This window comes from Anguilla rostrata, chromosome 5 (assembly GCF_018555375.3).
Source record: "Anguilla rostrata isolate EN2019 chromosome 5, ASM1855537v3, whole genome shotgun sequence".
Taxonomy (NCBI): Eukaryota; Metazoa; Chordata; class Actinopteri; order Anguilliformes; family Anguillidae; genus Anguilla; species Anguilla rostrata.
In genome coordinates, this window is record NC_057937.1 from 13,691,786 (window position 1) to 13,805,400 (window position 113,615).

At 42.2% G+C, this 113,615-nt stretch overlaps 1 protein-coding gene across 4 annotated transcripts; it reads left to right on the forward strand.

The window, feature by feature from the left end:
- Positions 1–8,266: 8,266 nt before the first annotated feature.
- LOC135254769 (disintegrin and metalloproteinase domain-containing protein 33-like) lies at positions 8,267–107,952 on the forward strand. Of its 4 annotated transcripts, none has more exons than XM_064335246.1 (24): positions 8,268–8,490; positions 24,918–24,997; positions 47,747–47,823; positions 66,738–66,816; positions 71,998–72,074; positions 77,877–78,060; positions 79,769–79,834; positions 81,778–81,849; positions 83,817–83,983; positions 85,769–85,853; positions 86,662–86,804; positions 87,679–87,856; positions 91,558–91,647; positions 93,149–93,344; positions 95,293–95,401; positions 96,110–96,314; positions 97,369–97,446; positions 98,976–99,084; positions 101,175–101,319; positions 102,680–102,779; positions 104,344–104,580; positions 105,350–105,534; positions 105,812–105,829; positions 106,542–107,952. In XM_064335246.1, the coding sequence occupies exons 1-24, from the start codon at positions 8,361–8,363 to the stop codon at positions 106,591–106,593; spliced, it is 2,862 nt and encodes a 953-aa protein (XP_064191316.1). In that variant the 5' UTR covers positions 8,268–8,360; the 3' UTR covers positions 106,594–107,952. The 4 variants fall into 4 exon arrangements, with proteins under 4 accessions (XP_064191317.1, XP_064191316.1, XP_064191315.1 ...); XM_064335245.1 differs by having other exon boundaries at positions 8,269–8,490; positions 24,915–24,997; XM_064335248.1 differs by lacking the exons at positions 8,268–8,490; positions 24,918–24,997 and adding an exon at positions 67,383–67,514 and having other exon boundaries at positions 47,807–47,823.
- Positions 107,953–113,615: the final 5,663 nt, after the last annotated feature.

Consider the following 113,615-nt stretch of genomic DNA (forward strand, 5'->3'; position numbering starts at 1 on the left):
GACCACACTTTGCATGACAAAAAAATACATACATATATTTTGAGTGTGTCATCAACTATCCCGCTTGAACTGGAGGAGCAAAGCACTTAAGAATTTTCAATGTGACTTGCAGAGAAAAATCCTTTTTTAAATTGTGGCTTTCCTTCGGTGAGTCACCCACTCCCTAATGTCCACCCCCTGGGCAGTGATTGGCAGGGGAGCTCGGACACAAGAAAAGCACCAAAATGGAGCCACAAATGAGAACAAGGGGAATGGAAACGGAAAAGTTTCTGAACATCTGTTCAAGTAAGAGTGCTTCACCTGTTATTTCGGTTTGTACGGGTGGTTAAAGTAATCATTGTGTGCAACAAATTTAACCATTCCTTTTCAACTTTTTTTTTTGGTTTCCATTTTGTCACAAAAAAAGAACTTTGGTCATTGTCATGGTAATAACAGGTGGCATCTTTTGTGTATTATGTTTATGGGTTATATGAAGATTATGGCTGCATTTCCTTTTTGTAAATGTGTCTGCTCTGCATTTTACATTTTTACACATTTACACGTATATATAAATACAGCTTCTTTATTTGCTTATTCTGTGTGTATTTCTACGTATTATCTATTCATACAGCCGGACATAAGCTCAAGCGAATTGGGTTTGAAGTGATCATTCACTGAGAAATGAAGCATCAAATTCCCCCTCTTACCTGAAAGATTTTCATTTCACCTGAAATTGTCAGCTCTTCACGATGTCCGATTGCGGATTCAAAGCTGTAATCTACAGGGGCATTTTAAGTGAAGTGCACTTGCCTGTCTGGGAATTTTCACTTGCCACTCCTGGTATACAAACTGAGCCCCCAAACCACTACCCCACAGTGATGGCCCAAAGAAATTTTAATCTCGTTTCAGGACTGCATACTGCCAACTCATAGCAATCTTAAAATTTGTGGCGTGTTCAATTGTTGCCATTGCTTGACAGGGCCATACTTACATACTGTCATGCCACTGATATTTGGTCTTTTTGAAATTGCTCTTCATTCACTGTACTGAATGGTGTGTTCTTTGTCCATTTCAGTTGGCTTGGATCCTATGAGAAAAATGTTTCAAAAGCAGCATTGTGAATAACGATGTGTCAGTGCATTGAATCGATTCTCTGACAAAAAGTACTGTCATCCAGTACTTGACTTTCCTTTTGAAACTCAAGAGACATACAGAGTTTGAGTTATTACTCAATCATACGGCATTGACTGTTAGCATCGCGTGTTTTCTACGCTTTTCCCTCTTTTTTTCTCCATAATTTGAAAGCATAATCGTGCTCGCGCCGCAACACTCCATTGCCAACTCAGCAAGCGTGTACTCTCCTCCAAAGCGCGCAATCTTGATCTTGCACGGACATGAGTTGGAGGAAGACGCTTAGCGTGCAGCTCAACAGATGAGCTCCAGATATATCACCCGGCCCATCTAAACTGCACTATACTGACCTATGCAATTTGGTCTTCTATTATTCCTGTTAGCTATTACCTCAGCTGTAACCCGCTTAACCCATTTTATTTGCGTGGTGCATTTGCGGGCTGCTGGCCACAGTCGGCACTAGAGCAGTCCAGGCTCTATGCCAGACCATGCACCAGAACAGTGCCTTAACAGGATGAGTCGTGGCAGTCCCCACTGGATGCGTAGCAGTAACAGAAAACACAAGGTCAAACATACTGAACTATTGGCCAAATCAAAATAGGGGACTTGGCCATCTCAGTGTGCAAGCTTTAGAAAACAGCTGTTTTTACTCCCGAAGTATGATGAATCCTGTAACTAAACTTCTGAAATACATTGGGCAATACTATCAGTTCTCCTTCGTTTACAGTCTGGAAACCAGCCTGCCTCATTCCGATTTTCTAGGTTTATAAGCTGTAATATAACCTTTTACAAGTACTTTAGACTTAAGTCAGTGAGCAGTTAAACTGGAGTTTGATCTCTGCTGAATAATTATGTTTCCTAATCATGAAATAGTGTGGAACTATAAAAGTAACCAGCTATGAGACTTTTCTCCTAGTAAGCCAGAAGGGGAAACCTTAGAAGGAAAGCCATCTTCCTGGGGCTGTGCAGTGTGGAGAAGTGGTCCAAAGCTTCTGAACCCAAGAGCTTGCCTCTCATGTGAGTCACTACTGCCTTTAAAATTCACTTCCGTCTCAGAATGGGTAAATTGAAAAATACTTGAAAAATCGCTCGCTGACGTTCGTATGAGCAGCAGCTGCAGAATGGATGGGACCCACTTTCGCGGCATTACCTGTTCCTGGATCCTTTCGCTTCCATCATTAGCTGCTATTATCAGCTGAATACTTGAACAAACCCCATTTAGCGTGATCTCTGTGAACCCTCACCTTGTGAGGCATTTGCAGGTTTTATTCATTTAGCTTAAAAAGCACAAAGGGATTGAGTCACTGAAGTTCATTTCCCATACAGCCGAGAGTGTCTATGCCTGTGGATTGATTTTTTTCCCCCTTCTAAACCAACCTGTGCTTAAAGTGGTTAGGTCCGTGTCTGTTTGTGGGTTTTCAGTAAGGTTTAGCGTGTCGCACATGCACTTCCAGTAAGCAGTAGGCGTAAATGAAAACACAAGATTTTCCTTTGAAATCATAATTACAGATTTTGTTGATCACAAGGAAAGTTTCTATGGCAACAGAATGGAAAGCCAAGGAACTTTTGCAATAATTATTTTTAATCAATTCCAGACGTAAATGTCATGTCATCCTTATTTCGGTGAAAATTACACAAAACTCTTCCTCTTCTTGACATGAAGTGTGGCCAGTTCCATCAAAGACTGACAGCAAATTAACGCTCTTTCAACTGATATTTGTGCAAATTGCTTTTCCATCACTTTTCCAATTCCATTCCGGGCGAAAGCAGATTGTCGAAATGCTGGTCCTGCAGTGGCAGGGTAATGGAACAGCCAGAGGAGACTTCCCTGTCCCCATTGGAGCATTTTGTGAATGCTTCAGGGATTAGGAGAGGTATACTGAGCTGGCAAAGCTCAGCCTTACCATGTGGCTTTCTGGATAAATAGCTGAAACTATCTTCTTCTTCTTCCCAGAAATGGCTCCCATATGGATTCAAGGATGGATTCTCCCACCAACAACCCCCCCTCCTTTCTTTTCTGAGAACCTAATGAGCCATAGGCAAACTTTTACTACTCTTTAAGATGTTCAGGCTCATTCTTTCCAAGAGGGCACTGGGTTGGGAACACCAAAATCAAACTTTAAAGAAAGAAATTTAAAAATGTAAAAAACAAAAGGTAAAAGTTAAATTCTATCTGTTGTCCAATGGAATTGTAAAAACGAAGTGTCAGTTTTTGTGTTTTATTATATATTCCATGCATTAGGTCATTTTATTGTTGGTCATTTATAAGCTGTAATATTTCTATGTGAAACAGATTTCATGTAACCCTGAGAACTATAATTGAATACTTACGTAGGCCTATATGATATTTTGTCAGCGCTAAGAGATTTAATTCGTGCCAGTAGGCCTCGCCCTTCTGCTCTGAGAGATATCAGGCCCCTGAGTGACACTGACCATCTGTTGCATCCTTTATCCTTTCCATATTTGACAGCTGCACCCATTTACACATCCGCACTTCAAATGTCCGGCTGGCCATCACCCTAGGAAATGAGCTTCTTCACATATGATGACATTGCCCGGTGATCCTTGAGCACTTTGGAGGGAAACATTTGTTTCCTGGTTGGCCGCTCATGATTGCGTGGCTATTCCTTTTCAGGCATCTATCATAATAATATCAGTGATGCTCAGCAATTTTTGGCTTTCATTTTGGGTCAGTTGGCAAGCGCCATTGGTCCAGACGCAAACAGCAGTGAGTTTGCTAATCGCTTCAGTTCGCAATAATTTAGTTCAAGCAATTTTCTTGAAATGCATCAGAAAATATGAAAAATTATCTTTGGCACTGGGTTTGGGAACTGCTGTAATATTTACCTGCTGATTGTGCTGTAGTGGGTCACGAAAAACACATCCTAAAGTGCAAAAGGTAGCCATTAATGAGTCGCTATAGCTTTTACTGCACATGCTCAGACCCGTTGCCCGTTGTCTCTGTCCTGAGAGGTCCCGTGGTGCTTTTCCCTCCAGGGTTGCTGCTCCTCCGGGCTCCAGCTTTGTCTTAGCGACCCTCTTCTAGCTTTTCCGAAAAAAATAAATAAAAGCCTCTCGTCAGGGTGAACCGCCGCAGTCGGCTCGAGTCCTCGAGGGGAGACGCACCTTTTCATCTCCCGCCACCACCCCCTCCGGAACATTCCGCGCCTTTGTTGATGGAGTAGCACTTTGTGTATCTTCCTGAAAACAGCTTGAGGTGCCGAGCTCTCCGCCGCCACTTATCTCCTGTGGCATGAGTCGGCTGAGAGGGGCATTGTTCTGACTGATAGGGCACTTCCCCCGAGGCCATCCTCCATGGGATTCAACAGTCCCATTCCGCTCTCTGCTGCTCTTTTAAAAACAGCGCAAATTCACACCACGACCTGCGACCAAACAATGTTAGTGTTTTTTTTGCAGGACACTTTCCCGAGGACTTTTCCTGATGCTGTTTTTGGTGCTGCTTTTGATAGAGAGGTATTGGACATATCAACTTTGGGCTTTAACCTATGCGCTTAAATCACAGACTGGGATTGACAGTGAAAGTTGTGCCTTCAAGAGGACACAATAAATTCTCTTTTAAAAAGGGGTGATAAAGTGACTTGTGCAAAATGGAATTTCAAGAGGGAAGGGGAGGGGCTCCTAGAATCTCATTTCATACTGCAAAGTCCTCCTCCTGCAGGTTTAAAGATGGGTGATCTCATTTAAGAACAACCCGCTGCTTCTCAGTAGGAACGGTTACAGTCAGGAGGGCACTGGAGTTCAACGTCTAAGATGAAACCATGTGGTCTTAGCCAGGGTCTGCAAAACAGCCCTTAAAGTGAAATCGATCCCATTACTAACATATGTGAGTTAGGGTGTTCCAGCATAGTGGAGGTGACGCAGTTTCAACGCCCATTTTGCCGTTATCAAAAAATATTTAACTGCTCACGCAAGTCATATTTTGTGCAAAATACATAACTTATATAACAGACTCTTTACCCTGTGCACAACAATGTAGAATAATTCTCTATGAACACTAGTGTTGGATAGACTGAGGCAATCCTGTGGATTTAGAGGTAAAGTTTTTCTCTACTGTCCTTCATCAAAAAGTGAAACTGATAAAGATTTCATGTTTAATTCAGTTTGAGCCTCTAGCTCTGACTTTGGTTCCGTCTTGTAAAAAATTTCTTGATCTCAAGGGAATTCATGATTCAAATAAATGTTAAATGATAATGGCACAAGGCAGCTGCATAGATCTAATATAAGACCATCTATCTTACATGCTGCTTCTTATCATAATTTAATTGAAGTGGAGTCAGTTAGCGCTGTACTTTTGTCAATTCCCTAGAGTTGTATTAAACCCAATTTTGCTACATGCCCCTTTTCCTTTCACATAATATTTGTCTCACTTTTTTAAGACAAAGGACAGATATCAGCTTTGTATTAGTTCATGGTCAGAATGCTAAAACTAATACCACTCACCAAAACTATGTTTCACATATTGGAATAATCCACGCGTTTCAAATAAGCACTTACTGTAAAACTACTAGTTTGAACACTGGACAACAGTGCTTTAGATGCAAATCCCAAACAACTCCTAAACTCAGACCAGACGCCACAAAAGATGTTTTGTTCAGATGTTTTTTTTTTTTTTCTAAAGTGTTATCTTTCTCTGTCTGGCTTTAATTTAATTTCTTTCTTTTTTAATGGCAAGATTCCTTTTTTGGTTTCCCATTTTACACCACCCACAATAGTGGGCTTTGGATTATAAATATTTGCCTTTCCAATTGGCCCATGTTAACGCAGACACTTGCAACATGGAAACTGATCCAAACTGTCGCTCTTTTAAGAACATCCAACCAAAGATAAATTTAATTATATGAATAGGAAATGAACGTTTTAATACAGTTTATGAGCAAAGTATTTACCAGTGATAGTTATTTAAAAGTAGTTTTCTGTCTAACTCTCAGATTCAGCTAACATGGAAGAAAAAAATGGTTATAGGCCCAGTGTTGCAGAAAATTCCTATTTTACAGCTGAAATAAAATCACCTAATCCCCACTTGGCAAAAAGATTTTATACCAACTCCAACAACACTTCCAACAGAAAAGGTGTGAGTGTAAATGACACACATTGAACTGGTGAGATAAGAACATGGTTGGCTACAGATCACATTCAGCCACAGAAAATCCATCCCAGACCACACAATACTCTCTCAGCTCTGGTGAAATATGACAAAGCAGACGTTTCCAATCCATTGACCAGTGTGTGATATATAAAATCAGATGAATTAGCGGATTTATACAGAACATCTGCTTTGGATTTTTACTTGTGGGTAAACATTCAAAATGCATGCCATACTACTAAATTCACAAAATAAGATCAGACCAAACCTTGGGGTTCAGGGCATGGTCTTTTCAGTTATTTGATAATTGGTTATTATTGTGAAATCAAGGCAATATTTCTAGTTTGCAAATAATTATTTTCCATTAAATTCAATCCTGCAGCTGATAATATGCAAATGTGTGCTTGCTTCATTTAACGAGTAGTATCTGAACTGAAATCTGATTATTATTTCCATACTATCGTAAAATTACAAAGCAATTTTAGCTGTTCTATCAAGTTATGTCACAACTCATTTCACAATTCACAATTCAATGACACCCACAAAAATACATTTTCAAAAATGTGACCTTTTTATTTCAGTTCACAGACTGCTTATGATGGAAAATAATATATATAAATAGCCATATAATGGTTTACTAAATTTACTAAAGGTTATTGTGACTCTTTTAAGTTTTAAATCAGACTTTATTCTTTACCCAGAATTATAGCCTATGAAACACATGATTTACTATCTCTGTTGTAAGCTTGGGTTTGTCACCTGAAACAAAGAGCCGTTAATGCAGTTAGGGTGGTGATGTTTCACAAAGGAAGTTTAACTGAAGGATCTGTTGGGTTTCCTGCAGAACATTCAAACCCACACCTGTGAATGTGTCGCCCCACCCTTTTCTGTTGGTTGTTTTCTTAAATTGCATGTAAAAAAATGTGCCATGTGTTGCAACACGCCCTTTAGCTTTTGAATTGGGTATGCATTGTGGTTAAACTGTTTTTCAAGAGAAAAACTTTCATTATTTTGTGACAAAACATGCATGATGTTGGACGGAGTGTAGCACAGTGGGTAAGGAACTGGGCTTGTAACCGAAAGGTCGCAGGTTCGATTCCCGGGTAAGGACACTGCCGTTGTACCCTTGAGCAAGGTACTTAACCGAAATTGCTTCAGTATATATCCAGCTGTATAAATGGATACAATGTAAAATGCTATGTAAAAAGTTGTGTAAGTCGCTCTGGATAAGAGCGTCTGCTAAATGCCTGTAATGTAATGTAATGTAATGTAATGTTGATCAAGGACGTCAAAACCTCCAGTCCTTAAATAACAGACAAAAGGTACACTCTCAGCGTTCTGTGGACGAATTTGTCTGCAACTTTCTGAGAACAACTGTCTGAAAAGTGACAGCGGTAATATGAACAACACCTCCCGGCATTGCACCTATTGTCATTGTGCTGCAGCCTGCAGATCAACTGACGATAAGACTGATCAAAGATGCAAGCGCATCGACTTAGAATACTTCAATTATTATTTTATCAGACGTGTCACGTGGCTCTTATCTATGCCATTAATGAAGAGGAATGCATTTAATGATGAATGGTTCATTGTCCCAAACCTTTAAAACGATTAAATGATCCTACCTACATCACAGCTTGCTGCAAAATCGCAACGAAGCGTAACTGATTAAACTGCCTGATACAAGCTGCTTTCTTCACCGGGCAAAACAAACTTGTCAGTCAAATACTACAAAGAATTATACAGAAATATGAACTTCTCGATAAAATTCAAAACACGCCTTAAAACACGCAGGATGAATAGCTATTGCAATATGATTTATATTCACTGCGAATAATCGCAAGAGTATTGAAATTCGGTTTTAATTGTATGCTAGCCTATATAAAGGATTTGATAAATTTAGGGATACATATTCTTGTTGGTGAAATGAATACTGAGAAGTCCCCATTTTGGCTGAAGGTAACAGTATTTACATCATGTCTTTTCACCTCTGATAGGCGTAATTCGTGCTGTAATCGCAATATCTCAGCAGCGCTCATAGAATCCATTTCTTGTTTTCAAAAGCACCAGGTTCCGACAGAGGGCGAGCAGCAATCAGTGCGTGTGGAGAGTGGAGACGGATAACGGTACCTAGAGGAGAACAGGGATGTACAGCAAACACAGGCAGAAAAAGATCCAGTTTATATTAACAGAATGTGGACATTCGCTTATATTTCTGTTTCTTTTACTGCTGAACAACGTACTGGAAATTGAGAGCGGAGACAGCACAGAACAAGGTACACATTCCCTTATGCGCTTTAGCCTGCTCTATAGTTTGAAAGTTATTTCGGTAAACCTACCAGTTGCGTTCGTCTACACGTACAGTTCCGATGTTTTAGAGGGAAAAATGCTCATGTTTGTTTTCTTAGGCGGAATGTTATGAACAATTCACTTTTGTTGATTTGTTATTTCCATTACTTTATTTATTCTAGGTTAACTTTCAGGAGTCGTATTGTGACATTGTAACTAGCTGAACTTTTCCTATCGGAGCTTAGCGGTCTCCATAAAAGGACGTGTTTCCAGTCCGACAGTATGCCAAATATATGTAACACAGTATACACACTAGACATTGATACATTTTCGATGTACGATTGTAGAACGTATATACATTTTGTGGAAAGTCAGCATGAATCAGTAAAATCAAACGGAATATATCTATGTAAAGACTATCAAACCCAATTAAGGTGATACTCATCTCAGATGGGATTTAGGCTAGCATCTGGAGGTAGATCCAGTTTTGCCACTTTTGTGTATTAGTGTAGGATACGCTTCTGTTTATCTCTATGAATTAATTATAACGGGACTCTTAACCCGCTCTTGTTTGTAGCGACTAACATCTCACTGCTGCTTTTCTACGTATGGGTAATATTTGTAAGTGTTCTATATAACCAATATAACAATATTCAAGCGCTTACTGTACCATGGGCGTGTAATGGGTAAAGAAATAGTATTTATTTATTTATTTATTTATTTATGTTTGATTGGACTTCACGTTCCCAGTAATAGTACGTTTCTACGTTTTTCTCTTCACACCATTCACAAAAAATATAAACGTCTTCTGAAAAAAGCAACCATAATTCAAAGGCCATCTTTTGCGTGACACTAATTCTCATGACTGCTCATTCCTGTCTTCCATTGCTACAACCTGGTGGCCTACATGTCTTTCAACGCTGCAGCTGCAAAATGTTTTCCCACGAGGCAGCTGGTATTCCAGACAACATTTTATTTATTTGCCCTTCTACGTCTTCTTGTGACCCATTAGTAGGCTAGTTGGTAATTGGTAGGAGAGCAGAGAGACTGTGTGCAGACTGATTGGTCTTGTACTTGGGAGCCAAACCTAAGGCTGTGTTGCTGAGGCAGTGGGACTATTCCATAGTGCAGGAGGTGAATAATCTGACATGAGCCCTGAGCTGATACTATATATTTTAAGCAAATCCACCTGCTGGCCATATACTCCATCAGTTTGATTGACTGAGGATAATTGTCTTAGGGCAATGATGCTTTCACTCGTGACAAATCAATATTTATTAACAGGTCCAAAATGAAACATTCTGAAAACGTTTATATATGATCTTGTTTCCTTGCTTTTGGTATTTGTTCCTTTTCTGTTTTTAAAAAAAAATCTCTGTTCTACAAAGCTCTGTCGGCCACATTTGTATGCAATGTGCTGTATGAAGCTATTATTACTGCTGTAATTCATCAGTTTATGAAAATATCTTTCTATTAGGAAACGGGCAAAAACTAATTTGAAGACTAATACATTAATTATCATAAACAAGATGGTCTAGCTACATTGTAACAAGAATATTTATCAGTACAACAACAGTGGCATGCTAATGGGAATAGTCATTGTTATTTGGCACCAACTTCTGTTTACATTTATTTGCATGTACTTGTTCATCTATGATATACAACTGGGAAAAATAAGGGTGGTTTCATATCTTGACCTAGCAATTACACTACCTTACCCTTCAACATCATTATGTCACCCAGTCACCAGCATCAATCCTATGTTTTGTGCTTTTGGAATTATTTGCAAATGCCATGCTGTTGCTTGTTATGCAGAACACTACTAAGAACTGTTTACAAATCCTTGAGTCACATCTGTTTTTGCAACACAGTCATGAAAACAGATGTGACTGAAGTTCAGTTAAAGTGTGTTCTACAGAACACTCCGCTTATGAAAGTCACAGAAAATGCCACCTCAAATGATCAAAACCAGTATGGATTTATTTATCCATCTGTCCATCCATCCATCCATCCATTATTGAACCCACGGGGGTGTGTGGGGTCGGTAGGCTGGAATTTCCATGCATTATAGTCTCTAGAGTTTACAGAGAATGGTGTGATAGACAATAAAAAACAGTGAGTGGCAGTTTTCTGTGGGCAAAAACATATTGTCATCGAGAGAGGTTGGAAGAGAATGGGCACATTCATTCAAGCTAACAGAAAGACCATAAATGCTCAGATAACAGCTGTTTGTAGTGCTGTGCAGAATGGCATCTTTGAACGCACGGTGCAGCAAACCTGAAAGGGGGTGGGCTACAGCGGCAGAAGACCACGCCGGGTTCCACTTCTGTCAGCTAAGGACAGGAATATGAGGCTATCATGGGCACGTGATCACCAAAACCGAAGTTTGGAAAATATTGCCTGTTCTGACGAATCTCGTTTCCTGCGGAACATGCTGATGATAGGGTCAGAATTTAGCATAAACACCATGAATCCATGGATCCATCCTTCCTTGTGTCAATGGTGGAGGCTGGCGGCGGTGCCATGGTGTGGGGAAAGTTTTCTTTGCACACATTAGGACCTTTAATACAAAATGAATGCCAGAGCATGCCTAACCATTGTCGTTGGCCATGTACATCCCTTTATGGCCACTGTCTACCCTTTCTAAAATTGATATGTCCAGCAGGATAATGCACCATGTCACAAAGCGCACATCATCTCAGACGGGTTCTGTGAACATGACAGTGACTTGAGTTTACTCCAATGGCCTGCACAGTCCCCAGATCTCAATCCAACAGAGCATATTTGGGATGAGGTGGAATGGGAGGTCCGCAGCATGAATGTGTGGCTGAAAAATCTGCAGGAACTGAATGATGATATCGAGGCAGCTTGGACCGAAATCAATAAAAAATGTTTGTGGCACCTTTTTGAATCCGTGCCGCAAATAATTCTGGCTGTTCTGGAGGCAAAAGTTTTTTCCTTCCTGGTACAAGATAGGTGTACCTAATTAAGTGGCCACTGCTTGTACAATTCAGGTCTACAGATCTAGATTCTGCCCTGAGCATTCAAAGCGTATTGCAGAAGTTGTCCACTCTCTGTTGTCCATATGCTGTGCAATTTAGAGTCTTGTCTCCTTGGGTGGAATATCTCAGAATGGGCTGATGGCACTTGAAAGCAGGGATTTATGTCTCTGGGACGGTGCGTGGAAGGTCATTAAATACTATCTGGTATGACAAAACTCCTGCTCTTCCTGCTGCTCTGAAATAGTTGTACTGTTTTTAATTAAATTTTCTGCAGCCACTAAACATCACATCTATCTGACCTAAGGGGATAGTCTTCAAAGATTAGACGTGAACATGAAAAACAGTAGTGCATTACACTCCAGTGTCCGCTCTAGCTGAGGCTGCAGAGATGAGAAGACGCGGCTGTTTTTCGGGTTGACGGTGTCGTTTTGGTTAAGCGTCCTGATTAATTAGTTTGTCTGATGTTTCCACACTGTGAGGCATCCAGAAGCTGGAATCCCTGTGGTGTGGCTGGTTTTAGCAGAGAGAAACTCAGAATGCATGGTATTTCTCAGTCTGTTCAACCTTTCGCAGTATTAAAACCCCCCTACTGTTTTACCACTGGGCTAATCAGCTTTAACACTTCAACATTGATATATTTTTAACAGTCAACATATCCACTGATATTAGCACAATAATTAAACAGACCTTTAAATAATAAGTCTTTTTTATTCATAAGTTGAGCAAATCAAATTAAGTATTTGTCTTGAGGGTGTATTTCAGTATTTGTTATGCAGAGACAATTATCATGCTGACTTAAAAGTCAGCTGTAGTGTTTGTGCCTTGAAGCCATGAAGTCAGCCTTTGCTCCTCTAGTCATTACCCTTTCCCATCTTTTAGCACCCTCAACTTCACAGCCATCTGAGAATGCTTGGAGTGGATCTACAACAAATCGTAATAAACAATGCGAACCCCGTGTTCCAGTTAAGTTCATCAAATAAGTGAATTTTAACCACGATGAGGTGTATTTCGAAAATTGGAGTGATTTAAGGCTGTTATGGGATGAAAACTTCCAAGGGGAAAAATTTGTTTGAGGCTTCGTTAAAAAAACAATCTTAATGCGAGCAAACAGATTGTCCTGCATTATTTATTCATGCTTTACTAAAGACGGCTTGTAAGAGCTCTCACTTTTATCACCCGAGGAAGATTAGCAAAGAAAACCTTACTTTTGTGACTTCATGCCTTTGGATTACAAATGATCTTATGCATGCAAATTGTTTATTATTTTTAAAAGCCAGACAACTGAAACCTTTTGGCCAGAACATTGGGGGATTTCATAGGAGGCATTTATTGTGAGCCAATAACCTTGTTCCCAGCTTTAGTGCACCGGTTCTTCTTTCAGTTTGAACCTACATCACTTCGTTGGGAGTGCTGCCTCTCACTGCAGATCGGCCAGCCTGGCACCAGATCTGGCTTTGTTTTGTTGTTCGTCTAGTCCCGGCTAAAACCGGACCCTTTTTATCTGTGACACGGTCAATTTGTTGCACTGTGCGAAAACTGCTATCTGGTCTTTTCTGCGCGTGTCGCCAGCGAAGAGGGTCCATCTCCCTTTGCGAGATGTGGGAGCTTAAATGGAAGAGACGATAGTTTCATCACGTCTGAGGCATTGCTCGCTCCGCGCCGCGCGCGGTGTCGAATTGAGGGTCAGCCCGGGCTCGTGCGACCCTGCATTTAATCGCAGGGAAGCGATGCTGTCGGTAATTGCCCGCACGGTGAGATAATCAGAAGTCAATGAGCGTGGCCTCTCAGCGCCGCTGAACATTTTCATGCCATTCGAGCCAGCCTTGGATCCGGTGGCTCTTTGAAAGGAAAAAACAATGGTGTGCGGCAACGACGGAGTACGCTCGAATGCTGTTCGTAAAGACGTTCCGACAATGTGCGGCGTTGACCCTCACCCTTGGGGTATGGGGCAGGACTCCCGCTTTCTTCCCTGCTAAAAACCTGCATCAACTTGCCCCAGACCCCCCCCCCCCCACACACCCCCCTTTGCAGCCTCCCTTCACTCATTTTCCCTCCTGCTGCCCAGAGCCCTGTCTTATACAAAACCTAACTTTGGCCCCTCTGCACATGCCAACCGCAGCTGCAGGGAGAGTGTGCCTCAGTGCGTTTCGCTCTTGCATACTGTCTCTCTCTCTCCCTCTCTCTGTCTGTCTCTCTCTCTCCTTCTCTGTCTGTCTCCCTCTCTCTCTCTCTCCCTCTCTCTGTCTGTCTCTCTCTCTCTCCCTCTCTCTCTCGCTCGCTCTGTGCTGCGGTGAGATGATTGCGACGAGCCAGAGAGCCTGCCGGGGACACGCGCCTCGGTCCCCGCCCGACGCCGGTTTTGCTCGTTCCAGCTCAGCATTCAGTGCACACCCTGTCAGACTTGCGCTCGGGGGGGGGGGGCTAGCTTCCACAGTAGCTCACAATAGCCAGCAGCTTTCCTATATTCTACATATTATCTGTAAAATACAATGGAGAATCCCAAATAGAATTCCTTTGTTAGACTGCCATTGTATTTTGCAGGACTGTAAAATTCAATTTAAAAAAGTACTGTATTACAGTTTTGTTCTTTTGCACACAATTGCCGAGTTAAAATTGCTGATTTAGTGAGCCATTCATACAGTTAGGCACCGTAAGCACAATATACGGTCTTATTTAAAAAGGTCATGACCAAAAAGGTGGAAATGCCAATTCACATTATAGGGCCTTGTTCCACTATGGGCCACCTGAATCGTATAACTTCCCTGGCATAGAATTTACCAGCATCTGTAATTCTGCAGGGGAATTATGGCTCCATTTTTCTATGAGAATGTCAATAAGCTCATGCTGTGTTGATGGAGGTGAAAAAGAACTCACTGTCTCTCAGAAGTTGTTTCTGAATCTATCATGAATGCTTTTATTGAGTTGAGATTAAATAAAATGATGCCATTTAGCAGGCACTCTGTAGAGCAACATGCTGAGATTGCATGCCATTCATTTATACAGCTGTTCAATCAGTTTATGTGCCTCTGTCAAGGGTACAACAGCAGTGCCCCACCTGGGATTCAAACCCAGGTCCAGTTCCCCTAACCATTATGCTGCATCAGTGCCATAGAAGGCCGTGACATATGGATAATGTCATTGTCATTATCATTGAGCCACTGGATAACCGATCATGCTCTGGCGATAGAGCGGTTGTCACCCTTGATGACATCCCCCTAACAGGAAAGACATGCTGCAACATGGGATTAAGGTGATTACACAGAATCATTAGGTGCTGATTAGCACTGACCTTGTCTTCTTCAGGGATGAGTGCACCCAAACTATGCCTGGAAAGTATACAGTCTGTGTTTAAGGTGAATGCATGAATGGCTTACAAAAATGGGCAATAATTTACATTTTGCTGTGGAATGCTTCATTCTTCCTGCTATTCAAACCATCAACACAGAATGTTCGCAACTACACAAGTAGAATCCCTCATGTCTCATTGTACTAAGCCTTCCAAACAGTTATGCTGCACATCATGAATGTTGGTTGAACCTACTATCCGGCAGCAAAGGATGGCATCTGAACTGCAGCTTGTGACAGGCTAGTAGGCATACTTATATATATAATGGGTGGCAGATTACTGGATGTACAGCCTGATTTGTTCTTTGTGAGGCTTTGATAACCCGCAAGCATTTTCTTTTTTCCCATTATTTCGAATAGCAGCATTATTCTCTGTATTTGTATCCTCGATGCTCTGTTTAATACATTTTTTTTTTCTGAGGGATGAAGGGGAGAATGTGGGCACATTAATTAATTATGTTCACTCCCAACCCACAAAATGTCAGGCACATTAGCGGCCTACCAAGGCGTAAAGTTCATCCACTGTGCAGATAATTCAGTGCTGAGCGTGCTTGTCTTCAGGAGGATCTTTTCAGGTTCCGGTCGGCGTGGTTACAAAGAAGGCTCACTTTTTAATGGCCTTTGAAATTGAAATTAGGCTCTTATTGTGGAGGAGCCGCAGGACACGGGCAGCGCGGGCTAAGATGGCTCGTAAGCCACGGATTCACATTTTGCAGGCCTGAGCAATCAAGTGGCGGTGTCAATAGGTGCTCGTGGTTATCACAGGTGATTTCAAGGCATCCAACATAGATTGGCATTTACTCCTGCGGCTTCGTCTGAGGTTACGAGCTGACCGTTTCCGCACTTTGCATTTTGCACCTGAACGCTGTCGACCTTTCTGATGTAGGTCTGCAATTTACACAGATACAGACGTAGGTAGGTATTATATTTGTGTTTTGCCTGATTGTGAATTCTTGTTTCCTCAATATGAAATATTCCGTACATCTATGTATATTCTCCATCCTATCATTTTGCTGGAGGGCACTTGTCACATCATCGGTAACCATGGTACCTAACCTACAGCTGAATGCATTATTGACTTGAATGCAAAATCCTGCAGAGATAGCGCAATAACTGCTGTTTTACATTTATATATATATATATATATATATATATATATATATATATATATATATATATATTCCAAGTCAGTTATGTGGCCTCCCATGCAATGCTCAGCTACATAGCTTGCTTTGTTGCGACTGTATCTCCAAGGGAAAACAGTCTTTCACACCTTCGAAATGGGTTCCACTGCAACCCCCCTGTTTGGCAGACCGCCGCGAGTGCACCAGACAGCTGTAGCATGTGGTATTACCATGCTGGAAAGATATGCGTGCGGTGGGTCTGCTGTAGGAGGCGGCGGGGTCCGCAGTGATTTGCGGGCGAATTTAAAACTGCGGTTGCGGGCGGCTCGCCCCCTCCCTTGCACTTCCGCGAGCCGCGCGTACGATGACACGCCGTTAGAAATAGCGTGCGCGTCACGTCGAGCGCGTTCCCTTTGCTGTCAGTCAAAAACGCTGTTCCTCGCGCGGGGTGCTGCTGTGACGGCGTGTTTGGGGGGTGGGGGGGGGGGGGGGGGGATAGGCCTGCTCGTGCTGAAGACGCAGCCTTTCCTTTAATGGCCGCCTGCCTACTGGAGACCAGGCCTCGGAGCTCGAATGCTGAATCGTGCAGATTGCGGAAACCGTCTGCTCCTCGCTAAGCAGCATATGGCCTCGCGCTGTCTTCGGGGCTGCGACTGTGTGGGCCGTATAACAGGTGGTTAATCGGCCCATTAGACATTCCCTAACAATGAGTAAAATGTTTTCAGCGTGCTCGCATTAAACGCGCGGTGTCACGTTGGGGTCAAGGGCAGACGGAGAATTATTTTTAACATTAACTATTCAATTATGCTTATGGTTTGGCTCCACTTTTCCACACAGGGGACACTGAGGCTAATTTAGAATGCGCTCTAGTTACACAACAACGCTAAACATAAACACCAACTTGGTTTATTAAAAACGTCCGAAGAGTCTGCAGCTAGCCATGCTTTAACCAGAGAATTTCACAAATAATGTGGCACTGTTTCAAGGTACAGTAACAGCAAGCTGCAAGATAAGAATGGCCTGACATTTGGATCAAAGCTAGAATCTGTGATAAGGCACCCTTGTTGTATTTTTTCATGCGTTAGTGAAAAATGAAGAAACTGTGATATTTTTTTATTACGTTTTTTCTTAACAGTTTCTGATTTGTAATTCTGCTGAATCTGTTGCTACTTGACAGGTCTTTCCTTCTGAGCAGGAGACCTGTGGATCGCTGAAGAGTCATCGTTTGGAAGGAATCTTCAGTAACTGCTCGCACCTTTCCCTATGAAGCTGCACGCTCGTCTGACTCAATCTCCAAAACCAAGTTTGCCTGTTAAATTACAGTAGCCACGATAATCAGATTGTCTCCTTACCAGAATTGGACTGCATTGAAGGAGTATAAAACATGGATTCTACTGGAATCTAATGACTTGTATTAAAAAACTGCACTCACATTAAATTTTCAATGATTTTTTAACTATGTATTGGCAGTCCTTACAAACCCACACATTTGTCTTCCTGAAACACCGTCTTTGACTGTGTCAAATTGAATTCAGGCCCAAAACAAGCAGATGCTACAATTACCAGTCAACTCAGTGTTACTACTGAATGCTGCCACAAAGGCTACCTTCTGAACTGAAGGATGGGCAAGAAAGCACCATATTTACCGTTCCATTAAAATATCTTCTTAGAGACAAAATCAAGCTAAATGAATCATTTAAACCATAAACATTTTTGTGGGGTTTTGAAAAATATATTTTATCACGTTGTGACTTCCCTTAGGCGTACACAACCGGAAACCGTTGAAAGACTGCACGATTTCAGTATAGCACGTTCAACCTTTGCTTGTGTTTTTCAAATTTTTTTTACAGTGAACAAAAATAACCTGTGGGTGTAGATGGCATGTCACCCCTTTTCAACCGTACCTAGAGATACGAGTCCCACAGGCTCACACTTATCGAACTGTGCACTGCAAACCACAAGCCGCTTCATCATCCAAACATACAGCTCATAGATCTTTGTTGAGAGGAGTATTCTCAAATCTCAAGTGGTTTCTCGACTCTCAAGAAACGTGCTTGATTCTCTAACTATAAAAAATTGTGCTAACTTTTAAAAATAATTGCTGGTGATGTTACGCGGAATATCACTTGGGAAAAATGGAATAGAAGCTTTATATTGCATGCCTACAAACCTGTATATGCCTTTAAAAAATATGATATCATCTATAAGTGATGACAGATTCATACCTTTCTTTGAAACGATATGCTGCTTCTTCGCTCGCAATGTTAAACTACATTTACATAAAAACCTTTTTTTTAAAGTTCTGTATGAGTGTTCTCCTGGTAGCTGTTTTTCATGTATGGATGCGCACTGTTTCCAGTGCATGTTTCTCCTTAATGTTGAGGAATGCTAGCACTCCCTCCCCGCGGCCTCTCACCACCGACCCCTCCATTAGCTTTCTCCTCCGCCTCCGGGCGGGTGTGTTTGAAATGAGATATGTCGAAGGAGATATCGGTATGAGTGTTAGGGATGATACACGGGCCCATCCTTTCCTGCCAAAACCACCCCCACCCCACACCCCCCCACCAAACCCCTGTGGAATCACAGACCAGCAGTACACATCCTGTACTGTGTGAAAAGCTGCCACCTCCCTAGCTTCCTTTGTCCTCACCTCGCTAGTGATAAAGAGATAGAGGACCTCTGTCTGCTGCTGGGATGAACCTTTTTGTGCCGGCTACGGACAGGATTTATGGGCCGATGAAAGCATGTGAGGAAAGCAGAGGGCAGAAAAGAAATCCTCTTTTTGTGCCCTCTGTGTTTTGTTCTATGCCATTTCCCCATCTCTGCCAACACCTTGGAAAATGAAAAAAAAAATCTGATGAAGTGGTACTTTTACTGTCATTTATTATTTTATTTTTGTTAAAAAAAAGGATGCCAAACTTAGCGTTGAATTATTAGCAGTTTTTTCGTATTCTTCCAATTACAGTAAAATGGCACTCTCTTTGCAATAAGTATGCAAATCCATATGTACAGTAGATGCCTAAAGGTGGTCATGGAACCAAACTGGAGGCTGAAAGTGTGTAGATATTTGAAAATATACCTATCATCTAATATCTTTTTAAAATCAGCTTTTTACTGCCTACAAAACAAACCCCAGGATTATGCGCCTGTTCGAAGATTGCATTGTGTGAGCGAGACATCATTTTATCTGTTATCACCAGGAGCATGACTCGCTGTTCATTTTAATGTCACATATGAAAAACGAGAAGGAAGCCTTGCACGCTTAGCTCTCACGTGGGAGTGGGGTTTTGGGGGGGTTTGGTGGGTGTTGGGGGGGTGGGGGTGGTGTTGGGGGTATAAAATGAGAGTGGCATTTAGAAAGCCAGTCATTTAACACACAAAGCGCTTTCCTCAGAGAGGTGGCCCTGGGGTTTCCGCAGCTGCAGCCAATAAGCCGGCGTGTCCAATGAGCTTGAGTTCCACCCCACATCTGAGCCGTGGCCCTCGGAAAGGAAAGGATGCCGATGCTGTGAGCCCAGGCCAGGCTCTGTAATGCGGTCAGCCCATCCTGAGGTCCTTTGAAGGTTCTGATGCCTCGCTGCAGTAGAAGATAGTGGTGGGTAGTGGGCGAGGCTTCATGAACCTTGTAATGTCTGGAACTACAATGATTCTGTCAATCAACTTGTTTCAGCCAATCAAAAGATTTTGTTTTGCCAAAGCCAGATTCAAGGATCGGCTTGTATCAGTGAGACACTGATACCAGATGGAAGCTCTGCCCTTTCTGGGTTTAACGAAGCCTCATTCTCCCATCACTGGTGGAAGGTGGGTGATTTATTGATGGCTGCTTCTTAACAATGTTATTGTGCCCAGGAGGGGGCATCCAGGGCTTCTGTGATTGGACCTCTGCCACGTCTCTGTGGAACTAGAGGCGCAGTCATGTCTCTCAGGCACTTATGAAGGATAGCTGTCTGGAGTCTTACTGAGGGTGTATTTGACATCATTGATCAGCCTTGTCAGATCTGAGATGGATTCTGTTTGTCGCGTGTAGGTAAACAGACTGCGTCAGGATACAGAACATCAGCATAAGCCATTTATTTACACCTGATGTGACAGGCGGAGTATATTCTTAAAGCATTAAGCCTAAAGTGTTCATGAAGCTTGTGTGGCACCTCATACCAACAGACATCATTAACTTCTATAAATCACTCAAGAGCATTTGTCCAGAGGTTGACCTCACATCAAGGGACAAAATTTGTTACAGCCTACCTGAGATGAGAATTTCATCACCACGTAAAAGATGACATAAAGCATGTCATCCTTCATAGAGCATGACATGATTTTGCTTTGGAATCATTTTGTTCATTGTTATGACAGCTTAATAACTGTGTTATACTTGTTTTATTAAGACTTTAGGACCACAGTTGCGAACTGTGTGAACAGTCATGCTATAAAATGGCAGCACTGCTACACCTACACAGTGGTTTAAACCACTACAGATCTGGCAAACTGTTGCTCGCTTCATGTGGGTCATGCCAACAGAAGTATGTTCTTACATGTGTCTGTAGACATGCAAGCATGATGGTGCCAGGATGCCTGAATTGTGGCGGATTGCACTGCGGTGGGGGCGTCATTCCCCCGCTCACCCATGGCTATAGAAACGGAGAAGGTTTGCCAAGAGCTGCCAGCACAACAGCTTAGTGCTCAGTGATTGGTGAAGCCCTCTGTGATCCCCGGAGTGGGTCTGGTGGACGTGTGATAAAACAAACTTTTCCAGCTCCTGCTAAAATGAAATGGCCCATCTCACTAGCATTTCTAAACAATGCTGCACAAGTAGGGCTAAAATGAGCTCCATAATATTTGGGACAAATACATATTTTTTTATTCTTGATTTGGCTCTGTACTCCACAATTAACATGTGGTTAAAGTGCAGATTCTCGGCTTTTGCTTAACAGTGTTTTTATATACCCTTAAGGGTATGTCTAAAAAACTGCTATTTCTGCTATTTTCTACATGGTGAAACCAAAATGTATAAATATATCCGTAACAAAAAGCTGGGAATGTGCCCTTTAAGCATATGAGAATTGTTTGACTAGAAATCAAAAATTTTGGAGTACAGACCCAAATCAAGAAAGAAAAAAAACTTTGTCCCAAATATTTATGGAGCTGTATATAGGAGAACTGGCCATCTGGAGAACTGGAGCAGGGCAGGAGAAGGATAATCTTCTTTGTCCTGGTTCCTCCAGTGTGCCACAAACAGGCTTGTGACTCTGGGCTGTTGTGCAGTACAGTGTGTGGATGTCTCAGCCAGCGAAATGGCTGGGGTTTCAAACCTGACAGATAAAGAAATAAGGAGACAATTTGGATGCGCATGCCAGGGTACAGCTTTTGACAGGTTTCAGAACTCATCTGTGCTGAGAGCGGTGTGCACCTGTTCTTTTCTCTTTTCCTCCTTCCACCTGGTGCTTTTCTGTTGTTTTATAGGCCACATGTCTTTTTCCCCGGTGGTAAATAAAAGTGGTGCCAAACAAGTAATCACACTCGGTTTGACAAGGCAATGGTCAGACGTGGTGAAAAGCGGTGTAAATAAATTTGGCGGGAGGGTTTTTTTTTTTTCAAATTTATAGTCCACACTTTCACTGTTTTAAAAACGAATCTTAAAGCAAAATTGTCTTTCTTGCATCATAACATATGCAACAATTAACTTTTATTTAAAAAAAGGTTTTCTTGTGATAAAATAGCTGCTGCACACCATTTAAGCTCTACTTTTCTTTATCTCATCTGTGTTGCAGTGGCATTCCTATGGCATAACCCTTCATTATGTTTAGGGCTTGTACACAGTAAAATGTTTATTTAAACCATGAATTTATTCAAGTAAAAGTCAGGGGGATGCAGCTGTGTAGTATCACAAAGTTCCTGAGCTTTGAAAAAAAGCCACATTTGCCCTCTGACCATATTGAAGGCAGTAAGACAGCTTTGCAAATTGATATGCATGTCACACACATACAGAAGTTTCCAGATGTCTGTCCTACGAAGGGAAAAAAATAAGGTGGTAGGCATGGCACTTGACATGCCTCACTTGGCTGTTAGGGGATTTCACTGGGCATCTCTTGGTTACCTACAATGCTTTGCAGCCCAGCTTGTTTCACAGCCATGAAATGAAACTCTCCATTCAGTCATTCTGCAAATATGAATAATGATTTGACCAATTATTCAACAGGAACATTCAGTCCATAGGAATTGTCCCCATTCCTGAGTAGGCCCTTTGGTATATGAATTGAATGATTTTCAATTATTTATTGCTTACGCTGAGTAGCAACTCGTAGGAACATTCTATGTATAGTGAGTCATTTATGGAGCTCTCTGTGCATACAGATTGTAGCATTTATATTTTGATAGGCTTTTAATGTCTTTTGTACAGTGAATTTGGTGACGGGGTTTAAAAGGGATGAGCTTGTACATTTAGTTCCATTGGAAGGTCAATCCTGATACGTCATTCATTAGTGCACTGATAAAAACAGGATGTGTGTGTGAGGTGTGGCAGCAGGTCACCTGACTGGGGCTTTATCTTCTTTTGCCACTCTGCACGGGCTGTGAGCACGCCCAGTTTTCCAGAGCGTAAATCAAGCGTTTGTCGGGCTTGCTGATGGAGTCAAACTGCTCCATGTTACAAGGCCACTTTGGATAAGGCCCCCACAGCTCCAGAGAAGGGGGGGGGGGTATGTGATGGTGTGAGTCCTCACAGATCTAGAGAGCGGGGCGAGGCAAGGGGGGGAAATCCAGAAGATCATGAAGTAAATCTCCACAGCTGCAGATAGGGGGAATTGGCACCTGCTCAGGACTACTGGCGGGACACAAGGGTTAGGTCATCTTAGGTCACATGCCTCGAAACGCCCCCACGTTCTCCCGCCTCGGCCCCCTTCTGCGGCAGTTTGAGCACGTGTTTGGCGACGAACATCCAGCCAACTTCACATGTGTTGCGGACCATCTGTGACTATTGAAAGAGCTCCATTTTGAAACGTGGTCTTCTCACTCAAAACATGTCTGCCCAATGTCTGCCACCGGCAGTAGGCACAGAACTGCTTTTGTTGGCATATACTCAGTTTTGGTTTTGTTTCCCTGTTCTTATTATTGCTTGTGCCTTGTATTCTTTGTGAACGTATTATTAATCAGAGTACTGCTGCTTTCCTGCATGCCATTTTGATCTGACTAAATAAATATATTACCAGTGTATAGCCCTGTAATGAATACTAGAATTTTTGCAAGTTGAAATTCAGAGGCTTTAGTTGATGAATTTCAATTGGACATCTTCTTTTGGACAGCATCAGCTCAATTTATTTTGTTTTTTTGTTGTTGTTTTTTTTTTACCCTAGAACCTATCCCAAATATGCTGTGTCTTCAAATAAGTGTAATAATTGTAGAGAATATACAGTAAGCTCAGTATATTTGGGACAAAGACACATTTCTTGATTTAGATTTGTACTCCACAATTTTAGATTTGTGATCAAACAAATGTGGTTGTGGTTTAACCACATGTGGTTAAATTGCACATTCTCAACTTGTATTTAAGCATATTTTTATACACTTTTCAGCATGTCAAAATGACAGCACTTGTTATACATAACCCCCCATTTCAAGGCACCATAATATTTGGAATGTGTTAATGTATTAGTTACGTAAATGAAAGTCATGGTTAGTACTCTGTCGCATATCCTATTCATGCAAGGACTGCTTGAATCTGTGACCCATAGACATCACCAGGTGCTGGGTGTATTCTCTAGTGATGCTCTGCCAGGCCTGTACTGCAGCCATCTTCAGTACCTGCTTGTTTTGGGGGCTAGCTGCCTGAAGTTTTGCCTTCAGCATATGAAATGCATGTTCAGTTGGATTCAGATCAAGTGCATGACTTGGTCAGTCAAGAATTTTCCAGATTTTGGTTTTGGTTTTGGTTTAGCAGTATGTTTGGAATTATTGTCTTGCTGTAGAATGAAGCAACATCCAACGCGTTTTGCTTAAACTTGAGTTTTGATGATATGATGCTTCTGTAAGCTTCAGAATTAAATCTGCTGATGCTATCAACAGTGACATCATCAGTGAAGACAAGTGAGGCAGTACATGTGGCAGCCATACATGCCCAAAACATAACACCCCCACCACAGATGAGGGAGGTGCTTTGGATCTTGGGCTGTTCCTTTTGGCTACCACACTTTGCTCTCACCATTTGTCCCTAACATTATGGTGCTGTGTAATGGAGGGTCTCTGTATAAAAGCTGCTGTAATTTCTATGTGAAACCAAAATGCATAAAAATATCATTTAATGAATCTACTATATCATTTAATGAATCTACAGAGCCAAATCAAGAATAAATATGTCTTTGTCCCAAACATTATGGAGCTCACTGTATATTTGCATAAATAAAATTTCATTGTTATTGTATTCATTCTGACCTCTCGAGCATTGCACCTAAAATTGTCCTCAGTTCTCAAATAATACAATGTTTGACTCCATAAGATTTGAGTTCATTTCTCGGAAGTCAGCCATCAGAAAGTTGATATGCACCAATGAGATTTTGTGCTTTGTTGTTGCTGACAAATGTGGGAGAATAATTTTTCATTTGAAGTGGATACAGCTTTTTCATTTTGTTCACTTGAGAATTTACAAAAACAACCCAAGAATGTGAAAATAAATAAAAACCTTTCTATTTCAATCAGCATGGCATTATGAAAGTGGAGGGTGTATTGTTTAGAGTGTGTTTCCTGAAGGCGTTTCTCTGAGTTATAATGACTTCATTCTACAGCACTTCATCTCCACGGAATACTAATACATTTCATAAATCTACTATAATAGTTTCTATTCTATTTCCTTTTCCAATCACGGTGCGCGCTACCTGAGAGAGACACAAGGCCAGAATTCAGAGCCGCACTCTTTCTTGCTCGCTGACCCTGGTGTTGTTGTCTCCTTAGCAGGGAAGCCACATGGACAGACTGTGGTTCCGCGTTGGCTCTCCCCAAGCCGGACCAGACGAGAGGCCGGGATTCCACAGCAGGTCAGGCCCCAGAGATCATCATAATTTCCCCACTCCCACAAACTCTTTGTTATTGTATCATAATTGAATGATGTCTTGAACTTAATCCATAGGTATCATCCGTATTCAAACACAAACTTAAATCCCAAACACAAAAACTAAAATGGTGTTAGTGAACACCCATTTAATTGGTTATTGGGCCACTATGTGGGGCCAGTACAGTCTGTGTGTGGCTTGGCATAGTCTTGACAGCATCAGGATCTCAGCACCTTAAGACTATGTTCTTCACTTTCATCAAACTTGCTGATTGCATATTTTAGTTCAGTGTATTAATGGCTTAATTAGAATGTCCACCTCTGGACCATTAAGTCCCTTAATTGTCTAATTATAGAAGCTGAACACACCTGCCAGGTAAGCAGTTTTACTGGGAAGGGAATCTTTTTTGTGATCTAGCAAAGTTAGGCTTTCACGGGAGGTCATTGATTGTTCACAGTGCTCCAGAAATACACTAGCACATCTCTTTGTGAAAGACACCAGACCTGTAAGTAACAGGCGTATTTTGAGTGTCATAAAATTCATCTTCACATAGTTCGACAGACAGGTGTGTCTGACTGTTGTTGGGTCTGATGATGAATCAATGAGTAACTTCACAATTGAGGGGGCCATTTCTTCCAAAGCATTTAATTTCCTTGTTTTTACCCATCCTTGAGGTTGCTCCATCAGCAAAGCATAAAACCGTGTTTCCAAAGTGGACTGTGCACAGTAAAGTATGAATCCAAATACACGTCCTCTTCGGTAATTGTTGCGGAATGCTTTAGCGTATATCGATTTATGCTGTCTCGGTTCCACCTCTTCATTGTATCACTCGATGGACAATCACCACTGCCTCCTCCGCTACAGTTGTTGTCCTACATAGCCGAATAGAAGGACCCTTCTCCAGTTTTTTTACATATGTAATTTTCATCATCTTGTCAGTTCTTTCCTTCACTGCATTGGCAATGGCACAATTTGCATTTTAGTTGCAGCCTGAAGCCCATTTCAGTGAATGCTATTGCTAGCTTTCTTCATAACACTCCAGTGCCATAGCTTTTTTTTCACCTTAGCCCTCTGAAAAAGAACATTGAAGAGAGATATTGGTGGCCTTCTGTGCATTGCTTCCAGCTTTTTCAGAAGCAACTCTAATTTTATCTGGCATGTTTGCAATTGCAGTTTTTTTTTTTTTATATACCCAAGCAACTCGGTCTTTTTTAGTGTTTTGGGTTTCTCTTGTTTTCGTGGTCATTTTTTAACTGGCTTGGCTTTATGCTGTTGTTTCATGCCATCTCTCCAGGAATGACCACCATGGGATGTGGGATGCTGTTACCTGTTTTCGTGAAGCCAAAAGCAAGAACAGTTAACAGTGTAAAAAGTTAGTAAAAGGTATTAAGCATTCTTAACAGTTGGCGTCTTCTGTCTTCTGGAAATCTCTGGCAATTGGTACTACCAGCAATACATAGATGAGGCCAGTTAGCATTTTGATAATCGACTTTCTTAGTTCCATTCAATTACATTAAATTACATTACAGGCATTTAGCATACGCTATTGTCCAGAGTGACTTACACAACTTTTACAGAGCAGTGACATTGCATCCTTTTATATAGCTAGATATATATACTGAAGCAATGCAGGTTACGTACCTTGCTCAAGGGTACAACAGCAGTGAACTGAGCTTTTGACCTTTAGGTTACAAAACCAGTTCCTTACCCATTCTACTACACTGCCGCCCACAATTCAATCTTATGTTGGCCTTTATTGTGGCACGGGTCAATTTGCAATACATATAGCATTTAGTTGAATGGAGGCAGGTGAGTCTCTTGATTATGTTTCAGCTGGGCCACTATAGGCTGCTGTAAGTGTCCTTGTTCCCCTCAGCCAGCCCAAAGGCTTGGTGGCTCCAGGATCAGAGACCTTGCCCAGGCCTGCCAGTGCAATGCTGTGTCTTGTGGAACATCCGTATTCTGACATATTCTGACAATATTCTGACTTAAGATAAGCACCTGCGCTATTGGTCAAGTGGAAGGTGCTTAGCTGGTCTCACTGTATAATTTACATTGCCAAATGATGCATGCTAAGCAGATGCAGAATCAATATTGGGCTGGGCACGCAGTGTAGATTTGCTCACATAGAACCTTGTATAATTTGTGGTATATTGACTTTATATATTTTGTTGCAGAGCCACGGTAATTGTCTTAGCTGGTGAATGATTGTGGCATGCCGATGATTGTCCGTGCGCAAAGAGAATATGTGTGATGTCAGTTATAGCGCAATGAGTTCAACTCCTCTCAAATATTTTGGCAAATATTCATGTGCCCTGTACCGCACAAGCATATATTTTGCCACTGGAGTATTAAATCGGATCAGAACAAATAGAAAACATCTGACTTCCAAATGCAAAAATGAAATAAGCCTCAGCCTTGCAGTGTTCTTCATGCTTGTTTGTCTGGTTTCTGCTAAACCTATAATTTAGAGTGTTCTTGTCATACCATTAACAACAAATTGTCTTTTCTGTTCTGATGAAAAGGTCAAATTAATTTACACCACAGGAATCTGGCCCTGTCTTCTTTAACACAATAACAATCACAGCCACTTATGAGGAATGTATTTATAAATCCGGGCCCCCTGCATTTTTTCTTCCCCACTGCTGTTTATGGCTAAATTGGAAATCGTTTTCTTGCTCTGAGAAGTGGGGCTCGGATCCGCAGCCACCTCTCAGATTTGGCTAGGACGGACACGTGTCCCTGGCCTCCTCAAAGAAATAGAAAAGTAAAGAATAAGCTTCCCTGGAAACAGTGTTGCTGGACAGGAAAGCCATCAATGACTGATCTATTCCCTCTAAAAGGGCTCCATCAAAAGCAATTTCTTTCAGGGTTGGTCAGCGAGGGAGGTGGATGTCTCTCACCAGTAAACATTCCTAGGCCAGTGTCTGCAGACTATGGCAGTGCCTACAAGCCGGAGAGTCCTCCTCCAACCGTAGCAGGAGGCACACTTCTGCTTGTCCCTGTTTCCACAGGAACAGTCGTCTTATCAGCAAGTAGCCGATTGAAGACCACCAACGGGGGTGGAGTCTAACACGGTTCAGGCTCCGAGTTCTTCCTGTCCTAACAGGAAGGCTAAAGCACCGCCGGCCTTTCTCTAGGACTGCTGCCGAGCGTCTTTCAGCCCAGTAATTGGTGGCGATGATTCGGACTGATGGAGGCTCACGTTAAAGCTCCCACCCATCACGCAGGAAATTCAACCTTATCGATGCTAGCGTAATAGCATAAAGCGAGTCCAGCCCTGTCGCTCCACTTGCCCGCTAGAGATTTTACCTTATGTTCACTGAATACCAATGAGTAGCTTTTGGCTTTGCACTGCCTAGCATTTTCAGGATGTTCAGTTGTGCTATTCCTTATTTTTCAGCTGCAGGTAGCATAACTCTGCAACTTTCAAAAAGGACACATTAGCCTAACTTGCATGTCTTTGGACTATGGGAGGAATACAGAGTACTCAATGCTGACCCAAATGTTTACCTGAAGGAAGCCTACATGGACACGAGGAGAAATTGCAAACTTCACACAGAAAGATAAAACATTGTCATTATTAAAACCATTATAGAGGTCTTGGATAATCATTGACCAGTAAGTAGGTGGGTTGATACGAAATTAATGTGTAGTTGTGCTCTCATTAGATAAACATTACAAGGTTATAGAAAGTTAGAGTTTTCAAAGTTTATCAAAGTAACCCCCCCCCCCCCCCGCCCACTTGCCTCTCAGTTCTTCAATTATTGATTCAGTTACTTGCAGCTACATGCATCCTTGTCTCGCACAGCAAGACCCATGTCTAAAAATGCAAAATCCCTTCATTCAAGTGTACCCCACCGCGCATGCTGTTTCATGCATTGCTCCGAGCACGCGGGAGGGCATTACTTCATCGCACGGCGGTTGAGATTACCAGCCTTAGGGAGCAGCGGGGACCGGGGAGCAGTTGTGAGAGAACAGCTGTTCGAAAGCGCCGGTGCTCCTCTGTTTCTCTCGCCCCCGGGCACCGCGCTGTGCCGCGAGGAAAGGCCGCTCTGACCCGGCGCTAATCCCCAGTTTTTGTTTTTTTTTTTTGTTTTTTTTTTTGGTCTTTTTAGCAAGCCCGCTACTCTAATGCACACTGCCTCTGAAGTGCTTGTTTAAGAGGCAGGGGAACTCATGAAAAAATAAGGCTGCTTTTGCAGGACCATAAAAGCATTCTATTAATATTCTTTCCTGTCTAACAAGCCCTTCCTCCACAGTCACTTGTAAGGACTGTGCGGCAGAGCTTTGCACTCATCAAAAGAACACCGGTGACACCAGATGACCTAAAGGGACCTAAAGTTGAATCCATCCCTCGTGTTCCCTTTGCCAAAGCACTCTTTGTCCGAGTATTTGTCGTGACCAGCATTTCACTGTCTCAGCTGGCTCAATGTAAATGTGACATTTCATCGAGCGCCCTGGTGTTCATTTATGTGTTCAAAGAGCGTGTCCTCTCATGCTGTTGCAGGCAGACCAAAGGGAAAAAAAAAAAAAAGCTTGTACAACTTTTTTGTACCTTTGTTTTCTGCACGTTGGCTGCATTTTATCCTCAGATGAGATGGTACAGATGGTGCTGTCTCCCACAATGCGCTACGCAGTCTGCAGGGAGTGCGTTCTTCTGCGGCTTGAGAGAATAATGACACCTCTAAGGAACCAAGCCTCCACGCATGGACCCATCGAGACAATGAGGGAGGTCTGGAGAAATGTCAGTGGGGTCACACTCACAGTTGAACTGACACAAATCAGAACACAGATTGGGGGAAGGCTGTGCAACATGTGTCCCTGGTATTTGGTGTAGAGGCATCAGTTGGGTACCGAGCTTGTGTCAGCACCAGATCAGAGGATGTTGAGCTCCCCCCTCCCATGCCCGTTTCATGGGATGCAGGTACCATCCCCAATACATTGTGCAGGCTCTGTCACTGAGTTGCACTTGGGTTGAATGAACCTCAGCTTCACAGAATCAGTACCACTTCTTTGTCTCGCCTGCAGTGACGCCTGCATATAATTCAAATATGGCTAAAAGTGGTCAAATGAGGTTATGGTTTATTTTGTGTCTGAAATAAGATGGACAAATAACTCATGGAAATACATGCCAAGCCATGGTATTTTATGGGGTCAGTGTGTTCTCTTCCTAGTTTTTTCCTCCAAATTTGGAATGACTAATTGCATTTGCAGGCCTGTCTGTTTGCTGAAATGCAATTTCAAGGAGTGCAGACAGGCATACGCTCTCCTGTGAGGTGCATGCTGGGAGTCGCTGTTGCTTCTTTTCACTCCACTGGCCTGTATTTTTTTGCACAGCTGAGTTGTGTATTCCTTGCATTTGAAGAATGCACCTTAAGCACAGCTGGCCTAAGTAGACAAAGAGGACCTGATGAATCAGAGTTAGCGGTGCACAATGACACAAGGACAATCCCGCCAATCTCCCCAGGCGACACTACGCCCAATCACATGCCACTGTGCACAATGGAAATCAGTGTTTTAGCAGGATGAGCCACCTGGTTCTCTCTTCATTAAATTCAAGATTTAGGTCTGGGATGAGTCTGTTTTCTCATTCATAATAGGTGACAGGTGTTCTTCATTGCCTAAGAGAATCAGCTATTGTCATCTCAATGGAAAAAAACAGGAAGCCTGTGACAAATAAGAATTTAAAGGCAGACACGAAACCCTGGAACCAAGGTTTTATTAAAAACCATACAGACTCAGAGTGCACACCTGGGGATACTGAATCAGTGACATACCTCCTAGAATTTGGAAGCCTATCCACAATCCTTTCTTCTTTACAAACCACATTGTCCCTATAAAGTGCGGAAAGTGATTTTAGTTTGTTGCGTGTGATATGTACTGGTGCTTGTGCAAAGATTATTTCTTGTGTATTTTGTCTTTTGCAGTATATGGAGCTCATATGAACACCATTTTCCTTTCTTTTTTCAAATGAAAGTTCATATTTGTCTTATATTTCAAGAGAACCCTGAAGCTATGCAAAATGTATCTGACGAAACATTTTCGTTGTCAAAAATCCTTGTATTTAATTGCTCTAGCCATGAGACTTTTATCTCCTGCAAAGAAGAACTGTGTGGGTATGTGTTTGATAAAAGATGGGATTATTCCAGCTATTTTTGCTGGAGAAGAAAAGTCTGATGTGACTGATGTATTCCAGCAATACCAGAGGTGGATGAATCAGTGATGAGCCAGTATTTTATCACCAAAGCTTTCAAAAAGGTGTGTCAAGCCCTGTCCTATACCCAAAAACAATGTGATGTCCTTGATCAATTTGCACTTTTTAAACCGTAGTCCGATGGACTTTGTGAACTGCCAAGGGCCAGGCTGGGGCAGTACATTTTTGACAAGTGATTTGAGACACTTCAAGCTGCCAGAAAGGGGTGGAATTGACATTTTTTCATTCCAAGTCTCTGATGAGGGCACTCATTACTTTACTCTGGCTCGCCCACACAGCACACAGTGCTGAGAGCCTCGCTGAGGGTGTGCGTGCCCCCAGACTGAGAAACAGGGCAGTGGCTAAAGAAGGCCTCATTAACTGCAACTCTACTTTGGTACTCCAGGCATGGTGTTCCATAGATTCCTGTACTGTATATCTTGGCATTTAGCAGATGCTCTTATCCAGAGCGAATTACACAGATTACATTTTTACGTACAATTTATACAGCTGGATAGTTTACCGAAGCGTTTCATTTTAAGCATGTTGCAACGGCAGTGCCCCAGCTAGAAATCAAACTCCCAGCGTTCATTAAAAAGTCCAGTTCTCTCACCATTGTGCTACTCTGCACTCACTGTCCTCACTGCTGTCCCTGTTATTCGATCTTTATCTTGTCTTTAAAGGATGCCATGAATAATGACTCCAGATCTGGATCAGTGGCAAATTGAAATGTATTGATAGAAAGTGCTGGTTTTAAATTCATCTACCCCTGCGCGATTGGCCCTGGGTATCATTTAGAGTTACTTTCTCTCTGTCCTGTACACTGCAAATTATATTACCTGCTAATGTTGATGTATGTTAAAATGGCTGAGTGCACAAACGCCACTGCGAAAAAGGGAGATTGGTTGCTTTGAATTGCTCAATCAACTAGCGCAAAGCAGTCAGATTCGTTCAACTTGAAATCAGCTAACAAAATCAAGCAACTGCTTGGCAAATGGAGACTCAGTTACAAAAATAATTGTATATATAACTCAAGGGTATAATTCTCAAGGTTTGGTAATTCATTGATTTTAGAACTGCGGAGTCAGTAGTGCATGCCTGTAGTTGACGTCTCTGTTGTCAGGTGCTTTGTACAGTAGGTCCGGTTTTCGAATTCCATTTCAGATCTTGGAATCCTCTCTACTGAGTGACTAATCCAGCTGCACATTAAATGAGCCTGACAACCGGAGGTCTTTTGGGGTTTCTCAACCTGACAGATCCTTAAGATCTTTTTGAGACAAATCCCAGGATAGACCAGCACATCACAGGGAAACCCAAACAGAGAGATGTCTTTGCCCTCCTAGACACGTCTCTGTCCAACATTTGCTCGTCTTGTAGTCCCTCGTGATACAGTATTTGGATTCCTGTCCCAAGTTACTGAATTTTGGATTGTCATGTGATTGTTGATGATAAGAAAAGAGAACGCTAGAAGAAACTGTGAGCATCTCATTTACAAATGTAACAGATAAAAAAAGTTGTTTTGCGATTCAATACGGTCACTGCCAGTGTGGAAGAAATGACCAGTATACTAAAACTAAGCAACTATATATAAACTTAATAATTATGTAATCCAATAAGTGTGCCTTGTTGTTCCAAACATTTCAGAACACAATGTAAATTATGTTTCCCCAAAGCGCTGTCATTCAAAAAGGCTTAGGTATCAGTTGGCTAGTACCATTATTTATGTGAGAATAGAGAATAGTCTGGGAACTGCTGGAGCCTGTTGCTGGCACTGGTTATGAGGTGACCAATAAGGAGTGACTGTTATGATGATGGACAGAATGATGTCTGCACCAGACGTTATTGGCCAACAGAGGAGTGAAAAAACAGTTACTGTACCAGCACCTGCCAGCTCCAACCGGCTTTGTACGGCACACTGGACCCAGTGTCATTTGTGTACAAGCTGGACTGGGGCAGGGTTGGACCGGCAGCCCAGAACAGGAGGCAGACCAAGAGCTCGGTGTCGGGGGACCAGGCCACAACTTACTGACCATGTGACACACGTACACTCTCAGTACCAGTCCCAAGGATTTGAAGCTTCATTGTTTGGGCAGTGTGGCCACAGTCTGCATTCTGGGAGGGAGGGAGGAGAAATGGATGACTGCCAGAGAGAAAGCTTGATTCTTTGGCACTTGCTATGAAGTCATCTCATAGCCGTGAGTTTCTGAGGCGTTAGTGGCCTGGAAAAAACCACAGCCCTTTGGTTAACCTGTGGTTGGGCTGTACAGTAGGTAATTACAAAATCATTCATCTGTAGGACCATGCTTAATGTGCACTGAAGTATATAGCTCCCATGAATGGTATTTCAACACTAGCTATCACTATCATGAAAGTGTGATTATTTGTAAAACAATATATTTGGCTATGGTAAAAGGTTCCTTTAAGAGATTGTTGAAAATAAGTAACTTGTTAGAAAATCATGTGTGGGTTCCGTGTGGGTGTTGTTGACGTTCTTCTCATGTACTCTGGAACATATTGTTTTGCGCTAGTTTATTTTGGAGACTGCTCCTGCAAGCATGTGTTTCCAGAGTTTAAAACTGGAAAAACAAGTTTAAAAAATCTGGTGATGTCATGATGACAGCCACGATTCCCCGAGATGAAAAACAGTCAGTGAAAGGTTCTTCCGAAATACAGAGCCTTGTATGATTTACGAACCTTTGTATTCGTGAACAAAAAGGCTGCTTTCGCACCCGGAGAACTTCAAAAGGTCATGCAAGCGTTCCCTGATCCGCAGTCAAAAAGATCCCCAGCTGGGAGTTGTCACAGGCACTGTGAACTTTAGATAAGGCCAAGAAACTGTTCTACATCGCTGAGACACTTTACACATGCTGAGGACTATCTCTGTCTCCAGAACCTTATGATTATTATGTTTGCCATGTGATATGGATGGATTTGTTTTACAGGCAGTATTTTAAAACTCTGGTTTTCAGATACAGGCTAGCCTCTCACGAGCAGCAGCTAACTGCTCATCAGTTAAATGCATTCTTAGAGAGGGATTCAGCATATTTTTTGCACTAATGCTTATCTTGCTGACAGAGCATCGCGATAATTCAATACCAGAAATGTCAAGGGGCGTTAAAGAAAAACAATAGCAAGTTTGTGAGAGGCATGTGAGTCCAGCCAGCTCACCGTCTGCTCTTGGTGCTGGATAAACCCTTCTGGATTAATAGAATCTACAAGCTATCCTAATCACAGGGAGGAAAACAGGTGAGGAATTTCTCTGGGTCTAAACGGCGGCTTGTGTAGGATTTTTGCAGCCTCCTCTAATGTGTGCTGTCCCCTCAATAATGATCCGTTGTTTGCCTGGCGTACCCCTAATTGACACCAGGCGTTCCACCACGATGCATTGTGGGACTTTTCGGGGAAAATCACAGGAGAGAGCTGGGGGAACAGCAGGGGTAATGAGACAGGCCAGCCCTCTTAGGAAATCTGTTGGTCTTAGAAAGTGACAGGTCCTACCGGGTGTGCGCCATCGTTTGAATACCCGTATTCAAAGAAGCGGCAGAGTGGGGAAAACGGAAGGGGCCAATGACGATGCTCTCGCGGCACACCTCCTTATTACGCCGTAACACACGGCGGTCTGTAAATAGATCCAGGTGGGCAGCGTCCGTTTGCCGACGAGCGCGTGGGCGTCCTGCTCGGCGGAGTGATGTAGACCACATCACTGCCCCCACGCTGCTCTCGCACATCCGACTGACCTTGCCCACCCGAGCCACAACTACCCCCCCCCCCCCCTCCACTCCAGCCCCCCTCCCTCCTCCAAAGCTCGCTCCAATGAGTGCTTCTACCGAGAATCGGCTCGCTTTTTAAGCCTGGGGTTTGGGTGGACAGAGCTCGATGCGTGCATTCGCTAGTGTAGCAGATGTAGGCCGTTTGAGTTCAGCTCATTGTTATTGTGAGCTAATGAGCCACTATAGTATTTGGAATGCATCTGCGTTTTAGGCTGAGCTATTTTTCTCATACGCCACTTTTGTTGTTAGACTAATTGAAGGGCTGCATGCTGTAAGAATTTGGAAATTAACCGATTGTTGTGAACCGGTTGTGGCTCAGGGGGAACAAAGGAGATTTTTTTGTGCATTGAGGGAATGTGGAGAAGTGGTTGTAAACGTGATTGTGAACGTTACGGTTGGAAACTCAATTCCTGCCAAGCTATTTTTTTTACTTACAAAATTCCCAGTCTGTGTCTTTTTATTCCCAATTTAGAATCGCTAATTGTGCCTCTTGAGTCACTATAGTGCAGCCAGCACCCATGTGAAGTGCATGTATTCTTTATGTTAATAATTCATAATTGAGTGCTGTCAACATGTATTAATCAGCTAATTTAATTTCAAACCGACACTATTCCTCTTCATACAGAAGGACCCATCTGATGCAGTGGGGTGGTTTCTTTGTGTGATTATTCCGGGACCTTCAGTAATATATTTAACGTTTCAGGCACAGCGATCACAGTTTCCGTGTGTTGCTCTGATGGTTTTGCCTTTGAAACGCATCAGTGTGGCCTCAGAGTGGAGCATATGTTTGCATGCTCTCGGAGCCAAAGTCTAGTCAAACGTTTGAATCTTGGGCTCCAGGAAAAAAAAAGCTTGTTAATCCGTCCAAGCACCTGGACCGGCTTTGCACATTTCCGCTTAATTAAAGTGGCTGTCATCTTCACAGCCACCCAGAGCTCCCTCAGGTAGTCCACCAGCAAGAATCATCAGAGTAGACCCCAAAGAAAACCGTAGGCGTGCTCCTCACGGTCCATGGTGGCCTTCAGAAGAAAATTCTCTGCTTCGTTTACATGTATATCCTGTTCCAATTTGACTCAGCCCTCGCCTGGTTGCCAGGGTCTTTGTGCCAAGCAACGCCGTGTCTGTAAACAGTGGCTCCGATCTGGAAACCCAGAGGAACCCGCCAGCAAACAGTAGCCGTGCCTTCCATTACAATACTGCAGCACGTTAGCACGCTTGCCGAATGCTAAGGGAGCCCTTAGCTTGGCTGTGGCCGGCCCGCTCTTTTTTGTTTTGCGTTCAAACTCAGGATCAGCCGTTAAGCCGCCGCCGCTAAGGCCAGCATCGCGTCCTCCTGCTTTGCTTTTTGGAGCCTGGAGCTCCGGTCTCGTCTGGCGGAGACAGCCCGAAGCCGCGCCTCTCTTTTTTGTTCATCACCCGGTTGTCCCGGATGGTATTGGCTGTCATCTGAAAGGAAGTGTAACGTTCCAGTTGCCTTCACAGCGTGGCACAGAGAGCAGAACTGCCAGAGACGGGAAAGACAGTTCTGAGCAGACGCTCCAAAAACAGAGCCAGTGATCGTAGAATTAAAACAAAGCGGCGTATCCTGCATCAGGCTGAAATAGACATACTCTTACCCTGGAAAAGGCCACACAAATAAATAGTATATGTAGTGTATATATAATGTATATATAATTCAAACAATAAAGACATTTTTCCATGAGTTTATCACCCATCTGCAAGTGTGCGCTTGGCTGTGTAGTTGCATAGAAATTCAGTACAATTGACAACATTGTACCAATTCTGGGAAACCCAATGCCAGGAGCCTTAGAGAGATCAGCATGAAATCCAGCCAGAACAGCCAGAGACTTGAGTGAATACACAAACTTGCATTTCTTTGCAAAACTCGAAGAGTTCATCAAAACATTCCCATGAACGCGCCTGGAATGTTGGAAAACTTGCACATCTTTTTAGACTCCTTAAAGAAATAATTGCAATCCTAAATCCCTATCCCAAGACTGCTTGGATAAGCAAAATACTCGCTGTGATTTTTCAATATACGAGTTTCCCAGATCTAGTTTCTGTCGACCAACCCATTCCTGTAAAACAGATATCCATATGTATAACTCTGGACTGAAAGTTTCAGCAATATGTACGGAATTATAGGGCTGTGCAAAAGGAAAACACCTTCTTGGCAGCTACACTGCCACGAATGTCTCTCATTAGATGACCCTCAAATGAAAAGATTTTCCCCTTGTCTTTTTTTTTCCTCCTGATCGTTCTTGGTCCTGGCCCATCAAGTGGTTAAGCAGAAGTACTGTGGTGTTTATGCAACGTACACACTGAGAAACAGTCCTTGGCCAGGGATGGAGAGAGAAAACAAGGTTACAGCAGAGACCTACTGAACAGAGAACGCTGAGGGGCTCTGACACAACACCGCCTGTTATAAATTAGGCCCGTTCTCTCTCTCTCTCCATAATCTCTCCTTTTGTTTGAAGTGGCCTTTGGTTTTTCACTTTGTTTTTGTACGTTTGTCTTGTTTCATCAGTTCCCCTTCCATCGTTTGACTGGCGCTTGATGTTTTTGTTAAGAGAGTCGGTGGGATCTGGCTTCTAACAAAGGAGATGTCGAAATGAAATTCTAGCTGTGACCCACTTTTATAGCTATCCACAGATGAATACATTAAACATGAAAAGACATCGGGGGAAGATGCCTGTCATTTAGCGCCCTCTTCAAAAGCTGCTTTCTTTGTTTTTAAAAAAATTATTATTAGTGTCGGTCTCATCATCATGTGTCAAAATGGCGTAAAAGAAAACAATTAACAAATCAAGCTATAGGAAAGCTGTACGGCCCCCACTTGAAAGATGGCGGACCTCAGCCTTGTGGAACTGCGAGCTGAATTAGGACCGAACAGTGGAAGTGTTGCATATTGAAGCGGAGAACGCTCTCATATAGTAAATCAGCTGGACAGGACTAGGATCGATAAGTCTCGTATTACCAGCCTGGCACCACTCTGTGAGATGATGAATAGCTCTTTGTGACTTCCAATAGAAGTTGTCTTCAGGGGAGGTGGGGGGGTTGAGGACTGATGAATGCACAAACCCAAGATGGCAGACTTATGCATAAGAGGTATAGGCCGTAGTACATAAAGCATTCCCGGGCATTATTTCCCATTATTTATTTGGGCTTTTCTTGGGCGGCAGACAGAGTTGACAGATCACCTCTCACGCATTCCCCAACTCATATTTTTCAGAGAGGGCAGTTAAGATTAGGAATTTTGCGAAAGCACAACAGTGTCAAGCTGTTAGTTTGTGATTTGAGTTCAGGATCTTCATTATTGAGAATGGGGTTTTGTGGACCCCTCTATGGGTGGAGCTACCATTTTACTGTCAACCGCTCATATGAACCAATCAAAAGACTTATAGGCTCAAATACTGTGGAAATGTGGGTGTGGTCTGGAAGGAAAAACTGTTCACTTTCTTTCCTGACAGTTTTAAGGCAGAGGTGGGCAACGAGGGCTGTATCTGCTTCTGGTTTTCATGGCAACTTCCGACCTTAATTACTTAATTAGCCGTAACATTTACAGCATCTGATATTTTAGCTGCATTTCTTGATAAGCACATGAATGACCGCTGAAGACTGTTCATTTGTCCACATGTGAAATGAGCCCTTAGCCAGAGCCCTTAGCCCCACCCACAATTCCACTCTATTATGATTGGCTTAAATCTGTGAATCATCGATATCCTCTCCACCACTATGGGGCTGCTGGTATTTATAAAATACTCCCCCTCATTTAACTACCCAGCAGAATGTACAAAGTCTGCTTCTTCAGTGGTTTTTAGACCTGATGTTGGCTGAGCATCAGTATTGCACATCATCCTTTTTCCCTTATGAGAGCCAGAGGAATTTTCAAAAATAACTTGGGTTGGAGGAAGAGAAACTGTACCCAGTACCCAGTGGGCAGAGTTACACTGTAGTTAGTGCGAATCGAACCTCACGCTGGACTGAAACTTTGCGTGTGCCCCATCTCTCTGTATTCAGTCTCGTTTTTCTCCATGTTCTGTGTGCTGGCCATTGCTTAAGAAACCTGTTCACTAGTGAGGATTAAAGCTCCACAATAGACTGACCTCTCCAGACCCACAGACATACAGCATTTGACCCACCCACACCTCACTGCATGCGGTCTTGTTCTCAGTGTGCTGAGAAACAAAATGATCTGCTTCAGGAAAAATAGTTAGACCTTCACTTTAACACAATTTGATGTTACAACCGAAGCCTGGAATCCCTTTCTACGTTAAGGATTGATTTTAATTTATAAAATATATTTTCCATGTTGCCCAATTAAATGATTTTTAATGACTATTAGAGGACAGGAGAAGTCATGAATAGTGTAAGAATTTATGTAATTAAGTCAGTCTGTATTTAAGAAAGCATTTCAGTCGATGAAGTGATTCTAACATTAATCTGAAAGGCCACATAAAACCGTATGACACATCAAGCAACATATGTTATTTTGAACTTCTGTTGCCACTTTTTCTCACTTGTTCTAAATTTATCAGGTAGAACACTGCAGTAGGCCAATACCTCCTGGATGAGATAAGAGAGATAAGTCAGCCCAAAGCATAGTATCATTGTCAATAACTAGCCATTGGATAAATGCATGAAGGCGCTATTAGCCTACTTTAGCAAAGTAGGACACATTTTTACCCTTTCGCTCAATTTGTAGTCACAAATTATGCCAACAATTATGTTAAATCACTGCTGTGTTAGCCACACTTGTTCAAGAAATGCATGTCCATTTTTTACCACAGTTCTTGAGTAAGCTTTTCTTTACTGTAGGACCGGTAAGCTACAAGTCTAGCTATGAATCCTGGGTGATGACCATGCCATCCATACACAGTTTGAAGTGTTACCTCAAGGGGGCTGCCTCCACTATTCCTAATGCTACACCAACAGGCGCTGAGTCACATTTGCGCCCTAGGCGATCTGTAAAAATGTGGCCCTGAATGGTGTAAAGAGTAGTGATCAAAGCCCTTTAAAAAAAATCTTAATTGCTATTTGCTCATTTTGATTCATTCTAGCGATCATGTTCTATTTATTGTGTCTGCCCTTAGATCCTGGTTTTTCAACAGGGGGTCTGTGGACCCCTGTAGACTTGACAGGCAAACCCTATAGATTTGGGAAAACATTTCAAAATATTTATTTTAGTTATTTAACCCTTTTAAAGTTGTGATGGGGGTCCCAGGATCAGAATAGGTTGAAAACCCCTATCTTAGGTAGATAAATCATGTCTGTGTGTCGTGTGTGTTAGTGTCTGTGTCGCTCAGTTCATGTTTGAAGCATTGTAGGCCTGGACTGACTAATTATCCTAAGGAAGTGTATAAAGTCTTATTGAATTGAATTGAATTGAATTGAATTGAATTGAATTGAATCGAATTGAACTGAATTGAACAGAATTTAATTGACTCTGCTCATTAATCTGTACAGTACCTTACAGACTCACATTCACTCTCAGGATGCCTCCTGGTCCTGAGACAGAACACTAATGAGCACACAGTCCAGAAGAGCACCGCATTCAACGTCCTTCACCTTATGTCATCGCAGTCAGTTGGGCCAACGGTGTCCCTTTCACAGATGTCTGTAGAGCCCTGTTTGTTTTGCCAGCCCATTTCCCTCCCCGGGGGAACTGAGAGAGCCACGGGCCTCTAAGATCCATCTGTTTTCCCCGGGTGTCTCCTTTCACGTCCAGTTCTGCAAGTCTGCAAAAGGGTTTGCTCACGCACCTTTCGCGGCTCGGTGAAGGCTGTAACGAAGCTTTTCCGCTTTGCTTCGCACTGGTTCAAACGAGCGCAAGCATGTTATTCTAGCGAGGACCGGCTGTGTGTGTGAGAAACGGAAAGCCCGTCCTATTCAGATGGCCTCTGTCGTGCCGATTCAACAGCTTCTTTCTCAACTGTCGTTGACGATGAATGCGGTAATTATGTGTGCGATCTAGGATGCTTCACAAAACAGTTTTTTTTGTTCTTATTCCTCCTTTTCGCTGGGTGAGGTGCAACACCATGATTTCTTTTAAGCACAAACATCATTAAAGATATTGAAAGGCTGGCAATCTTGAGTTTTTTTTTTTTTGCCATTGTAATTCTTTTGAAGAAATTGGCTGGGATTTTCAAAATAAGCCCCCTTTGGTTGTTAGTTACCCAGCCATCAGTCCAGTTCTGTCAACATATTATATAATAAGTCAGCTACATTTCTTGGTATCACACACACACACCCACACATTACATTACATTACATTTATATAGCAGACGCTTTTATCCAAAGCGACATACAAAAAGTGCATATCATGGTCATTGGAACAACTACAAACACACACACACACACATAAATGTTACGCCCATTAGTATATTGAGTTATAAAAGCTTTTTACACTACATGTGGAAGTCAAAAGGTTCCGCGCGAATGAGCCTTGTGGTCAGACCGTTCTTGGATTGAAGATGACAGCAGTGTTCTATAAATGACCTCCGATGACTCCATCTCTGTGTCCAAGGCGCCAGCTCTGAGGAGCTGTCTCTCACGCGCAGCGGGAAAGAAGCAGCCTCCGTGGCGGCGCTTTATGGGTATGCCTAGTGCGTCTCTCTGCTCCCCCAGCGGATCCACATCAAACGCACGCACTGTCACAAAAGATCAAAATTTAATTTATCTCTCGGCAAAACTGCTTAATTCTGATGCTTCTCATTTTTTCTCGATCCTAGTAGAGATACAAATCAATTTTGTGCATTAGGCAGGGGAAGCACACCTCTTGTTTTGACCTGTTGCAGTAGTTACAGGTACCTAGTTCAGAATAAACTCTCCTGAATAAAAAAACTCAGGATTTTAGAACTAGTAAAAACCAAACCTGCAGTCTGTAGCATCAGTTTTTAAAATTTTGAATTCATAAAAATGGCAGGGGATTTCAAGTTTGATATACACTTAGATCTTTATGATTTTTACAGTATAATATTATGATTATAGATTTTTATGATATTATACCATTGCGCATACATATAGTTTAATACTTACCTGAGTACCTGCATGCATGGAATAAGACCTCTCATAACCAGTCAGAGCATTACTTCTTGTGATCAATGTAATAATATATTCAGTAATCATTCTGGAAGTTCTTTTATAATCTGCTTTGTAAAATCAGCAGCATACATTTGAACAGTGGTATTGCATTTTTCGTGAGCTATAATATGCCATCATGGCTGATTGTGACTGGTTTCATGTCATTTGTATGTAAGTTAAGTGTTATGAACATACCCTCCAAGATTTTTCAAATGGAATATTTAGAATCAAAATAAAGAGAATGGGTAGCCCACTCCATGTGTGTGAAGGCTGAAGAAGGCTTTATTTAATATTTATTATTTATTTAAGTGTTATTGCTGGTATAAAAAAGTTATATATCAGCAATTATGATCAGAACTCCAGCATGTATTCATAAATCTAATACAAAAGAAAAAATAAAGAAGAGAAGAGAGTGAATAATAATAGAACGGAAAAAGGAAAAGACACAACATTTTCCTTCCATTTGTGGCCATTTGCTTCTTAAACTTGAACTTCTTAAATGCTTAAAAGCACAAATGGATAGCACAGGCTAAATGTAACATATAATCTTACCTTTTCTGAATTGCGCATGATCATAGTGCCTGCATATCTAGGAAAGCATTTTATGGTACATGACTAAGTGGGAACATATTTCAGGGCTTCTTATTCTGCATCTTACCTTTGCCATTTGCTAAAGCATTGCTTTTTAATGACGCTGTTATTTTTGGCTTCGAAGTTGTGGCAGTACATGACTAGGTCTGCCATTTCAGTATGAAATCGCAGGGATAATCAGGACACAAGCTGTTTTCTGATTGGAATTTAGCCTTAATAACGGGAAATAACGGTGCATTCACACCACTTGGGCGACCTGTGTAAATGGCCAGTAAAAATTATGGTGGACATGTGAATGGCTCCACTTCAACAGCTTGCTGGGTCCTTGCATAAATATGACTTGATGCAAATATAGCAAGTCATGATGGTGCACTTAGACTTCAATTGTTAAGTTGCCAATGGGCGTGTGTGCGTCACTGAGCATCTCATTTACATACGAGAGAAAAAGAGGATATTTTTGAATCGAGTTGTCTGTGTTTGAGTTCTTTTTTTGTTGCTGTTGTTTACCATCTCTCAAATTTGCCCAAGCACACAGTATTAAAGCAGGGTTCTGTGCAGGGTAGAGTTGTATGTAGGGTTTTGCACGGTATATGGTAAATGATATGTATACGTTTTCCTCCGCCATCGAACTGAAAGATTTTTAATAGCCACTTTCATCCCCTAGCGTGTGCATCTTGAAGACTGAACATTTAATTTTAGCTTTTCTGACACCCCGTAGACGTAGATTAATTACAGTCCCTATTTTCTGTCACTTAAGTGGAGCCAGCCTATCTGCAACAGATGCATCGATTCCGAGTGTGGCCTCCCTCCTCAAGCTTGGCTCACAGAGCAATTTTCCGGAGCTCATAAATGATCGTTTCCCAGGAACCAATCAAATCCCAGCACCTCGACTCCTCAACAGCAGTGATTGATGGTGGAAGATAACTGTTTCAGGGCTTAGCTTTCGCGAGCTTTGATAAGAATTATTTGGCACGAGATGGCTTTTTTTCTGTCCCTGCCATATGTTCATCCCAAAGTGCATCAAAAGCAAAGTGAAGGTGGGTCGTAAGATGAGTTGATTGGCAGTGCCACTGAGCTCAGGTTTAATTTGATGTATGCCGTATGGCTGTGTGTGTCAAGCCAGATCTCTGATGGAATCCAGACTTAATTAAGGGAGTTGCGTGCTGGTAAATACACACGGGAGTGTGCTGGTCAGGGATGTATTATTGTGTTTTTGTATTACCTTTGCTTCATCTGTGCTCAGATGTATACTGTGACATATTTATCAGCATAAAGCAAATTGGAATTGATCCATGTCTTTTACTCCGTGCTAGCTTTTTCATTCACCAGTTTATGAAACCCAGAATTTTAAAAAATGTTCATGCGTGCATTCGTGTGTGTATTTGTGCGTGTGTGTTGCCACCCCAGCTGTAGTGACCGCTCAGCTCAATGTAACACTGATTCATCTTAATCTGATTGTTTGCATGCCTTGTCAGTGTGCTTGCAGTAGTGGCTGTGGTGAAACGGATGAATTTCTCGGATTGGATTTTCTTTGTTCTCCCGTTGAAGATAGAATCGAGTGTTTCAGCCAGACAGCGTTAACACCCATCCCTTCTCCCCGTGTTTAACTTGACACGTCGTGTAGCTCGCTGATAGAGGAAAGGGAATAGGGCAGGTACCACGCATGGAACCTTCCGGCACCTCACCCCGTCATGGGGTGAGGCAGAAGTTAAGAAAACAAGCCTGGTGTCTAGAGGGGTGTGAGTTTGCCTCCCAAATGTGACACTGCTATTGGTCTCATCAGCCAGATGTTTAAGGTTTTAATCAATCCCATCTCAGTGTAGTCAGTTCAGGAAAGGGAGTGTGTCATATGAACCAACGATTATGTGCGGATTTTATACATTGACTTCTTAAATACTAAGTCAAAAAAGTAATTTGGAGATTTACAATGTGAAAGTAGTATCTTTTATTGATAACTGCATCAGAAAAACCTGGGTCCAATCAACATTTGGACTTAACTGTGACTCCAATATATATTATAATTTTAGTTAGGCAAATTCAGCAATCGCAAAAAAAAAACACACTTGCTTTTTGTATGTCAAGGTAAGTTTTGGAAAAGGGCCGATCTGATAAGGAAGTTTGACTTCACACAAAATATCATACGGAGGCAAAGAGCCAAGATCTGTACTTGGTGGTATAGTAGTTGTGGTGGGGGCTGAAATAAATTAAATATTTCCTTCAGGGAGAGTTTTTAAAAAATAAAAAATAAAAACATTTTTTGTTGGATTGAGAAAAGGGAATTGTATTTGAAGCAAGGGCATATCCTGTGGAAATACTGTCTACAGTATCTGAACATTTCTTGTGGAATCCATTTAAACGCAAACATAAACTCATTACAGTTGTTGATTACAGACTGTACTGATGCTGACAGTTGTATAATGATTATCGACATCAGCTGATTGCAACTGAAAATTGCTTTGGACTCCTGGAATGGGGACCTTACTTTTCCAAACCAAAATTAACCTCAGCATTCAATGTTCAGTGCGCCTCCAGAGTTTAATATTGCATTAAAATATATATATATATATATATATATACTATATATATATATATATATATATATAATATATATATAATATATAATATATATATATATATATTTATACATTTACAAAAGTATATAGACACCCCTGATTATTTTGAACCTGATAGCCACAGCCATTGCTAACATGTGCGTAAAATCAAGCATTCAGCCATGCAATCTTCATTGACAAACATTTGCAGTATGGGTATGGGAATGGGTCATACTGAAGAGCTTAGTGACTTTCAACGTGGCACTTTCATTGGATGCAACCTTTCCGACAGGTCAATTTTTCTAATTTCTGCCCTGTTAGAGCTCCCCCAGTCAACTGTAAATTCTGGAGCCTATCTCAGCGGGCATTGGGCGAGAGGCAGGAATACACCCTGGACAGTTTGCCAATCTATTGCAGGGCACACACACCATTCACTCACACACTCATACCTATGGGCGATTTAGAGTCTAATTAGTCATGATCATTTTTAAGGAGACATTCAAAATGTTTCATAGTGTATGCATGTAATAGCCTGTAGTATGGTCAGGTGGGGAAGGAGATGAAATGTGGATGAATAAAATGTGACTAAAACAGTGATGAAATTGCAAATGTTTTTGTTCTGCTGGTAACCTTAATATTAAGCACAGAAGTAGACACAGAAGTAGAAAGTAATTAGGTGGGAACTGTCAATCAGAAACTATTTTAAGTGACTCTATTATTAATGACTTGCAAAGTCTTGGCAGTACAGCAAAATAGCACAGCTACAGAATGTACAGTTTTACAATAAATAAGTATGATGAAGAAAAGTACAGTAATCAAGCAACAGCAGTGTTCCTCTAGCATCTAGTGTTTAAAAAGATATTAATTATAAAGGCCACTTCAGTTTGTTTCTTGTGATACACACACACACACGTACTCACTTACTCATGCAGCCATATGTGCACGTGTGACCAATTAGATACTACAGAAAATTACAGCAAATCTTGGTTAATGAAGTCCAAAGGAAGGGTGAACGTACAGAGAGAGCTGAAACACAGGCTTTTTCAAAGACTCCAAACAGCAGACAGGGCCAGGTGTGCCTTCGTGCCCACCCCCTGCCTCCCATGCTTTTATGTCCTTTTTTACATTTCATTGAGCATAGACACATTTCCGTCCGCTTGGTGCATATCTGCAACACTCACGACACGCTACAAGTTACAGTGTACCAGCGGTTGGCGTGTGCTTCAGTTGTGCTGATACAAGTGGCAGAGACCTGTTCTTTGTCCACGCAAAGCTGAAAAGCTGCACTCACGGGAAGGACAGAGCCATGGTTGTGGAAGCTTGGCATGCTGGGATGGGCGCTTTGGAGATGAAAGCGCTTTGTCTCCTGCTCAGCCGCACTCTATTTTCAGCCCAGACAGCTTGCCACATCTGGCTCTCAGAAGTCTACAGAGCGGAAATTAGCAGCCAACAGATTACCCGGGACTGTCAGTACTACTCGCACCAGATAGACAGTGTTTTCAGGGAATAAAAAAAAAAATAGTTTGAGATGGGAGGGTGGGGGAGGGTGGGGGGGCACTCTCCACAATGAGATCAGCGACCTGATAGCGCCTCCCGGTTTTCCCGTCATCTGTCTGAAAATGAGTTTGCAGCCGCGGAATTGGCCAGGCTGCCCGTCTTAATGTGCGTTTATTAACACCGGGCCCGAGCGGCACTGTATTCGCCTGACGCTTTCACCTTCGTCCAAAGTCGCCCTCTTTCGTCATCGCCACGGATACGCTTTCTGTCACCTGCCGACGCGTTTGCGGGCTGGCGCGTTTCGCCCGGATTAATTGGCTCGTCCGCGGCGGTGTAGGGACGCCGCTAGGAAGCGGCTAAGAACTTGACCAAAGTTCTGTTCATTAAAGGCCTTATCTCCCGACAAGGAGATTAATTCTGCATTGATTGCGTTGATGAGAATTCAGTCGCGGGTGGACCGCGTGTTCCTTCTGCAGATGTTTCGCTGGCTCTAAGGAAGCACGCTGTAGAAGAGGGTTAATTGAAGTGTCAACCGGGTGGAAGATAAACTATGTGTTGCTCTGTGTAACAATTGCAATGCTGATGGAGAAATGGAAAGCAGGAGAAATTCTGGCAGGCACTGAAAAGCCTACTTCTTACATTGCGGTCCCGATAAAGCTGATTGTTGCGATGAAAGAGCTTCTCACTTACTGCTATCTTCGATTTGAAAATAACACCAATAGCAGCCGCAGAAATCTCTCTTCACGTTGTGTGTGTGTGTGTGTGTATGTGGTGTAGGGATGCATAGTTGTGTCTCCCTGTGTGCTCGTGTCTGTGTATGTACAATGTAGGGATGTAATCTTGTCCTCCTAGATGTGTGTGATTGTATTTATGCAGGAGAGGTTATAGGAAAGCAATATGCCACGTTTGTGTGTATGTGCGTGCATATGCGTGTTTGTGTGTGTGCCATGTTTGCCTGTGTGTGTGTAAGTATGTGTACGAATGTGTGTGCCGGTATGTATGTGGACATATAGATAAGAGATGTGACTGGTTTGTTTTCTTGCAGGTCCAGTACCCTGATACGGGGGCGATAGCAGTGACAGCAGAAGGGAGGGAGCTGGTGCTGCACGTGGAGCGTAATCAGTAAGTTTCTGTTTCCACCCCCCGTCCCACCCCCCCTCCTCATCCTCCCAAACAGGACTCAGGGCAGCCTGCCATCATACCATCATAAGAACTGTCTGGATCAGGTCCAGCTTTTTACATGGGAAGTATGCGGTGCAGATAATGGTTGAGTTAGCTGATCCTGGATTAGTATTTGTGCCATTGTCCACATGGATCCACTGTCAAGCTTGCTGATCTTTGAGAAGGTTAGCCGCTGATAAGGGGATTGAGAGATATTGATTGTACCGTTACTATGAACAGCCTGTGACATGATCTGAAATGTGTGTGTGTGTGTATATAATGAACTATGTGTGCGCACAGGGTGAACAGTTTGCTGTGCTGTGTGGACAGTGAGTGTGTGCAGTGTGTCTTTGTGCTTATGTGTGTACTGAATGTGTGTGAGAGAGAATGAGACAGACGTCGTTCTTAAAAATTGCAGATGTATTGATGACTTGCAGCTTTCTCCAGTCTTTCGCTTTGGTAGTATTGTCATATTCACGGCATAGTGCCAATAAAGCATTATTGAAGGGAATTGAGAGAGTGATAGAGTGATAGAGTGAGAGAGAGAGAAAGAGAAAGAGAGAGAGAGAGAGAGAGAGATACGCCTGTTCGGGCATATGCTTTAAATGCGCAATTCTGTTAGGGGAAGGATCAACAGCCCCAATTGCAGCACAGTTCATTTCAGCCTGTCATAGCCTGAGGGACAGCGAGTGACCACCCACCCCATATAAACATTGTACATATTTATTGATTTACTTCTGTTGCTGTCAATGCTGTTATTGTTATATATTGTTACACTTATCATTATGATTTTAATATTATTATTCTTTTACATATTATATATGTATTCTTTGGCAATAATTACATTTGTATTTCATGCCAATAAAGCAACTTAAATTGAAATTGAAATTGAGAGAGCGAGAGAGAGCCTGACCTGGTTAGAGATGGTGTCAGTGTCTCAGGCCATGGTGAGCGTGCGGTGCTGTGCCACCAATGTCCTCTGAATGCTCTTTCGGCTTCAGATATCTCCAACCAAATTCAGCACCTCAGCATTCTGAGTGACGTCACAGGCAGGTGGGCCTCTTGTAATGGATGAACAACTGAATCTATTTAAAGTTAGGTTTGAACATTACATTCCTACTTCCGTTGAAAATTTGGAAACTGTCCACCGTGGAAGAAGATTGCACAGAACCGAATGGTGAGTTTTGCAAGTGACCTTGTTATTTCAATTCATATATAAAAGATCACAAGGGTCATAGATTATAGAAGATGGATTAATGGAAATATCTGGCAAAAAATGATTTAATGGACTGGAAATACTGCACGTTTGTTGAGGCATGTTTTTATTGAAGGGATTCTATCGTCACGGTGTTCACTGTGCATAAAAGATTGTCGCCTGATGGTTGTACAATGACAAAGGTGACTAATGCATTCTTTAATAGAGTCACTACCGTTGGAATTAGTGGCTACAGTAAGACCTCCCACCTGTCTGTGACATCATGGAGAACACGAGGAGTATGCTCAGACATTTGAAGATAAATCAGCCAAATTTTCAAGATAATGCCCTAGCCTTTTCCTTTTGCTTGCCTTGGAGTTGGAGGAAGAATCTCTGTACTTTGTCTATACTTAAGTCTAACAGGTAAATTAAAGTATGTGATGCTTATTTCAATATTCAGCCTTGACATAGTGTCTTCATATTCGGAATTTTCAAATGAGAAGAATCATTGCAAGACATACTGTTGCATGCTGGGAGGGTGTGATGCACAACAGCTTTAGTACTTGGAGATGCCAGTGTTGAAGCTGACATTACTGTGAAAGGGCACTTCATTTCCCTTGAAAAAGCATTTGTTATTTACAGAGTCAGTTTTTGAAGGTCGTAGCAAACAGTCAGATTTCCTTTGAGTCCACAGTGCTACCCCAGTTTTATTCTCATAAGCTAAAGCTGAATATTGTCATTTCCTCTTAGGACACCAGACTCAAACATAAGCCCGTTATGCTTGCCGTGCTCATGCTGTATGACCAGAGATGGTTGAAGTATTCACTAATTGTGTTTAATGCATGTGCTGGACGTTTTGTCATGTATTATCATTTTGAATAGAATTGATGTTAATAATATGGATAGACCATGTTGAGGTGTCTTTCAAAATGTGAGGAATGCTGTAGATTTTCATTCACACAAATCAGCATTTTCTTGTGCAAAATGTCTGAATGATCTTGTTTTACCCACACACACACACACACACACAAACACACACAGATGAGAATATCATGTGGTTGCAGTCAAATAATTCAGTATACAATTGTTGTAAATCTTATCGTGTGTTACTAAAGAGGACTTGTATCTGTGGTCACTGCCATGAAGCTGGTATTTACTAACATAACCAAAATTTACACCAAGCCATCATTATAGTCATAGCTGCTAAGTTACATCTTGAAAAACAATGCTATGGCCTGAAATCTTGCCGTTACGACTGCAACAGTACACTGCACATCCTGTCCTGCACATATGAAACATAGATTGTCCTTTTTTTGCAGTTTCCTTTCAAAAGTGTGCATTATTAATTCCTCTGGGGAGTCGCATCCCAATGTCTGTATGGCCACACTGCGATGCTTCCACTTTTTATGTGACTTTCCCTGGCTTTTTCGACATACTGTACCCGTGCAGGCTGAGAGTTCCAGTCTCAGTCACTCTACAAAACAAAGACGGGTGGTACCTCAGGGAAGTCATTACACAGTGTATTCGCAGCGGTGCACATAAAAGTCACAGAGTGCAGCTTTGTGGGAGACTTTCCTAACCTCTAGTCTGAAGCGGTTTAGTCAAACTGGGAGGAGGGCAGAGGGAGGTGGGGGGAGGGGGAGGGGGGCAGTTCTCTTTGCCCTCAGGTGCATTCACCAGGAGCATGTAAATGCCCAAGTCCTCTGTGTGTGAAAAGCTCTGCTGCTGGCATGGATTCAATTACCTCTCCTGGGCATTGTTGTGTGTTTGCCTGGCTCTAGAGGCACATGGTGACAGAGGCCTTCTCTGACAGTGGCAGCGAGATCCAGCTTTTTATTCTTTGCCCCGGGCGCTGTTGAAAGCTTTTTTGTGGAGATGGCTCTTTGTGAATCTACCTAGTTTGTCTTTTCAGTTCCCCTGAGAGCAGAATGTGGCTTTCCTTTTTTTTTTTTTTTTTGAAGAAAAGTTTGTTTAAAGTCACAGGAAATGCAAGGTGAGGATAAGAGGATAATAAGCGTCATCGCTTGTGTCAGAACACGTTTGTTTTTGCAAAAGATTGCAATTAATTTGACTGCGCACTATCCAAATGATGAAAAATGCTGAGGACATAGAGGGTGTTTACGTGGAGAGTGATTTTGCTTTTTTTATGCAAACTGAATATTGTTCACATCTAGTGCCTTCGTTTAATTTTAAATGAGATCGGGCAGTCTGCTCTCTTTCATGTAGTTTTCCACTTTTTTCTAACGGGGAAATCAGAGGGGGTTACAGGTCGAGATAGGATCATAATGCAGGAAGAACCATGGCTGGATTCCCACCTCCAACAACACAGGGGGATTTGCATATGGGCTGAGAATTGACTCTGCTTCAAACTGCACCACATTATGTATTTTAAAGATTCATTCCTTTAGTCTGTTGCCATTCATATTGTTTATAATCTTTATATTCTAGCATTCAGGTAATAAACTGCACAGTGGAGGCATATAACATTTATACGCCTTTCAGCCTGTTCTAAATCAGGAAAATGAACAGATAATGATTTGGATGAATGAAAGTGCATATCACTCATTTCTGGCTCAGCTTTGCTCTCGTGTGATTGGGTACAGTGTGGCTGAACGGTGGTATTTCACCTGCGGTTGTACCTGACCTGTGAACTGCCATCTGGCATTGTGTGACCTGTGAAACTGAGGCATGGTAGAAAAATGTTCTATGACCCAGTGTTACCCCCCACCCAAACCGCCACCCCCTGCCCTCTTCCCATGCATCAGCCCTTAGTACCCCCCCCCCCCCCCCCCACACACACACACACACACACATAATGCTGAGGCACTCCTGGTCAGTAATAAAGGTTCTGTAGTCTGTACTTCAGTAGGAGTCATAGAACCTTTTACCGCCCTTTGAGCATTTTTGTTAGGTCTTTTTAAGCACTTTAAGACTGAGATTGTGCCCAAAGCCAGAAAAGCAGACTATGTCAGCATGGAGCTGCTATGCATTATTCCTGGCCTTGAAACGTTAAGTCATTCTCTATTCCTTATTGTGTTATCTCCTTGCTAGGGTGTGTGGAATCATGGTGGTTTACTGTACGTGAGGTAAAGGGGGTGTACATGGACTGAGGGTGGCGCATGTGGGATTTTGGTAATGTTTGAGGGGTGAAGACAACGGCAAGAAGATAAGGGGTTTACTTCAGGGCCTCATGTGGAGAAACATTCCCCAGTAGGGGAAAGGTCTAAACACTCGCTTGTGTGTGTATTTACATCTCAGAGTCGTAACCTATCAGGTTTCAAATCATAAATAAATCGAGAGGGTGCCGTTTGCCCGTTCAAGGCCAGTTCATTCAGCTCGCACACGCACATGCACACACACAGGCACACGCACGCACACGCACACGCAGACGCACAGGCACACGCACTCGCACACGCACACGCACACGCAGACGCACACGCACACGCACACGCACACGCACACGCATAAACACAAGTCACTAACAGGAAATGCGCGAGGCTCATGTCACAGAGAGGCAGGGCTCGGTGCAGGGTGTCAGTTGGCAGAGGTGTCTGTGTTTACCCTGCTCTAGCCTCAGAGACAGCACTCCGGCGTGGCAGTTTAGTCTGGCCCCGGGAAACTAGGTCAGCAAAGTTTAGTTCCAAGGAATTTGAGATATCCTGGTGTGTGGAAAGTGTGGGGAGGGAGTGTGAGTTTGAGATTTTAACCCCCCCCCCCCCCCCCAAACCCCCTTCCCCCCACCCCACTCCCATCAGGAGCCCACTGGCCAGACATCCAGCAAAAATAAGTACAGTGCCAACGGACCCTGAGGCAAAGAACGCGCCCTGAAACTAAAGCACATATAGATTTACTGTTAGGCTCAGTGGGACGTGCACTTGTCTGTCAGACCTTTCATGTCCCCCTGACCTCCCCCTCTCTAGCTCACCAGTCAGAGCTTCATACTCTCAGCCACAGGCTAATCCTCAGATGCTGACATGTGAACTTTACTGGCTCTTCATCTTCTTAAAGGAAAGGATAATCAGAACACTAGTTCAGGAAAACACACATACCTATGTGCACGCACACACACACGCGCACACGCCCATACGCACACACACACACACACACGCACACACACACGTACACACACACACATGCATACGCACATAGACACACACGCTCACGAACGCACTCACGCATACACAGACAGGTTACTGTGTTCAATTGGGATTTGAAATGTTTTATTTCTGCTGTGGGTAGCAGATTTTCTGTGTGATCATTCAGGCTAATAAATAGTTCAGATGTTAAAAAAAAAGAAAAACTACTGCATGGCAACAGTTTGGGAAAATGATTGGATTGCTCCCATTCATTAAATTAACCTGTTGTTCCTGTCAATCATTTGCGGTTAGAGAAGTATCTCTAAAGCTCTGGAGGACTGCGGGATTTGTATTCCACTGTAGTACTGGACTCATTTAGATCATCCAATTATATTTTGTACAGCTTTTGCTTTTCCAAATAAGCTATTAATGCAGAACTCTTTCAAGTAAGTAAGGATGCTAACCAGGCAAAGCCATCCGGTCCGATCGAAAAAGCAGGACCACAGAGGGAGATGGGCTTTACTGTTAATTATGCTAAATCCGATTAGACCTTTGGTGCTCCGAATAAAAACTATACATTAGAACTGGGGAGATTGACGACCTCCCAACGGCTTTCATTAGCCCGAAAGCAAATAGCTTTTCCCAGGAATTAATTTGCCTTATCTTGGCATTTCACCCACGGCGCTTTAAATTGTATTATTATTAAAATCAATAATGAACTTTATCCTTGAGATCCAGCCTTAGGTGGAGACAGTGCGGAGAAACCCCCCCCCCCACACCCTGCGTCCCCGCCTCCCCGCCAGGAGGCTGTTAGCAGATGTTTATTGGCTGTCTTTTACAAACCCCGTGAAGTTGTGCACTTCCTGCAGAGAGGGAGGGTGGAAGCCAGGACAAGGTGACCAGGGTTCAGCTGTGACAGGGCCTTCTCACACAGGCCTTCGCAGCCCCCCCACACCGAGCCGGGTGAGTCGGTTCAGCGTTTGGGCTGGTGCCACAGTAGGAAGTGGTACAGCAGCTGCCCTGTGACTAAGCCTTTCTCATATCCTTCAGCTGTCCGCCCCTAGATCCCAGTGTCTCTGATGAACCTGTCAGTGTGGTTAGGCCCATCCCATCTCCCCAAAATGCGATTTATTGTTTTTATTTTTTAATTTAGCAGGCACCTTAATCCAGATTGACTAGCACGGGTTATATTTTTACATGTAATTTTTACAGTCGGGTGTTTTTCCAGAAGCAAGTCAGGTTACTATGTGAAACAGAACAGCAGTGCCCCACCAAAGACTTGAACTTGCAAACTTAACCTTTGAGGTAAAGGTTGCCTAACCATTATACTACATTGCCAATGTGGCAAAGTGCTTGCACACTTGTGAACGCAGCCTGATACAAACAAGTTCTTTATGAGTTCACTAAAATATTCACTAAAACTGTGAGTGGATTTAACAAATTCTACCTATTCCATATCCAGTTTTCTGGTGAATCTGCATTGTATTTTGTAGACTATGGATTTCATAAACCTACAATCAATTATGAGAAACATTTATCTGCAGATGTGTTTTTTTGCTTGTGTTGGTTAACTTAGACCAGGTAGGCTACCATATTATGTAGTGTGTTCTATGATGTACATGCTGCTACCCATGACAAAAGAGTGTTTCTTAAATGACTTGAATGACTCCATAATTGCATGGTTTTCATAAGTAGTCTTTGCAAATTAGGTGTTACCACACTGAACTTACATATTATTTTGGGTCGTGCCTTCAGTAAATCATTATCTCTCAGGAGTTGTTTCTGGATATTCGGGATAATACACTTTTTGGAGGCTTATTGTGCCTCCAGAAAGTATTCACCCTCCTGGAACCTTTTCACGTTTTCTGCTATTACAGCAGTGCTAATGCACTGAACTGTTTTCTCCCTCACCAACACAATAGATGTAACACATTTTTTATGTAAAAGTATGTTTTTATTCAACACCTTTTTTGAGTGAAAGTGAAAGACTTGCATTTCTCATTTACGAAAGTGTGCACCCCTCAGTCAACACTTTGTAGATAGGCCTTTGGCACCAATTACAGCTCTGAGCTTTCTCCTGTATGTCTGCATGAGCTTTGCACATTTAGATTATGGAATTTTTGCCCGTTCCTCCATGCGTATTTGCCAAGTTAGCCAAGTTAGATGGAGAGTGTATGCAAGTGTTATTTACTGTTGAAACAATAATTTAGCAAACATTAAAACTTGTTGTTGTTTTATGTTTATAAAGTGGTAACATTTACGAATAATCATTATATATATTGAGTATACTGAACAGTTACTAATACATTTTTGTATTATGTTATGAATAATGTTGTAACAAGAGCTTTTTATTTTCTGTATTAATGAGTATTCTTTTCTCTTTTAATTGTTTTTTTTTTCAGTTAAGACTCCAGAACAGCTGGTTGAAAGATTTGTTTGATTAATTTCTAAGTTAAATTAGATGTGTGTTGCTCCGTATGATCTTCGCAAAGTTTTTAATTGAGCTGAAAGTCCAGTTTGCCTTAAAATGAATAATGTGGTTCTGTACAAAAACTAAGGATGCATTTGTAATACAGGTAACTTTACTGCAGGTCACAGAAAGGTAAGTACGGTTGGCCATTCCCCAGTTGCTCACTATACTTAGAGACCCTTTTTTCAGAATCGGTTGTTTCCTTGACCTTTTGTGTTAATGAGTTCTCGGAGGACCCGATTCATACAGAAATTACAATGATAAATCGAAACAATGTCGAAACAATGCATTTTATGTCGGGAACTAACATTGTACAAAAATATTTATTTTGTATTAATATTTCACAATACATCATTCACTTCTTTTTTATTGCAACTTTTTCCACATATGCAAAACTAGAGCAAAAAAACAGAATATTTAGGGGAAGTTTTACTATACAGGAAATGTACTGCTGCTTTGGCTATTGTTTTACCTTGGACTTCCAGTTCCTGTTTGTTCATTACTTCCTGTCTCTGGCTAAACATTGTCCCATTCCAGGGCTTCCAGCTCCACCAGCTCTAAATCACCTGCAACCTGATGACTCCTCCGATTTAAACAAGACATCTGTCATGTGCATGAAAGAGCAGGGAGGAAATAATATGCAGCCAGATGTTTTTTATAATACTCTTTGTTAAATTTAAGGGAAGGTAGAAATAACTGAAATGAGTTTCCTTTTTTGAAAACCTCTGAAACTTCAGAGGTACACTTCATTCCTACTTTAGAACGCCCCCATAAGACCATGCCAACTTGCTCTCAAAGACAAATAAAATAAAAATAGTGGCTATGCCTACACACCACGCACTGAGCCAATATTAGTAGTTTGGATGACTCCCTCCGGAAGCCTGTGTTTTTTGCTGGCAATATGTTTTTAGGGCTGAATTTGCTAAAGTTAGCCATTACAATTTTTAGCCGTTATATCATAGTTAATGTAGTGTTTATGGCAATGCAATTTTTAGCAGTTATGTCATAGTTAATGTAGTGTTTATGGCAATACATTTTTTAACAGTTATGTCATAGTTAATGTACTGTAGTGTTTATGCATGCATACATACACACACACACACATACACACTCACACACACAAACACATACATACATATTACATACTGTACTTACATACATACATACTTAAAATCACAATAAATTATTGAATCAATCATTATTACATACAGTACAGATACATACAGAGATATGGAAATTCTGGCATAAGTTATATTTTATATGTGCACATATATTTTAGTCTTCGTTGAGTAGTGCCTATGAAGGTGTGATCAGTTTGGTTGTTGGGTGTCGATAGAGGCTTCTGATTGCTTTTTATGAATCAATGTAAATGGCACAATGTTTCCGCCTTCTCTGTTCTTTTTTTAGATGGTTGAATTGGGCTGGCCCCCTCATTTTAGTGGAGTTACTGATCAAATTGCCTTTAATTGAAGGAAGTGAACTCCCCCGCCCTCACCACAGTGGAACATTCCGCCATAGGCCGCACGCAGAAAGTGCGGCACACCGTATCAGGTGACACGTACTAGGCACGTAGGCAGGTGCGGGCGGGACCCTCGGTCTGTTTTTACAGGGGCCGCGGGAGTGCCTAACGACCTTCTAATTCGGTCACCGAGCCGCTTGTTTTGGCCACGGCGACTGTATCCAGGGACGCGGCGGCCTGCGGGCTCCCGGCCAGGCTAGGCCAGGCCGGCCCGGCCTCCCGCGCCACGCAGGAAGGAGCGAATCACGTCAGACAAGGGAAGCAGATGCGGGGCCCCGCCTGATGGGGCCCAGATGGTGGCGGCGCGGTGATGAATGGGGGGCCCGGGCTCTCAGTGGGTCAGCGGGTCAGCTGGACGGGCCCTGAGCTCAGCGGTTTCTCACCGCCGGAGCGGTGGTGGCTCCAGCGCCTCTGTTCTCCCCCCCTTGATAAAAGCTGGAAAAGCCAGGGGAAAAGGAAACCGGGGACACACCGGGAATTATATAAGTCCCCCCCCCCCCCAACCCCCCTCCCCACGAACGGAAGACGTAGCCGAGTTTCTGTCTTTGTGTGTTGGCGTGTTGACATAACTGTGATTAATTGTGTGTGTGTGTGTGTGTGTGTGTGTGTGCATGTGTTTGTGAGAGAGAGAGAGAGAGAGAGAGCGAGAGACTGCGTTTTTTTGTAGGTCTCCTGTTGGTTGTAAATCATTTTAATTGTGTGAGAGATGAAGGTAGAGTTCCTGAGTTGTTTAATGAGATGAAAATAAACAAAGTTAATACCATAAATATAATGCACATGCTGATGCTATTCTGGTTGTATGACCTAAGTGTTTTTGTCAACACAAGCTCAGTTTGGTGAGCTTATGCCAAATTCTGTTTGTGAAGAAACAGAAAATAATAATTATATTATACACGGGTCAGAATAAAGGTTTATTAATCCCAATCCTATTCGACAATCCAAAGCCTGTTTAGAAATCTTGTATTTCACAAGCGATGTAGATATTAACCAACACTTATACGCTTAAGTTTCATTTCTATTTTGGGGAAGACACACTGCTGAACTACCTAGTCTTGCATAATCAAACGTTAAGTCTCGGAAGCATACTAGCTAGTCTGATAATTAATTCATATGAAAACATTGCCGGTGACATGTCTCACAATCTTTTTTCGAACCTAGAGTATGCTTGTGCCTGTACAGCGCTTGTTTTGATCAAAACTATCGGAGCTACTGCTCCTCACGTCGCTACTCTAAACTTCTGGGCAAAACACGAGCTCTGTTTAATGAAGAGGGAAGCAGCTGCTTTCGGTTGCTTTCCAGATTGATTCTTATCCAGCCGAGAGGGGAAAAGACCCCAAGGCCCCATGTCTGTTCTATTACTCAATGAACCGTGGCTGAATCCCACGCCGGAGCTCTCCAAGCCCGGTGAAGGAAAGTTTATCCGTGCTCTGAGACGTGCGGGATAACATCCATATGCTCCAAGTGGAGCCTCGCTTATTGCTGTTTTGTATTTTTTTTTTGTTTTTTTTGTTTGTTTGTTGTTTCTTTAGCGCGGCTCACAGCGAGAACGGTGTTGAGTCACGGATGCGCCTCCATTCGTTTTGTAGCCCATTCCAGCTCTGAGACATTGGAGGGGGAAATGTCTTAAGGCAGCACTTTACTTCCTCAACTTTACTCATTGGTTATACTGCTTTTTATAGCGTTACTCCTGAGGACCGGTTAGCTTTAGTTGGCGCTATCTCATCAGTAATACCGAACTTAACCCCCCAGTATAACCCCAAATAAGTGATTTAACAGTGTGTACTCATACAGTATTATGTAGTAGTTACGAAAGGACATTGTAATTGTGTAATTATAAAAACATCTATCATTTTTCTTGGAGCCAGAGAATCGTGCCTTGCTAGTACAACAGCGTATGATGCAATTTCAAAGCAGTCATCTGGCAGTTAAGCAGGTTTTCTATAGTAGTGCTCCAAGGCTCTTTGTGATGTACTGAACCATTGAGTAGATGTAGCAGTTTCTCCCCTTTCCTTCAGCGAAGCATGCTTTCTGTGTCGCTATTTTATTATAATAATAGAAAAATACAGAAAAATGTCCAGCAGTGAACTGACAGAGTGCATTTTTCTCTGAAAGAGTACATTTGATCGCATTCAGGCTCTCTTAGAGTCGAATTCGCACAGGATATTCTTATTTATATTTGGCTGTGTCTCCTTTTCATATTTAGTGTTGGATTCTCTTCATTTCCAGCATCCTGCTCTGACCAGCCTGGGATCTCAGCCAGTTTCTGAACAGGAAATCGTTCATTCAGCATTAATATGTTGAGATTTCTGATTGTTTTACATGTCAGCAAATTTATATCCTCTAAAAAAAGATTTGGACACAACCTGTGAACTTTTTCATTATGACAGTTATGCCTACTCTGCTGTCCTATTTCCTTATATTATGTGATTGAATTTTATTCTAATAAACATGCAACATTACACAGAGTGTGCAAATCTTTATGGACACCTACTCTTTCCCTGACTGACCGGGTGAATCTAGGTAAAAGTAATGGTCCCTTTTTGATTTCACCTGTTAAATCCACGTCAGTGTAGATAAATTGGTAGATACAGGTTGAAGAGGGATTTTGAAACTTGGGGGTAACTGAGACATGGATTGTGTGTGTGTGTATGTGTGTGTGTCATTCCGAGGGTCGGTGTCTGTCAGGTTAGGTATACTCCTGCCATTGCATTTGACCAGAACTGGAGTTTGTCCCCGGGTGCTGCACTATGGCTGCCCACTGCTTCTGAGTACCTAGGATGAGTCAAATGCAGAGGACACGGGGTCAATGAAGTATCGCTTAATAATAATTAATCTCTTTCAGATTTGCATGGTCAGTCTATGTCATGGAAAACAAAGGTGTTCAATAACATACACTGAGTGCAAATGTTTTGTACACTCAGTGTATGTTATCACATTTTCATTACATCGTATGGCATATATGGAAACTGCAAGAGTCTGATTGGCCAGAGGAATCATTTGTCCATGATGAGGTGGTTTATACCCTGCTGACTGAAGCCCAACTTCCTGGGGCCATGTTATGACTAATTATGAGCTGGCTCACAGAACTGCTGGCCTTATGGATGTTGGCACGGTCAGGGATTTGTTTGCGCTCTTAGTTATTTTCCCCAACACATTTATCAGAACCACAAACGTCAGCTCATTGATGCTGGACAAACGATTATCTCCTGTCAGGTGTTTGCTGTGATAGGTTGTGTACAATACCCAGCACCGTCAGTGTTGCCATGTAATAATATCTTGTAGAAAATCTGCACTGTAAAAAATGTTGTTTTCTGTAGAGTAAGGTCCAATCTCTACGATACTGTAAGTGAGGTTTGGCCATTCGATCCATGGTTTCATAGCTCATTGTTCTCTACTTTACTGGACTCGCAATAGAGAAATTTCTACTTTGTGAATCAAAGTCTAGATTACCTTGGGGTGTCACATCGTTTCAAGAACAGTGCAACCTCTTTATCCCTGTATGCTTATTTGTGATGGAAACATCCAGAGAGCGGCTGCCAGTTCATCTACCATCGTTCCAGAAGATATGTGGCGGTTTTGGGGGCTGAGGGTGCAAGCCGTTGTAGCACAAGGAAGCCATTCACAAAATTCAGAGCCTCTTAAAGCAGCGGGCGAGCCAGGCAAAAACATTTTATTGACGCGTTCAGCCGCTGGTATGCGTTTTAACAGCTGATCGCTTTGCTCACCTTAACGAATGATGAGATGAGGGAACAACGTTTGGCTCTCATTTCCTTCTTTAACACCATGCAGCTGTTGCCTTTTTACCCGGTGATTGCAGGCTAATCTAGAGGACGTCGATACCGCGATCCTGTTGTTAGAGCGTGAAATGGAAGTCGTGTGGAAAAGGAGTTTCATTGAATGATCAATGCGTTGGGACGTACTTGTCTTGGGGATCTTTCCAAGCCAAACGCTACTGTGAGGACAAACAAGATGATCAATAAATTTCTGTTAGTAGTCTATGTTTTTAGAGGGAAAAAAGGCCTATTTTGATTGCAGAGGTCGATCCATCTCATTTGCTTTCGCTCCGCGTGTTTTCCTCGAAAGGGCCTGGTTTTGGAGCGACTCGCTCCCCAGGTGCATTACCGCAAAACGAAGGGCATGTCCCTCTTCATCTTCAATCGTGTAGCCGCACACCCCAGTCCTTTCTTCTCTGGGCCCAACACTCTTTTGGGCTCGGGGCATCTTCTGGGCTTCTTTTGTTAGCCTTTGAAATTGGGGGATCTGTGCCTTGAGACATGTTTTTCAATTATTTAATGGCGTTTCCTCAGCAGGTTTTGAAGTTGTTCTCTAATGGAGAGGGGGATAGTCGCAGTTTCGGTTTTGGGGGGTTATACTGCATCATTACTGCACACAGCGGTGAGAAAAGAAGTCTGGAAAAAAAAGTAGTACTTCTATGACTCATGCTTTTTGCTTTCTTTGGGTCAGCTGAGGCCAGGTGGTTTGCATTTTTGTGAGAGGAAAGTTCACCGGTCTTCAAAGGCTTTGTCGTTTAAAAGTCGGCGTCAGGTGTTTTTTTCTTTGAGCAAATGCCTTATGGAAGCTTTTAGAAACTTAAAATGAAACATTTTGTCGACCCAGTGATGTCAAATATATGAATTTATTTAAGGATATATTTATTATTTATTTTTTGTAACCCACACAATACGACTTAATGTACCATTCTTAAATGTACCCCTGGCTGTGCAGGCACTCACTTTGTCCTTATAAGAGGGCGAATGCATTTTTTTAATGCTGTACTTTGTTGGATTCATAAAAAACCAAAGCCAGAGCACACAGACACAGGTTTGTAACCAGTACACAGTAAAATGTTCAGTGCTCAATCAAACCTTACAGAGTACAAAAGGTCCCTGTTGGACTCATATGCACTCTGTTAAGAGTTGAATTAACATCAGACATTTTACTGTGTATATGATTACGCATGAAGACCCATCGAAGATAAAATAGGTTAATGACAAACTGTTGCTTTCAACTGTTTCGCAAGTACAGAGCAAAATCAGAGACAAATATAAACTAAAGAATGATACTGACGCTTTCCATTTTTTCCGTATTATATTTTTTAAAAATGATAACCAGATACTTGCTTTTTCTTCCAATGTGGAAATCCACTTGATAAAAGTAAAATAAAATGTGCATTGTACAAGTACCACTTTCTGAAAATAAACAACTCAGAGAACTCATTTGCAAAGAAATGTTTGTGGTTTTATGAGTTTTGATGAAGTGATTCAAAAAGCTACAGATCTACTAGAATTTCCTTTTACTTCTTTCCAAACAATTATAACATTTAAAGTTAATGAGGTGACATTGGAGTGTGCAAAGAGTAGGAATCGAGCACCTGTGAGACTACGAGCTGTATCAAATGTCTGTGGCTCCTCTATTGCTGGAGGCACTGTTGGTGAATCTAGGAGGAAGTCAATGGTGCACAGCCATCCAATTTTTATTTTCATTGTATCCATTTTTGCAAACCTGCCTCCGAGAACTTTACAAGCAGCCCCGAGCAGCTAAAGTGAAAATTTTAATGCTAACAAAAGATATGGAGTGGATATGAGACTAAAGTCGTCAAAGTGTGACAGATGGGCTACTGAAATGTATATAAGCACCAGGGAAATGAGGGAGTCTCCTGTTCACAGCATTAACACCTGTGCTTTGTCAGCCAATTAAGAAGTGCGCCGAGCCTGGAAAGGGGACACTAATTTCAAAATGAATATAAAATGCTCAATTTTACATCAACATAAAATATTGGCTTTGCTTGAAATTGCTTTAACTACATTTGCTGCTACAGTGTAGCACTTTTGCGATGTTGGCATAAAAATGTAAATGAATTCAAAATTCATTTTTACTGAAATGTCAATGCAGCGGGAAGCCTCTGTATGTGCTTGGCCCCTGGGGTGCTGCTTGTTGCTGTACTATAAACACCATTATATGATAATCACTTGGCAGATGCTCTTATACAGAGCTACGTACAATAGTGGAGAACATCAGTGTTACTCACAAATACAAAAAGGTCTTATCACTAGAAGGCACAGGGGCTCATTTATATTCATTAATGTAATGCTAATCAAACAAAAAATGTGTGTTGTAACAAAAGAAAGTACCACTAGACAGATAACACACAGTTAAACCTGTAACATTATCCAGAAGGAAACCCAAAGAAAGAAATATTAAAACATATTTAAAGGGGGTCAGGGTAACCGTGGTGCAATCTGAGAAGGTGAGTGTTCAGTCTGTGTCGGAAGATGAGCAGAGTTTCTCCTGCCCCGACTGCACTGGGAAGTTCCTTTGAAGATGTGCAGTAACAGAGCTGTCCCTTTAGCTGCATGATAGGCTAGCACCAAGGTTTTAATTTTGTTATGAGTTGATATAGGTAGTCAGCAGAGGGATATGAGAAGACCAGTGACAAGGCTGAGTAACAGGCCTGTTTGAAGACAGCAACAGTGGACAGGGATGATTTCACCAGAGAATAAATATATATTACTAATAACAATAGCTATTAAATATTATTATTAGTAGTAGTAGCAGAAGCAGTAGTAGTAGCAGCGGTAGTATTGGCAATAGTAGTGGCAGTAGTGGTAGTATTAGTAGAAATATTAGTATTAGTATTATTTGTATGTCTATACAGCAACTGTGAAGGTTGTTTTTATCTGTTGCCTAAAATGGACATTTCTACAGATTTTTGGGTCAGTTGCACACTAAATGTGGTGCTTCATTCACTTGCGACAGCCCTTCGAACATGGAACCTGTCTTGTAAGGCACCTGGTTTATTAACCAATAACCAAGCAGGGTAGAGCACAGTGTCCTCCCCTCACCCTTCTGACGCATAACCACAGGTTCTGGGCTTTTTCTCCTGGCGTGAGAGGGAGGGTTCGGCGCTTGGGTAAATGTCACCCCACGCGTCGTCCGTGTGCGACGCCCAGAAGACCTGCACGCTTCCGCGGTGCGGTGACCTTTAACGCTAACAAGTAATTATCACTCTCCACGGTTCTTTTGTGATCGCCTGGTTTATTAGCCCACTGCTCTCAGCAGATAGCGACAAGTGACACACATGATATGTCACCACAGAACCACGTGCCAGAGAGAGGGCCTGGCTGGAGGCTGTCAGGAGAACAAATAGAGTGCGAGATCCTTTGTCTCTCTCTTTCTTCTCGTCACCGTGTATTGTGAGAAATGCTTCACTCAGTTTCCTGCTTTTATTGAAGCTATTTATTTGATCTTTAAGTCAATTTGATTGTAGAAAGTAGTGTTTTTGTAGGGAATTTATTTGTTCATTTAATTCAGGGTCGCGGGGGAGCTGGAGCCTATCCCAGCGTGGCCTCCCTGTGGGCCATTTGCAGATGGACTCTCCGATTGCTGTAATTGGATTATTACCGTATGGTAAAAGCACGGTAATTTATTGCCGTACTTTTGTGCACTGCAAGTGTATTTAAAGTGGGTGCCATGAATACAGTGAGAGCTTATTATTTTTTGCCAGGGTTGCCGAACTTTTTTTTTTTTTATGTCACAGTCCCCTAACTCTGGCTCAGTCTCCTTGTCAGTAAAACAGTTAACTGTCAGTACATACCCTACACAATAAAGACTGCGAAGCAGAGCCTATTGAACAAGCAAGAATTCAGAAATATGTCATCCACATAATGATCTATATCAGAAATGTATTTAGTGCAATATAAATACTTAATACGTTACTATAATGCATATTAACAAGGACACGTAAAAGCAGCATTTTTTGTTAGCCAAGTTTATTTTATCTATAGTAATTTACAAGCTCTTGTATCTTTAATCTCTTGATTGTAAAACGCAGGAGTAACTTTTTGGCTGGAAATTAAGGTGCGTTTTTTTAAGGTGTTATTTTTTGAAGGTAAAGATTTTGTTCCGAAATAGATTGTACTTTTGTGTGCTGTGGCTCCCTTTCACGGTGTTTTCCTTGGATACAGAGAGGGCCTGTTAATGCCAGGCAGCTGTGAGACGCGGTGCTAAGTGAGAACGTATCAGGGAGCGTTTGATAAGACAACACAGCCACTGGGAGGGATGCAGCCTTCTCGGCAGTACAGCAAGTCGAGCAGCACAAATGTAAGACATTTTCTAAACAGGCGGTGGAGGGGAAGCCAGCCAGCAGAGACAGCTCTATGATACACAAGTGAGATGGCACATTCATTATCATTTAAAGGTTGCACACATTGTGTGTAAATAGGCCGCAAGCTTGGAAATTGGCCCATGCCCTTGTACGGTGACCTCCATGTCCAGCCCGAGCACTCGCCACTTTCTCACAACTTTGCTGTGATGATGCTACCATATCGTCCAGAAACACTGTCAGAATGATTTTATTTCTGAGCAATGTTCGTATTTATAAACCCACTCTATGATTTCCCATTGGCTGTCTCATAAGCCCTAGTTTCCATTGAGGGGAGACAGATGCATCTAGGAGGGCCCAGCCCAGCATCTGCTTCCCACCCACAAAGTGTCCCTCGCTGCAGGCCCAGGACTTGCAGAGCTTATAGCCAGAGTGCCTCTGACTGGCCTTAGCCTGAACCGTCTTCCAGCAGCTCCACTCACCCCTTCCTTACGAGGGGGTATAACAGGAGAACAGGCTGGGAGTTGCTGTCTTTCTCCCGTGTGAAAAGCCTCCATCTGGAGGCCCTCCGGACAGGCAATGCGATGCCGGTCGGGGGTCCTTTCTCCAGACACGGCATCGTTCGCGCCTCGTGAAAACCATTCCCCTGCCGCTTTTTCATTCGCCATCATCGTAATGCAGGCTCCCGAACTCCAAGGTTGTTTGTTTCTTTGTATATATTCTCTTTTTTTATTATTTCATTTCGGCTATGTTGCCTGTCTCATTTCTGCGGCACTCCGGGATTTTAAAAGCTTGCTTGTTGCTCCGTACTCATTAATCACTGGCGTTTCTGTTATTTAAATGGACCTGTGTACCGCTGTTTGTGAAGAACGGTCGTAATCAAGGTTGGCAGTCGCTGTAGCAAAGCCAGAGCCTTTTGCATATGCCCCTCATTTACTGGTGCTGGAACCGTGCGTGCGCAGAAAAAATGTGGATTTTCATTCTGGCGAAGCAAAGAACGCTGTCACACTGAAACGACTCAAATTATAGAGACGGTAACAACCGATCTGCCCTGTCCCCAAATGAAACATTTACTGCGGTGAGCTGCCGTATGTTCATTAGCCCTGTTCATTTAAAAGGCTTCAGTCTCCTCAGACAGTGAGTGGAGAATGAAACAGAAGGCTAGGGGACACTTTTGGCCTTCTATTTTTTTTCCCCTTTCTCCATGGTTCCCGCCAGACCTGGGTCAAATACGGATTTGTTTTGGATTCAAATACTTTTCTACGCATGACTGATCTTGTCTGGTGTATCAGAACCAATGAAATACTCTCAAAAAGTGCAAATCCCACCTTCTGGTCATATTACACCAGGCAAGATCAATAGAGCACAGAAAAGTATTTGAATCCAAAACAAATATGTATTTGTCACAGGTCTGGTTCCAGCGGAGACCTGTGAATTTCCTGTCCATTTTGTTTGTCAGAAAAGCAGGAGGGAGATTGATTATGAAGGGCTGATGCGTGTGTGTTCTCTCACAGTGAGCTGCTGGGCCCGGACTTCACAGAGACGCACTACAGTGAGGCCGGGGACCAGGTGACCATCTCGGCCAATCAGACGGTAAGTCTGCATCTTACTTCCCACAGTCCTCCAACTTCAACTTCACAGCCCATGATAAACCACAAATGCTATGATTCCTGATCATATGTCTCTCTGACAGTTAGCACACGTAGGTGTACATAGCCATGTACATTCAATGTACATGTAAGAATTAAGGCATATGTATTTATCGAGTTGATACACAGTATAAATTGTGCCAGAAAATTTGATTATAAACTTCATAAGTAGAATGAGATTATGGCTCACTCTGTGTAATTATAATGGATCGCCTCAATGTATGAAAATTTTACTCCACTGAGAACTTATAACAATCCAACACCCCCCCCCATCCTATTTATTTGCATCATATATTATGGATCTATATTAGCCATGCATTTAGTTCAATATAAATATGTAAAATATAAAACAATAATATATATTTCCCAGGAAACCAATGTCTGTTTTTTGTAAGGAAGGGTTATTTTAAACTATGAAACCATGAAAACATAAACAAAATATTCTTAAAAGGAGAACTTTTTTAAAGAATTTTGCTGACGATGTCCTTGGACTCCACACCTGGACCCCAGGTTTGGAAAAACTGTTTCAGGGACTCATCAAGCAGCAGCCAAGGGCAGGAGGAATCCAATGAAAACTGAGGGAAGCGAGACTGAGCTAAAAACCCAGTTCAGCTATGAGCAAGTGTGCTTTGACAAGAACAGGTTTCGCTATCCATTTCTTATTTACGTATAGGAGTAAGAAAATGTGTGCGCCACTAGAATGTTAACCTTCATACATTTTCCTTAGAGTGGGTGAAAAATGGCAAATTCCTTAAAGTTCACGTCACACAGATACAGAAAAAAAATCTATATCGAGCACGGCAGCCTCTCTTTTTCCACTAGTGAAGAATGTGTTTCTGTAACTTTTGTAAAGCCCAGAGATGTTTTTCAGAGTGGTACTTGACCTTTATCAATTCTGTATCCTGACAGAAATAGAAACATCTCCAGTCCTATTTGTGCCCACTTACCAAAACCCCGGTATACATTTTAAATGACTTTATCTGTCATTATTTCTGCAATCACCTGTCATTACCTGTTATCTGTCATTATTCATAAGGCGTACTCCAGGATTCAGAATAGTTTGTCTCTGGCCTGTTAGTTTCTTGCCAAAAGAAGAGAGTGGCATTTTTTAAGCTCCTCTTGCAGAACTTGACTCTAGTTCAGCAGGCGTTCTATTTCTGCTCCATAAACAGCTGTCTCTCACTGCGCGCTGTCATATTCCGGTCTAGGCCTTGAATAACCTCTGTAATAACTGCGCCTCAATCAAATTAAATTGATTGGCCTCCGCTTTTCCCCATGCGAGAGAGCAGACGCCCTGAGGATGCCAGCACACTGATCGTACCCAGGGGAGCCCTAGCTTTGTGACTCTCGCTTTGGTATTTAGATGGACGTGTAGCCTCCGGGCTATTCCAAACTTCCAAATAGACCAACGGCAAGTTTTTAGCATGCTGGTTACAGAAAATATGTGCACTGTGCATACAGTGGGGTCCTAGGCATAGAGCATTGTGGTATAGGGTAGGAGACCGCAGGCAGGAGACGCTGGGAACACCTGTCTGGGGTGGAAGTGCATGTTTCGGAGCCATGCTGAACAGGGAGAAATTCATACATTTGCACAGGCAATTTGATGCATGAGCTACCAGGGGAAACCAATTAGGAAAGCACTGAGGAAGTGCGATTAACCTCTTCAGAGCAGATCAAAAGGCAAGCAAGTAGAAGCAAAGGCTGTCATGGGCAGACTCTGAAGGAGGAAAAAAGAAAAGACATTAAAAGGGGGAAAGATTAAACAGGTGTGCCAAGTATTCATCAGAGGCATCTAAGGTGGCCATATTTAAAATAATTTCCATGATTTATATGATTGTATGTGATAATTCAAATGATTCTTTGACCCAGATTCACATTGCCTGTCTCAGATTTGAGATGGGAATTACATATTTTCATGCAAGACATTCCTGAGCTTTGATGTGGAAAAAAAATAGATATTCCACCTAAAGCTGGTTAAAAAGAGGAACAGACAGATATGTCACCCAGACCGGCAAACAAGTGGGACTTAATTCAGTGGAATTGGTTTGGAAATGCATGTCAACATTCAGTCAATACCATGAGGTACAATCTGCCAGTCAGATCAATGAGGCTTTCTTTTGTGCATGAGATATGCTAAAGAAAAGGCATAACAAGCCTTTCCAAATCAATAGATAATCTGTTAAATCAACAGACTAACTGTGGATAGCATGAACTCAGTCGCTGTTTAAATGCAGACACGCACTGTCACCATCTCTCTGACAAGCACACACCACGACACACACACACGCACAGACATGCACACACACACACACACTCATAACTCTATAAACTCATCTATAGCAGCAAAAAGCACATTGCAGAATCAGTGCAGTTAAATTATTCCCCTCACATGTAAGGTACACCAATGGTAATATTCAGATGTGAAAGCAGTAATTCACAGGGAAAGGTGCATAGGGTCATTTGTACTTATGCTCATATTGTGTGCTATTAATATCTGATTTTATATATGTATTCATAAAATGATCCATAATATAACCCAGGCATTCATATGGAGAGTAACTTACAAGCCCATTGTAGAAAGATACATTCAAAGCACATCTCAGGGCTAACTGGAGTAAAGCAGATAAAGATGAAGAAATGAATGATGTAATAGAATGATTTACAGTAACCTAAAACGAAGTGGTAAACATACGCAGTTGACCGTGTATATTTTGAGTTAATCTTCATGTTGCATAGGTGAGCTGACTAATGGGAATGAATGATACATACCCAATGAGGGTTGGGTGAAGAGAAGTCCACATTGATGTTAACATTCAGAATACATAAACATAACATGAATATACAGTATATGTGAGGACAGAATGAGCCAAATATACAGTAAGTGAGTCACTTGCCTCCTGCCACTCGTGAAAAAAAGAAGTAGAACCTTTGGTGGGATGAGAGCAGATATAACATTGAGTGTGTACAAAACGTTGGACATGGTTTCTGGTGCAGAAGAATAGTCTTCTTAGGCATATTGATTAATGAGTGCATTTTTAAAGTTATTTTTATAAAATCAGGTCCTCCCCAACACAAGGGCGCATGCGCACGCACACATACGTACATACACACACACACACACACACACACACATGAACATGCACACACACCTCCCCCATCGCATGTTGCAGGCTTCAATACTGTTTTCTTCACATCCTGTGCTTTTGCTGTTAGGCTAAATTACCTAATTTCATGGTCTGATAAGCAGCACAAATCCCTTTAAACAGTCAGGAATTGTCAGTTATGCAGCCAATGAAGAGCAGTAATTCGCCAGGTTTTGACATTGAGGGGAAAATCTTTTAAAAATGGTTTTGAGAGACCAGAACAGTGAATGAAATTAAACGAAATCATCACTAGAGAAGTCAGAGGGCGATACAAGCATGGGTAGAATGGAGATCAGAGGTAATCATAGTCTAAGGAACCATTTTAGACATTAATAGTAATCTCTCTCTCTCTCTCTCTCTCTCAATGATATGTTTATAGTAATTCTGAGGATAAATAAATAATTCAATAGTTACAATTAATTACATAGTAACATATTTCTGGTATGAGTTATTCATATATTTTGGAATCACGGGCAATTTAGGGTTCAGAGATACTTTTCAAAAAATACTTTTAATATATGCACTGAAAACCACAGCTCTTAATTAGGATGTCAGGTTTCGGTCTTATACTCTTGAGGTAGGACCACAGTGTGTGCTGGTTCTTGGTGTGTTTCAGGACTTAGAATGATTGATTCAGGTAGGCTAAACAGTCCTAGCAACATGTTTACGGCTCCTAAATTGGCCGTTATTTTGAAGAAACAAGAAGACAGGCAGGCCTCCAGGATTTGATTATCACCCCAAAAGTAGCAGTTTCATTTCAATCATATATTGCTATCCCCTTTTATATTTGTATTCTCATGTTATGTAAACTAAGATACACCACAGAGATATTGTCCATAAAGCATGTTCAGATGATGTGATGATAATTATAAGATTAAATAAAATGATTGAAATGTCATTTTTGCAATATTCTTTTTTTCCTCGAGCAATAATAATGAATGAATATTAATGAAGTCCATGTGGTTTATGATTCTTTTGAAATCTGGCATGTAATCGGAAAGGCCCATTAGGAAACATATGGACCACAGGCTTATTTGGGTCAAACAGCCAATCCACCTCAAGGTTGTTATGATAGCTGAAATTGCACATACTTGTTTATCTCAACAGTGTAACTCAGTTTGTACCCAACATTCACTCTTTTTCCATGTTCAATGGTTACATGATTAGCACTTAACTTCGAGTATCATTGTAATAATTATTGCGAAGATAATCTATTTAAAACCTTGTTTCTTTAATCAGCCTTTCTTCATTGAGCTTTTATTTTCTTTGACATTGCAAGACTGTCTGAATGGCATCAAACAAGTAATGATGAAAGAATCCATGCCAAAGAAGCGTGACGAGTTATCAAATTTGTCTGAAGGCGATGCTGCAAATTACATTGACGTTGAATTTAAAATAACAGCAGCGTTTAACGGCTTGCGTGTTGAATTGTTGTAGCATGCGTCAATCACGTCGTACCAGTCGAGGCTCGACCACAGTCCCTCATCGGCTGATAGACATTCCCAGAGGATAAGACTTCTGCAGTAATCTAGTGAAGGTGCTTGCAGAAGCACACTGTAAGGACGGAATGAGCCAAGCATACTGTAAGTCTGTGAGTCACTTGTCTCCTGCCACTCACAGAAAAAGTGGAACCTGTGATGGACTGAGAGCAGATCTAACATTGAGTATGTACAAAACGTTGGCCATGGTTTCTGCTGCAGAAGAAAAGCCAGGTACTGCCCAGCTCGCACACGCATACACGCACATGCACACACACACACACACACACACAAACACACACGCACACACACAAGGCGCTATCTATCTTCACTGTGAGCAGGTAGGGCTGCATTGGTATTGCTCAGGTCAGGTGTGCAGTTGGCACCGCCTCTTCCGCAGAAAGTGATTTCACTGCCTTGCATGATGCATGAGTCCGTTAACGGCTTTCGGGTATGAAGTCCTCTCCTCTTTTCCTTCCCCCCCTTTTCACTCTCTCATTGCAGGACCACTGTTTCTACCATGGCTATGTGAGAGGGCACCCAGATTCCTGGGTCGTTCTCAGCACCTGCTCCGGGGTCCGGTGAGTCACATGACCAGCCATCGTGTTTGATGGGTCCCTAGAGCCATTTTTATTGTGGCTAATTCCATTGAAAGGGCCATAAAGAAAAGTTAATTCACGAAGTTCACCGACAAATATTTACAGTATTGCATCAGTGCATTGCATGCGAATGCTCCCTCAGCTCACACGGCTATAATGCACCAATTAAGCTGTCTGGTAGGGGATGATGAATGACGAGTGCTTGCACTGTGTTTGAGAGTAAAGATTCATTTGGCGATTATAACACATTAATATTGATTAAAATAAATGACTTAAGAGCTATCTGGCATCAAAGCCATAAATAGTGAATGAGAAAGCCAGGTCCTTTGTTGATCTCCCCACATTAAAGAGTCATATCTGTTTTGGTATGTATGAGTGAAACTCAGTTGCAGTATTAATTTGGCTGCATATGGCTGTTTTTTCTTTTTTTTTTTGTAAAACATAATTTTTATTTTTTAAACACCTATGTTGCATACTTGTAATGCATACTGTTATTTACAAAAACATTGCTTTATACTACAGTACATGCACTGATGCTATACCATAAATGTTTGCCAGTGTGTGGCTCAGTCTCTCAACCCAAACATGTTTTAATGTTGTAACAATGACGCGATTATTAATAGTGACACAAATCATTGTCGTGAGTGGTGTGTGTCACGCCTGGTTCAAGTTGTTTGATTCAGCACACGACAACAGGAGTGTCCAGGCTGGTGCGATTGTAATTCTAACTTCTTGACTTTATTCCCTATAGCAATTTTCCGTGTGAAACTCAGCCGGAATAATAAGCAGCAGCGAGCAGGAAGAGTGCACCAGAGGAGGTGCTCTGATTGTCTGAGCAGAGTGACACCTGGGAGAAGGTCTTCCAGTTCATACATTTACCAAATTACAGGAAAGACTGAAGGAGAAATGGCACTGTCCCCACCCTCCCTGGGAAAAAAAAGCTCTCTGATTCTAATGGTCGCAGAACAACTTCCTTTCCAAGCCAAAATGTCACTGCTCAATTTGGAGGGAACGTTGCAATAAACAGAGGTCCAATTGCTACGGCATCAGGTGAAAGGCCTTGCAGGAAAGCAATCTCTTTTCTCTCCGGTCTTCCATTATGGCCTTGTGTTTCGGCACAGGAAGCGGCGGATTTGGTCGTGCGTGTGGAGCACGGTCACCTCGCGAACTCACTCACGAAGCTCGCACATTGAAATGAGATTCCAACTTCACTTTAACTGAATTTAATTGCATCACCAAATGTGAGTTGTGTAGGAGAGCACAAGTGTTCAGCAGACCTGATCTCAACGCTTGAACTAGATGCAAGTCTGTATTTGAAGTGGGCACTGTCCATCACAGAATAGTCAGTTGTGGTTCACTGCAAACAAATTCGATTTAACTGGAGTAGACCCCAACATAGTCTTGTGCGTTTGTGTGTGTGCCTGTGTGCATGAATGTGCGTACCTGTGTGTGTGCGTGCGAGCGTGTATGTCAAGACTTTTTCTCAAGTCGGTTATCTGAGAAATAGAAGAGAATTTCTCATCTTCCCCTCTACCAGCCTGACGGTCTTTGAGTGGACACCCACTGTTTCATTCCCTAGTTTTCAAAGGATATGACAAAGCAACCATAGGGCATTGTGGAGGGAGAGTGCAATAGTGATGCATCTTCCTTCAAGGCAGGCATCTTGTGAAGTCTCAGAACCCGCAGCGATTTTATTAGACGTAGTTACTAAATTAGAGAAACATTACGGAATTGGGGTTTTACAGTTGTCATGAACTGATTTGCTTTTAAGCTCGCTCTGGCACAGTGGCTTGCATTTAAATGCCTTTAAATTTCCTTAACTGTAAAAAAAGAAATAGGTCTGTACATAAGCGTGCAAAGTACCGTGAAGTTCATCACTCTTCCTTGATGCAAAGATATCGGAGTGGCCTAGGCACTGTCAGGCAACTTTATTGAAATGTAAAATTTATGTATTAAAATGTAGCCTTCTTTCATTACTTGTGCTCAGTCACAGATTTCAAACCCAATCCTGCTTTATTAAAACTCCACCAAATTGCCAGCTCAGCAAAACTCAATAAATAAAACATCTTATGATTGTTCCAGCGGGGTGTTTGCTTTAATAATGTGAGACCATTGTTTTTAAGTGTCATATTTGTCTTTTGCCTGCACGCTTTAATCCTGACAAGCTCTCACACAAACCGTGAGAGACAAACTGTTCTGAAATGCAGACATGCTACAGTCCTTCTTTCTGCTGAGCCTTGGAAAATCACTGCATATGGCTTCCAGGTGTTAGAAGGCCATTTCATGGCTCTCTAGAAGCTATAAAATCACATGATGCATATGAAAGAATAGAAATACAGGAAATAAAATGAAGATAATGAAGACATTTTTTTTTTTTTTTTTTAATTGTATCAAGGAGAGGTGTTGAGAACCTCGTTTTTGAGTGAGACATGCCAAAAAAAACATTAGACAGAGACTTCATGTTGTACATAGGCCAATCACAATACAAACTGGCACAATGATTAAGGGGTTGAAGGAGCCATAGAATGGTAAGTACTCAGTTGAGTGGTGCTGTATTTCACAGTGCTGTATTTCTGAGCATACAGGCTTCTGCAGGCATGTGATACTCTGTACCGCTTAATGTCTAACAGTCTGTGAATTCTAGGGTTGCCACAAAGTGGAAACTTTTACGTGAAGGTTTTGGAAAACCATTGGATTACATTTTAGACAAAGTAAGTACATGAGTCATAAGAAAGCATGGTGTTCCTAAAAAAAAATCATGACATCTTAATGAAGGTGGTGGAGGGAGATTTCAAAAGTAGTTGGCACAATACATGCATTAAACTTATGCACTTAGCAAGTGTTCTTGTCCAGAGAGACTTACACAGCTTGCCTTACGTACAATTCATTTATACAGCTGGATATTTACTGAGGCAATTCAGGTTAAATACTTTGCTCAAGAGTACAATGGCAGTGTCCCACCTGTGAATCAAGTGCACAGTCTTAGGGTGACAAGATCCCTGACCATTATAGTGCTCTATTCGAAAAGACTTTCATTTTATTTTCTACCTTTTACTGTCGCTCCAAGATATTTACTTGATCTGCACGGAGTCAGTGAATGGTTTTTTTTTAATGCTCTGTGAATAAGTTGATTAACAATTCTGAATGCACTCCTGTGTGTGGAATTGTCACTCACCGCTGCTGTCGAGAGCTGCTCACCAATGTGAAAAGTTTATTTACTGTAAACTGGGCCAAACCATGCAGAACAGCCAGAGAAATGTCCCTCGCAGCAAGCTCCTTGCTAATGCTCGGTTGAACGAGTGAACAACTTGACCATTTTTGAAACCAGTAGACCAACAAGTCGGTACAGCGCTTGCAGTTTTAAATCATTTTTATTGATTGTACAGTACTGATACGAATATTATTACAATTTTAATATCAATAAGCATTTATATGCCATTCACTTTTTTGATCGACTTCCTGGCTTAACACTTGGAGAAACTATGCTACAGTGTCTCTTCTCTATCTATGAGAAGGCTGGCCAGGTTGTAGAATGGTGCGTTTTTGCACTAGGCAGTGATGTAATGTTGACTTTCAGCGGCTGGGAAGGGAACAGGTCTCCTGTAAGTCCCCTGAGAGACAGGCCGGTGATGCCGGTGGAATGAGGCCGGACAGGTAATCAATCCCCCCAATCGGGATGGTCGCATCAGGCCCATCAATCATTGGCAGCCTGAAGGGCGGGCGGTGCCACGGCCTCCGCTGTTCGCCCGGGCCCCCGAGCGCCTCGGAGCGGGTGACGCGGCACCAGAAAAGGGCACCGTATGCTAATTCCGCAGGGCTGTCTTTTCGGTGAAGGACGGGAGGACAGAATATTGATCAACGCGGATGGAAGCGGCTCGTGCGAGCAGTTCAAAGATGGCGAGGCAACAGCTTTTGAAATGTTGCTGGGTTACTGAGTCATGGCCACGTCCATTTTGGAATGGGGCCTGGCGTCCAAAGATGGGAGAAGGTGTCCATATTACACCATTGGCCAGTGTTTTTCTACTCGCCCTCGTCTTATCCGAATCCTCAGCCACGTTGTGTATCTCATGTTGGTCTTACTGGCCCACTTTTATTCATTCCTTTGCCATGCTGTGCCAAGAGATGAGGCTATTACACAGATGCAAGAAGGCATTACTATTGATTAATGATGGGCTGTTTGGTTGCAGGATATAATGTGAGATATGTTCACCCAGGCATGTGTCAGGGTAATTGCTTGTTTTGATACACCGTTTCAAAAGTAAGATAGTTCTCTCCGCTCTCTACGCCTGAAAACACATCTCTTTCTCAGCCATTTCAAAATGTCCTCACCCCAATTCTGTCTTCATTTAAGCTGGGTTGTCTTTCTTCTTAGCTCAAGAGATATATATCCTATATTATGGATTATATACAGCACTATGTGTTATATTCACTGAGAGCGTAATTTAAGAACTTCATTTTCTGATCCAAGGTCATACCAGGTCTTTATATCTAAAGAATCACTGCCCCTCCTCTGGAACAAGTTTGTGTGGTTCTCCCACTTCTGTAATCCATGAGATACAGATGTGACTCAGGGTATTCAATACATCCTGTCAGTGTTTCATAAAAAATCACCACCTGGCCCTGTTGGAGAACATTTTCTGTAGACATGTATTACTAACTTTCCTGTGGGAAAACAAATTAAAACTATGCTAATTAAATGTTTTATATTGCATTCAAATTGAGCAAGATTATTCATTTTAAACATAGTGGGTTTATAGTTTTGAGGGTGTAAAAAGTGTAAAAATTCCACCTGCATTGATGTAAAAACTAGAGAACAACATTCATTATCTTTATTACCTCAATTTGCTTTATTTGCTACTGACTAAATTGGGATGTATTTGCAATAAACAACAACAAGCTCTTTCTGAAAATGTGGTATATGTTCCTTCATTTTAATGTGCATTCATTAAAGAGGCTGTATGTATGTGTGGGCAGAGGCGTAGGTGTTTGTTGCTATGTTAATTTCAAATAGAACCATCCAATGGCCTATTGTTAATCGTCTTATTTTACAATTCTTTATTGTAAGTGTTTCTGTGTGTGTGTGTGTGTGTGTGTGTTTGTGTGTGTGCGTGCATACGCGCGTGTGTGTGTGCATGCGTGCGTATGTGCGTGCATGTGCGTGTGTGTGTGTGTCCAGTCTCTGTGCCACAAGTGGGCTACTGTGGCTAGAGTCTCCCCTGACAAGTAACCCTCATGGTGGAAAGCCAGCTTTGCTTACATATTTTGTAGAGCCAGCCGGTGGGACAATATTGGACAGTCATGCTTCAGACACCCTCTGTGGGACACTATCACAAATTGCATCTAGATCAGGGTTTCTTCCAGACCCTCCTGCAGTTATCAAAAAAAAGTCATATCATCTTGATTCATACTTGTATTTGCATTTGATTTGCAAAGTGTTATCAAAACAGAGGTGAGGGGAAGACACAAGATGTTTGAAGATGCAATTTCTTATATAAGAAGCATTTATATTGGATCTTTGTTTTTGATAAATGCAGTATATGGGATCCCTGCTATTTTATGCTGTGATGTGGACTAAATTATGTATGCTTAAAATCTGTTTTACAGTCCATTTTTTTATACAGACACTTGACTTCAGTCAGAAAGATTGACCTAGTATAAACTGTCTCTCAGAGTGGGAGTAGCTGTTCCACTTGATATGTTTTTTTCAGTTTGTATGATTAGGTATGTGTTTGTTGTCGGTTTTTTATCATTCCATCTGGAATGTTGTCTTCTCCTCTAATACAGGGGCCTGATAGTCTTGAATGAGAATGACAGCTACTACCTTGAACCAATTAGAGGGCTGGACTCTCCCCATCACATGATCTACCGCACAGAGCATCTGCCAATCAGAGGGGGAGCATGTGGACACGGCCACTGGGTGGGACACACAAGCCTTGTCTCCAGCCTTCTTAAACCTTTGCATCAAAGGGTGAGTAGCACAAGAGGCTATCGCGATTGGTGGCGCCATACAATACCTTAGAGTGGCTAGAGCAGTTCTGAGTCAGTTCTGAACCGGTCTACTGTTTTCAATTTTTTCTTTAAATGAGCTCATCTGGTTATTCTGTGTCCATGATTTGTGTGTGATGAGACAATTTATGTTGTGTACCAGAGCAAATAAGAACATCGGTTAAAGAAATGATTGCGGACTGAAGAGAAAATCAAGCTGGGTGCGAACCCTTGGCAAAGTCTATAAAAACCATTCCCTTGTTTACGACTGGGACCTGTGGGGTACCATTCCATAAAAGCAGACTGTGATTGATGCCTTCAGCATTTCAAACAATTTCTAGCTAATGTCTTGTGAAAATGCCAAAGTTTAACTTGAGCCTGGATTGACAGTCTTATAAAGCAGTCTTCGATATAGCATAGGCTTTGTGTTTATTTAACAAATCAATTGAGAGGCTTTTCTTGGTCCAGGAAAGAAACGTTCATGCTTTCGCAATTTGTCTCTCGCCAGCCATTTTAAAAACACATACACTGCTCATAAACCGTAGCGGGAGCAACTTAGAACCTTTAGTCTTTCAAACACCTGAAAGACCGCCGACAGTTAGTCAAATCCCCGCCCAGAAAGTATCGCTCTAAGGCATTTAGGAGCGAGAGAGAGGAGCCGGTTTGTGTCAGTTCAGCTAAAAGGATTAAGTGACCGTTACGACCTCTGCTGCTGGATGGGGCTAGAGAGCTTTTACCCCAGAGACACCGTTTGGAGGATTTTCTCTGAAACGGTGCAGTTTTAGGCATTTTCATCCTGTCTGGGGGGGGGGGGGGGTGCTTCCTTCAAATGAACAGAGGGACATATGGTGTGTTTGGTATCAAATGGCACTGCAGGACCGTGCTTCGCCCATTCCCTACTTTCCCATTCCCAAGACTTCCCCCTCGAGGCACGTCATCACCATTACGTTATATTTGTTTGGCAGACGCTTTTATCCAAAGCGACATACAATAAGTGTATACCGAAAGGTCATTGGAACAACTACAAAAACACAGGTCCAAGAGGAAAAACTCATTATGTAAGTTATCATTAGCCATGAACACATTAGGTTCAGTAAGCATAGGCTAGGTCAGAAGGTTATGGCAAGTCAAACTAGGAGGCATGACGACAAGCTGCAACATCAAGATAATGAATGAAGTGCAATGTACAGTAAGTGTTGGAGAGATGGAGATGCAAGTGTAACATGAAATTGCTACAGGAACAAATTAGAAGTGATAAGAGCGATGCTAGATTGGGATTGCAAGTCGAAGTGCTCACTAAGCCCAACCTTGCTTGGCTTCAGCCCTCAGGCAGGGGTGGTATGGCTGCTGGCATACCTCCATTCACACCCTTTATCCAATCTTGGCCCGTACTCTGTGGTTCATTTGCATATTTTTGTTTTATGTTTTTTACTTCACTGAACAATACTGATGCATAGATAATTAATAATTCTTAAAAATTATGTTATTTTGCCATGCAATATTAGATACAGCTTGCTGCTTAACCCCTGAAAAGCCCTGGTTGCTGCTTTGGATAATAAGCCATGTAAATAACATTATAATAATAGTAATGGCAGAAAATACAGTCAGAAATAAGGTTGCTACACTGTGGTCTGACCATCTGTCTGGCCATTAAGCAGTGATTCAGGGTCTGCCATTGCCTGTTATTGCAGGTAAGGCGAAATGCCTGGGGCACCACCAAGTACATGGAGCTCTACATTGTTGCCGACAGTATGCTGGTAAGCAAATGATTTCTCAAGAGTCTTGGAGTGTCCGCTAACCTGGCTAACAGAATGGGCACTGCAGCGTGGTGACTTTGGCCAAATGTCAGCTTAACCTTTTATGATGTTCCACTGTACCTCTGCATAACCTATTTAAAAAGGAAATATCAGATTGTGAGTTTCCTTTTTACATTTTTACAATATATGATTGGTAGATATTAATTTTTTTTGTATATTTTGTATTATTGTTTTGGCAGAATATTGTATGTGGGTATGTTATTCTTAAATTTGATATTATGTTATAGGTGCATGGACCAGATGTGTGTGTGTGTGTGTATGTATGTGTGGATGGATGTGTATGCGTGAAAGTGTGTGTGTGCATGCACATTGGTTCAGTGGGCTAACAAGGAGCATTGCTGAATAAAAGCTCCTAGATAGTGTCTTGAGATCTTTCTTTTCTTTCTGTTGGAATATTGACACGTTACATAACCATACGTGTCAAATATAGTCTTTTCACGCAATAACGTTAGATACTGACTGACTGGTTTGACCCTGTGGCAGGTTGTCCATTGTTTTTCATTCTTGCCGGGCTCATAATCAGCCTGAAGTTGAGCACGCCGCATGTAAACGTGACCGCCCCCTGCGTGCCACAATGAGTGATGAATTCCATGACAGGATTCAGATGTGAGGAGGAAACAAAGAAATAGGCTCTCTCGCCTGCCAAATTGCAGGGTAGACATACTGTAACACGCCCGGTGGTTCTGCCCCCTATCTTACCACGGGAAAGATTGTTATGTGGGAGGGGAGAATACCAAAGAGGCTGCTAGATTGTGCATGGCCACAAGGGTCATTGCAGCCACAGAGAATGCATAACAATCAATCTCCCAGAGGATTTCAGTGGAGCATCTCACAAGATGTGCATCCTAACTGTTTCTTAAACTGTGCTCTAGGACCGGACCAACATTCTCACTGTTCCTAATTAAGGCTGGAACTATGTTGCATTGCCATCAAGAAAACGTCGTGATTAGCTTGGGCTTCACAAAATAGACATACTATTAAAAACTGAAGGGACTTCTGTTTCCTAACGATTTCACACTTCACTTGTCAAAAATCCAGATAATTAAGCTGTCGGGCTTGGCTAGCTTGCCTAATTTTGGAAAATTTCCTTGAAAAACAAATATGGCTGTTAGAATACCAAGCTTGATGAAGGGTTTTGTCAGCAAGGTTTTCAGTTATACGTGAGCCATGTTGAAACCATAAGGGTATGTTGGCCTGTAGTCCTCATGAATAAACTGTAAATATCTATCCTTCATTCGTAGCTGGTAGTGCACAGAAAGCGACAAAACTGTATTCCTATGTCCCCTTCAGTCTTTTTGTTTTAGAACAGAAAAAGGTCCATGGTGTTTATTGAATTGAAAAAAGCTCCACATTACAACAAACATGGAATGGTTTGTCTGAACATTTCACAATTTTTTTCTGAGGTAGGCTTTGTTCCTACATCAATGGTTTTGTTTCTGGGAGGGAAATTGAATCAGATTTATGACCTCCTTGTAAATTGCAAAATTGTATAGATTTTTTAGCTTTGCTTGATTAGAGGATATTTTTCAAAAGTAGAACCAAACAGAAAACTCGAAATCTCTGGCAGAAAAATGCAGTCATTTGGTTGATCGATGTCATTTTCTGTTTTGGGGGGGACATTTTTGTGTCTTATAGTTCTCATAGTAAATTTTGTGCAAAGCACATTCCTCAGAAGATGAACCTTTTCTGGGTAACATGAGTCTTTTTTCTGGAAATCATTTTTGGCTGTCATTATAATTAGCCATTTTTTCTCTTTTTTTAGTGTCATTTTTCACAGAGTACCTTCAATTGTTTTCCCAGAATGGCTATTTTAAGGCTTCGGATTTGTGTCCTCGTAATTCTGGATGGCAGTGTAATCCTCTCATCATAATGTTTTAATTTAGTACAGAAGACAAAACAGTGACCTTGGCAAAACGAAACAGAGGATCATGGAGATCGCCAATTACGTGGATAAGGTAAGGCATGCTCCGCCTCCATTCCTACCCTTCGAGTTTTTCTTTATGTGTAAATCTCTTCTTTTTTTTTTTACAAAGGATGATATGGGGGACCGTCATCTGTTGTTTCAAATTTAATTGAGAGCATTTTTCTCTTAAAAGGAGCTGTCGTTTTCCTGTCTGTTTTCCCCGTCTGTACATGTGTTCTGACAGAGAGAATATGTTCGCAGATATTGAAGTGGAGAAAAGTGATACATGACTGTGAATTGCCACACCAGAAGTGTATTTTTGTGGTTCAGCTGGATGGCTATAAACTTTAAGAATGCACAAGCTTTGTAGCACGCTGGCCTTTAGGCGTGTTAAAAAAAAAAATGAATACAGCCATACACATTTCCTCGCATTGCTTGAAGTCAACAAGTAAGCAATGGATCAGGTACAGAATATACTGTAATCGCCTGAATCCAGTGAGAACAGCCTGTAAACTAGGGAAGCCTGCTATGTTTCTGTAGCCTACAGTCTACATGCTGCTACATGCTACTGTCATTCACTACATATTAAAACAGAGATCAAGTGCAAATAATACATAGCAAATATGACCTGTGTCTGCAATAATAAAGCCTATTTCACAAGCATTGCGCACAGTGGATTTCTGTCATTTGAACATGCAATGGTGGTAATACTCTAGTGGCGCTTTAGCATACTCAACGCTAATGTACAGAGCTGGCATTGGGCTTACAGTAGGTGATGAGCAATTGTCTGGGGGCTCATCCATCTGTAGTCCCCCAGGTCCATAATCAAAAACTCCAAACCCCAGATGTATGCGTTCCGATATACACTCCACGTTAAAGCTCTGTGAAGCTAGCGACAATAAGCCACAATAAGACTTCCAGCTTTAGGCTGCTCGTTTGTGTTTGCCCATTTTTTCTACCGAAATAACAGCAAGTTTTTGTTGCACTGATTAAGGGATTAGAATTCTGATGGTGATGGCTCACATTACATTTATCAATTTAGAATTCTGAGCATATGCACTTGAAGTCTGATGCGACTTACAAATTGTGTTGTGTACAAACCTGTAGATTACTGCTTGTTAAAGGACTTCATACTGCTACACCCAATTAAAGATGCATGATTTATCAAAACTATTTTGGAAAAAAAAAACATAACTTCATGGATATAATGAATTAATGTTTTATTTATATTACGCTTTATGATTAATTATTTAAAAATGAAATAGTCTGAATTATTTATTCGTTGTTTCAAGATCAGGAGCAAACCGGAAACCTCTAGTATCAATTCTTACCAAAAATAAACAAATGTTTTATGGAGAAATTGTTAAACAAAGTAATTTGAACAAACATTGCTAAGCTAAGTAAAGGAAAAAAAATCTGATATGTGCCTGTAGACTATGGGGAATTCAAAATGTTATTACAAAAACACAGATGCCAATTGTTGCCAGGGTATAATTTTTATATGAACAGCCAATAATTGGATCATTTGAATTGAACACAATGTAAATCTCCACACAAATTGTTCTCTCCTACGAAAGCAAAGTCTTCTAACTCAGTAAAAGTGGGGTGAAATCAATTCCTCCACTTCATAATTTACAGATTGGGAACCAAAGACCTTGGTCTCCTGTGAAGACAAAGGATTCTAACTCAGTAAAACTAGGGTGAAATGGGTTCAGAATGTCTACTATATGAATTGAGTTTTAAACATTCACCCAAGGAATTGTTTAAACAATTTTGGTTATAATACCACCTTTTTCCTGGTTTTGAGCGTGGAAAACCCTGTAGGAATACAGAAGACATTTTATTTGCTCTCATCTACTCTTGGCAGCGACTTACCCATGCTTGGCAGAGGCTTACAGATGCATTGTTGCAGAGTGAATTGAGACTGACATTCAAAAATGTACTGCTCTGATAATGTATTTAGCATGCTAGCACATGAGGGTGGTTGATTGTCAGTGATAGGGGTGTGCGTGGGTCCAGTTCTACAGGGCCCTGAACATCCGCGTGCCGCTGATCGGGCTGGAGGTGTGGACGGACCGGGACCAGTGCATCGTGAGCGAGGAGCCCAACGCCACCCTCTGGTCCTTCCTGCAGTGGAGGCAGAAGCTGAAGTCTCGCAAGCGGCACGACAACGCCCAGCTCCTAACGTAAGAACCGGCACGCCACCACTGATCCTGGATCAGCGCCCGGGGGCCCTTAAAGCTATATGGAACGGTGACCTGCGTTGCATAATGAATATGGAAATATTCTATATTTGTGGTATAATATAGATTCCATATCGCTTTTTATAAAAAATAGAACCAATCCCCAGATATCTTCATTGACTCAGAAAAGTACATGAAGCCAATAGTAAATGTTAAAGGACTGTAAGGTTTGCCCTTCCGTAATCTAGTTATTTGGTTGCTAAGCAACGAGTTTCATCTCTGAATTTAGCCAGCATTCACGCTGAATCTTGCTCTTTTTTGTTGTTTTTAACTTAAAGGTTGTTTCTTTCTCTGCCTGCCAAGAAAAACACTGGACAGCCCACTTTGAAAATCTTGGGATTTATCGAGGAGTCTTAAAAGATGTTGAAAGTCTCATATTTTTACAGTTGTCTACTTTCAATGTTTCAACATCTAGGGGAAGAATGTTTATGTTAGTGGAAGGCACAATGATGTTTAAAAATGTTGTATGAACATACAATCTTGAATGTTGACACAACTCGGAAGGCTAAAACTGAAGCTATCAGTAATTGTAATTATTTATACAGTATCTTCTTACTGTGCTTGCTTTGCATGTTTTAAACCCGTATTTGGAACATCCTGTTGTGCAAGTTTGTGCACATCGCTGTCTGTCTCTGTCATTTTTTCCAGTTTATATGTCGTAATCTTGTGTTAATCATGTGTTTTGACCTGTAATTCGGAACCCATTCCTGATATACTATAAAATTCATATTCTAGAGGGAATAGTTTGAATATCTAACAACAATAGCTCTTTTAACGTAGCCCGGTGACTTTCGGTCATTTGGCTTCCTGTCCAATCATTATGTCCGAGTGAGAATCAAATTGCTTGTCACCGCTCATGCCCAGAGGTTGAGGGTATTTATTTCTAAGGACAATCATGCAGTGTATCTGGTCACAGACAACGTTGTGTCTGTGCGGTTGGCCAAGAACAGCTGCTGACTTTTATCACACCAACAGTGATTACAGAAAGATTTGCACCACCAGCCTCTCTGGATAGATCATTTGTCTGTTCTGTCCTGCATGCTTCAGTGAGTTTGCTAACATTCGCCTGCTTGACTGCCAGGGAAACAGCCCAGCGAAATGAATATAACGCTTTGCACTTGTACGGTATTCCTTTCCGTTGTCAGCATTTTATAATCCCCCTGGTGATGCAAAAACACAAAAAGACAGTGTATAATAAAGCAGGATTGCATTTTTAAAATTCTCTGACACAAGAGGTGTGCGCGCTGCAAGCCGATGTGGTCCTGTGTGCGGGTGTAGAGTGAGGCTCTGTGTGAGGGTGTAAAGTGAGGCTCTGTGCTTGGGTGTAGAGTTAGGCTCTGTGTGAGGGTGTAGGGTGAGGCTGTGTGTGAGGGTGTAGAGTGAGGCTGTGTGTGAGGGTGTAGAGTTAGGCTCTGTGTGAGGGTGTAGAGTGAGGCTGTGCGTGAGGGTGTAGAGTGAGGCTGTGTGTGAGGGTGTAGAGTGAGGCTCTGTGTTTGGGTGTAGAGTTAGGCTCTGTGTGAGGGTGTAGAGTGAGGCTGTGTGTGAGGGTGTAGAGTGAGGCTCTGTGTGTGGTTGATGAGTGACGCTCTGTATGCGGATGTAGAGTCAGGCCCTGTGTGAGCGTTTAGAGTGACGCTCTATTTGAGGGTGAAGAGCCAGGCTCTGTGGGATGGCGTAGAGCGAGGGTGGGAGAGTGTCACGAGGACCTGTGCCAAATTTGTATTGCAGGGGCGTGATATTCAAAGGGACCACCATCGGCATGGCGCCCCTGGAAGGCATGTGCAGCCACGAGAACTCGGGGGGCATCAACGTGGTGAGTAACGCTGGCGGCATCGCTCCCAATTACCACAGCAAGCAACACGAGCCAGGGCGAGAGAGGCCAGCCGCGTCGATACCTCGCCCGCGTTTGATTATCTCCTAACGGGCTCCATTAGCTCCCCCACCACAGCGACTGCAGGCTTCCAGAATACAAATTGGCAGGGCTTGCCGGCAGAGCTTGCGCGAAATCATTCCATGTGACCTGGGTTAGGGGTGCAGACCACTTCCTGGGGGGGGGGGGGGGGCAGTAAAACGGTGTCGTGTCTGGTATAACTAGAGAAGGTCGCCCTCAGACGTGCAAAGTCAACACACTTTACAAGCTCTGCAACATGTTATCTTTATTTAAATGGCCTAATGTTTATACAGTCAGGGAAGTCACCATAAACGTATATCCTCTGGACAACATAGTACACCACTTAGGAGAAATTGCTGTTTCCCATCACACTTAATGCCTTAATGCAACTACTAAAGTTTTACGTTACCAAGGGGTCCATGCTAATACTTGACATATACTGTCTTGGTTTTATGCAGTACCACATGGCCCTCTGTTTTGTTTTGTGTATGTGTGTCTGTGTGTATGTGTGTGTGTTTACATGTGTTTTTTTTTCCACAGGATTAACCATTTAATTGAATTAGTTGCCGCTAGGATCCTGGTTTTGATGGTGCATTGAGCTGATTTTAAAGAGCGGTGAAGTGTCAAGTTGCATTCTCTCTAGAGTGGTGAAGTGTAAAGTCTCTCTCTCCCTCCCTCTCTCTTTCTCTCTCTCCCTCTTCTTCTCTCTCTCTCTCTCTCTCTCCCTCAGGACCACTCAGACTTGCCCATCGGGGCGGCGGCCACCATGGCCCACGAGATCGGCCACAACTTCGGCATGAGCCACGACAACGAGGGCTGCTGCGTGGAGGCCACGCCCGAGCAGGGCGGCTGCGTTATGGCCGCCGCCACCGGGTGAGCCCTGGGCTATCCATCATAGCCGCTGTCAGCGGTGGCCGCCATTATTAATGAGCTTCACGGCCTACATCACTGCCTACACCCCTTACCCAATGAGGGAACTGCTCCAGTGCTCCCAACTGATCTGTAATATTATATAGATGGATAGAATCATGTAAGCTGTCACAGACACTTTGTATTAATACTTGTTCAATTAATAAGCTACCAATTCTTTCTGAAATACAGCTGCAATTTGCACTGCTATTAATGCAGTAGCTGTAGTTTATATACACTTGTGGTGCTCTTTTGGTCCGGCGATTCCTGTTGTAGCCTGCCAGTGGAAACTTGGAATTAGAGCCGCAATGGCTGCTGGCACAGCGGGAGTGTTACATGAATATTTGGAATGCGCTCAGAGCCAAAATGGCAGCAACCATTCGACACATGCATCCATTTGACTAGAAAATGTGTGATATCAAAAATAAAATAAATAAATCTGTAATTTTTGTAATGGCAACTGGTCATAAATGACAAAACAATGAAAATAATAATTGTTAATCACTCTTATTTGATGTTATTGCTTGATATCAGTCTCTCAAAAAATAAAATTTTTCCTAGTTGTGCTTAACTTGATCCTACTTGTGAAACAATGCTCTAAGACTCAGTTGCCTGTCATTATTACATTGAGAGTGGATGTGCCTGCCCTGGAATACATCAATTGGGCAGATTTCTCCAGAACAAGAGACGCATATCTAGACCAGTAGTGTATCGTAGTTGCAATGCTGTATTTGTGTATTATTGTAGATCAATTTATCTTCAAGAATTGATTTTAGGATGAGGTTCACCTAAGTGAACCTGAGCTAGCGTAAGTGTCTATGTGCTGTGTCTCTGTCAGGCACCCATTCCCACGAGTCTTCAGCCGCTGCAGCAAGAGGGACCTGGACAACTATTTCCAGAAGGGAGGGGGCATGTGCCTCTTCAACATGCCCAACATGAAGGACCTGGTGGGGGGCAAGCGCTGCGGGAACGGTTTCGTGGAGGAGGGGGAGGAGTGCGACTGCGGAGAGCCGGAGGTGAGACACGGTCACCTCGATGTCTGCGTGCAGTTCTGCGAGGAGAGACATTCTTCACCGTCACATGGGGGTTTCCCTAGAGAGGTTCAGGGGTTTGGGTTAGCTGGACCTCTGATGGCTGACTTCCTTTGATTTCCACACAGCTTTTCCATGATTTTATGTCTTTAACAGAATTATACAAACGCTCTGCCATCCTACCTTAAGTTACCCTGGCCTCTGGAGGATGATCTCACCCTCTATATTTGAGTTCCCACCGGGGAGCTTTTTTTTTCTTTTCGCTGCGCTGTTTGATCGTTTCTTCTTCCCACTGGGGAGTTTTTTTTAGCACGCTTTTTTGGTGGTTCAGGCTCAGTCTTGCCTAATTTCGCCTGTTTTTTGTTTTTCCGTAAAGCATCTTTCTGACGGTGTCAAAATGAAAGGCGAGCAGTCAATCATTGGAACTGGCTAAATAAAGTGATAAAGTTTTTTTTTAGCTTTAAAAATAAAAATGCCTGCCTTTTTGTTTACCTTTGGCATTTTTGATTTATTGGTGTCTCAGAGTGTAAATTATTTATTGATTTTATTGAAACCTGGCGCTAAGACAAGCAGGAATTCGTCCCACGAGATCAAGAGTTTTCTCTCTACCACTAACGCCTGTAGGCCTATCGCTGTCACTTTTGCATCTCAATTTCATACTCTCTTGGGGGGCAGGGTTGATCCATGTTGGAACTGTTTTGTGAAACAATGTCATGCATGGGAGAATATTCCAAATAAAAGGATGGAGTATGAGCACACCCATACGGAAAAATGATATATGGAAATATATATGAACTACATGTATTTCAATGTATGTAATTTAATGTATTTATTAGACACATATTTACGTCATATATTTTACATGGATTTCAAATATATTGCGAAAATGTGTTAAAATATTCAAAATCGCCCTCTGTTGCATGTTTATGGCCTGTATTTGTACATGCATTTCACATATATACTGTATTTGCTTACACACAATACATATACTTAAAAAAATACATGTTAATTTATGTATTTCATACATATATTACACAATATATTTAAATAGATGTTGAATATATTTAAATATGTTACTTTTCCGTTTGGGCTGTTATCATGGCAGGATTTTTTGTTTTATTTTTGTCCTTAGAGCCATCCAGTTATTCAGAGTGACATTTAAGCCAGTCAGTCCAGCCAGCTGGCCCTGCATCTTGTATGTGTGTTGACTTAAACAGGGTAGACCTTATTTAAAACCGAAACTTCACAAAGTGCAAAATTAAACTCTTTCTGCAAGTGGATTAATGGGCCAATCTGAGCCGGGCACAGGATTACTGCAAAGTTTAGAAGTCTCCCAACTTCCTGGAGTCGCACGCTTGTTGCCGGGCATCTACGACGGCCGGGCAAAACAAGTTGTCTCTTTGACGAGTTGCGATTGGCCAGGATAATGGCCTGCGATCATCTTCTCTTTAGCTTTCCCACAGAAAAAGCCACACTCGCGCAGTCTCCATTCGCTGGCCTCCTGCATAAACCATGTCAAACTTTTTTTTGCGATCGCGGGTGATTTCTGGACTGCGGTAGGGAAGGATGGATTAGTATAATTGTTGGAGGAGAGACCGGCGCGGCCTGTTTGGTACACGACCCAGAATCCCCTGCAGCCATGGCAGGAGGAGGCGGGTAAACCGCAGATAGGGAAACACCTGGGGAAAAGGCGATATTCGGATAATCTATGAGTAATAACGCCCTATTGTGTTTACTCACACAGAAGCACTCTGGTTTGCTTTGGCTCATCGGTGAGCTCACCGTGCCAGTTGTTCCCTCATGAATAACCCCGGCCAGGGGGGAACAACACTAAATTTCAGTCAAAGAGGTTTGTCAAATTTGCAGATTGGCTTCCCATTTGCAGCGTAGTTGGCTTCATCATAGCGTGCATGGTGAAGTGGACTGTGTCACATTTCCCCCTCAAGTGTCTGTGTTATTCACAGCAATCTGGAGAGCAAACTGCAAAGCGCTCTGTATTAGTTTGTTTATAAATAGCACTACGCCGAATAAAATTAGATTTTATATGAACGCATACACGACAAGGTTGCATTTAATTAAGCAGTATAATTCCTAATTGGCTTTCAAGATCAGAAGCTGCTGTTTCTCTGAATCCTGAAAGTGGTTTTGAAAGATTTTTTAAAAACATGCGTGAAAACAGTGTCATTCAGTAGTATTTCGCCATTCATTGAGTGCACTGGTATATTTATACCAGGCGTGCATAATTCATAGAAAATCTGCATATTATTTGGGATCAGTCACTTAAATGTGCAGTTTGCATTTCTAAAGTTTTGGTGACTCGTTAAAGCTTCCCTTAATCACGATCTTGAAAATATAACAGTTGTTATTAGACAGGCGCATAAATCTGGCTTCCCGGGTATGACAGAGTCAGGCTGCATGTTATTAATTGTCAGCAGAAATGTGTTTCACAATTTTTGCTTATCCTTCTTTATATGCTTTGGACTATTTTGCAGCTTTGTATTAGGATCTTTCCTGAATCTGCTTGATTAGCTCCACATAGATTGTCATTAAGGTTCGGGTGGATAGAGGTCAAAGCATGCATTATAATTAAGTTCCCATTTACATATGATGAGCATATATTAAAAAGTATTTGCTCTGAACCCAGTCAAACACGATAATAGACATTGTGGATATATGCAGTTACATAAAGGAATCAGAAGTATTCCTTTCCCTTTAATTAAAGTGGGCATTCCTGTACTTGCTTATGCAGAAAGTGCAGTGTAGCATATCGCTTCATAATTATTCATTTGTTGACAGATAAATTACTCAATTATTCAATGAGGCATCGGGTAATGCATTAAAACCGAAAGTAGATTGATAACAGCACTCCCTTATTTTCTCCCGCTTGGAGAAGTGAGCAGACGTAATTTTAAAGGCATCGACAAATATGCTACGGACAGATTAGTTACCGTCCCGCAGCTTTTGTTTCATGAAAATCACATGCCTCTTCAGCGCGCTGTGTACGGAACATCATGACCGATGTCTGGCAGCGTATTGGGACTGGAGTTGTGGGCATACCGTATCCTGTCAGGGCAGACTGAAATTGATGTATGGAAAAGCATTAATGCACAGGAAACTTACTTTGCTTGCTTATGCTGCTGTGCCTGTTAAATCCTCCATGCGCTCGTACCGGCAGATATTGACCCAGCTCCCACGTAAGAGTGAAAGGTTGATATGGAGCGCCATGGCAACTGCCTCTGCTATTCCTGTGTGTGTGTGCATGTATGTGTGTGTGTGTGTGTGTCTGTGCGTGTGTGTGTGTGTGTGTGCATGTATGTGTGTGTGTGTGTGTGTGTGTGTGTGTGTGGCGTGTGTCTGTGCGTGTGTATGTGTGTGTGTGTGTTTGCTTGTGTATATGACTGTGTGTGTGTGTGTGTGTACATGTGTGTACTGTATGTGTGTGTGTACGTGTGTCTGTGCATGAGTATGTGTGTGTGTGTGTTTGTTTGTGCATGTGTGTATGTGACTGTGTGTGTGTGTGCATGTGCATGCGTGCGGGCCTGTGTGTGTGTGTGTGTGCATATGTGTCTGAATTGAGTGTGCTTTTCCGTCACATTGGACAGCTCAGATAGATTTGTGTGGAGGGCGCACGGTCATCCGTGGGTGTTATACTGTAGCTTGTAACAGCCTTTCCACTGGTCTGACAGGAGTGCACCAACGACTGCTGCAACGCCAACAACTGCACTCTGAAGGAGGAGGCGCAGTGCGCTCACGGGGTCTGCTGCGAGGGATGCAAGGTACCCCCGCCCCCTCGCACCTCACCCTCGCCCCTTTCACATACGCCCACCTCAGACCAGAGATAAAAATGGGCGGGGCTCCACCAAGCTTTCAGTAACTGCCAGATTCACTCGGTGGCTATGTCTGTACGGGAAAGCGCTCTCTATATGGAACACTCAGTGGCTATGTCTGTACAGGAAAGCGCTCTCTATATGGAACAACCTTATGTTCATTTGTCATAGCCACATGACCGGAGCAGCACCCTGTCTCACAGGGACGGACCATTGGGTGGTGTCCGGAAGGCCTGTCAGAGTGACCTCTGACCTCAAGACACGCCCTTTTGGGTCTGCTTTCCGATCGGCCCACCCCGTTAGCGACGGTCGCGTCTTTCTTTGGACCCGAGCTGTCGCGGGTTTTGCATCCCCTATCGTTAAAGTTAATGGCGTGAAGAGGCGCTTGCTCTGTGCGTACACACTTATGTGCTCTCAATCAGCACACTCGCTATTATCAAACAACACAAGACATTAATTTGGTTCTATAAGTGGTCGATTTTTATCGACCATTCATAGAACCATATCATAGCAGCCCCGGTGGTTCTGGTGAATAACAATGAAAGGAAAGACAAATACAGAGCCATTTTCAAGGCTCCTTTTTAACTTCCGTACGCCTGCGCGAAGGACATTTTACCGGATTTGTAATTGTTACTGTCATACTGTCAGGACCTGGTACTGTTTCGCATTCTTTCCTTTCAGATGGCTCCTGATTACATTGAATTGCTTGTCTGCAGGCATCCTGATCCAGAGGAACTGTGAATGCGTACAGTTTTGCACATTGTGTATTGTGCTGCCTGCTTGCGAACCTGGACGTGCCCTTTTTTAAATGCGTTTGTTTAGTTCTTTTTTTTTCTCTCCAGGTTGTTAATGTGTTCTCTCTCTAGTACTTAATGGCTGTTTGTTGCCCACATTTTGAATGTCGTACGTTCTCTCAGCCAATTAATTGTGAAGGACTCTTTATGAAATAGAACACATTTTATTTGTTAAGTATTTGTACTTTTTCAAGTGCAGTTTACAGTGCGTACAGTCACATTTTATGTAGTTTATGGAGTTTTTGCTAAAGGCACAAAATCAGTGTCCCTACAATGATGAAATCCTTGAATCCAGCAGCCTTCCACAACATTGCACAGTAACATTTTCATAGGTAAAACTGCTCTGATAGAGACCATGTGAGTTCAGCAGGGAGCAGATGCACTTCTTCAGAGTTAAAATTATACTGTCAGGGTTGAAATGTGCTCTGCAACTTGATTGTTTGATAAACCGATTGGTCGATTAATTGATTGACCAATGGGGTGATAAACTGAGTGCTCAGTCATTTACCTGGTTGGTTTATGAACAAATGAATTGATCAACAGATTGACAGCTTATGAGATGAAAGCTAATTTAGTGATTAAACCGTTAGTTGGCAGCCTAATCCACCGATAGCATTGAAGACTCCTAACAGCTGGTCCTGCTGTCTTCCACACAGCTGAAGCAGGCCGGGACTATGTGTCGAGGGCCGGCAGGGGCATGTGACCTGCCTGAGTACTGCACCGGCGGCTCCCCCTACTGCCCCTCCAACGTCTACCTGCTGGACGGCTCCTCCTGCCACAGCGGCCACGCCTACTGCTACAACGGCATGTGCCTGACGCACGAGCAGCAGTGCGTGCAGCTGTGGGGATACGGTAGGCCCTCCCGCCTCGCACCCGACACCGGGCGCACAGTGCACAGACGCTGCCTACTACTGTACCTGTAACTGTCTCTCGCCTGGACAGCCTCCATTTAAAACATCACGCACGCACGCACGCATACATGCACACACGCAAACATACACAACACACACACACACAGACTTCCAATTTGTTGCTATATAATCCTGAAACATCATATACAGTCACATACAGTATACGCACACACACAGACACACAAAAGTCTAATGCTGAGAATTTTTTTTAAGACAATAAAATTCAGGAAGCTCTATAAAAATGGCTGGTGTATACATAATCACCTCCCACATGTTTATTGCCAGTCAATAGGCATAAAATTCACTATAGTAAACTTCATAAAAATTATTTCTCTGAATTGTGTTGTCATATGGCATGATTAAGCAATGCCAGTAAAACATGAGATATACTGCAGTCTGATTTGTTTTTACTACAGATAATAAGAGTGCTTTGGCACGTTAAATGTGTAGACAGTACAACCTTAAATTACTCTCAAGAATGAATTTGCTTGGATCAAATAATTACCTTTGTTTTAGAAATCTAAATGGTGTATAATTAACATTATTTGCCTGTAGAGTGCATCAGTTTATTCATTTGAAGGCAAGTTACTCAAAGTAGATCTCAAGCTAAATTCATCACTGACTCAGCAATTATTTAAGGTACTTTTAAAATGTTAGTGGGCATAATGTATGAGGAAAAACCTCAGATTAATTTTCCAGTTGCTTTCTATCTGGAATTAAAGCTATGATCTTACAGACAAGCAAATTCAAGAATTTTTTTTTTAAATTTCTATTCCATACCAATAAATGAGAAAAGAAGTTAAAGGCAAATACTCACATTACCTGATCATTATACACCATTGATTCAATGTCATACTGCAGTTATATGTTTACGGTCCATTGTGAATGTGGGGTATTTCCTTGTTAGTGCTCTTTAAGTGAACTGATCTTAGTCTCACTGACATCAATTCTGAGATGCCGTAAAGGAAATAGCACATGGCTTGCATTCATAAAGAGCTTCAGGGCAGGAGGACTGGTCTAGGATGAGTTTCCTCTTGTACATAAACCAACTTTATCCCTTATGTGTTTCAAGGCAAAACTGTTCTTAGATCAGTACTCATACTCTGAGAGCCCGTTGTGAATATAAGCCCAGAGTGGTATTCCACAAAGATTACTGAGTTCGCTGGATAACTGCTAAATCCCGGAACTCCCAAATCTTGAGCATGGACTGAAGTAAAAAGAGCCACTGCAGGTTTTACTGGTTATCTTGTGAACTCAGTAGTTCTGCTTCATGAAATACCCCTTGGTCTCCTTGTGTCGTAATCACTTCTCTTGTATGAGGACCGGGAATAATTTCTCCTTTGTTCTCATGTCTCTTCCTGTCAGCATTTTCTCTGTAATATGAATAGTCAAGGTCACATGAAAATGCTTTACATTGTGGGTAAATAAAAGTAGAAGCTAGGGTTGTTTATTTTCATTGCCATGTTCATTTGACAGCTGAAACTTGAAGTGGTTCCATATGCTTCTATCAAAACCATCTCTCTGAAACCATTGTTGTTGCTCTATTTGTAACCAACCAAGGTGTGAACATCCTATCAATGAAGATGGCTGCATTTAGCAAGTACACCATTTTGCAGTTTGTTTATTTATTTATTTATTTATTTACTTTATACAGGTAGCAAAGAAAATGTGTACGTGCAGTACACACAGAGTACATACAGTGCTGACATACACTAACAATCCTGGACAGGAACAACGATATCCCGCCCAGGATCCACATCCGTGCTCTTCGGTTTGTGTGACAGCGTTCCCTCAGGGTTCCCAGCTCGGCGAATCCCACGGCGAGCTTTCCCTCTGATCTCTGACTGCAGCGCGCAAACACGCCGTCTTCTCTTTGTTCTCCGGGGCAGGTGCCCGCCCCGCTCACGACGCCTGCTTCCAGGACGTGAACGCCGCCGGGAACGCCTTCGGCAACTGCGGCAAGGACGGACAGGGGAACTACATGAAGTGTGAAAAGAGGTGAGGCTAGGAGGGAGGGCTGGTCTCGGGAGCCTGCTGGGATGCACAGCCTCTGTGGGGTTTCTCATTCCAGACCCACAATGCAATGCAGATCTAAGATCCCTCCGGCTCACCGGCAAATGGGCGTGCAGGTAATGAGTCTGTAGTCGTTGTCTTTACTGCCGGAGAACCAACTGCGCCAGCGTAAAAGGGTGTTTGTTTCAACGCAATGACTCCTCCACACACAAAGCATACAATATTTACGAATATGTGAAAGGAAGCAGAGGACTGTTTAATTAAGGCAGATCATGTTTAGCTCTGTTTGGCGCATTCAGCTTTAGAAAACTCATTCTGAACTTGTGTCAGCTTAATTAGGAAAGGGTCCATAGTATTCATCATTGTTTATAGCTGTGGAAGGCCTGCCAGTGCTCTGTTGTTGTGGATCTCCAGGCATTAGCCTGCATCCAAGAGGAATTAAGACCAGGTGCCCCGTTTTCAAAGTGCCAAGTTTGGACCAAAGTCCAAACGCATGTTAGGCAATTGAATCCAGCGCCCCGTTAAAGCGTCACTGCATTTATGAAATCACCCTTGGCATTCGCATCATCAAAATATAGCCCTGGAGGAGGGTGGGTGGAAAAATTGGCAAAAGCGAAGAAACGTTCGTCCCGCGAGCTTCCCGTGTGACTAATGTGTGTCTGTCCCTCTGCTGCTCTGCTCCTCCCCGTCCAGCGATGCCAAGTGCGGGAAGATCCAGTGCCACAGCGCTGCCAAGAAGCCCAAGGGCACCAACGCCGTGTCCATCGACACCACCATCCGCACCGACGGCATGGAGCTCAAGTGCCGGGGCACCTACGTCTACGCCACCCAGGACGGGCAGGGCGACCTCCCGGACCCAGGCCTCGTCACGACCGGGACCAAGTGCGGGGAGGGGAAGGCACGTACGGTGACGCCGCTCCCGCCTGACCGAGGGCTTTCTCTTCTCGCTGGGGGAAGGGTGCTTAAGGGCGCTCCTGACTGTTTGCTGAAAGCTGTGGAAAGTTGGCAGGGATTCGCCAGTATCCGTCCAAGGCAGCAAGTGCCAGCTTTAGTTGGCTGCATTTCTTGTTCTTTATTTCACGCTAAACGCATTTAGCAAATGCCTTTATTCAGAGCTGTTTGTAATGTGAGGGAACATAAGTGTGTGTACATGAGTTATTTGAGCAACAGGGATACAGTATGTACCCAGCTAAGGGCACTCTCTGACCATAGGCAGTGCATGTGCAGGAGCATTGTGTAAAGCACTTAGCAGGTTAACCGTAGCAACCGTGACGTGCTTTATGCATGGTTACATAAAATAAGTGTTACTAATAATACCATAACACTCTTTACCAAGTGTTATTGTTCAGTGGAAGCCCCTTGTTTGGAGATTAAGTTCCATAAAATACAACTTCATTATTCAATGTAACTTCTACATATTGCATTGTTTAAAGCTAAATTAAAATCTCTATGATTTGAGGACAGGGGCTCTGCGTCTAATCAAAGGTGTTTTCTCTCTGTTTGTCGTACCGCTGAAGAGAAGCGATTAGCGCATGTGCATGCAATATGCCGCCTTTTTCATTCTACATTTACATTTTCATTTACACATTTGGCTGATGCTCTTATCTGGCAATGATCATCTCAGTAAATCAATATCACACACACGGTAGGCAGTGAATGAGCCAACAGAGGATCCGAGCAGGGATGGAAAATCCGGGTTCAGAAAGTAAAAGTCCTCCCCCGTATTTTGCTTCAATCTTCTGGATTTGCTAATTAGCACAGTTCTTCAGCCAGGAGGTAGAACTAATTAGTGAAATCAGCTGGCAGAGTTCATGGGTGGAGGAAGCACGTGGCAGGACTTTTACTTTCTGCCCCCTGGACTTTCCACCCATGAATCAAAGTGCACGAGGAGCCTAACGAGCAGGTAACCGCTGGCCTTGTCCCTCACTCTCCACGCGTTCCCCCTCTCCCAGGTGTGTCAGGATCGCCGCTGCCAGAACGCATCGTTCACCGAGCTGGAGGGCTGCATCAACCGCTGCCATGGCAACGGGGTAGGGGCCGCACCCTGTCTGCCAAGCAACACCAGTCTTGTACAAGTCCACCAGCCTTTCTGATCTATTAGACTACTTCAGATTGTAGATGCTGGAGCAACTTCGACCACCCCATGATCAGCCAGGGCTTAGATGTGTCCCTATTAAAGCCAAACACGTCAGAACTTCACTGCTGCCCAGTAAACCTCCTGGGCTCAAGTCCGAGGAAGAAAGTTCACTTTGTTGAATCCAGATCACGTAGATATGTTCATTTTTCCAAGCCTCATCCGTGAAAAATGAGTCCATTTGCCTTTGCTGGGGGTGACAGATGCATCGAACTGAGTTCCATCTCCCAGAGCTCCTCCCAGTGTCCCCGTGTCAGCTGTGTTTCCACTCTCCACTGAGACAGACATAATTTCACACTTATAAATCCTTTAAACCTGCCCTCCAGGTGCCCGGCAACTAGCCTTGCGTATGAAAAACTAGCGGAGCTTGCCGTTAATAAGCCATGGTGTTTTTTAAAGTTGTTTTTTTTTTTTCAAATCTGTGGCAAAGAAGCTTTTGAGTCTCCGGAGTGCCGAGAGGCATTTATTCCAATTACCCTAATCCTCCCGCTTAATCTGTTTGAAACGTATACGAGTCTTAATTTGTTTGCGTTGTTTATTCTGCAACGCTCTTTGAGCGGTGAATGGAGAGAGCCTCCGTGCGAGCGCTGTTTACATCGCGACGTTTCATTTGCATCGCCGTCGCGGTCGCAATTATCTCCCCGGCTTAACACGCGTGGCAGCGAGGAGCACGGCAGAGCAGGTGGCTGTGGCGAAATCCCCCCCCCCCCCCACCCCCCCTACACAGCCCCCACCCCCCCTTATCTCGCGCCGCGCAATCAGTCATCCCGGCTGGGCCTTTGATTTCCATTGAAAAGACGACGCGGAGCCGCCCAGCGAAGGAAGCTTTGATGAAGTGCTGTTTTCGGGGCAAATAAGGGAGTGAAAAACAGCTTGATGAAAACAGACAGGGGCAAAGAAACGGTGAAAAGCATGAAACAATGAGAGCGAAAGGAGTCCTCTGCTCCGTCCTCAGTGCCAGTGTTGTGTACCGGCCTGTTAGCATGCTCCGACAATATACAGAAGATTTCAGTGTAAATTAGCACGAGGGTGAGTGACGTTTCCGTAATTCTCTTTGAAGTTTCTATGGCGAGTCATACAGTAGCAGTAGCATTTCCGTACAAATAAAATGAGATATTAATGCGCAAGCCTTTAAATTTGAAATGCCTGTATTCAAAATCAGTATTCAAGTACATACAAGAAGTGTCTGGTAACAAGCAAGCACTATGCATTGCCTTAATTTGTTACCTTGTTTTGCAACCAAATTTAAATGGAAAGCGTAAACACAGCTCCTACCAGCTGTGTCCTACAGTCATTTTCCTGTGCTCCCAACATTAACGTGTATGCGTGTGTGTGCGTGTGTGTGTGTGTGTGTGCGTTTTCGTGCACGTGTGTATCCGTGTCTGCCTGCATGTGTGTGTGTGTATGTGTGTGTGTTTTTTCCAGGTGTGCAACAGCAATCGGAACTGCCACTGTCACCGCGGATGGGCCCCGCCCTTCTGTGAGAAGCCAGGGCTGGGAGGCAGTGTGGACAGTGGGCCCATTCAGTACGACAGTAAGCGCAGTACCACCCAGTACCATCCCTCTTTATCACAATCTGCCTGTCCTGTACGCCACATTTACTGCGAGCCACGTTTACAGACGGCTTGTTATTTGCCATATGGTTCGCATTCCAGATTTAATGTCGGATGCGCAGCATATGGCAAAGTGTGTTAGCGCTGTGTGTAATGGCGAGTGCATCGCTGCTAGCGCCAGGCGCAGTACACGCGGTCGACACAAATCAAATAAAACGAAACGACAAAATTCACTGAGTGAAAAAGGTCACAGATCTTGTTAGGAAGATAATTCCACCGGTGGAAAAACCTTTTAAATGTAGAGGCAAACTCGGGTTGCCTCCGTAAAGGCTTCCTCCTCGCTGCATCTGCCTCACAGGCTAACAGAGTTATCAAGATGTGTCCTTCAGCAAGGGGGAGGGAAAGTCAAGGGAAAAACAAAAACAATGATGCAATTTTGTCTCAGTGAGGTGTCTTTGGAGCTCAAAGACCCCTTTGGAGCCTTATTGACCCCATCCCCCCCACCCCTAGTCTGTGTGCCCTGAGCCTCATAATTTGGAGTTTGATGAACAGTTTTTCGATAATCATTGGCTCCGTAAAGAGTGATTCACTCACTATGACCCTCTCCCATATTGCATTTCATGACTACGCTCAAAAATAATGCAATAAGTGCAATTAACAGCAAACAATCGTTTTAATGATTTACCATGAAATGCTGCAGCTGTTTTCTGAAGGAAACGTCAGTAAAACCTGATTGATTATTCATTATTGCTAGCAGGCGGAGAAACTGTGGTATCACCTTGGTTTCACCAGAACTAGGTCAATTAGATCAAAAGTTGTTTTGTGATTGTGAAAAGTGATTAATGGTAATACGGAATACAGGTTTGAATGTAAAGCTCTTACGTATTGAAACCCGAACAAGGATTTGAAAGCAGTACCCGTGGATATTCAATAAAACCGAAAACAATTATTGTCATTTTGGTGCATTAAATTTACCCTAAACTTTGATTCATAAACTGACAAAAAGCCATTAATGAGCAGCGTGTTGAATTTCCTAGTAATATTTGTTACATGGGTTTTCTGGGAACACATTAAGCACAGCAGTGTGGAAAGTAACTTCAAATTATGTAGCGAATGGACATTTTCCTCCCACTCTGTCCCAAAGTATATTTAAAAAAAAAAAAAAAAACAGGCAGAGAAACAGCCTTGAGTGCTGTTTTGTTTGTGTGGGGGAGAGTCCGCTGTGCTGCAAATGTGTTTAACCACGGGCGGGGCCTGCGATTCAGACAGAAAAGCAGATTGAAAAAATGGCGAAGAAGCGGTCTGGAGCCTCCGACCTCCGCCTGTCCGTCATTGCCTAGATACGAGAACTAAGAAATGAGCTTCAAAAAAAAAAAATGTTTCCAATGCATTTAGATGCACTGCTTTTTTTTTTTAAATGAGCCAACGCAAGAAAAAGCTTTTTGCCAATGTCGACGACCTTCTCTTGGAACAAATTCCGTTCTCGGTATTAGAGTAAACATACCATGTGCGTCATAATCAAGTTAAGGGTGCGTATGGTTCCGCTTGGCATTTCTACATATGAATATGATTGATATTTACACAGCAACACTGTGTGGATAGATAGAATGGTTTTGCTCATAACTTTATCATGGAGTGTCCCTTTGTGCCCAGGTTCTGGGTTCGCCTGTCAGGTATTTGGGTTCTCTGTTCTCCTGCTGAGTGCTCTATCTCTGTTGGTTCTCTGTTCTGCTGAGTGCTCTATCTCTGTTGGTTCTCTGTTCTGCTGAGTGCTCTATCTCTGTTGGTCCTCTGTTCTGCTGAGTGTTCTATCTCTGTGCTTTATCTCTCCGGGTTCTCTGTTCTGCTGCTGAGTGTTCTATCTCTCCGGGTTCTCTGTTCTGCTGAGTGTTCTATCTCTGTGCTCTATCTCTGTGGGTTCTCTGTTCTGCTACTGAGTGTTCTATCTCTGTGGGTTCTCTGTTCTCCTGCTAAGTGCTTTATCTCTCTGGGTTCTCTGTTCTGCTGCTGAGTGTTCTACCTCTGCGGGTTCTGTGTTCCCCTGCTGGGTGTTCTATCTCTGCGTCCTCAGGTCAGCTGGGCTTGGTGGTCGGGCTGCTCTTTGCATTCCTGGTGCTGCTGCCCGCCGTTCTTATTGTGTTCTACTGCTACAAGATCAAGACCTCCCTCTACCACAAATGGATTTCGCAGAGGGAGAAGAACAACCAGGAGAACAGGTAATACATGAAATACCACACAGCCATCTCGTCTGGCAACAGTGCCAATGGGAAGTATGGTGGAACAGTGGACAGGAAGCTGGCCTCAAGCTCAAGCACATCGGAGAATATCACCGCTAACATGAATGTGTTCTTAAAGCAATTTTTTAATCATTCTCCTAGAAAGACCCATTGAAAAGTGCGCCACATTATTCACTCTTCATGGTCAAGTGGCTTTGGCGTTGTGAAAACATCACTCTCCACTACAGAATGGCAGCTCCTAACCAAAAGAATGATGTGGGTGGTGTTTTTGAGATCCTTTATCTGTAGGCTGATGCACACTGAAAGGAAAGTGTCACTTTACATAGTATTTGCTTTTCTGTGTGTGACATTGTAGAGAGGTAGAATGGCATCCTGCAGTAGTTCCTTTCATAGTTACCCACTGAAAACTTGAAAGAAACAAATTACTGCCTCAAATAAAGAAGTTTTTTTTGTTTGACGCAAAAAAAAACATGGGACATACTCATTTGCTCACGTCCCCTGAAGCTTTGTATTTTATTTTTCACAATCTGCTGATTCTCGCTAACTGAAGGTCATATAAATTTAAAGAAATCTGTTTATAAAGGACATGGGCTTTTAAATTGCTTTATTTTTCTCTAGTTAACCTGAAGGGATGTTTTCCGTGCTGCCATAAAACGTGTAAACATTTTATCATTTTTTTCACACAAATGGTTTTGAAATAAAAGAAGAGGCTGTACAATGGTTATGCAAATTGTTTGCCCACAGTGTCGATAATTAGCACTGAATTACAGAAATAGGTGTTTTTAGTGCCGTAATTGACTGAAAAATACATGTTTAATGCATTAAGTTGGAATAATGCGAACGCTATCGGTAAGACGAGCTGCAGACTGTCAGACAGGGCTGAACATAGCCTTAATCGAGGACGCACACTTTCATCCACATTTATGAAGTCAACATCTCAGCAGCCCTCTGCCTTCTTATAAGCACATGATTTAATTAGCATTTCTGTTAGCCACCAGCTCGCTAGAATGACTTTTTAGTTTCTTGCAAGCTGACAAACAACAATCGCCTAATGAAACAAGTAAACACATGCATACGCACGCACATAAACACAAGCACTCACACCTACACGCACACACACACACACACATAACGTTTTTAATATTTAAAGAGGGACAAATGTAGTTATCAGTATAGTGCTATTATTTTCCATTATGCACATATTTTCATTGAATGAGCCGGGCCTCTTCAAATGTTCAGCAGATGTCGTACACAATTAACGGAAAAGTTGTGTCCTCACCAGCTGTTCTCATTCCAGTCGAATCGACTGCATTTGAGTATCTTCTGATTGGTTTCTCAGGAACGATGTGACAGATCACAAGGTGAAAAATGGACATCTGAACCCGGCTTTTCATCTGAAAGTTGTGGGGCCATCCTCCAAGAACAGCAACACAAAGAAGGTTTGTGTGAGCCCGAGCTCTGCTTCCATTCATCGGGTAGGAGCCTAGTATCTGTCACGTGTATCAGTGTTCTCATTAGCTGACATGCATTTTTTAAATTAGCAAGTGATTTACACCTGGAACATAGGTCAAATCTGTTTCTGTCAAAATAATGGCTTCAAAACATAATAAATAAAAGCCGGAGCTGAAGAAAAACTGGTATTCATAAAATCGGATGATTTATCTGAGGTCTGTCAGTGATCCTGCAGTGTGTCATTGGGAATTTTGTACTCAAACTTGTTCTGATTTTCATTATGTGTATATCAATTGAATACATTTATGACATAAGAAACTGTTTTAAAATGTAACTCGATTCAAGTTGTAAGCTATTAATAAACCACAACAGGATATTGTATTTTGTTAATGACAGTTTATATGAAACCATAATTGTTGCTACTATTTATTAGGATTTTTTAGCATTGAGATATCATAACTATATGAAGGGCAGGAAAGACTGTGTTCTGAATGTGTCCAGTAATGTCTTCATAGTTCCACAAAGTTTATTTCTGTTCTTCAGTTGATTTGTCAATTTACAGTGACGTAGATGGACTGAAGTATGAACATTAAAACACCACAAACAAATATGTTTCTTTGAGTTATGGATAAACAATAGCATGCAAACAGAAAGCCGCTTTGTCCTTTCTGTTTATTCATTTTCTAGGGGTCAGTAAACTTTTCTCTCTTCTGTTGCATTTTGTTTTCTTTCATTTTTTATTGGCTAAAAGGATCCCTCTGAAGGTTGTCATATGAAAGGCCCGTGAAGGCCCAGCTGTGGGTAATTTGCGGGCATTGTAGCCACATGCACAGGGGAAGATAAGAGAGGCTGCCAGTACTCTAGGTATAAACAAAGCTCTGGCAGTCTGTCCACTGCTTCGCATCACAGCGAGGCTGATTAGAGTCGGACCAAAAAAGCAAGTCAGGAACGATCTTCCGCTCGTTCTGTTGACTTTATTTTTATTTATTTTTTTTTACATTTGTAGTCAAACCGTTATTGCACCCAGGCTCCGTGCTGATGTGCTACACTCACAAATAATAAAAAATACAGTCCACGGCAAGCCGCCGAAGTGAGGGAAATTGGTGAGATTTTGGATGGGGGCTGGAGAATCGCTCCGTCTCTAACACATAATGTGTTCAGACAAAGCCCGCCGATCCTACCCCCTGGAGGCCCAACATGGCTCCAGCGCGCTCTAAATCAATGCTGTTCGCTTGGAAAGGGGAATAATAACATATCATTCATGCCGTATTGCTGGTAACACATTCAGCTGAGAACTCAACAGAATGCAATTTCATCGCAATCCATATAACTAATAAAGTATTTCGGAATGAGCAGCAGTTATGTTTTCCCAGAAAGCTTGCCAGTGTTTCTCCGGCGACAAACACACAAGCGTGGGAGTGTGTGCCATTGGACATAAGGCCGTTGCTGCTGTTTGCATTTAAATTTTGCGTACGTTGTCACAGTTTTTTCATAGCTAAATAGCAGCTGTTGAATATTCAGTAGGCTCTAATCTCGTCTGTTCCTCTGCAGCTTCCACACACAAGCAAAGAGGTCCTACCGCTGAGACCGAACCCTATCCCCAACTGCAACCAGCCCGTCAACATTGTCCGGCCCCTGCGTCCCGCGCCCTCGCCCCACCGCGGTCCGCGGGACCAGCCCCTGCCGGTGGGCAAGCCCCCCCCCGTTCCTCCGAAATCTCCAGCAGTCTTGCCCAAACTCACCCCGCCGAAGAAGCCCCTGCCCCTCAGCCCGACCAGATGCCCTTTGGTAAGTTGCCGCTGTCACTCATCTGTAAAACCCGCCTTGTTCCGTTGTTATCTCCCTCCATCCGAGTACGATCTTTACTAAAACTCAAACATTACATTAGCCCATTGTGTAGGGGTAACGCAAATATTCTTGTTAATCCTGACCTTTAGTACATTTGAAGCTTTTCAAGGGTGTTGATTACAAAAGATGTCCTCCAACAGTCCCTAATATCATCCTTTAACATTCAACAGTGAATGAGTCAGCCTTGTTGGAATAATGCAAATGTTCCATTTAGTGGAAAACCATGGGGTGTTTCAGGGCACATGCTGTCTGGTTTCAGGATCTTTTTATTTTTTAATTTTTTTGCTTTCTTTGTCTCTCCCCCCATGCTACTGTTCCTTTCCTTGTCCTTGCTTTGCCATTATGGGGCTGTCAGCTCTTACTCAGAACTAATGAACACATGTCTGCTTTTGTCCTCTTTGCTATGAATCATTTATTCAAGATGATTAATCTTCTGCAAATACTGCCGCCTCTTAACTTGGTTACTAATCAGTGCAAAGAAGTTGCCGGCGCTTTGAGAAAAACTTACATTAGAAATCGGCGTCGACTCTGATAACATTGCGCGAGGCGTTTCCTCGTGTTTTGCGGTTTCTTCAAATAATGTTTTGTTTAATAGCAGGAAGAAGATGAACGAGCAATACACCTGGAAGTTGAATTTATTGCATCATAAACTGTAGAAAAATAAATCCATTGCTTCCCCCCCCCCCCTCTGCTGTTCTCTTATTCACAGCTAGTGTCTGAGCTTCAGCAAAGACCCTCCCCCTCCCCACCTCAAAGACCCCTGCCCCTCAACCCCTCCCCTTGCCGGGTAGTTCTGCCCAAGCCTCCCATATGCCAGCTGGGGACCACGCCCTCTGCTCTCAGCCCCAAGCCAACGGGCAAGGTGTCCAGCATTCCTCCAGTCAAAACGTTCAAGTACGTCACCTGACTCTTCAGCACAACAGTGTGGGTGGACTCTGAAACGCCTGGAAATCGTGATATGAGAAGAAAGTCAGTATGTTAATCAGTGCACATAACTAGTTATCCTAATTAAATTGAGTATCAACCATTGGAAGTATCAAAAATGCCAAACACTTAAGATATAAAAAACATAGAGATGTCTGCTTGAATGTGTATCATCATACATGAATTACATACATGAAGTTCACACTCTGAATGTTTGGTCCTGAATAACTTTTTTTTTCTTTTTCAGACCTGTTCCACCTCAGAAGTAAGTACATTACATTACATTACATTTATTTGGCAGACGCTTTATCCAAAGCGACGTACAAAACGTACTACAACCACAATCATTTTTATAAGTCTGCGCATTGTCCAGAGACTGAGAGAGGACCATTAAGTTCATTAACTTAACTTAAACTTAAGAACACTTAACTGTTCTTTTTTGAACTTGTTGAATCCTGACATCTTTAGCTCTCATGCTTTCTCACTGTCATAGTGGGAAGTGGACCAGTATAGTGAATCCCCACCTATTGTCTCCTTATATGGAGCCTTGTCAGTCTCTATCAGCAAGCTTGCCTAGTTGCGACACACACAGGCAGAGCCTGGAGCAGATAGCGCCACCTGCTGGTGCGCATCTGCCAGCAGAAGCAGGGACTGAGGTTTCACGCAACGAATTGCAAATCTCCCGGCTTCGCGTCGCGCTGAAATCTATTTATGTCCGCCATGCCTGAAGGCTAAGACTATACCTCCACAGCACTCGCAAGACGTAACAAACCTTGCACACGCACCTCGATTCACATTCACGAAGCGTCCCGTTTTGTGCTGTGCTTAATGATGTGTGTACTCATACAGGTACTCCATTTCCTCCTAGTTCCCCAAACAAAGGGTTTTTTGCATTCCTCAGTCAGCTGTAGTCTCATCTGGAACAAGGTACAGCTCTGGTAATCATTGTTTTCATCCTCTTGTCTCTCTTTCAATAGGCCTGTCCCAGGGGCCAAACCGAACCCAGCCTTGTCTCCACTACGAAAATGACCCTCGGAGACGGTGAAACTGACAGGAGTTCGGCAAACTTATTTGCACTAAAGAGCACACGGCTGGAAGCCTTGCACAGGCGGTTTTGTGCAGCAGGGGGGGCCAGTCCAGTCCAGTCCAGATCTGGGCTGGGTGGGGAAGTGTAAGGGGTACCCCACAGGGTGCACCAGTTCCCTTCCTACGCGACGCACGTGTGCTCAAAGACGACCACGCCCAGCCTGCAAAACGACACGGCGCTGCGTTCTGGGAACAGCGTAATGAGACTGTCAGCCACAGCAATGGAGCTTAGATGGGCAGGAGTCACACTGAATCGAGTAGCTCAACTGGTCTGTGCATCACATCGATACCTGTGTCATTTTTTTTTATTGCTGTCAGTTGTTTGTTTTTAAATGTCTGTGTAATTTGCCAAAGATGTAATTGCGTGTGTTTTTTTTTCCCTTTTTTGTGGGTGGGGCTTGATTAATTGCTGCATTAGGGGTTTTTAAATGTTACATAGCATCCATGTGCTTTAGCCATTTAATCTTATGTTTGCACATCTTTGAACGCAGAGCTTGTTAAATCCGGTGAAGTACACTGATTCGTGTTTGCATGGGAGAAAAATTAAGGGTTTACAAATGTGGGATGAATTTGTTATCCTTTTCCACATTACGCACCCAGATTTATATATTATGACATTAAAACGGTGTTCGGAACATGCCTTGTTCTAATCATCTCACGTCTAGGATGAATGGACTTGAATTCAGCAGTGTGTATTTTTTTCTGAAGTGCACTGCTCCGTCTATCTTGATTTCACACAACTACTACTAAACTGGGCACAGTTAACCTTTAATCTTACGTTACACAGCTTGCTAATGCAGTATAAACTGGCACGAGAAAGGAGCTCTACCTCGGTAAATTAAAATCTGTTTTTTTCTAATTTTACACCCCTTAAAGGTGGTGCATTACACATGAGGTTTGTTATAGTAACGTAAATGAAAATGGAGGGTTTCCTTGTCTGCTGATCAGGCTTCTGAAGGCGGTCTTTCCCGTACATAGCCTCTCTGCAGTGGAAGTAATTGCCAATAATGTTTCTGCAGTGGCAGAGTCCTGTTAGTGTGTTCAGTTTTCTGAGAATTGGGCTTTTTACCAAGAATCCCTGTACTACCACTTCATTTTAACATTTGCATGTCATTAAGGCGATTCATGGAGTGAAAATGCACAAAGAAACAGCATAACGTGTGCTTCTCTGTGGCCACTGGGGATATTGCCACCATTTCTTCATTCAGTGGGAAAATGTAAAGTTTTGCTTGTAAAAATCTGTAAATGCCGTTAATCGATAGTAGCACACTTTCTAATTTTTGATTAAAATGCTTCAGAATACCTGCCGAGAGCATGATTTATTTTTTAAGACAAACAATGCTATGCATTACCCCAATGCTATGCACTCAAATTGTTATTTGATTTTCTGAGTTATGGGCTAACTGGTTAACCCATCAGGGTATGAAACGGGAAGTAGCAGCGCTAGCCACATAATGGAAAGCATCCAAATAAAATGTAACACCAGCAATGTGATGTGTTGTTTATGGCAGAAAGGATAGAGTTCTACTTCCATGACTACATTTGTGCAGGTGGGGTGGGTCTTTTTGATCCTGTAGATCTCATGCTTTTCAGTGTTCTCAGTATACTCAGTATTCAGTAAACCCTGCCGGTGAAAAGAGCTCTTCGTTCCTTCTAAGCAGGTAATTATAAAACTTGCTTATTTCAGCAAATTTTCCATGTCTTTTTGGTTCTGATACATTTATAATTTGTACTTGATTCACAATGTATTCATCTGAATGTGAATATATTTCCCCTTATGTTTCTATGGAAACTTTATTTATTTTCCCTTCAGTCAGACTACTCTAACTCCAGTGTAGAGTAAAAACATTTAAATCTACATTATACACAACAGGACAGTGGATGCTCAGCCATATTTTAATACTAATTACCTCTAATGGGCATTAGTAGCAACTAGACTCCATGTTATATCTCCCATTGAATTTTAAGTGTGGAACGTTTTCATTTAAAAAGATCTCTTGAATTTATTTCCATGTTATTCAACATTATGTTTTCTGCAGTGTATGTGTTATACTGTCCGAAGGTGCCTTTGCTTAATGTTCAGGCACAAATCGGTTGTGTTCCATTCACAAATGTCAAACCAGTTCAGGAAAATGGAGAGAACTGATAACACTTCACTTGAAATTGGTCTCATGCAGCATTTATAATACCTTCATAAGTGTTACATAATGCAGTACAATTGGGTATAAGCATAAATTAATAAAATGAGCTTTTAACAACTGATTTTCACATTGCATGTAAGTAATGTCATAATGCATATAGTTACCTAATATCAGTTTTATATGCCCTTCATATTGTTAATGTGTGTTTATGACTTTTAAGGGATGATGTGCTCTGGCCTTCAAACAGAGCTTATAAAATATTAATAAAAACCCACCTCAATAAATGTGTAACCAAAAAATTGTTTAGCTACAGTATGGACCAAATCTATAACACAACTAACCTCCAGGGGCCTCATTTATAGAATGGACTTACAATCAATTTTGATCTTAAGTATGACTTACACAGAAAACCACGTATAAGTAGTTATTTATAAAACCTTACTTTGATGTGGAAATGATCTTATCTCTACGCCGTGTCTAGACTTGATGTAAGTGATTTTCCTGCTGGTTATGTAGGGGTATTGCAGTTTGGGATTCATATGCATCCAAGCCTGTGGTGAACTTTGCATTAGCTTTATGAACAATTTGATATGAATTATCAATTAAAGGTGTGAGGAATTAATTGCCAGATGCAAGGTGTTTTGAATTAAAAACAGGATGTGATGTTCTATAAATAGTGCATCAAATTAGAAAAAAGTAACTATGGCTGTTCTTGCGTTATTGGAAGACATTGAAAACCGTGCTTTTAAAAGGGAGAGAGTTTTGAGAGACCGGAATGACTTTTTTTGCGCATGATGATCTTCCAAAAAGTTTGCTTTTATTTTTTGGTCCATGGTTACTCCTAACTAAACCCTCATTTGTGCTAGCATTATATAAGGGGAAATTGCTGATTGTAAGGCACGTTCGGGTGCCATCAATTTTAAGTTAATTTGAGATTTATAGATCACAGGTGCGTAAGTTACAAATGGGCTTCTTAGAACCTGCATAAGCAAGATTTTTTATGCTCAGTATCTTTTATGAATCAAACGTAAGCACACCGTCGGAAATGATCTTAAGACTAAGTTCAAGTATAAATCTAAGAACATTTTTTATAAATGAGGCCCCGGCTCCGTGTTAACTTTAACTGTTTCGAATATGAGACTACATTGCCGATTTATTTCCCAATAATATAATCTGGGATCTTAGCCATTCCTGAGAAGAGAGTACTGTGGGAGAAGATTTGTTCCTATCATGTGATTTTTGTGGGGGCCATAGATTTAAATCATGCTTTAAAATTCCAGGCAAACTCGATTTTTCTCGGAGTAATGGATCTTGTTTTGCTGGAAATTAGATATCAACAACCTGGCGCTCTTTTTCTCAGGAGAGTAATTTGTTTGTGCTGTCCTGGGTTCAAGTTGGAACGCTATCAACCGGCTGAGAGGAAAGACATTTCCTCATCCACTTGGTCTGTGCCAAACCACTCCGGGGCTGGGTTCCATGCAAAGACGTCACCAGAATGAGATGGGGTTTTGTGTGCCCAAGGATGTTGTTTAATAATCAAAGGACAGGTCTTTATTTTATATGGCCATAGAATAACGTGTCCAGGATGTGCTCCTATTCTGTCTCAGCGGACATGTATTTTAAACAAGTTTGAAGCACAGTGTATATTTTCATTAGTCATTAAAGTTGTTCCATGTTGTGCGACGCTGTAAATGTTGCTTCACTCATCATCCTAATTTCTGAAGGAATGCTCCGTTGTTTCCTGAAGGAGTATTTTGACAAGGGGAACATATGGAATGACAAGCAGGTGGACTATGATTCCTCATCATGTGCAATTTGTGCATTCATTTTCTGTCAGCGCTAATTGGCCAGCATTGCTCCATTTACAGTTGATTGACAGGTTGCGCACAGGAAGTTGACCGTGACACAGGATGGGGGAGGGCGGGGAAGCTTTTGTGACATTTGTATTGATTTGATAAAAAAATAAATAAAAAGAAGTGTTGCCTAGCTTACAGTTGTATCAAGAGTAAATTGTGCAAAAAAAGGAGGAAGGTGTTCTATAAGTTTTATATCAATGTGTATTTGTGATTTCCGTCTGCTGGGAGCATTAGCAATTAAATCTTTCCCTTTACACATAGCCATATCTCTAAACTCTGATGGCTAGTCAGGTAATCATCAAAAATCCCATTGCACTTTTCAAAAGACTAGGGTAGTTCACCCCAATGTCCTGGTCATATTCCAATAAAAGTGGCTCTACTGTACGTCCAGCCACCTAATCATCTGCTACATCTGAATGGCTGTCTAGCCAGTGCATTCTGTGCCCACTTGCATTCAACAGGTTGTCAGTGCAAAAGAGCTCTCAGCTCACCTACCAGGTTAAGTAAAGTTTAAACAAAATACAAGTGCAATAGTCAGATGATATTTATTTTGGTGTCATCAAGCTTTTTAGAAAAATCTAGTTGTGCTTAATTAGCAGATCCTGTACAGAAGTATTGTGTCTAATAAGTATAAAAGTCCAGCCTTTTACATTATCGAACAGCCTTGACTAGTAAGTATTTTTTCCTGAATTGAACATCTGGTTAAATAGAGCTAAAAATCCATGATTAGTATGAAAAGTAATTTCCTTGGACTGAAAGTTTTTTTTTTTTTTTAATTAATTCATCATGTGCATAGAATCAGAAACTAGAGAAAACAGGAGCATTATGCTGTTCTGAAGTTTCACGGACTGCTCAACTCTGAAAAACAGATGTTTTCTTTATTTCCTCAAGTCTTCAGCATTCATTCCAAGAGTTCACGGGGTCATGCTGTGCGAATGTGAAATGAAACTGCCTGGTTTGGTTTTGTGTTTGATATATAAGTACAGTATGTTATGCATTCCGTTTGTCAGGCACCTAGCTAGTTAACAGGGCTTCTAAAAACACTATCTACAGCTTGCATTTATCAGTCGTCCCAAAATCCTTAAAATTATATTCATCCTTTGAAATTGTGGAAAACTGACAAATATCAACACTGCCCTTCAAATGTCATAGAAAATTGCCTGACAGAATAAATTACCCCCTATAAATCTTAATTTTACTGAGAAAAACATGTCTTGCTAGTCTTTCTTGCAAACTCATCAGTTTTATGTTATTTGCTATCGAGCCTAAAAATATCTGGAGTGATTTTCTTTTGAAAACATATTTTTACCAACAGTAAATTTCCACAGCAGTTAAATAACAAGGAAATGATCATAAACTATAGTGCAGCAATAAAAAATTATACTTGTAATAACTTCCGTCCTTGTAATATTGTATCAGTTCTACATAGTCACGTTATTGTTATGTGTAGATTAAAATGAGCTAAATTCACTATCTAAATGTCACAGTGATTTTCAAGGCACATTGCATATAAGTGAATTATGTGGAACATCAGCAAATATGCCTGTGAAACATAGCATATCCACATTAAAAATAAATTGTGGCCGTATACAAGCATCCATCAAAATCCCTAAATACAAAGTTTAAAAATAATACAACAAAAGAATACACGACACTATTGTATTGCCTGTGAAATTAATACACACCTATTCTAAAATAAGTATGTAGTGTATATACTCACAGACTTATTGAAGCAGCTTCACACTGTTGTGCATTTCATACGGATTCACATTTTGGATTAATCTCTATGAAATGCATAAACAGGGGTTGGAAGCATTCAAATAATAACTATCGCAAGTTACTTATATCCATTCCATAGAATAGATATATTGTTTTAATGGAAGAAAATATTTTCATTGGCCCCCATCCCCAGTGCCAATGGGGTCTCTGTCATCATCTTTTCCATAACAGATAGGATTTAATTGAATGGGACAGTCCTATTTTCGGTACATACTTGTTGAAGCAGGCGATGTTACCATGGTAATCTAGCTTAGTATAAATGAGCGTTTGTGAGTTACTGCACTTTAAAAGCATATTTACCTGGAAAACTCATTAATTCCTCTCCAAATCAGGAGGGGAAATACATTTTAAGAGAGGAAAATGTGATTAAATTAACATCTCTTCCAGTCTCTCTGGATAAGTGTTTGCTGAATAAATGTAATGTAACATAATTATTGAGAACCAATACTCAGGTGAGCATAGAGAAGGAGCTAGTGGCCTGTATTAATTTACTATAGATCAGAGTGTTACAACATCAGGAATTCTACAAAGAGTTATGCTTACCTTACCCCAAAAACCTTCAATAACATATCCTGTATCTTTGTTATTCTGAACAATGGAAGCCTTATCTCCACCCCATCCAATGTACCAGCACAGTGATTGAGACTCTACTGCAGAACAGTGAATATCAGACACATTGTGTACATGCTGGTTGCCACAGATAATGCACTCATCACTTGAGATTGTTCTAACGTCCGTTTAGACTGTTTGTCAGTTCTACCATTTATTTATTTTACTTGCATTTGTACTACACTGTACTAAACATAATGCCTGTATAATTTATTACCATTTTCACTGTCAATGAACTTCTCATTTTCCACAAATGGTTTAGTTGCAGTGACCAGGTGTCCACACTTCCAGCAGTTAGGACCCCACTGATTTCATCTGTCGGTCTATAATTTAATCAATTCAAAAGTCATTAGCCGTACCACACATTACAATCCTAGGGTGTGAATCTGAGTCCTTTATTGTCCATGGCATACATAGCTATTTCTGACACAAATTGTCCATAAGACAGCTAATCATCCTTCAGTGGACTTTTAAAGGATGTAATTAAGAACAATTAACCGCTCGTTACAATACGGAATTAGCCGTTACGTTGGGACCAGGAACCAGCACACACAATGGGTCCCAGCAGTGAGTTTTAAAA

Bases quoted from the DNA above. Each gene is read 5' to 3' on its own strand.
- LOC135254769 (XM_064335245.1), top strand. From the start codon at position 8,361: ATGTACAGCAAACACAGGCAGAAAAAGATCCAGTTTATATTAACAGAA. The intron at 96,315-97,368 runs GCACGTACGGTG...CCCCTCTCCCAG, and splicing joins CCAAGTGCGGGGAGGGGAAG to GTGTGTCAGGATCGCCGCTG. The intron at 104,581-105,349 runs GTAAGTTGCCGC...TCTTATTCACAG, and splicing joins GCCCGACCAGATGCCCTTTG to CTAGTGTCTGAGCTTCAGCA.